Source organism: Prionailurus viverrinus, chromosome A1 (assembly GCF_022837055.1).
Source record: "Prionailurus viverrinus isolate Anna chromosome A1, UM_Priviv_1.0, whole genome shotgun sequence".
Classification (NCBI taxonomy): Eukaryota; Metazoa; Chordata; class Mammalia; order Carnivora; family Felidae; genus Prionailurus; species Prionailurus viverrinus.
Genome location: NC_062561.1, coordinates 9,184,380 through 9,328,558, shown reverse-complemented (window position 1 = coordinate 9,328,558; position 144,179 = coordinate 9,184,380). Strand labels below are relative to the sequence as shown.

At 47.2% G+C, this 144,179-nt stretch overlaps 2 long non-coding RNA genes across 3 annotated transcripts; one reads left to right on the top strand and one right to left on the bottom strand.

The window, feature by feature from the left end:
• Positions 1 to 87,858: 87,858 nt before the first annotated feature.
• Positions 87,859 to 122,432, bottom strand: LOC125146766 (uncharacterized). 2 transcript variants are annotated; one of them, XR_007144889.1, is made up of 4 exons: positions 121,903 to 122,432; positions 97,107 to 97,205; positions 95,822 to 96,031; positions 87,859 to 90,006 (listed from the first exon to the last, which is right to left on the bottom strand). It is a non-coding gene; the product is annotated as an uncharacterized LOC125146766 (long non-coding RNA). The 2 variants fall into 2 exon arrangements; XR_007144893.1 differs by having other exon boundaries at positions 95,910 to 96,031.
• Positions 122,433 to 127,229: 4,797 nt separating this feature from the next.
• On the top strand, positions 127,230 to 135,901 carry LOC125170333 (uncharacterized). The gene is made up of 5 exons (XR_007153980.1): positions 127,230 to 127,335; positions 127,936 to 128,110; positions 128,457 to 128,610; positions 130,917 to 131,022; positions 134,249 to 135,901. It is a non-coding gene; the product is annotated as an uncharacterized LOC125170333 (long non-coding RNA).
• Positions 135,902 to 144,179: the final 8,278 nt, after the last annotated feature.

The window sequence follows — 144,179 nt, the reverse complement described above, 5'->3', positions numbered from 1 at the left end:
GACAGACAGCACAGCCTACTTTCCCTCCATTGTTAGAATGGATTACTGTGGGGGCGCCTGGGTGGCACAGTCGGTTAAGCGTCCGACTTCAGCCAGGTCACGATCTCGCGGTCCGTGAGTTCGAGCCCCGCGTCGGGCTCTGGGCTGATGGCTCAGAGCCTGGAGCCTGTTTCCGATTCTGTGTCTCCCTCTCTCTCTGCCCCTCCCCTGTTCATGCTCTGTCTCTCTCTGTCCCAAAAATAAATAAACGTTGAAAAAAAAAAAAAAGAAAGAATGGATTACTGTGTCCTTCAACCCCACTTTAAACACTTTTTTTTTTTTAATTTTTTTTTTCAACGTTTATTTTATTTTTGGGACAGAGAGACAGAGCATGAACGGGGGAGGGGCAGAGAGAGAGGGAGACACAGAATCGGAAACAGGCTCCAGGCTCCGAGCCATCAGCCCAGAGCCCGACGCGGGGCTCGAACTCCCGGACCGCGAGATCGTGACCTGGCTGAAGTCGGACGCTTAACTGACTGCGCCACCCAGGCGCCCCTAAACACTTTTTTTTAATAAAGATATCGTACTAAACAAAAGTAGTATAGGGATACACTATTCAGTGGATTCTCTGTTTCCAGTAAAATCATACAGAATAAAAGATTTGTTTCCCAAAACAGGAGAATACAGTGGATCATTATTTATTGGCTGTGGAGCGGGGACCCCTGAGTATGAACGCCATCTGTGACACTTCCTGGCTGTGCGATTTGGGGCAAGTTACTTAATCTTTCTGAGCCTCAGAGAGTCTTAGTCTGAAAACATAGATGACAATAGTATACAAATCACGGCTGTTGAGGATGAAATGAGTTAAAACATGCAGAGCATTTAGAATAGTGCCCGGCGAATCGATCAATCGGTTGATAAATGGGTTAAGACACTGTAATAAAGAAGGCTCTTTAAGATGATGTGTATTATTTAGGGAGATAATGAAATCATCTTCCTTGAATATATCTGTAATAGGACTGGTTCCCAAATGTCCAACTCAATATAGATGAGATTCTTCTTGAGAAGGTAACATCATAAGATCCACAGAGGCCGCGAGAAGACGGTTCTCTAAAGGGTAAGTGAATGTGCGAAAGAAAGAAAGAAAGAAAGAAAGAAAGAAAGAAAGAGAAAGAAAGGAAGGAATGGCTAGACAGTCCCATTGCTGTGAATCCAAACGCTCCCACGACTCTGGTGGAACTGATGGCAGCCTCTGGTCAGGAAAGAGCTTTTAAAGCATCAGGACAAAACAGATCATTTGACAGAGTCTAATACGCTGTGACCAACATTGATTAGCTTCGTTACCCATGGGGTTGTTTTCACCCATAACAAACCACTGGTGATGGAAGCCCAGGGGTCTGGTGAAGCGGGCGGGGCAGCGCACAGAGGGCCCACAGCCAAGTGGGCGGGGCCACGGTGACACCACTGCCCTCCAAGGGCCCGTGGGGGCTGATGAAACGAGGCTCGGGGGAGATGAGACCCAACGTATCACAGAGGTTCAGTCCCCTTCCTACAGAGTAAGAGCCTGGTACTCTCTTTCCGGCGTGATGGCCAATAGTGCCCCAACCTCCACCTCCTCTGGAGTCCTCTAAGGGCAGGACGTTTTCGAGAATTGCCTTGACACGGGCAGTTCTTTTCCAGGCCGCAACACAAAAAGGATTACCCAAAGGAGATCCCTGCTTGAACGGTAGCTCTGCTCCTAGACAGGACCCATGGAGGACACACATGAAAAGGTGCGTGTCAGGAACGGGATTCATTCACTCTTAAAATCTGCCCTCTCTTTGAGTAGGCTATGCTCAGCAGCTATCAGAGAGGGAGATGGTACATTCCGGATTAGACAGCCATCTTCCTCTTCTCTGACCTCATAGCCGATGGCCTGCTCTCCCTCCTCCTCCTTCTTTCTTGTTCTACCTACACAAGGGGAGCCATGCCTCTCCAGTTGCCTTTCACGTCACGCTTGGCATTCCAGAGAAACATAGTGTGACTTCTATCTGCCAGGAAGCTCGAGGATGTTTCCAGCACGGTGCTACTCTTCCTGAGGCTTGAATGAGGAGCTCCAGATGCAAACTGACAGACGCCTTCGCTGCCATGTGGTTTGGCCATGGGACATGCCAGAGCCATCTTAATGAAGCGTTTCACTTGCCTTCCTATTGAAATTCTCATCACCTCCAGGAATGGGGGGGCTGCGTTTCCGTTACTGTGCTGTAAGACATCACTGACTCATTCCCCGTTGTGGTTACCAGACCATCCACTCATGCGATTTATTTATTCTTCTTTCATTCAGTGTTTGCTTAACAAGCATCTGTGGCTGATCTGATTATGGGCCAGACACCCTGTTAAGTTTGGGGGGTCAAAAATGAATCAGGCAGAGCCTTGCCCTCAAGGTGCTCCCAGTTCACGGCTTTATCATTCAGGTTGGGGAAGGCAGGGGGGCAGAAGAGACGTCCCATTCAAAGGATTCATCCGAGGGAAGTTAATTGGGTTGACTATTTACTGAGGGTGGCCAGGCTTAAGGGAGCCAGCGAAGGATGCTCAGGCCTCCAGGGCAGTAACAGCAGAAGCCATTACCACCCCAGCCAGAAGGGACAAGGGGAGGAAACTGTTCTCACACTGACAGCTGGCTGTTGGGGTCTGGACCCTTCATGACAGTCTGCAGACACGGCCTGGCTTACTCCAGGAGCCACAGTGAAGCAGCAATTATACGGCCACCTGGGAGTCGGGGGTCGTCTGAACAAAGATCAGGAAGAGCTGCCTTGGATCGGTCTCATAATCGCACCCCACATACGACACCATCTTGGTTTCTCAAGTAATTTATTGTCTCACTTGGGAGAGCAGACCTACACAGAAAAATAAGAAACGATTACCACCGGGGCAGCAGAAGTAAAAACGGTCAAGGCAAAAGGCCCAGCAGCAAGGAAGTTAATAGTGGTCGGGGCGCCTGGGTGGCTCAGTCGGTTGAGCGTCCGACTTCGGCTCAGGTCACGATCTCGCGGTCCGTGAGTTCGAGCCCCGCGTCGGGCTCTGGGCTGATGGCTCAGAGCCTGGAGCCTGCTTCCGATTCTGTGTCTCCCCCTCTCTCTGCCCCTCCCCCGTTCATGCTCTGTCTCTCTCTGTCTCAAAAATAAATAAATAAATAAAAAACGTTAAAAAAAATTAAAAAAAAAATAGTGGCAAATGCAGCCTGTTCCTCTGCCTGGCGGGCAGGCGGGGCGGCCACCGGCGGTCAGAGACATCACGGCATCCTGCGCTGCCTGCGAGGGCCTGTCATTCTTATTACACAGGTGCACGCGCGTGCACACACACACACACACCTGCACGCACAGAAAGGCATGTGCACACGCTGGCGGGTGTGCTAGCAGGCACCCAGGCACACACACGTACACACACATCAGCTCTATTTCCGCTGCTGTGTGGTCACTTGCGACAGCCTTCTTCATCAGCCTTTGCTGACGCGAACACGCGAAACCTCGAGGGTGAGGTGACAGACTGACAGATTCACGTTGTTAGGGGTCCCGGAGCTCTGTGTTCAACAGCCAGGTCCCTTTGGGTTCTGGGTTGTCTTTTTTTTTTTTTAAACGTTTATTTATTTTTGAGACAGAGAGAGACAAAGCATAAATGGGGGAGGAGCAGAGAGAGAGGGAGACACAGAATCGGAAGCAGCCTCCAGGCTCCCAGCCATCAGCCCAGAGCCCGACGCGGGGCTCGAACTCATGGACCGTGAGATCGTGACCTGAGCTGAAGTCGGACGCTTAACCGACCGAGCCACCCAGGCGCCCCATGGGTTGTCTTAAAAGAGAATAAAGGGGCTCTGCCTTGCTGGATTCGTAGTGATTTCATTTATGTTATCATAGCCTGCTGAACACGATGGCAGTCTGGGAACTAAGGTATGGATAATTCCAGCCTCGCTCCAAAGTGGGCGCCGTGAACAAGGAAGGTTCAGACGATGGAAAACACCTCTATTTAGCATTCCCTTCCAGGTTCTACCTCTTCGTACCCTAGAGGCCATCTTCCCATGATGGAGGGTACAGAGTCGCATCAACAGGGGAGAGGGGGTGACTGGCTTGCCCCCACTTTCCTTTCTCTGTGAGATGTTCGCCACCGGATGTCCCTTCTCATCTCCTTCTCCTGACATTCAGTCCAGCATCTTAGGACCTGCTGTGACTCCAGTATTTTTGCCATGAGGCAGATGTTAAAATTGCACGGACACTACGAGTCAAGGGTGATGGCTAAATATTCTAAGACAAGAGGATTTCGGGGATCATTGTGTGGGTCTTTCTGACTGTTAGGAAATGATGGAGTCTCGGAGAATAGCAGGAAAGGAGCACTGGCCAGCGAACCTCCAACGAATGCCAAGCCCAGAACCTACCCGTTCTCGTTTCAACCTTCTTCAAGAGACAGCCTGAGAGTTCAGCCATCTGCAGGAAAGCCTCTGACAGCGACTACCAGAACGATCCTGGTAATTTGAAAGATGGTTTTGTCTGTGAATCTGCCTCAGGCTCCATCACATTCCCCAAAATAGCACCTTTTGCTTGGCCTACGTAAAACCTAGAAGATCAGGATGCGGGCGAAGTGCAGCACCTCGCAAGACACGGGAAAATGGTGGTTGACGCTCGGTCGTATGGTTTCCTGTACTCATGCATTTTTTTTTTTTTCTCGGTTGCAAACACGGATCCTCGATACCTCGTCAGTGAATTTTGTGCGCAGGCCTGTTGGCAGCCGAAGCCTCGTTTGGAAACTTGAGAGAAGCCGGTTCCATACTAGACCTGATCCCGTGCTCTGCAATGTCTGCTTTCCACCATCCCTACCCACCGTGCTTACTTTCTGATCCTGTTTATGTACCTTCCTCACCCTAACTCCCTCTGAGTCTCATAAAGGGTGTCGACTGGCAGGTAACACCTGGGCACATGATACATTCGATAACGAAGAAGTGCCCGGGCATGTGGTGAAGGAGGGACCGATGATCGCCGTCCCCACCAGGCCCATGCATCCTTTGGCCTCTGTTCCAGGGCCATCCACCAGAATTACAGGTGGCTGAAAATAAACTTTCCTGACCTTCCTGAGAATGTTCCAGGGCTCCACTTTCTCCCCATCCGTGCAACTCAGGCCCTCAGGCCCCGGGACTCGGTGCTTGAGTCTTTAAACCAACATGTGATGTAACCAGAGGCTCCCTAGAAGGCCTCCCTCGTCTGTTTAACGCACCTTAGGTATTAACGTTAATAAAAAATAATTCACGTTCCAAAGGCCTTGGGGATTATCCCGGTCACACCTGGCTACGCTGTCACCAAGCCCCGCAGTGCATTGTATGTGACAGTGAGGGAAGCTGCCCCCACTAGCCGCCCACCAAGACACCATTTGCTCATCAACCAGACTGCTGTGTGAGGAAGGCCAGATCCCTTTGGGACTGGACAATTTGGGTGTCCTCTCTGGACAGTCTGGCATTCAGCAGGGGACCACAGACAGCCACTTCTCTTGCTGCAAGACCCAGTTTTGAAAAACTCCAACAGCTTGCCTAGACAAAGCAAGACTGATGGAAGAGGCCGGGGGCAGGGGGTGGGCACAATGCCAACATATCAAATAAAAAGAACTGTGGGCCGTGTATTTCTGTGTCGGATGAGACGTCAAGAAAGCCTTCTTATGGGGCACCTGGGTGGCTCTGTCCCTTAAGCGTGCAACTCTTAGTTTCGGCTCAGGTCATGATTTCACGGCTTCGTGGGTTCGAACCCTGCCTCGGGCTCTGTGCTGGCAGCATGGAGCCTGCTTGGGATTCCCTCTCTCTCTCTCTCTCTGACCCTCCCCCACTCTCACTGCCTCTGTCTCTCTCAAGATAAATAAACCTAAAAAAAAAAAAAGCCTTCAGTTATGGAAATTCCTTCAAAGTAGACAGAGCCAGTAAGCCACGTTCTTTTGCGAATTCTTGCTGTTCTCATTCTCCTTTTCGTTTTTACCGTAAGAATCCATAACCAGGCTAAAGAACAAGTCTTTCATGATATAAAAACAGTAGAGGGGCGCCTGGGTGGCTCAGTCGGTTGGGCGCCCGACTTCGGCTCAGGTCACGATCTCGCGGTCCGTGAGTTCGAGCCCCGCGTCCGGCTCTGGGCTGCCGGCTCAGAGCCTGGAGGCTGCTTCCGATTCTGTGTCTCCCTCTCTCTCTGCCCCTCCCCCGTTCATGCTCTGTCTCTCTCTGTCCCGAAAATAAATAAACGTTAAAAAAAAAAAAAACAGTAGAACTACTAGTGATATTAATAATACTTTACATTTATGGAGCACTTTTAACCTTTAAAGCCCTTTATAAATATTGACTAATTAATCCCCTTAGCAACAAAGTACTTAGTTTGTTTGCTTCTAGGCATAAAGCAGTAGTGGACTGAATTATACATCTCCCCACAGAGTGATTTGGCATCTTTATCAAATGTGCAGCCTTGGTTGAAAGGCTTTCTCTGTCAATTCTCAAGTCACATTTTAAAAATCACTATTGAGAACGGAGGGAAAAACCCAGAATTCTAGCCACAGCCAAGCTATCCCAGTTTTCAGTGAGCCTCTGCTAACGGCAGCACATGTTTTCAGCCCCAAATCTCAGCTATGCCTTTCTGGGTATCAACCATGCCCTAGTTGCTTTCATCTCTGACAGCTCAGATAGAAAATTCCAGAAACAAACATCCTGGATTCTATTTACGTGTACAGTTATTTAAAAATAAAACTGACATCAATACCAATATTGCTATGGGCCATTATTGCCTCAGGTATATTCTCCTCTTTCCTTTTTGAGGCTTCAATCAATAGACCAGCAAAGACATTAGGTAAACTATTTCCTCCCTCCTCTCCGCCCTCCCTCTCTACCTTCCCCTTCTGCTCCTGTACCTGTCGGCTCATGCTGTGCTAGCCCCACTGCTTAGCACATTTTCTGGCACACAATAGCTGTGCAATAAAAACGGAATGACTGTGGCACTTGGATCACTCAGTCAGTTAAGCATCCGGCTTTTGATTTCGGCTCAGGTCACGCGCTGTGGGGTTTGTGGGATCAAGCCCTGCTTTGGGCTCTGCGGAGCCTCCTTGGGATTCTCTCTCTCTCTGCCCCTTCCCCGCTTGCATTCTCCCTCTCTCTCTTAAAATAAATAAATAAACATTGTTGAAAAACCCGCATGACCACACCTGGGGCGCCTGGGTGGCTCCGTCAGTGAAGCATCCGACTTCGGCTCGGGTCACGATCTCACGGGTCGTGAGTTCGAGCCCCTCGTCGGGCTCTGGGCCGACAGCTCGGGGCCCGGAGCCTGCTTTGGATTCTGTGTCTCCCTCTCAATCTCTCTCTCTCTCTGCCCCTCCTCAACTCATGCTCTGTCTCTCTCTCTCTCTCAAAAGTAAATAAACATTAAAAAAATTTTCAAAAAAAAAAACCTGAATGACCATTGAACCACACGTAACTTGAGGAGTTCAGTGATGTGCAAAGACTGACATGCCAGACAAAACCACGCGTTCCCAAGGCATCCCCTAGTGGCCTCTACAGCTGGAAAGCTGATCCACCAGGCTTCGTCCTGTTCTAGGGGGTCGGTCTATTTTAACTCGCAAGGTGGAACTGGTGGCCTGTGAACGCAAGGGCGAATCAGCGGGCCAGCCCCTGCCCGCTTTCAGGTTTGTCCCTTCCGCCACAAGTGCTCTTCTCTGAGGCCCCCCTCCCTTTTTCCTCCCTCCGTGACTCTCTCTGATTTTTCTTTTCTGTAGACTTTGTTTCAGAGTAGTTGGCTGGGCAGTGAGTTACCCTGTGTGTTTTGCTGGGCCCCAGACTCTCCCGGGAAGTCCCTGGGTCTGGAATAGGCCCGGGAAATTGCCAAGGATTCGAGCCAGTCCAGGCTCCTGGGCTACGCAGCACTGACTTGAATGGCCACCTTGACCTTCCCCAAACGATCTATTAGGGATAACTCAAAGATGAACCACTCCCTTTCTACAGCTGAGGAAACCAAGGCTCAGCTCATACTGGTGGCTGGGGACTGAGCCATGGTTCAAGCTCGAGTCTGTTTGCTTCTAAAGCCCACATGCTCTTTGCTACCTCATGCTGTCCTGAAATCCCGAGCCCCGTTCCCCGTGACTGGTTAAGAACCGACACCTCGGGGCACCCCTGGGTGGCTCAGTCGGTTGAGGGTCCTACTTCAGCTCAGGCCATGATCTCTCAGTTCGTGGGTGTGAGCCCCGCATCGCGCTCTGTGCTGACAGCTCAGAGCCTGGAGCCTGCTTCGGATTCTGTGTCTCCCTCTCTCTCTGTCCCTCCCTCTCCCCCCCTCCCCTCAAAAATAAATTAAAAAAAAAAAAGAAAAAAAAAAAGAACTGATGTCTCCCTATAGAGTGAACTTAGAGATGTTTCCAAGCATGTAATGAAACACTTTGTGGACCCCAAACAACTCTGGCTACCGTGTGAGTTCTCCTTTAGCCCCCAGGGCCTTGCTGGCTGTTGGAGGCACCAGAGAACTCGGAGCAGTGATCCTGTTTCCGCCCCCGGTCCAGCCCTCTCCCTGCGTCAGCCGTCCCGGGTCTGCAGCTGACTCGTGATGCCAGCTTCCCTGTCCATCGGGACTGGCCCCACTCCGGTCCCCTCCCGGAGTACAAGTCTGCTCAGAGTAGCTCCGCCTGAAAACAGACATAATCGGATGTTGAGGGTAGAAGGAACACACGGTGTTTTTCCTGCGCTGGGTCCCGCCGTTCCTGGCCTAGTTGCTTTTGCCCCGGACTGGCATGTCCAGGCACCGTGGACCGCATTCTCCCATGCGACTCCTGTGGGTTCCCGCACTTCTCACAGACTCGCTGCGCGAAGCCACCTGCTCCAGCGGCCAGCAACGTTCTCTCAGCTTCTCATGGCTTCCATGGTTGTGCCTACTTCCTCACCTGTCAACCTGCCCTTGGCCACATCTGTTTAAAAGCCTTCGCTTCTAGATACTCTCCACCCCGCCTCCACGGAAGCTACAGTGTCTGCAAGCAACCTGCTGGACTCAAATATCCACCGGCCCTTGATAATAACTGAACTGGAAGCCAGGTTCCCCAGGAGAAGGGCACGCTGCTTAGAACGCTGGGGCCTGCGGGAGAGGTCGGGACGAGAGAAGCCAGGCTCAAGAAAACGTCCCCGCTCACGATGTAGTGGGATGTTATGGACGGGTCGGATGGGCCCGGTTCTGATCCCAAAGGTAGCACCCGTCGGCTGCCCCGGGTCACACAGCTGGCTAGTGCAGGGCCAGCACGCAAACCCTTGGGCCGGCTGCTGGACCCTCCCCGAACCCTGGGATTCTCATCTGGGACACGGGCTTCTCATAGCTACCGCACAGGGCTGTTGGGAGAGCCAGGTGATTGCACAGAGGACGCGTGCAAAGACCTTACCTTGGCACTTACTAAATACTCCCAATGGCCAGTTCCCTGTCTTCCCCTTTGATGGTGGGAAATGTTCTCAGAGCACCTGTTCTAGGCTCTTTCTCTGTGCACACAAGACATGTCTCCATGTAGATCCTCAGTTCCACGGAGAAGAGATCTAGCGAAGATCCCGCAAGGGGCCACCCCCCCCCCCCCGCCCCCCGAGCCACCCCACCCCAGGTACAGTGAGCTCACACCCACACAATTCAAACTCACTGTGTTTACCAAACAGCACCTTCCAATGCAGTCTGTTGCCATGGACAACAGTGGCTGTTCCGCGATTAATCAGAACGCGGCTATATTATCTCTCTTACAATGGAGAGAAAGGAGAACGTGTGCTAATGAGGAGCACGTATGAAAGGACTCGATGGCATCGGGGCATCCCGGATACCACATCTGAACGCTAACGCTGCGAACGAGAGCACATTCAGGCCAGCGTGGCAAGTGGCCCGGGCTAGCCAGGCGGCCACATCTTCAGCCCCTCGTTGGCCGATCTGGGAATGTTCCAGGAGATGGCTGTTGAAGAAATTTGGAGGGGGCTCATAGAGCCAGGAGTCTGACTTTTCAAGTGACCAGGGGACTGGGCCACCTTTACCTCCCTATCTCAGGCTGCACTGATGTGTCCTCCCGTGTGTTGTCCACACGGAAGGCCAGCTCCAGATCGTGGCTCCGGCCCAGTACCCCCCACATCGCTGGGCAGACAGGAAGGGAGCGAGACAAGCCACCCATCAAGCTGAGTCAGGGGAACCCACCCAGCTTCAGAGGCACGCCTGGGCAGGGAAGATCACCTTCCCTGGGTAGTTCGGCCAAATACTTAGCCTTAGGAATTCTAGAACAAAGAAAAGGAGTCCCCTCAAAGGGATGAACACAGCGACAGAGACCTCAAGCTGAGGTCAGGACCTGGATGTCAGGCAGACAAGCACATCCGGGGACAATCTGCAAAGGTGACGCTAGAGAGACAATGATCTGCTCTCAGGACGGGAACTAGCAATGCACCTGGAGGGCAGAGGACAGGGCAACCTCCTCTGGGAGGGAGTCAGGCGGAGGGGACTGTTGCCGGGGGACCAGAGTGCCAGATAGGGCCAATAGGCCAAACCCAAAGGCGGCACAAAAGTCAAAGCAGGGGTGGGATTGTGAAGGCACAGCCAACACGGAGTGGCCTGTCTGTAACCCCACAGGAAGCCTCTCCTTGATTCCAGAGGGGGCAGAAGTGGAAGAAACAGGGAACGCTTTGCCTGGCCATGACTCAGGAGAGGGTGATGCATGTATACCTCCTGAGAAGGCAGAGGAGAGCAAGGACTGAGGACCAGAGAAGAGAGGAGCTGAGAAACGGAGAGGCTACCTCCTCGGGCTCACCCCTGCTGGGCAAGCCTGCCGGAAAGAAGGTGCTGGTCGGACAAAGGGCACCAGCTGATCACCTGCCTGTTTGGCAAACGCGTTGGAGGCCGAGGCCAACAAAGACAACGCACACCTGCCTTCCGCAGCGTTCCAGTGGCACTCCCAGGGGCCTGAGAGCAGGAGTTGGCATGGAGACCGTTCTAGCAACACTGGTGACAAGGAGTGATTTCATGTCAAGAGTGGCTGCTGTGGCCCAGCTGTAGTGAGGAGGAGGTTGGGCCAATGGCAGGATGGGGGCAATGAGCCATGCTGTTCCGGGGATGCACTTGCTTCCTTTACGGAGGGCCCTCCCCTGCCTGCCTGGCTGCCCATCACATCTGAAAAAGGAACCCGCGTGTAGGAATCAGAGCATCGTGAAAATCAGTAGTTCCTGATGGAACGCGATGGAAAAGAAGCTCCTACTTAAACAATTAGCGTGAGGCATAGACTTACAAACCGAAACCGCAGTTAATAAATGCGCCGATGAGCTTGCAGTCGAACCCTGGCTCAACACTGTTTCTGGCTGTGAAGAAAGAACCAAGGAGAAAATGCCTCAGATGTATGGGCTCTGCAAGCTCCTGGGAGGTTGCCTTAAGTCATGCTATTTTACAGTAACATACGATCTTTCCAGGTGCCGTTGTGTGTTTAGAAAGTCAACAACAAACTGGACGTTGTTTCCTTTAAAACAAAAACACTGAAGCGGGATTAGCCCTTCACAAGCCAGACATTTCAAGAGGAAATTGGGGTTTTTCTGGTAAAGGGAATTCAGGGTCCGATACTTGTGGCTGGAGCCCTTTCTTATCGGGTACTTGACCCTTCAATTTCATTTTCTCCTTGCTTTTAAACACTAGCCTTTTAGCAGCCCGTCCCTGAATGGTGTTTATCTTCTGGGCTATCTATTAATTGTCAGTTTATTAGCAAACGTAGTTTGCCTGGGGTTGACGGATCTGTTTAATATCCTTCTATAAGGTACACTGGCTTATCTTTACCAAAAAATGTTATCAGGTGTCTGCTCAAAGGATCATTACCTTGATTTATTATTTCTTCACAGCAAATATCCAATAATGGGTTTTCCTTAAGCCATATCTGTACTTCTTCTTTTTCTTTTTTTTTTTTTCATTCATCTTCAGGGCCTTTCTTGTTTCTGTTTCTTTTTTTTTTTTTTTAACGTTTATTTATTTTTGGGACAGAGAGAGACAGAGCATGAACGGGGGAGGGGCAGAGAGAGAGGGAGACACAGAATCGGAAACAGGCTCCAGGCTCCGAGCCATCAGCCCAGAGCCCGACGCGGGGCTCGAACTCACGGACCGCGAGATCGTGACCTGGCTGAAGTCGGACGCTTAACCGACTGCGCCACCCAGGCGCCCCTCTTGTTTCTGTTTCTTAAGGGCTGTGTGGATTGGAGGGCCAGGAAGTCTCAGGAGCTCAGCCAGACCGTCTACTGGGCCCCACAGCCACTGATAGGCGATTTCCAGGGCATCAGGGAGAGTGCCAGAAGGAAAGCAGTAATGATGAGCATGACCCCCCCAGCAAGGGATCCTGGCTCCAGCTCTCCCCAGGGCACCAGGAAGCAGGTGCTCAGGGAGCCCCTTCGTAAAGAGCCAAGACATGCTGTCTGTCGCATGCGAGGTCTCAGCCAGCTACTATCCAAGAACTCTCCGAGGAGTAGGGACTGGGCTCAGGTGAGGGTGGCAGTGGTGAGACCAGGGTTTGGGAGAGGGCAGTGAGGCCTGAGCGGGCCTGGGGGATGGCCCAAGTGCGGTTCCCACAGGGGACACCAAGTCCTTCCTCCAGAGTTCAAAGGCCTGGGAGAAGAAGTCATTCTGGCTTTGATTTGTTCTTTGTCTCCGGGGTTGGAATGAATCATCCCCTCTCCTTTTGCCTTCCAGTTTTAAAATGAATGTATGAGTAATACTCTTAATATTTTCCATTTTAAGAGACACTCAGAAAGTTTAGACAGACTGTGGGCTGTTGTGTGGTTTACACCAGCTTTTTTCTCTGAAAAAAAAGACACACAAATATATACATATATTTAAATCTCTTCCTCTCTTACGTACACATCAGAGATAAATACTTCTTCTATCAAACTCCAGCCTAGTCATGTGGGGGGACAAGGAAAACACAAACACCATATTGATGTTTCTAAACATGATCCCTAAGCACCTGTTATATGAAGGAAAAGAAAAAATGGTGAGTGCAAGTTGTAGACCTTCCTAAACTGCCCAGTGACCCCGTAGTAGTTCATTCGTTGCCTCAGAAAATTTTAAGGGATGTTGGGAATATGAACTATGAAAAAGCAGAACAGAGTTTTTGTGGTGGAATAAACCAGACTACCAAACCGTGTGTGTGTGTGTGTGTGTGTGCGCGCGCGCGCGCGCGTGTGTGTGTGTGTGTGTGAGAGAGAGAGAGAAAGAGAGAGAGAAAGAGAGAGAGAAAGAAACATGTGCAAGAGAGAGATCACAAAGAAAGAGAGAATGCCCCTCTTCTATGAGTAGACATATAACACTAATTGTTAACGGCCAAAATTGCTGCTGATAATCACACTGGCTGTGAAGCCCCATCATTCATCATTCTGTACTAGTTTTGCTTGTGTATCTCACAATAACCAAGCCCGTGGCACTCTTTTCAGTTGCGTTTCCGTGGGAATGAGGAGGGGGTGGAACGTGGGGCTAGAGCTCCCTCAACATGTAAATCTGAGCCCTGCCTTTCCTCAGGACTGCCAGTTTGAGGAGCATGTGGGTTGTGATCCTTTTGTTCCTTCTGGAAGGGAAAAAAAAAAAAGTGTGCTCGGGGTAAAAATAGTATTTGAAAGTCTTCAAGAAATAATAATGCCACATCAGAGCCGATGACAAGGGAGGCATCAGGAGAGAGTGACGGAGCTGGGAAGGCTGACGTTCTCTCTGCACCCCACCCCGCACGCCAGGCATTGCCCCTGCCCTGGATCTGCCTCAGCAGCAGTGTCTGGGGAGGGAGCCCAAGATTCCCACCTCCTCCTGTCACTTGCTTTCTGGTTTCAAGAAAGCTCACCGGCTCAGGCCATCTCACTGGAGGCAGGAAGACTGCTCCCAGCTCATTACCCTCCCCCCCCCCCCCCCCGCACTTTCTTGCCCTGATTATTCTCCCCTGAATTTCACTTAAGAATCTCAAGCCAATGCATTAAATTTCCCTGTTCCTAGTCCCCAGGCTTTTGGGTATTTTATTTACAGCAGCAGCATCTCCCTCATTGGAGTATGACAGTTTAAAAAGAATTTCAGCTCCCTCCAGATTCCCAGGAGCTTGTCCAGGGAAGCAACCTCTTTTCTCCATTGTGCTGGAGTAGCAGGTGTTGGCAAGCGCCAAGGGAGGCTGAACCTCTTCCTTCTTTCACCCCACGGTGTGTGTTCCTTCTCTGATGACACTTTGCTTTGATCCAGGAAGTGGCTCTTACATGAGCTAAATAAGATACAACCGCTAAAAGCAAATTAACAGCTCCTGGTGGTGGGTAGGGACTCCCCTTCGGCCACCACCCCTGGGCCCTCGTTCCTCCGCAGCCCTCGGCCCGGTCCTTACACAGCCCCGGTGCCCACGCGGGGGGTTGCTCTCCACTGTTAACCTTGGAGGAAGGGCTATGGAGAAGAGGGAGGAGACGGTGATCTCAAAACACCAGTCACGCCATTTGGGAGGGTCCTACTTATGGGGAAAGCCAGTAGTAACTGACCTCAAAGCTCCTGTAATCCAAGCCTCTTAAATTTGGTAGACGAGGGGCGCCTGGGTGGTGCAGTCGGTTAAGCGTCCGACTTCAGCCAGGTCACGATCTCGCGGTCCGTGAGTTCGAGCCCCGCGTCGAGCCCCGGGCTGATGGCTCGGAGTCTGGAGCCTGTTTCTGATTCTGTGTCTCCCCCTCTCTCTGCCCCTCCCCCGTTCATGCTCTGTCTCTCTCTGTCCCAAAAATAAATAAAAAACGTTGAAAAAAAAATTTTTTTTTTAAATTTGGTAGACGAAGAAAATGGGACTCAGAGATGCGAAGTTACTGCCCCGTAGCTCGGAGTCAGCTGGTCTAAGAGAGGCGGCGAGGACGCAGATATCTGGGTTCTTTGCTCCTGGCTCTTTCCGGCAGGCCACAATGCCTCCACTATAGCATGCAAAGTCAAAAACCGTACGGGCACTTAAAACGAAGGTTTTGTACTTGTGGTCAGAGTGGCCTGAGGCACTACAATCGGCTACTTTACCAACGAGAAAGAAAAAAAAAAATCCATGTACCTACGTGTGTGTATCTTCTCGAACAACTTCAAAATCAGCGTTACAGCATGGCAGGGCTGGATTCACTTAGGGTTCACGTAGAGCTTTCCAGGAAGGAGACCGAGGGGCTGGTCAGGGCCAGAGTTCAGCCGGGGCTCCGCAGTGTTGTTCTCAACTTCCCTGGCTCCTAAAAATAGCCCCTAAAATTCAAACTAGGTTCCCTTTTGTGGTTGTTGTGTAAATCAGGGCATCTTAGATGAGATCGATTTTCTTCATTTCCTTTAACAAAAGGCCCACTTTTCATGCCTCTGGAGCGTTCGACTCCACAGCCGTTCATCACATGACCTCCATGTGCCAGGCGCTGGCGTGCCTCCGGAAGGTCGTGGCCGGGGGAGGCCGGTCAGCGGTCTTTTCTGCTCAGGGCCGGGTGTGGGGCCCCGCTCTCAGACTGTGCGATACTCAGGCCCACGGCCCTGCCCTTGGCCTGCTCTTCAGGTCTGACCTACAGGAGCCTGCTAACGTTTACTACTGCTGATCAGAATCTGCCGGGCGACAGTCACTTCAGTTGCTAGAGGAGATGTCATGTCACATCTGTGGCTTACAGGGGCGGGGGGACTGCAAGAGCTCCCCTCAGGTTAGTGCAGAAAGCAGGTAAAATGATACCTGGCCTTTAACGGGGGCAACCGATGCACGCTGGGAAGGAGGGGCTTTGGGGGAGCTGCCTGCGTGACTTTGGCAGCGGTGATTTCTAACTGGGAGGGCGGAGGGCAGTGGTGTGCTTGGAAGGGGTGGGGGAAGGGGTTCTGAGTGTGCACAGCAGGCATGCGGCTTCTGCTTCGATTGTTGCTTCTGGGGTTGGTTCTGGGGGCACATGATGGAAATCACAGGGGTGGGGGGAGGCGTGGTTTACTCCTTTAAGCCACCTTTGGGCCACGCGGTGTTGTTGCGTGGCGGGGGCTGGAGCTCAGAGCATCCCCCTCCTCTGTTTCTGAGTCACTAAGGAGAAAATAAGAGAAGATTGCTTAACCTGCTTGAACTCCTTGCACATAAAAGAAACGTCAAAGACCTGTGGAGTTTCTAAGCCTCATCCGAAAGAGCCAGAATCACTTAGGGAACAGGCTGGGAGCACCCCTGTGGCGGGCAGAGCACGCCAGGGGCGGGAACATTAGAGTGTGGATAACGGGGACAGAGGGGCAGGAACAGAAGCTGCCGTGGAGGAGAGGCCTTGAGGGACAGGGGGGCAGACAAGGCTGAAAAGCTACAAGCCTGTGCAACTTTCACTTGAGTGCTTTATTGTCCCAAAGAAGTGAGGCCTGGAGGAAAAAGAATTGCACATGCGTACAGGATTGTCTGAGATGCGGTGCTCAGGCACGCAATAAGCTTGGCCATTACTGCTCTCCTCTGTCAGTTGATCTGATTCAGCCATGGCCCCGATTCTCCGCCATCTTTGGACTCCCTGGGTGCTCTCCTGTCATGGCCGCTGTGGAGGGCGGGGTACTTTCCAAAGGCCACGTAGCACAATGGCTTGTCCTCCATCAGGAGAAGATTGTCAGTAAGGCGAATCGTCCCGCCGAGTGGTGAAGCTTAGTGGGTCCCATGTTTGTGTGGCGTTGCAGGGGACCCGCGCCACGTCAACACCCACCATCTCGGTTCCCTCCCCATCGTCACCTGGAGGTGCAGGTCCGGTGCAGGAGAAGAACATAGCACTTTGGTGTCAGGCCCCTCTGGCTTTAAATCTCTGTTGTGCCAGTTAATAGATTTTACTTTGGGTAAGAAACTACGGAGTCAAAGTTGTCTCCTCTGGAAAATGGGGATTCTAACACTTGCCTTACGAGGACAAGGAAGGCGTTGGGGCACGTGAGAAGTTAGTAGGCAAATTAGAACAGGAAGTCTTCTCCTCAAGATGTTTTTCTTCCATTTGTCAGGAAATTATTATAACCTGTGGTGACTATGTTTGAAAGCTGGCCCTGGGATGTGGCTCCTTTATTTCAGGGAGGCCTTTCGCTTAGGATAGCGGTGAGGTACTTTGTACAGTGCCTGGTGGACACGGGCTCTCAGCTTTCACCAGGCATGGCAGCCTTTGTCCCCAGCCCGTCTCAACAGGGAACCTGAAGTCACAAGCAAGACCAGGACTGAACCTCGAGTCTGCCGACTTCTCCTCCAGCGCCCCTTCCTTCATGATTTAAATCCACCTTCAGAAAAGATTCCTATCTTTCAACAGAACACCTCACTAGGGATTTTGCCAGAAACAAAAATGTAGATACACCCTGAGCGTCCGTAGGAATCGGTCCCCTCTCTCTAAGCCGAAATGCTGCGTTATAGAGAGCTAATAATACGATTCCCAAAACACAGAGTTCTCAGGAAGATGGTGAGCAGGCCCAAAAAGGGACTCCCCACACTCTGCCAGATTCTATCCACTCTATTTGTGGTCTTGAGGGAATGACCGGCCTCTGGTGATTCAGCTCCCTTATATGTAGCATGGAACAATGGGGACGGGACAAATGGATGGGGCCGAACTCACACCTAGGATCCAGGTATGGGCATGTGACCCAGGGTGGACTAGTTAAGTGGCTCATCTGTCTGGCCACAGGGACTGGTGCGTGGATAAGACTGCCAGGTAAAATACAGGATGCTTATTTAACTGCATTCCAATTTAAATTTGGAATTTTAGGTAAATAAGTAATTTCTTCCATATGTCCCAAATATTACAGGGGATATAATTATACTAAGAAATTATTCATTTTTTTAATCTGAAATTCAGATTTAATGAGGCATCCTGTATTTTCACTTGCTAAATCCAGCAACTCAAGATACTCCCTTGAGGGGAGCCGATGAGAGCCCTTCTTGGGACATTTCTGGAATTATCGGCAAAAAGCCACTCTTTTCCCACTAGGATTGTGATAGCTGAGGTTGCCAGTCTCTGGGGCGACCTTTCTGAAAAAGGAGAGGGCAAACTGAGCACAGATGAGAGACAGAGAGAAACATGCCTGGAGTTACAGCCTCTGGAGCCCGCTGTTCTGATTAACCCCGTCCTTTCCAATTAGGTGGACCCATCTGTCCCTTTGCCCCTTGTAATTGTCCAGACCATGCGTTCCCAGCTCTGTACTGCCATTCCAATTTTCCATTTTAAAGGCTTTTCTTTCTGTCAAAATCTTCCCATTCCTCAAAGAAGTCCACTCAATTTCAATCTTCTCCAAAAATTGTGCTCGGGCTATGGCCTTCGCCCACCATGTTAATAGGATCCCATAGAAAGGTCGCTTTTGTATTCTGGAATGCAATGTATCTGGTCTAGGGACTTAGTTTATTTAAAGCCCTGGACACTCCCTGGGCTTCAGTTCTTCTGATATCAAACGAAGCCCCAATAATACCCCAGGGTAGATTTATTTAAAAGATTGAGGGGCACCTGGGTAGTACAGTTGGTTAAGCGTCTGATTCTTGATCTCAGCTCAGGTCATGATCTCACGGTTTGTGAGTCCAAGCCCCGTGGTGGGCTCTGGGCTGATGACACAGAGCCTGCTTGGGATTCTATCTCTCCTTCTCTCTGTCCCTCCCCAACTCATGCATGCATGCACCCCTCTCTCTCTCTCAAAATAAATAAATAAACTTAAAAAAATTAATAAATAATTGATCAAAAGAGGTGCATGGGTGGCTCAGTCAATTAAGCATCCAACTCTTGATCTAGGCTCAGGTCATGATCTCACAGGTTCGTGGGTTCAAGGCCCCCATCGGGCTCTGAGCTATGCTAACAGCGTGGAGCCTGCTTGGGATTCTCTCTCTCTCTCTCTCTCTCTCTCTCTCTCTCTGACCCTCCTCCACTTGTGCGTGCACTCTCTCTCTCTCTCTAAATTAACTTAAAAAAATCAAATGATAGAGGAAAAGCAAGGAGCAGTCACCAGGCGTCAGCTTGATCTCTCTTGCAGTGACAGGACATTTTGTAAAGTCCCTCGTACATGGAGTCAGGAGCCCAAGCTTTGAGTCCAGGCACTATCGCTGACCATCTCCCCGACCTGGATGCTTCAGGTCCTTGTGTGAGTACTCATTTGTGAGTACTCGTGCAGGTACTTGTGTGAGTACTCGTAAATACTCACTGTGAGTGCTTGTGTCACCTTGTTTCCCTATTGGTGATGTGCTGTGTTATACAACAATGGAGCATGTGTTTCCAACTCCCTGGCTCAATGGCACAGGATCATGTTGATAGATCCGAGGATCGGTGTGGAGAGACCATACTTGGATTTCAGATGGGCATCTTACAAAGTTTTCACACTATCCTTCTCCTGAAGGGTGATGTGAGAAAGAGAGAAAGAGAAATTCAATCTAAGTGACAGAAGACTGGTGTAACATGTCTACAAGAAATAACAGAGGCCAGCATTCCCAGAGGTGACGCCTGTCCTGTCACAAGGCTATTCTGTCGTCCTAGGCTTTATCAACAACTTAAACCTTAGGTGACACAGAACTGGGGGGAGGGAATGGCCACTATACTGGAAAACAGAAAGAAATTTTAAACCAATTTAATATTCTGCATTGATGGTTTAAAGCGAAATCTATCTATCTATCATCTATCTGTCTATCTATCTATCATCTATCTATCTATCATCTAGCTTTTATCTAAAAGAATAACATCCAGCAGGTTAAGAAAAAAGCCAACTACACAAACGTGATTCATGGGGAAAAGACTTGGAAGGTTTGAGTTACATCAAGCTGAATATGAATCATCAGTAAGTGTCCAAAACGCCAATGCAATGCGAGTTTGCATTATCGCGACTCGGGAGAGCCTCTTTCAATGGACATAAGAGCTTCCTCCTCACTAGCCATCCCCTTTTGTAATGTTGGGACTTATTCTAAAGGAGGAGATCAGAATGTGACGGAAAAACCCTGGAAATCACCCATTCATCTGTTCATTCAGGTACTCGTGCCTGTATTCACTCAGCAAACGCATCCAGCCTTAACGGGCTGCAGTCTTGAATCCTTTTGGAAATGGAGTAGGGGTATAAATCAAAACCTAAGTAAGAGCAAATAAATAAAACATGCCAGAAACTATTCTAGAAGGATGATATTCAGACAGGAAAGACAGAGTCCCTGTCCTCAAGAATCTCAGCCTGGAGAAGGGAAGGGCCAACAATATGGGGATTCGGGGCCCATCGCAAAGCACAAAGTGGCAGAAAGGGAAGGTGGGAAAAGGGTGGTAAGTTAGTCACACTCCGTTCTGGGCACACTGATGTCTCTAATTTGTTGATTCATTTATTTCCTTGTTTTGTCCTCCCTTGCCCAGGAGGCAACCTTTTTAAGGGGGTGACGTGTATCCCTTGAGATGTGTGGGCTCTTGAAAACCGTGTGATGCTGCTTCGTACACATTTTTACATAAATAGTGCTGTACCGTGTATCTGATTCTCTCTCTGGCTTTTTTCACTCAATTCTAGATGGTAAGAACTAATAGGGTTGCTGAGTATACAACCAATCCTCATTATCCTCAGATTCTGTGTTTGCAAATTCACCTACTCACGAAAATTTATTTGTAACCCCCAAATCAATACTTGAGGAGCTTGAGAGCATGTCCATGGTCATTCACGGACATGAGCAGGGTAAAGAAAAAAAATGTGAGTCACCGACAGATACGTTCTCAGCAGCGATAGAACAAAGACACTCTGCTTTCCGGTTTCAGCTCTCATACTGTGTAATCCAGAGTCCCTTTGGTGGTCTATTTGGTGCTCAGTGTTTCATATTTCTGTGCATTTTTGATGGGTTTGCTGTATAAAATGGTCCCAAACATAGTGCCGAAGGGCTGTCTAGAGTTCCTCAGCGCAAGAAGCCTGCGATATGCCTTGCAGAAAATTCACGTAGATAAGCTTCCTTCAGGCATGGGTTACAGAGCTGTTAGCCATGAGTTCAATGTTAACATTGAATGCTGTTCAATGAATCAACAATATGGATTAAATAAGGTGTCTTTAAACAGAAAAAAAAAAAAAAAAACACATAAAGTGAGGTTATGTGTTGATGAGCTGACCAAAAATGTGACCGGGGGACCTGGGTGGCTGAGTCAGTTAAGCGCCCGGCTTCAGCTCAGGTTATGATCTCACAGTTTGTGGGTTCGAGCCCCGCATCAGGCTCTGTAGATTCTGTGTTTCCTTCTCTCTCTCTGCCCCTCCCCTGCTCACACTCTGGCTCGCTCTCTCTCTCTCTCTCTCTCTCTCTCTCAAAAATAAATAAACATCAAAAAAAAAACCGTTTTTAAAAAAATTGTTGTGACTAGAGGCTTGTAGGAACCTCCAACTCGGTATTTCCTCTAGGAGCAAAGGTTGAGTATTTGCTAATTCCATGTTTGTGGCGACTTTATACAGCGCAACTGCCACGAGTAATGAGAACTGACTGCACCCCTGCTTCATTTCTCCTTGCTTCTGTGTTCTGTTCCTTACCACATTTCCCTTCCTTATTCCCCTAGTGATGGACAGATGGAGTGCCTTCAAGTCTCAGTTCCCACCATCAAGGTCACGGCAAGGATCTCCATGCACCTTCCTTCAGAGACCAGTGTGAGACTTTCTCTGGCAGCATTCCCAGGAATATGGTTTCCGGGTCCTAGGTAAGTGCATGTGCCCGAGTACCGCTGGATTGTCCTAAAGAAGGGCTGCCCCCCATCTATACTCCCACCAGCATCACAAGACTGTCCTGTCTGTATTCCTTACAGCCCTGCCATGACCTGTCATCGGCCAACTTTCTCATTGTTTCCAGCCAGATAGGTATAAAGTCATGGCTTATTAAGGTTCTTATTTGCTTATCATTGTGGGTTTCCTCTTGTGTGAATTGACCAGTGTTTGGCCTATTGATCTATTCAGGTTTTGAAAAATTGACTTGCAAAAATTCCTTAGACACTGTAGATATTTGTACCGTGTCAGGTTTAGACATTTTAATTTTTTTTTTAATGTTTTATTTATTTTTGAGACAGAGAGAGACAGAGCATGAACAGGGGAGGGGCAGAGAGAAAGGGAGACACAGAATCCGAAACAGGCTCCAGGCTCTGAGCTGTCAGCACAGAGCCCGATGAGGGGCTCGAACTCATGAACCGTGAGATCATGACCTGAGCCGAAGTCGGACGCTTAACCGACTGAGCCACCCAGGCGCCCAGGTTTAGACATTTTAAATGTGTTTTCCTGATGTGTCATTTGCCTTTTCACTGTATCTATGATTTTTGTTTAATTTTTGTTTAATTTTTTTTTTTTTACATTTATTTACTTTTGAGACACAGAGTGAGACAAAGTGTGAGCGGGGGAGGGGCAGAGAGAGAAGGAGACGCAGAATCTGAAGCAGGTTCCAGGCTCTGAGCAAGCAGTCAGCACAGAGCCTGACTAGGGGCTCGAACCCACGAACCGTGAGATCATGACTTGAGCCGATGTCGGACGCTCAACCGACTGAGCAACCCAGGCGCCCCTAATTTTTTTTTAATGTTTATTTATTCTTGAGAGAGAGACAGAGTGCGAGCCGGGGAGGGCCAGAGAGAGAGGGAGACACAGAATCCGAAGCAGGCCCCAGGCTCCCAGCTGTCCGCACAGAGCCCGACACGGAGCTGGAACTCACGAACCATGAGATCATGACCTGAGCCGAAGCCGGGCGCTTAGCCGACTGAGCCACCAGGCGCCCCCATGACTTTTTTATTAAGTGGAAATCCTTAATTTTGATGGGGTCGAGGAAATGTACCTTTGGATACTGTCTAGCTGGGAAGAAGGGGTGGAGGTTTTAGGAGTGAGTTTTCATGTGAAGGGCCATGTTATTTAAGGAAAGGGTAAAGCTAACTGAGATTTTGGGGGAGGGGATGGGGGGCAGGAGACAGATAAATATAAATGGTAAGACAACGAATTTTTCTGGAGGGCTATATGTCAAGGAGCCTTTAGACTTAGTCCAGCCGCAGGTAGCAAGGACCGCCCTCTGAGATGAGCTTCTCATTCTCCCAGACGGACAAGGAAGGACAGGCTGGATGAGTGCCAGAATGCCCTTGACCCAGGGGGCAAGAGCCAATGAGCCCTGAAGTTGCTTTTAATTCTGGGAGTCTGTGAACGGGATGGAATGAAGAGGCAGGGAATTTGCATGGAGATTATCGCCTCCCTTAAACCAGCAATTCATCATTCCTGTGCCAGTGCTTACCTGGCCAAGCTGGTCTGCCCAGTATCTGTCAACAGTAGTAACATTTTCTTGCTGTACCCCATCCCCACCCCTTACTTAAAAACACACAACTCATTAACCTCATGGACGGGGTATGAGGCAAGTCCCTTCTGCGACTTTATTTTTCGTGTGAAACTCATGTTTAATTGGGACTTCCAAAGGGCTCCCTTAATTATAGGTGTGAGAAGGAAAAGGTGAAGGGAAGGTGTTGAAGATAGCCTAGTGTCGTTATGAGATGGGCCAAAAAGCAGTTCCTGTCTTTCATTCATTCATTCGTTCATTCCTTCACCCTTTTCCTCCGCGTCAGACCCTGGGCTCGGCCCTAGAGATACAAGAGTGAGCCAAACAGCCTCTGCCCTACCTTTACGGAGCTTTGGGCTTAGAGGGCAAACATTCACTTAACACCAAACGTCCAAATTTGTATTCAGACTTCTCCGTGTCTTCTCCCTTTAAAACTAGTGAAATGAGAAAAAGCAATGCAAATTAGAATGGAATAAAAATACCATTTTCATCTGTTACGCTGGCAAACATCCAGAAGTTTGTTGGTGAGGCTGTGGGACAATAGGCCTTCTCACACACCGCCGGTGGGAACACAGACTAACGCAGCTCCTCTGAAGGGGAATTTGGCAGTATTCAACCAAATTACGTATGCACTCTATCCTTTGACCTAGCAATCCCACTCAGGAAAATATCCCTGAGATAGGCTGGCAAAAATACGCTAAGGTCTACGCACGAAGCTATTTGTTACGATACTCCTTGTAACAGCTAAAGACGGGAAAAAACAACCCAGATGTGCCTCCCTAGGGGACTAGTTGAAGAAAGTGTGGCCCCGTCAAATCCATACCACGGAGAACCTTGCATCTCAGAAAGGAATGAGACATATTATTACACCCTACTCTAAAGTAATCTTTAGGGTAATGCCCGGATGACTCAGTCGGTCAAGTGTCTGACTTTGGCTCAGGTCCTGATCTCACGGTTGTGGGTTCGAGCCCCGTGTTGGGCTCTGTGCTGACAGCTCAGAGTCTGGAGTCTGCTTCGGGTACTGTGTCTGCCTCTGTCTCTCTCTTCCCCTTCCCTGCTCACACTCTGTCTCTCTCTCTCTCTCTCTCTCTCTCTCTCTCAAAAATAAATTAATGTCAAAAAAATTTTTTGAGAAAAAAGATCTTTAGGATCTGTTGTTAAGTGAAAAAAGCAAAATGGAGAAATGGCATATAAGGTATGTTACCTTACATCTTAGGACAGGGGGAAATTGCCTACAAACCTATAACTACATTTTTAATGAAAGGAGGAACCAAAAAACTAATCAAAATTGTTACCTGTGTGTTACCTAGGGAGGAAACCAGATGACAAAAGAGACAATATAAACTAGGCGATCTTTATTTCATAGGCTTGACTTAGGAGTCCTCTGAATGTCTTTGGAAACAAAATTCAATCAAAAACAAAACCATATTCCCCACCCCACCCCCAATGTTGAAAGCAAAAGAAAACGATGTAAATGTATATAAATTCAGTGGCTTAACCATATAGACAAAAATTATGTCAGATGACTTTAAAACCTAGTAGTTTGATCGTACATCTTTAGTGGGAGATACTTATATATACACACACATATATATACGTATATCCCAAGGACTAAAAGAGTCACAAAGAAATCTTAAGCTGTTTCAACAATATTATTGTTAATAATCATATTGGCATTGCCATTTTGAAGTATATATATATATATATATATATGTGTGCGTGTCTTTGTGTATATATCTATGTATATAGATATGTATATGTGTATATATATATACATACATATATCTCAACTATTCTGTATTTTAACTATATAATAAAATTGGAATACAGACACATATGTGAAATAAACCAAATAATTTTTTAAAATAAAGTGAATGACTAAGAACTAAGAATTCCAGTGTGTAAGAAATAAGTATCATAACCTCATGATGTATTTTCTCTTAAGTTTTTTTTCCAGCTCTATCCACCAGAAAGGTCTGGAAACAGGAATAAACCTGGTAGCAATGAGTATTGCTAGTAGCCAAATTGTAGTCTCTAAATATCATTTCCCATTAAAAAAGAAATAGAGGCCATGGGGCACCTGGGTGGCTCAGTCCGTAAAGCATTTGACTTCCGCTCAGGTCATGATCTCGTACTTAGTGAGTTCGAGCCCCCTGTCAGGCTCTGCGCTGTCAGCACAGAGCTTGCTTGGGATTCTCTCTCTCTCCCTCTCTCTCTGCCCTGCCCTTACTCTCTCTCTCTCACTCTCAAAATAAATAAAGTTGAAGAAGAAGAAGAAGAAGAAGAAGAAGAAGAAGAAGAGGAAGAAGAGGCTCTTGGAGAAATGGAAGCTTACCAACAGCAAGACAAACACGGAACAGCTTATTATACCAAAAATCAAGAAAGTCATCAAACAACTGGATATTCTTCCAAAGGACTCAAGAGGCATCTGGAAGGGACTACCTCTTGCCAAAGATAAGGCAATTTGATCATCAATAAGATGAATAACTTCAATAGTTTGAGATATATCAATTATTTTCAGATTTACAGTTTAGACATGTAAAACCTCACTGGTCACCTTTGGAGGATACTAGGAAACCATTCAATATTTTGAAAACTAGTGAGTACGGGGAACGAACCACGCACACATCCTGCCTTGCCTATACGAATTGCACCTCAGAAGAACCAAATACCCGACGAGGGAAGAGCGCTCCCTCTCTCTTTAAGACGTAAATCCCTATCAAAAACTGCAGAAGAAATGTGCATTAGTTGCCCAGGGCTGCTGTCAAAAGTACCGTAAACCAAATACCTTCAACAACAGAAATGTGTTGCCTCACAGTTCTGGAGGCTGGAAGTCCAAGATCAAGGTGTCAGCAGGGCGTTGCTCTCTCTGAAGACACTCGGGGGGGGAGTAGTTCCAGGTCTCTCTCCCAGCTTTGGGGAGTTCCTGGGCTTGTGGCTGCATAATTCCAACCTTCGGATGGCCTTCTTCCCGCATGTGTGTCTGTCTTTGTGTCCCGATGTCCCTTAAGGACACCAGTCGTAGTGGGCAGGGGACCCACCTCACTCCAGTCTGACTTTATCTCCACTTAATTCCATCTGCAGACACTCTATTTCCAAACACAGTCCGGCTCTGGGGTCATGGGGGTAGGAGTTTAGCATAAGAATCTAGGGGTCATAATTCAAGCCAGGACACAATGACAGGGTTAGAATCGCATCATTTTGTAATTCCTAATGAAATAACGGATCATCTGTAACTGCTAAAACCGTTAGCAAATACCTGCCGACGAGCTTTCTGGAGAGCGAAGCAGGCAGCAACATCCGACTGAAGGACTAATCTTGACATCACCAGATGCAGGGCAACCCAGCATGACAGTGCTTCCTGAGGCCCCAGGAAGGGCATGGCACCACCTGGGAGGTGCTCTTGCCTCCCCCACCCCAAGAAAACCCCCACCACACCTGAATCTGAACAAGCCTTTAGAGGTAAGACGTAAACCAACAGTTTAGAGAATTTACAAGTGAGGAAAAAAAGGTGTTAAATGACACCTTGAGTACCACATCAGCAAAATCCCACATGTGAGAAATTCCGTAAGACAAAGGTCTGATTTCTTAACAGATGTTGGGGGGGGGGGGGGAAGGGAGGGGGAAACCTATAGATAGAGACTTTAAAAGGGATGTCAACCCAATTCTGCGTATACACTTCGTTTTGGTTTTGATTTGAACGAGCCAGCAATAAAAGATAAAAACATACAAGAGACAGAGAAATTTGAACACTGACTGGATATTTGATGACATTAAGAAATTACTAACTATTAAAACAAGAAAGAAAGGCATTACTAATTACTCAACGCGATAGGTTTTGTTGTAATTTTTTCAAAGCCCTTATCTTGTAGGCATACAACTGAGGTCTTTATGGGTGGAAAACTATAGTGTCTTGGATATGTTTCCAAATAATCTGGGAAAAGGGGTGATAAACCGGGTGAGATTATAGACGAAATGCATTTGGCCATGTGTTGACGCAGGGGTGATGGGTACCTGGGGTTTCATTACACTTTTATATGTTTGAAAATTTCCATAATCAAGTGGCAAAAAATGGATGAGGTGGCTCTCCTCCTCTAAAAGCCTTATCTATTCATCTCTGTTCTGGATCCCACCCCATCCTATCTTCTCAAGGACTAAGCTCCCCATTTATTGCCTCTCGGAGCTGAGTCATCCCCACAGCTTATAAACATGCTCGACCATCTCCCATCCAAAAAAAAAAAAAAAAAAAAGAAAGAAAAGAAAGAAAAGAAAAAAAGAAAATCAGGGAAACTGACTTCATTTACTCCATTGGCCCACCCAATCTTTTGTATGCCTTTGCACGGCTCTAAACTTCCCTTCTTACGCGCATAGTTTCTAAGTTCTCATCATCCACTTCCTCCTCAACCTCCTGCCATCTGGCTGCTGCCGGAAAATGCTGTTAAGGTCCTTACCAACTGCCATGTTGTCAACCCCCGTGGACACTTTTCGGCCACTCAGCTGCTTTGCCCTGCTTTCCTGCCCTTCCCCATCAGCCCACTCCGATCCTGTCCACCTGTCTTCCCCCATCTCGTGTCCCTCTCCCCTAACACCCAAAAACTTCCCTCCATGCCTTCCAGTTCCTCAGATGCCCCAGATGCCCGGGTTCGGTGCCTTCCCTATGCCTCCTTCTTTCTTCCTGGCTCTCCCCACGATTCTCTCCTCTCACCATTCCCGTCTTCATGGTTGCTCTGTCTGACTGGGGCCCTCCACCAATCTTTGTCGTTGCAACCTGCTTCGTTCCCTTTTTTATAACACTTATTGAACATCGGAATCCGATTTTTATTTGTTTTCTTCCCACTGGACTATAACCTCCACAAGGAAAGGAACCAAATCTGGTTTTGCTCATCTCTGCAATCCCCACAAACAGTACAGTTCCTGGCACACAGAGGCCACTTAGAAAATATTTGTTGGATGAAAACATTAAATAATACACGAATCAAATGAGTACTCAACTTAGTGTAATAACAAACTTTGACTCACACTGTGACAAAAAGCACATTGGGGTGTTGATCTCGTTTGAGAGGGTCACTAAAGCTTCCGCGTGGAAATCACATTTGAGCGGAGATCTGAGGGGTTGGAAAGGAGTCACATAGGAGAAGTGGAGTTAACAGAATGAGAAAAAGGTCAGCAGACCCTGATGAAAAACCGCAAGAAGGGTTTCTGAAACCAAAAATCGCCTGGGGGATCAGAGATTGACCATTTCCCCTATGAGGGTTGGGGCTGGTGCATGACTTAGGAGTAAGTGACATAATGCAGAGAGGCCCAAAGGCCAGGGTGGCCCAGGCTACATTTAACCACTTGTTTCCAGCAGTCAAGGAAGCGTGAGCAAGCTTTCCCTTTCCTTGCTCTTACAAAGCAGGAAGCTTGCCGATGCTTCAGAGCACAGCCCTGGGGACTGAGCTCTGCCCTAACCTCACACCTTCCTCTGTGATAGCAGCCATGTTTACCCAAACAAAACCTCAGACCCTGTATAATTCACTTTGCCCAGCTGACCTCCTTTGCTCAGATCTCTACCTTTGGACTAAGGGGGTGAGCAGAGTTCAAACATGTGTTCCCTAAAGGTAGTTTCCAGGGAGCAGGAAACTGAGGACCACTCAGCCAGCAATGGTGGAAAGAAGTTGACAATCCAGGTCTCCAAAGGAACAAAGGGCAGGTGAAGGACTTCCGAAACTAGTTCAAACACGCACACGCACACGCACACACACGCAACACATATGCAGAATTAGTAAAAAGGCTTTTTGAATATTGACTTGTCCTTTGACCCCGTAGCTCTGTTTCTAGAAGGCTGGGCTGAGGAAATAATCAGAGGCAGGGCCAAGATGAGCACATTAGGAGGACTGCTGTAAAGCTATTTACAAAGCAGAAAATTGCAAAAACCTAAATGTCCAAAAACAGAAGGAGGGCTAAATAAATGAGAGCATGCCTGAGCTGGTGTGCGGCCATTACCATTATGTTTAGAGATAAATTTTAATTGCTTGGAAAATGCTCATCATATAATGTCAACTGAAAGAAAGTAAAATGAATAACTGCTTCTATAGTGTGAACTCAAACATTTGCATTGCTATATATACAGGAGAGAGCCAGATAGGTAGATGAACACAGAGAAAAAGATTGGATAGAAATCATTATTATAGTCAGGTCTTCCTGGTAAAAAATGTTTAACATTTAAAAAAATGTTTATTTAGGGGTGCCTGGGTGGCTCAGTCAGTTGAGCGTCCGACGTAGGCTTAGGTCATGACCTCGAAGTTTGTGGGTTCGAGCCCCACGTCGGGCTCACTGCTGTCAGCAAGGAGCCGGCTTGGGATTCTTTGTCCCCCTGTCTCTACCCCTCCTCCACCTGCACTCTCTCAAAAATAAATAAACATTTAAAAAAAGTTTCTTTATTTCTTTTTTTTTTTTTTTTTTTTCAACGTTTATTTATTTTTGGGACAGAGAGAGACAGAGCATGAACGGGGGAGGGGCAGAGAGAGAGGGAGACAAAGAATCGGAAACAGGCTCCAGGCTCCGAGCCATCAGCCCAGAGCCCGTCGCGGGGCTCGAACTCACGGACCGTGAGATCGTGACCTGGCTGAAGTCGGACGCTTAACCGACTGCGCCACCCAGGCGCCCCAAAAGTTTCTTTATTTCTGAGAGAGAGAGAGAGGGCAGAGAGAGAATCTCCAGCAAGCTCCGCACTGCCAGCATAGAGCTGGATGCAGGGCTTGAACCCACAAACCATGAGGTCATAACCTGAGCTGAAACCAAGAGTCCGACGCTTAACCAACTGAGCCACCCAGGCACCCCCAGAGTTGCATTATTTTAATTTGATTGTTCTTCTCTGCATTTAATTTTCAAACACATGCATATCTTATAAAGTCACAAATGAATAATAAGAATCTTTTCTATTTATTCATTTATTTCCTTTTCTTTTGCGGTAAAATAGACGTAACCTAAAACTTAACCATTTCGGCCATTCTTCGGTGCGCTGTTCAGCAGCATTGAGCACATTCACAGTGTTGTGTGACCATCACGGCCACCCGTCTCCAGAGCTGTCTCGTGTTACAAAACATAGACTCTGTAACCCATGCAAGGAGGACTCCCATCCCCCCCCCCCCCCCCCCCCCGTTCCCTGGCAACTACCATTCAACCCTCCGTCTCTGTGAATTTGGCTTTTCCACTTACCTCATGCGAGTGGAATCACACAGCGCTCCACCTTTCATGTCTGGCTCATTTGATTTAGCACAATGCCTCCCAGGTTCACCCACGTCTGACTTATTTTTCAAGCACCTTAGTGTGGTTCTGACATTCTGCTAAAATGCAGGGCCGATCTATAGTGTCCTCATCTGCAATATGGGCACAATTGCATCCACCTCCCTCATCCGCACTGGTTAATTTAAAGTGCTTCAGGGGGCACCTGGGTGCCTCGGTCGTGATCCCAGGGTTGGGGGATCGAGCCCCGCATCAGGCTCCATGCTGAGTGGGGAGCTTGCTTAGGATTCTCTCTCTCTGAAAATAAATAAATAAATAAACAAACAAACAAAAATAAAATAAATTTTAAAAAATAAAAAATAAAAGGTATAAAAGCTTAAAAAAAAAAAGGATTCTCTCCCTCTGCTCCTCTCTCCAGCTTGCACTCCCTCCCCCCCTCTAAAAACAAAAACAAAACAAACAAAAGTGCTTCAAATAATGCTCAATATATAGTAAGTGCTATTCATATTTTATTTTATTTTTTTAATTTTTTTTTTCAACGTTTATTTATTTTTTTGGGACAGAGAGAGACAGAGCATGAACGGGGGAGGGGCAGAGAGAGAGGGAGACACAGAATCGGAAACAGGCTCCAGGCTCCGAGTCATCAGCCCAGAGCCCGACGCGGGGCTCGAACTCCCGGACCGCGAGATCGTGACCTGGCTGAAGTCGGACGCTTAACCGACTGCGCCACCCAGGCGCCCCAGTGCTATTCATATTTTAAATTACCATCATTATTGTGGCTGTCGTTGAGCGCCAGACCTGAGCCTAAAGCTCACTTTCTTAACTCCTAGGCCAAAGCTGTTCTTACCAACTCTCTCCTTTCTTCTGTGTCCTTCCTTTGAACCTCGACCCTTGACCATCCCTGCCCCTCCATCCCTGCTTTTTACCTTTCTCTGTAGAGCACGGGGGCTTCCAGAAATGAAAGGGCACAAGGAGGGAAAATGAGAGCTTGAAAGGGGAAGGAGAGAGCACAGTGAACGCATGAGAGCCTGTCCGCAAGAGTTTGCATCCGCCCAGAAGGAATGAAGAAACAAGCACCCAAAACACCGTTTCACAACGTACAGGTGACGCTCAAAGCCCTTTCCTACCTACTGGTAGTTAGGTGGCCAAGAAACAGCTCTATTTTCTACTTCTGCCAGAGTATAGGCGAACCCTCATTTCAACAGGTAGGAACATCTTGGTTCACAATAAACCTCCATAAACCTTGGTTTATTTCAAACTGTATTTAATGTGGGGGGGGCGGGGCACCTACCTAGATTTCTAGAACATTCTATGTGTGATAATTTTTTAAGATTAGCCATAGTTCTCTTCAAAACGCTGGCGTGTAACCTTTTGCTCTTTGTTCTCTTCCTCCAAAGGTGGCTGAGAGCAGTTCTTTTTACACCCTAGTCGAAAGGCAGCTGCCAGTAGGAGTTTTACAGTCTTTCCCTGTCTTATTTCTCCCGTTTCAGAAAGATCGTTTTCCTACGACTTCTGGCCGTCTGCTTTGCCTGGCTGAGGAGACACCCCAGACTTCCTCCACCCACATGGCCTTGCAGCCAAAGACCCAAAATGCAGGGAGTGGTCCAATTAAAACTCTGGGCACGCAAGGAAAAGCAGGCATCAAAGGACAACCCCATTCTCCTTACAAAAAAAAAAAAGGAAAGAAAAGAAAGAAAGAGCAGTATGTAAATATTTTATTTCAACTTCTTTTGTGCTAATTAAGGAATATGGGCAGTTTTTAATAGGGTCAGCAACTACTCATTTGGAGTGGAATCTTCTTAATGGACTGGGATAAACAAGAAAGAATGCCTTAAAGTGAAGTCTCATTATGCAGGCACAGCCCCAAGCCATGTTCCCTTCGGGCATCTGCTGGCTTCCAGGATGTTCGTGGGCGAGGTGAGATGTGCCCAAAGGAGGTACCTCTTTCAGAGGGCATCTGTGTGAGAGCAGACGCAGCAGGCCTCAGTCATCGAGCGTGCACTTCAAGACTGTCATTTTCATTCTGAAGTGTTCACGTATCCTACTCATTTCTGAAAACACACGTGCCAGCTCGGCGTCTAGCTCAGGGGACGTCAAGTAAGTCGGGGTGGGGGGTGGGGGGTGAGGAAAATGTCAGAGCCCAAATTTTCTAATTATGTCTGTTTTTGCGCCTTCTATCTCCTACCCAGCGCCCCTCGCTCCCCCCTTCCCTTCCTCTCTCTACCAGTAACAGGGTGGATTTGGAAATGATTTCAACTCTGTACCACCTTGGCCATCTCTTCCGGTTCAATGTTTCTCTTCTGCTTAAGAATTCAGGATGCATGGGCCGCGCATCGGTGTCAACCCTTCGGCTTGGCTGGGACCACCTGGGTTGGCCAGCAACTTTGACGGATGCAATCCAGAAGAGGAAACAATATCTCTGTTGAGAGCCACTGCTCTTGGCCTGAATTCGTCAAACGGTATTTATTGGGAGAGCACGAGGGAAGGAAGGAGGAGGGAGATGAACGTAGAGAGTGTATCAAGCAAACACAAGTAGGGCTCAGCCTTGCGGGGGGGGATGGCATGCAGAGTAACATACATAGGAAACCCCAGCATGCCTTAAACACAGCCTGATGGAAACTTCTGTTTCAAGGCAGATTTCAGAGGTTCATATTCAAAAGTGTGCCACGCAGCATCCTGGGGGCTTTCACGGACGTGGTCTTTTTTAATCCTCCCCAGAAACCCTGGCAAGGTCATCCCGTTATCCTCCTGGTGCCCTGGGAAAACGGAGACTACGAGGGTCAACTCCGACCAACGCTCCCGAGACTCGAGCCTTCTGGCTGCGTGACCGGTGGTTACCCACACTGCACAGGAAAAGACAAATCCTCGCTTTTTAAATGTACCTGACATTGTAATGAGCCTGACCTTGTAATGAACCATAGTAAGGTAGATGTTAACAGTGGGGGAAACTGAGTGAGAACTCTACTATCTTTGCAACTTCTCTACAAATCTAAAATGATTCCGAATAAGTTTATTTTAGAGAAATAGACCCACAACCTGGAGGTATAAATACTTCCCAAAGGAGTATACAGCAAGTGACTCCTGTCATCCCGTCCCTCCGTCCATCCCTAAGTTGGCCACAGGCAGCATTGTGCCTGCCAGCATGTGTCACACTGCCAGGGATGCAGTCTGTGCAGGGAGGAGGAAATAAAGTGGCTACGTAATAATGGAAGGTGGGCCCTGATTTCCACTGGAGGCTCAAGGAAGGCTTTTCAGAAAAATAATACGCACAGATTTTAACTCACCGATGTATGAGTGTGCAGTGAATTATGAATGGCAAGATGGTATGAGTTGAGACTAGCTTCGATTGGTGGTATATCTTTCAGCTTGACCATGTCTTTGCCAAATAAGGATCTTTAATAATAAAAAAAAAAAAATACGGGGATGCCTGGCTGGCTCCATCGATGAAGCACCAGACTTCAGCTCGGGTCATGATCCTAAGGTTCGTGGGTTCAAACCCCACGTCAGGCTCTGTGCTGATGGCTCAGAGCCTGGAACCTGCTTCGGATTCTGTGCCTTCCTCTCTCTCTGCTCCCCCCCCCCCACTCATGCTCTGTCTCTCTCTCTCTCTCTCTGTCTCTCAAAAATAAACAAACATTTAAAAAAATTACAAGGAATTTTTACAATTAGCTACCTTCCTCAATCTCCAAAAGGAGAGAGGCTCTTGTTTTTAGGCAATCTGATGTGAGGGAAGGACAAGGTGTTCAGAAGCCTGAGAGATCGGGGTTCGAACCTCAGTTAAACGGCTTTCTGGAAGTGTGATCTTGAAAGAGTAGCTCATAATCTCTGAATTTCAGACTCTTTATATGAAAAATGAAGACAATCATACCCACCTAATAGGATCATGGCATTGAAACATACAGATACATCGTGTTTACTGATACATTGTGTGTGCTCAGAAAATAAATATATGGATGAATGATTAGATACGTACTAAGACTTAAAATGAGTATTTATGCCTAATAAATATTTTTTAACGAAAAAAAAAATCTGGAGCATTCCAAGCCTATTGGTTAAGAAAAGTCACATGAGGGGCCCCTGGGTGGTTCAGTGGGTTAGGTGTCTGACTCTTGATTCCGGCTCAGGTCGTGATCTCACGGTTTGTGAGATCGAGCCCGGCATCCAGCACCCCACTGAGCGAGGAGCCTGCTTGGGATTCTCTCTCTGCCCTTCCCCCCGCTTACATACTTGCGTGCTCTCTCTCTCTCTTTCTCTTTCTCTCTCTCAAAATAACTAAGTAAGCACTAAAAAAAATCACACGAGTGAGCAATTGTGGCACAATCCCAGTCCTGCTCAGGTGGTGTTCCTGGCTGGGGTGGGGGCATCCAGGCACCGGGTCTGGGTGTTAGGTACCAAACAGACGCAGCATCAGCATCTCCCTTGTATGTTCCATGTGAGCAGAGCCAGGCATGACATAGACATGTAGAACCAGAGGATCCTCACTACACAAAGCTGGATGGCTTGGGGGAAGTCCCAGTGGGTCCCACAGAAGCATTCCTACTCATAGGTTAGGACCGTGACTGTAATTTGTCATGAGGCTTTCAAAATCTTTGCCCTCTGTCTTTGAACGGGCCTAAGGATCCCAGGAGAATTGTATAAAGAGAGCAAACCCCCACCAGGGCCAGAACCCAGGTAAACTGGAGGGGTGGGTGCCCAGCCAGAGGGGATATGAGGCTCCTCTTCTCCAAGTGGATATGGCTGTCTAGACAAGCACAAATCTCCTTCCCCTCCGGTCGGGTCAAGCGGCCTTTTTTATTAGCTATCTATATACCTGCCTGTTGGCTTTACTGTCTCATAAAATTAACCTGTCTGTCCAGAAAAGCAAAGGCGGACCCCTAGCCTGGATTTATCAGCCAGAATCTGGGTCCTCAAATGGCTGTGACCCTTAAGAAGGTCTGTCTAGCACTCAGATTTTTCTTCTTGCGGCAGGAAGTACCCACGTTGTTTCAAAGAAGCCCTTGCCTGGGGCAGCCTCATCCACCTCCCATAAAATGTGAATGTGTGAGGAAGCAGGAAGTGGGGCCTGGGGTGGAAGGAAGGAAGGAAAGAAGGAAGGAAGGAAGGGTGGCCTGCTCTAGCAGGGGTCCCAAATCTGTCAGAACTTAAATTGGCTATTGAAAAATATGTTTAGGGGCGTCTGGGGGCTCAGTCGGTTAAGCCTTCGACTTTGGCTCAGGTCGCGATCTCATGGTTCGTGAGTTCGAGCCCTGTCTCAGGCTCTCTGCTGTCAGCATGGAGCCCGCTTCGGATCTTCTATTCCCTTTTCTCTCTCTGCACCTCCCCTGCTCGCACTCTCTGTCTCTCTCTCAAAAATAAAAAAATTAACATTAAAAAATAATAATAATAATATGTTTAGTGAGAGGCTATTCAGGCAGATCCCAGGAATCTAAATTTTTAGATGGCTTCCCTGGGTGATTCTGATAATTAACTAGGATTGGGGAAACACTGACCTCTGTGACCTACCAGGTCCCTCTGGTCTAGAACGTTCTGGATTACGGAAGGCCAGATTCTTCTATAAACCGTCTATGTAGGAAGTCGAAAAATCGTTTCTTTTTTTTTTTAATTTTTTAAAGTTTTGTTTGCTTATTTTGAGGGAGAGAGAGAGAGAGGAAGTGAGTTGGGGAGGGGCAGAGAGAGAGGGAGAGAGAGAATCCCAAGCAGGTTCCACACTGTCAGTGTGGAGCCTGATGTGGGGCTTGTCTCACAAACCGTGAGATCACGACCTGAGCTGAAGTCAGACGCTTAACCGACTGAGCCACCCAGGTGCCCCAGGCCCCAAAAAATCATTTCTTAACAACTTGGGGGAAGTTCCTCGAGGGAACTGTCTTCCCTTCCTATGCCATAAGGAAGCCTTCCTTTTGCCTGAGATGCTTCAATATTTTCTATTCCCTCATGAATCACTTGACATTGGGGGCCAACAAGTATACCTTGACCTCACCTGTTCAAGGTGTGGTCTGTAGACTGGCCTCACTGGCATCACCTGGGAGCCTGGTGGAATTGCAGATTCTGGAACCCCACCCCCAGACCTCCTGAATCAACGTGTCTATTTTACTGGGGTCCCGAGGTGATTCGTATGCACGCTGAAGTCTGAGAAAACACTGGCTCAGGTCACTGGCTCTCTACTCAGTTGTCTTTTGGAATCATCTAGAGAGTTAAGAAAAAATACTGATGTTTAAGTCCCAATGCCCGCGGTGCAAGGATTATTTTAAATTCCCCAGGCTCTGCTAATGTGCGAGACGGCAGCAACTTTGAGCAATACCTGATTTAAAATTAACAACAACAGCAACAAAAATCAACTAAGCTTTTCTTTAGGGAGGAGGGTTGTAGCAAATGGGTTCTGTGTATCATTACTGATTTGGCTTTTTCCCTTTATTAAGGATGGGAGTGAAACAAAGGACGAAAGATTCTCCCACAAACAGGGATGGCTCCAAAGCCCTCTGCTTAAAGCAGAAAGAGAGAGGAGCAGAAGACGTGGGAATGTGACCTGTCTCAACGTAATTCATGTATTTGGAGCCTGCACGGATGGACCAGCGCCGTCGGGAACAGCACGGGTCTCTCCTTGCTTTGCAGGGCGGCTCACCCAAACTAACAGATGCTTGAGAATAAGCCCCCGTGACATGGATGCCTCTCTCTCGTTAACAGAAAACTGTTTCTTACGCTCCTGTGCTCTGGGTTAAGCATCTTCTCTCTTCTGTCGGAAGCGTGGTTCGTGGGAGATAACAAACAATTCAGTTTGGAAAATCAACAAAAGGTTGTATGTAAAACTTCAATCCTGTGAGTTTTACCCAAACCTAATCCCCGATGCATCCAAACTCTGCCAGAGCCCCTGCCCACCCCTGAGTCTGTCCCGACAGTGCCCAGCAGGCCTGAGATGGCACCGATTCCTGCCATGCGGGACGGCAGGGGGCCGGGTGGTGGGTCAGGAGGCCTGGGTTTGACTTCGGTGTGGACCCCGTTTTCTTACCCGTCTTCCGTCTCGCCTCACTGTTCTGCACTCAGAACAATAGTACTGGGAGCAAAGAGGGGGGAAACCCGGGTGTGAGCAGCCCCTCACAACATCCTGAGGGGCATTACCCTGTCCGCATGTTGCTTGGCCTGCCCCATAGCGTGTCCCTCGGTTCTCAGCCACCCCAGGCCTCCCGGCCCCGTGGGGCAACCCCTCCGGCCTACCTGTGCTCTGAGGGGAGAGCGACCCCTCCGGCCTAGCTGTGCTCTGAAGGGGGAGTGACCCCTCCGGCCTAGCTGTGCTCTGGGGCAGCCCAGGGTTGCACAGCGAGAGGCGTTCTCCACGGCTTCTGACTAACCCTGAGTATAATGTTAGGCCCAGAAAAGCTTCAACAATAAAAATAGCTTCAGGAAGGTGGCAGCTTGGATTCTTTGTGCTTTGTGGGGGAGGCGGTGATAGCCGCTTCCACACCCCTCACTGGGAGGCTCTGAGACACAACATTTGAAACACCAAATAAAAAGCACTGATTTAGTAAAGCCTCCTGGAACAGTTTAATTGGAAAAACGTCGCATCTCGTTCTATTTCCTTGACCACCTCTTCTTTGGAGGAGTCATGCTTGATTCTGAGTTGGAGAAAGAGGACAGAGGACCCCGATATTTCAGATGGGACTGAGATGAGGCATGGGGGTTGGGGGGGCGGGGGGACAAAGGGCCACAGCCGTGAGGAGAGGGGCAGACCAACTTCCCTCGGGCTGGGCCTCTCGCCTGACCTGAGTCGGAGAAAGGAGGCTGGACTGATTGTCCAGGCCACTGCATTCAAGGGCTGCCCCTCCCTGAGGCCCTAGTGACACCCTGAGGAAGGTTCCCTGTCTCTGGCTCCGATGACTCCTCAGCAAATGAGGGGCGAGGCCCAGACAATGTCTAAAAATGCTCCCACGGTTTATGACGTTGTGCCTTTTTTTTTTTTTTGGACTTTACAGCCCAGGAAAAGGAAAGAGAAAAAAATCCTGGTGAGCATGTAAGATGCTATTTCAGGACAAGAAATAGTATTTTGGGTGAAGCTAAGGGAGTAATTTTGTAAAGTTTCAGACAGAAGCGACAAAATAAATGACTGTGCCCAAATTGAGTGCCCAGAAAGGGTGGGCAGGACCACAGAGAGAGGAGGTTTGCTCTGGAATCCTTCACTGGAGCTGAGCGACAGCTCAAGGGGTGAACCAGCTGGAGCCCAGACGGTGGTTATCAGAGCGTCCCCTGACGGCTGCCTCTCCCAGCCCAGAAGCACAAAGGAATCGTGTGTGGCTCCAAACGCCAAGGACACTGAAGAGGAGAGAGACAGGGAGACACAGAGAGGGAGAGAGGCAGAGACAGACAGACAGAGGGAGAGAGGGATTCTGAAGACAATTCTACGTTTTATTCATTTTCACTGAGTGCCTACCGTGTCCTAGGCACTCCGCTAGGTCCTGGGACAACAGACGTCCTAATTTTAACAGCTACAGATCAACTTGTGAGTTTAATAAGAGTAGCCTCCTCTAAAGAACATCTACTAGGAGCAACGAGACTTGACTGGTACCCGTTATTCTATTTACTCCTCATGACAAAGCCATGACCTAAAGCTACTCTCTAGGCAGGGGATCAGCAGACCTGGGAGCATGGACCCTGAAGCCAGACCACCAGGGCTCAAATCCTGCCTTGGCCACTTATTAGCTGTGTAACCTTGGATGCGACCTCTCTGTGGCTCAGTTCCTTCGTGGATACAACAGGACGAGACACTAGTGTTTGCCTTATAAGATCGGGAGGAAGATTAAATTGGTTGTTATCCATTAAGCACCTAGAAAAATGATTGGCACACAGCACGTGCCCCGTAAATGTTAGCCGTGATTATCACTGTTTCTGTTGTACTGACGAGGAAAAAGGCCATGGCTAGGGGGAGCTGGGCTCAGAGTCAGGGCTCCCTCGAACATCACGTTGCAATACCTCTAGACAGGCTTATTCTCCGAGAGTTTGTTCTTTGGGTTTATCGTCATTATCACCTCCCTTAGAAGCGTGTGCAAAGCTTGCTGATCACCTTAGGCCACCGGCTGGTAATTTGTCTGAGTGGGTTTTATAGCGTGGGCTGTGACACCTCTGCTCACCTAGACCCAGACAGAGATGCCAGGCCAGAGCTCGAGCTATGTCCAGGCTGGCTGTACATTGGAAACGACAGAATTACTGCATCTGTGGACCACTCAGGACAGCTGGGACCTCCAGGAGCCAACAGCTCTGTGCCAGCTTTCCAGAAATCTCCGTATGCTCTCCTGGGAAACGAAGTTTGTGACCTCCGGGTCCCCAAAACTGTTCTTTGTAGAAAGGACTTTGAAAGTCCTGACACCTGGGTTGAACCGGCAATGACTCTGACTTAGCTGGCCTGGGGTAGGGCCTGGGCACCTGAGACAGCAGCTGTGACTGTGTCCCCAGTCCCCACCCTCTCCTCCCCAACCTCCAGCTAGCTTGTGGGGCCCGGACAAATACTGCATCTCCTAGCCACCCACCCCGCTTAACAGCAAGGTACGGCTGTGTGGTTATTTCTGAGTGAGGGGAAGGTATGCCTCTTCCAGGTCATTGCTACCTTTTTCCCGACCCCCCTTCCCTAGGCCGGAGACTGACATAGAATAGGGGCTCCCTCTAGGTGGTGGAGCCACGCTGTAGACGACCCTGCCTCCGGGACAGCCCGAAGGGCGGTCACCTGCCCGCCCTGGAACTGCCTGCCTACCTCTGGATTATTAAAAGAGAGAAGGGCCGCCTGGGTGGCTCGGTCGGTTAAGCATCCGACTTTGGCTCAGGTCATGATCTCGCGGTCTGTGAGTTCGAGCCCCGCATCGGGCTCTGTGCTGACAGCTCAGAGCCTGGAACCTGTTTCAGATTCTGTGTCTCCCTCTCTCTCTGCCCCTCCCCTGTTCATGCTCTGTCTCAAAAAAAAAAAAAAAAAAAAAAATTTAAAAGAGAGAAAAATGCAACCCCATCTGTTCGAGCCTCTGCAGTTTTAGGTCTCTTTCCTATTTTCCAGGAGTGCCTACCTGATTGCTTTAATGGAGGCCTATATGCCAAGTCCCGTGAGGAGCTTTTTAACACGCAGATATCCATGACCACCTCAGCTCTGGCATATCAACGTGTCTGGGGATAGGACAAGGCGTCTGTCGTTTGGGGGAGAGGGTTTGTGTGCTTGCTTGCTTTGCTCTTAAGTTATTTGTTCATTGCTAACGACAGAATGAAATTACATACTTTTGATCAAATGGATTCGATAGAGACTCAAAGAACCAGTTAGCCACGTGCATAGCGAATGAAATGCCAGCAGGCTCATCACTAAGAGAGATCAAGAGGAAATGCCAGTTTCATCTGCCCTCCTGCTGTCCTTTTCAAAGTTATTTATTGAGCATATACTATGTGATCCTCTTTTTCTTTTTTTTTTAACAAACCTCTGGTTTTTCAGGACAGTTTTAGGTTTACAGAAAAATTGAAAAGGGATTTCCATATACCTTGCCTCCACACATGCAAAGACTCCCGCGTTATCCACACCCCCTACCACAGGGGTACATTTGTTATAATTCATGAACCTGCATTGACGCGTCATAACCAGCCATGGTCTAAAGTTTACATCAGGGTTCACTCTTGGTGTTGTATGTGGGTTTGAAGAAAGGTATAATGGCATGAAGTATTATACCGGGTATTTTCATCACCCTAAAAATCCTCTCTGCTTTACCTATTCATCCCTCCCTCCCCACTTCCTACAACCCTGTGCAACCACGGATCTTCTTACCAAAACTCCACTGGTGAGTCGACTGCCCACCCTGGTGAGGGCCCCGTAAGGGCAACAGCCAAAGCAGTTTGCTTTGCTCACCAGAGGCTCCAGGGCCCAGGCCCCCTGGAGGTCTGTGGTCCGGTGGCTGCTGGAGACACAGTGTGCTGAGTGTGCTGAGCCCTGGGCTGGGTATACGTTCCCTCCCTGCTGTGTCCACAACGTTGCCTTGCGAGGCACTGGGCCCACAAAGTGTGCTCGAGGGGGCATCTACCAATTGATTCCAGTGAGCTGCGAGCAATCAGGGTGAATGAGAAGTCTCCACGTTATCACTCTTCCAGTAGCAGAACAGAGCTGGCAAGGCAACTTGTTCTCAAAAGGTTGATATTTAAAATCGAAAAAGGGGGCTTGCAAAATGCATATTTACAAATGTCCTTCTTTCTGCGTGAAAGGTTGCTATGGAGACCTGTGGCTGTGACACCCACTTATGGCTTAAGAGCACCATCAGTCTCCTTGGGTTGAGCCAGGGAGCCCTCTGGATGGCACCTGTGGGTGTCTGGTGACAACTGGGGGAGGGTCTCGTCCACACGGAAAGTCTTTCAGGACTGAAGATGCTATGCCGTCTTCCAAAACGGATAATGAGGCGAGGCGAGCAGCATCTGTCTCCCTGAGACCAAATCCTTTTCAGTTCAAAGCTTTCACATATGGGAGCCACCCCCAAAACTAATCTGGCTTTGGCTGGCAGGACTTGGCCCCTCAGAGTGCACAAACTCCGTTGGTCCTCCAGACTCCAGACAAGCAGGAGGAGCTCTCAGGGCCTTTATCCAGAGCCCATTTCTGCTCCTAAAAAGCAATCCAATTAGCAAGACCGTTGGCATTGCTGCTGCTTTGCAGGAGGCCTCCACGGTGCTAATAATTGCTCATCTAGTTAAATGGAGCCCTGTTCCAAGCCGTGAAGACTCACACCGAGCTCTTCCTGAACTGTAACTTCTGAAACTCAGGTGGCAAAGACAGAGACCATAGTCAAACTTTGACAGCACGGATGTGGTTATCAAAGAAGAACATATTGCCTGGTATTCTAGGAGAATGTTCCCTACACTCTGAAGCCCGGAGTATCTGCTTTCCGGGTGGATGGTAGCGTTCTCGAACGAGTCCTGGCTGGTGATGCCGAAATGAACCTCGCCTCGCCGTGTGTCATTTCACCACCTGTAATACAAGTTTCTTGAGGATAAGAACTCGGACTTCTTCACTCATAAGGACCGTTCCCTACCGGGAACTGATGGGTCAATATAGTCAGTGACATGTGGTGTGGACTCTGGGTCAACCTCTTCCCTTCTGGGATTGTGATCTGGTATCGCGGTGCCCTTGAAGGCTTGCCTTCCCTCTGTCCGTGTTCCCCCTGCTCTCAGGGAGTGTGGACGGCTCTCCCGTGTTCCCCCTGCTCTCAGGGAGTGTGGACGGCTCTCCAGACACAGCGTGGAACAGTAGAGAGACCGCCCCGGGGGCCTATGCCCTTAGGGTCTATCAGGGCTTCTCTCTTGAAGTGTTGCACAACAGCTCTTCCCGCCCTCTTTTCAAAACAGAAATTCAAGTAGATTAAGAGGCGTGTGGGCTGACAACGAGCAGGAAACACTAAACTGATCCAAAGAGCATTGGCGAACAGGTGCCTGGAAAGACTCCTTCACTCCTCTCACGCTCCCCGCTCCCCTTCCCTGCTTGGCCCTTCCCTAATCTGGCCTGAGTGTTTTATTTGACAAAGCCCCTAACTGGTGCTGAGGAGGCCGCTAGAGCTCACTGAGGCTCCTTCAAAGGCACTTCCCCTGTGTGGATGAGAAACTCAGGTCAGCGGAGAACCTTCTAGGCTAATGAAGACCAGAGAGGAGAGGACGCCTGAGGTGAGTGAGGTGAGCTTCAATGCAGAGGACAGCTCGATAGCTGCCACTTAACTCTTCAACTTAATTCTGGATGGAATAAGGCTAGCTCTGACAGAAACAGACAAGGGCCACTCGGAAGCTTCTTTGAATGGCGGGCCATGGCGGTCCGCCCTTGGCCCCACGAATTGGGCACAGAGGCTTTGCCGTCACTAATTTTCTGCACCTAATTTTCTGCTTCCTAGAAGGTTTCTCTGTTCCAGCAGTGGTTTCTAATAACGTCCCTGAATTAGCCCATGATTCATTGCTCTTTTCGTTTCCCAAACTAATAGGCATTCTTTTTTGACTCGATGCAATATCCTGCCAGGAAATTCCTTAGCCCTCTGTGTCCACGGCTCCCCCAGATCCCACTGGTGGTATCCTGCTCAGGGGCCTGATGGACCCGGTCAGTCTGAGCTGCTGTCTTGTGGGGCGGGTCGGACGGGGTAGCGGGTGGTCAGTAGAGGACAGAGTAACTCGCAAGGGCTCTGGAGTCTGACAGGCGGGGGAGTCGGATTCGGGCTCCACTACCGTTAGTCCTGTGAACTCTCTAAAGCTCAGTTGCCTGTCTATGAAGTGGCAATAGCAATAGTTCCTAACTCGTAAGGGCCTGACAAAAATTAAATAAGATACCGACCACACCGACAGCGATGAACACATTTCAAGCTTTCGCGTAACGCTGTTGCCGTTAATTCATGGTTAACGAATAGCATGCGGGGACACCGAGTTTGATTTATTAACACTTGGCGGTCATGATATACCATTGCCATCGGTCCTTCAGCATCCCTGCCCCCTTGCTTCCCGACCCCAACGCTCCCATTTGTATCTACCATATTTTACCCATTCCCTTGTTTCGTTCACTTTCACTGCCATTTTATCACGTATATATTCACCTACATAATGGATAGCTTAGTCTGACTTTGTTTTTGAACTTTCTAAGAAGAGAAGTGCGCTCTGTATAGTTTCCGGGACTTGCTGTTTTCACTCAAGGTTCCCAGGCGGTGTTACAACCATGTTGCCAACATCTACCCACGCCGACGCATGTAACTGGGGCTCATTCATTTTCTCACTGTTGTACAATATTCTGTTACAGAAATATACACTATACAGATTCATCCTCCTGTTCTTGGACATTTGGGTGGGCTTTTTGGTTTTTTGGGGTTTTTTTGGTGAACAGTTTTATTGAGATGCAATTCACGCATCCACAAGTTATCTGTTTAGACTATGCACTTTAAGGGTTTTTAGTTTATTCACAGGGTTGTGAAACCATCACAACAGTCAATTTTAGAGCATTTATATTACACTAAGAAGGAACTTTCTATATCCATTAGCAGTTACTTACTAGTCCCTTCAATCTCCCTGCCCCTGGCAACCACTAATCCACTTTCTGTTTCTAGAGACCCGCCTACTCTGAACATATCGTATAAACAGTCATACAATACGTGGCCTTTGGTGCCTGGCTTCTTTCATTTAGCGAAATGTTTTCAAGGTTCATCTGCGTTGTAGCATGAATCACTACTTCATTTTATCGCCAAATAATATCCCATATTTTATTTATCTATTCACTAGTTTGTGGGCATTTGGATTGTGTACAGCTTTGCGCTCTAAGTGTTGTTATGAACATCGTAACATTATTTCCTGGGCGCATGTGCAAGAGTTTCTCGAGGGTACGTTCTTGGGGTGAAGCTGTTGAAATACAGAGAAGGCAAATGTCCAACACTGAGAGACAGAATCCCAAATGGCGTCCGTATATTTTAACAGCAAGACTCCCACCAGCAAAATAAAGATACCATTGACCCACATCCTTGCTAATATTTGGCATAGTCAGAATTTCCAGTTTTTGAAAAGACTACTTCACTCTAGTTTATTTTTATCTTATGTTTAGCAAACCACTACTCTGCATTTGACTCATTGCCTGATAATAAGATTCTAATGGAGATTCAGACAGAAACAGCCACCTGCCCATGTCTCCTTCCATAATTAGCAGTACTCTTTTGTAATAGTTCTAGCTTTCACTGCCTGACCCAGAATTCTGATGTTATTAAGACTAATGTTCTCTCTTCCCAGGTGGGCTCTATGCTCTGTCTACTGGCTGGTCTCAGAGTGTCACCCTATCTCTCCCCAGGCAGAGAGCAGACACAGGCTGTCCTGTGTCCTTGGTCCTGGTAAAAACACCGCCCAACCCGCACCCCCCCCAACCCCCGCCACAATGCAAACAAATACATCCATACCCTGGGCCTCTGGCTGCATCCAGACAGGAGGATGACAGTGTAGGAAGCCAATTCAATGACTTCTAACCCAGAGAGGGAAACCCTGCTCTTCATTCATGAGCAAAGGCTCATCCCAGGAATGCTAGGAAAGGAAGGAACTCTCAGGTTTGCTTTTCCTATGGTTATTCATCACCGTCCTTTGTCCGGTCCATCAGATTCAAGTTACAGTGAGTGTAACGATAATTTTTTTGCACGGAATTCTCTCCAGAATCTCCTTTACTTCCGGTCTTTCCCGTTAATTTCAAGAGCATTTTTGCTCCAGACGCTTCTACAAGTAACTTCTAAAATAAACAAATACTTCATAAAGAGACGGACTCTGCAGGTCAGTAGAGAAAAGAGAAGAGGAAGCAGACCATACGGAATTAAAGAAGCAGGACGGTGGTGCACAGGGACATCCTTGCTGGCCAGATGCCCTGGAGGAAGGACGCGCTGCCCTGCCATGTGCAGTCAGCAGACCCCCTCCAACTTTCAGCTCCTTCAGGGAGGCCTCTGCTGCACGGGGCCACCTGGCCTGCCACCTTGCTCACATCCAGTGGCTGAGTGAGGGCAGGTTCGAACACCCTGGCCTTTTCAGCCTGAGCCCCCTCCTCGGGTCGGCCAAAGCTTTACTGGGCCCACATCCCTGATCTTTTCACCAATCCTGCCATCTCTGTTTCCCTCCCACATACGACCCCCGAGGCGTTTCCATGTCTGTTTCTGGAGAACCTATTTTTTGCGCGACCATATTATTAACTATTTAGCCGATCTCCAGTTGTTTGACATATGGATTGTTTATAACTTTTTTTGCAAATATAAACAGGGCTGAAATCAGCACCCTTGAAACTATGTCTCTCTCATGTTCTAAGACAGGAGGTATCCACAGAGTGAATCCCTAAGACAGACTGGCACGTTTTAAAAGGTTAGGCACATTTTAAGGCTTTAGATACTTATTGTCAAACTGCCCTCAGAAATGTTGAGCCACTTGCTTACTCCCACCAAAAGTGGATGAGGGTTGTGATATTGTGACATAATAAGAAACACACATTTTGGTCTTTGTCCATAGTTCCTGACGCACAGCATCTAAAACCCTTATAATTTTCTGTTTGAGAGCTACGGTGATATCTTTGGTTATATTTAATTTTGTTCCCAGCTCCTGAAATAGCTTCAGAGGGATAAAGGTGAAGTGGGTGTCTTTTGTTATTCATAACAAATTTCAATGACACCTGAGTTCACGTTAAAATGAGGTGGCTTTTGGAAAGACCAATGGATGGGACTGGTTGCCAGGGGAACCAACCTTGTGATTAGAGGGTTGGAACTTTCAGTCCCATCCCTTGACCTTGGGAGAGAAGAGGAAGAGTTGGAGGATGATGTCGTCAATCAAGTTGGAGGATGATGTCGTCAATCACCAATGGATGATCATACCATTAATCATGCCCACATAATGTAGCCTTTGTAAAAGTCCCTGAACCACGGGTTTAGAGAGCTTCCAGGTTGGAGGTGTTGAGAGGGTGGTGCACTCACATAAGGCACGGAAGCTCCCCGCCTAGTCCCCCATACCTTGCCCTGTGCATCCCGTCTATTGGACTATTCCTGAGATATATCTGTCAAATGAGAAAAATAACTTAGTACTGAGTTTGACATCCTTTGTTTTAGGGAAAACAATCCATAGATTGGAGGGGTAAGTGCCTCACAAGCAGTGAAGCACTATTCCTGAAAGATTTGGGTCAAGAGTGAGTTTTATATAGAATTAGAGGGGAGGCTGTGCAGAAACAGAGCGTGGTTGGCTAGGAGGCCGGACATTTCCTTCTAAGGCCGGCAGGTTTTACTTTCTAGGTTAAGGTAAACTAGCTAAAGCTGAGTTGGAGGCTTGCGATTAGTGTATGTCAGGATTCCTTAATAGGTGCATCCTATACATGAAGACCGACACGGGTTTAGATTTGTGATGTGGGCAGGGCCACTGGGGCAGCCTCCATTTTATGGGTCTCAATACACAAATTAACTTTATCACATCCTTTTATGATAAAGTGGTAATCTAGTAAGAAAAGTAAGGGAGACACAGAATCTGAAGCAGGCTCCAGGCTCTGAGCTGTCAGCACAGAGCCCGATGGGGGGTTTGAACTCACGAACCATGAGATCATGACCTGAGCCGAAGTCGGACACATAACTGACTGAGCCACCCAGGCGCCGCGCATTCTCAAGAGGAACTTTATGCCAGAGAGAGTTTGCTCCCAGCATTGTTCCAAAATATGTGTTTTTCCCCATCCAGGGGCCTCAGGTCCTAATCTTTCCCTCTCTGCCTGTTTTATCCTATTTCTCCCTATCATATTTATCTCATTTTTGTTTTAATTTTTATTTCTTTGATTACTTAGGAAACTGAGCCTTTATTTGTTTGTTTTTCATTTTTTTAATGTTTGTTTTTGAGAGAGAGACAGACAGAGCATGAGCATGAGCAGGGGAGGGGCAGAGAGAGAGGGAGACACAGAATCCGAAGCAGGCTCCAGGCTCTGAGCTGTCAACACGGAGCCCGACACGGGACTCAAACTCATGAACTGCGAGATCATGACCTGAGCCAAAGTCGGACGCTTAACCGACTGAGCCACCCAGGCGCCCCAATTTATTTGTTTGTTTTTAAAGTAAACTCTACTCCCAGTGTGGGGCTCGAACTCTCAATCAAGAGTTGCATGCTCTACCGACTGAGCCAGACAGGCGCCCCTGAACGTTTTTTTTTTTTTAAGGGGGAAAACAACAAAAGATAATGTGGAATAAGAACAATTTTTTAAGCAGCTCTGTTGACTTATGATAAACTGTATAGATTTTAAGTGCGAAAAGAGGTGAGTTTTGACACATGGGTGCCCCTGTGAAACCACCACCTTAATCAAGATAATGAACATAACCCTGACCCACCAAAGGTTCCCCCAACCCTTTTGTAATCCCACCCTCTCATTTCCCCATCCCCCCCCACCCACCCACGCTCCCCAGACAACCACTGATCTGTTTTCTGTCGGTAGACACTGGTTTCCATTTTCATATATTTTCTTTAAAAGAAATATAATATGAACTCTAGTCTTGCCTAGCTTCCTTCACTTCACATAAATGTTTTGAAATGGATCCATGTTGTTGCAGAGATCAATATTTCTATTCCTTTTTACTGCTGAGTCGTATTCCATTGTAAAGACGCGTCCCAATTTGTTTATCCATTTACCTCCTGGTGGACATTCGGGTTGTTTCCATTTGGAGGCCATTACTAACAAAGCTGATACAAGCATTCGTGTTCCAGAATGTGTATGGACAGATGATTTCATTCCTCTTAGGCACATAGAGTGAGTTGGTTGTGTCACATGACTTTAGTGATGTCAGGTGATAAGAGAAATCTGGTCCCCATTATTCTATCTTGGCCAGAAGCCCATTTGAGCATTTTTCAGAATACATGTTTTTAAGGCAGGTAAATTGAAGGTAGGGTTCCTTGACTCTTATGCTGAATATTTTTTAAATGTTTACATTTGTATTTCATCTTTCTCGTTGCATCCGCAAGAATTGAAGTCCCCTCCTTCTCACGCAATGCTATTCAGCTATTGCCCTTGCAAAAGAATAGTAGGGTTGCTCCCCTTGGGGTAGCAGCCATCAGCTTCAAGGATTTTACAGTGCAGAGCGGAGGCGGGGAGCTGAGGTATGCCAGTCTGGAAGCTTCAGACAGGCCTCCCAAGATCTCCACGGTAGATTGCAGTAGAACATTGTAGGACGTGGAGCTGCCGGCCTCACCGAAGCCAACCCTGAGCCTATGGGTGGAGTGGCCTGACTTCTGCCCTCATAAAATTTTTGTTTTGCGAGACTATGTCTAGATATACAAGTACATAAGAGAAGATAAAGGAAATGTTTGGGGTTTACTAGTGGGCCTCGCAAATGACAGGGGCAATTCCAAGATGCCCGGATTCCAGAAGGTACTATCAATTCTGGTACCTCTTTGGGTCTTTGTCATTCCTTTCCCCTTCAATGAATTTTCAATTCAGTCTAGGAAGGACATGAGTGGTTTCCACATACCAGCCAGGGACTTTGTCTTGTGGGCTTGATTTCCAAGGTTCATCACCTGGATCTCACTGACATTTATAGAACACTTCATCTAACAACCTCAGAATATACACTCTTCTCAAGCTTGTGTAGAACATTTCTCAAGATAAACCACCTTCAGGGCCATAAAACACATCTTAACAAATTTAAAAGAATATAAATCATACAAAGTGTGCTCTTAGACCACAGTGGAACTAAACTACAAATCAATAACATAAAAATACTGGAAGATCCCCAAATAGTTGGTGATTAAACAACACACATCCAATTATCACATGAATCGAAGAAAAACTCTAGAGAGAAATTTCAGAATATTTTGAACTAAATGAAAATGCAGGAAGCCTATAGTATTGAGTGTCTATATTGGGAAAGAAGAAAGACCTAAATTAATTATCCAAATTTTCATCTTAGAAAAGTAGAGAAAGAAGAACAATGTAAACTTGAGACCAAGGAAAAATTAAATAAATAAAAAGTAAAGCAGAAACAATGAAATTGAAAACAGGAATCCATGAAAATAAAAGCTGTTTCTTTGAAAAATCAGTGAAATTACTCGTAACAGAAATGAAACAAAGGTCAACACTAACGATCCATGGACAACTCTTAGAATGGCAAAAATCTGAAAACTTGACCATACCAATTGCTGGTGAAGCTATGGACCAACAGGAACTCTCATTCACTTCTGGTGGGAATGCAAAATGGTACAGCCACTTTGGAAGACTGGCACTTTCTTACAAAGCTAAACATAGTCTTCCTGTACAATCCAGCAATCACTCCCCTCGGTATTTACCCAATATGGTTGAAGACATAATTATACAAAAACCTACACACAAATGTTTATAGCAGCTTTATTCATAATTGCCAAAAACTAGAAGCAACCAAGATGTCCTTCAATAAATAAACGGATAAGCAAACTGCCACATATTTACAATGGAATAATATTCGGCGATAAAAAGAAATGAGCTATCAAGTCACGAAAAGATATGGAAGAAACTTATATGTATATCGCTAACTGAAAGATGCCCATGTAGAAAGGCTATGTTTTGTTTGTTTGTTTTTTAATATGAAATTTATTGTCAAATTGGTTTCCATACAACACCCAGTGCTCATCCCAGAAGGTGCCCTCCTCAACACCCATCACCCACCCTCCCCTCCCTCCCACCCCCCATCCACCCTCAGTGAAAGGCTATGTTTTGTATGATTCCAACTATATGGCATTTTGGAAAAGGCCAAACTAGAGAGATAGTAAAAAGATCAGTGGTTACCAGGGAGTGCAGGGGAGGGAGGAGGGGTAAGTAGGTGAACCATAGCAGATTTTTAGGGCTGTGAAAATATTTCTGCACGATACTACCATGATGAATATCTGAGATTATGCATTTGTCAAAACCCACAGAATGTGTAACACCAAGAGTGAGCCTTGATGGAAACTATGGAATTTAGTTAATAATAATGTTTTAATATCGGTTCGTTAACTACAACTGTTAGTTACAATCAGTGTACCACAGCGACACATATTGTTAATAATAGGGGCAACTGTGGTGGGGAGGAAGGGGACATGGGAACTTCATACTGTCTGTTCGATTGTTCTGTAAATCTAAAGCTCTTCTAGGGGCTTCCTGGGTGGCTCAGTCGGCTAAGCTTCTGACTTTAGCTCAGGTCATGATCTCACGGTTAGTGGGTTCGAGCCTCGCACGGGGGCTGACAGCTCAGAGCCTGGAGCCTGCTTCGGATTCTGTGTCTCCCTCTCTCTCTCTGCCCCTCCCCCATTCGTGTTCTGTCTCTCTCTCTCTCTCTCAAAAATAAAATTTAAAAAAATATATTTTAATCTAAAACTCTTCTAAAAAATGTCTATTAATTTTTTTAAGGAAAAAGAATCAAGGTGAAAATAAATAAAAGCATTCAAGAAAATCAAAATACACATACACATACCAAAAACAAAAAAAAAGTCCTCCTGCTTTCAAATTCTTTATCAGGCTCTCCACAAACAACCTCAAATCCCCCCCAGCTCATGGCTAGAGTCTGGTTATCCAACCTGACTCATGCCAGAATCCCATCTTGAAGAAAGTGGATTCTGCTTTCATTCTGGAGAATTTCTCCAAATGCAGCTTTAACATAAAGCTTGTTAAAAATATAGAGCCCTAGGGCACCTGGGTGGCTCCATTGGTTAAGCGTCCAACTCTTGATCTCAGCTCAGGTCTTGATCTCCGGGTCATGAGTTGGTTACGCATCCAACTCTTGCTCTCGGCTCAGGTCTTGATCTCAGGATCATGAGTTCAGGCCCACACTGGGCATGAAGCCTACTTAAATATATATATATAGAGAGAGAGAGAGAGAGAGAGAGAGACAGAGACAGAGACAGAGAGAGAGACAGAGACAGAGACAGAGAGAGAGAGCTCCCTGGACCCCAGGGTCAGACATTCTGATTCAACAGGCCTTAGGAGAAGTCTCTAATCTGCATTTGAATTAAGATCCTTGAGACACCCTTTGTAGATCGCTACAGCTTCGGAAGATGCTCTGTCATGGTGGGATGTCCCCTCACTCCAGTGGTGTCACCGTCTTCTTGGTTTCAAGAAGAGAGATTTTAAAGGCCCCTTGCCATATTCTTCCTGAAAGACTGGCTCACCACGCCTGCCAAAAAAGTCAGCAGATCCTTGCCTTTTGGGGAACTAAACCCCAGGCTTCCCCAACCGCTGACCTTGCTGTGGTCCCATCGTGCTTTGTGTCCAAGTATATGCGAATGGTGATATTTGGTGATGAGACTGATCATGCGAAAGAGGGTCAGGCTGGATCTGGACGCTAGACATTCATTCATTCATTCATTCATTCCACAAATATTTACCAAGTACCTACTATGGACTTGGGGCCATATGCTAAATAGGTACTGGGCCTGTAGCAATGAGTAGGACGTAGCTGTTTCTCTCGTGGAATTTAATCTACTGCATAAAGCAGACAATTAAACACTAAAATGTGAGGCGCGTCTGGCAGTGAATGTGCAGAGTGCTGTGGGAATGTGTGCAGGGCATTAACTAATTTTGTGAGGCAGATGTTCTGGAGGGGATCTCAGTGGCAGGTGGTGGGCAGTGTCTGTGACAGGTGGCATGGAGGAGCTTAGACAGTGGCATGCAGAGGCCCAGAAGGGGAAAGCAGGGGTGCCCCAGAACAGGCTGGAGAATAGCAAAAGGCTTCCGACTGAGTGAGGGAGTGGGCAGGCCGGAAGACACTTGTCATCCAAGGGCCTTGACAGCTGGTGGGACAGTCCCTCGCCCTCTCGGGGAGAATAGGAATGGGATTCTAGTCCCTGGGAGAACTAGGAAATGGGGCCCGAGGGAGCCAACGTAAAGCGCTGGTCACGGGATACGAGGCAAGAGGACATCATAAGACCAAGGCCCAGCCCACTGTCAAACATCAAGGGCAGAACAAGGCTGATGGTAACAGGACTGCTAAACTTAGTCACTGGTCTAGAGCTCCTCAAACCATCCCAGATGGAGACTGAATTGGTTGCAGAGCCTGGGCCCGTCGTAGTTTCCAGATGGAAGACAACTATTACGTCAGTGTAGATGGCGGCTGAGGTGGCGAGGGAGTGGTTCCCACTCCGGCACATGCTGGAGACCTCAGGGGAGTTTGAAAAAGAATGCCCAGGTGGTCTGGCAGTTCCTGATTGGACTGGCCTGGGTCAGGGCCTGGCCACCGATATTTTATTAATGTATTTTTCATAATTTATTTTGAAACCATTTCAAGTTTCCAGAAAAGATGCAAGAACGGCATAAAGAGCTCCCTCGTTCTCTTCACCCAGATACCCCTGATTATTAACACTCCCCTTATTTGCTCTTATGTGAGCATGTGTGTGTGTGTGTGTGTGTGTGTCTGTACCCTTTATTAACGACCATCCCCTTCCTGAACTATTTGAAAGCCTTCCCCTGTGTACTTTCCAAAGCACAGACACCTCTCTAGTATACAATCTACCAAAGGGGAAGTCAACATTGGTTCAACACTGTTATCCATTCCACAGCCCCATTCAAATCTTCCCAATTGGTCTCACCGTGTTTCTTTTCTTCCGGTCAAGGATCCGATTCAGAATCATATGTTACGTTTAATGATCATGTCTCTTTAATCTCCTTCAATCTGAAACCTTCCCTCAGTCTTTCCTTACCTTTTGTGAGCTTCATGCTTTTTTTCTGTAGCATGTCCCCAAACGGGGTCCATGAATGTTCCCTCATGACCAGACTCAAACCATCCATGCTGGATGGGAATACCACAGAAGTGATTCTTCACGCCTCTCACACATCAGAGAACACACATCAACCAGTCCCACCACTGGTGACATTAACCTTCATCACCTGGTCAGGTTGAAGTCTGTCGGCCTCCTCCATTATAAAGGCACCATTTTCCCTTTATGCTTGATAAGTAACGACTTAGGAAGACAATCCAAGACTTATGTCAGTGTCATGTTCATCAAAGCTTAAACCTCCACCCATTGGTGCCTCTCACCCAAATTAATACTCCAGTGAGGATTTCTGGGTTAGTTAGGGCTCTCTGAGAAGCAGACACCAAGACAGGGTTAGATGTGCAAAAGAGTTCAAGAGATGCACTGGGGAGACTCCTGTGAGGGTGAGCGGGCGAAGGCCAGAGCCAGAGGAGGCTTGGGGAGATGCCAGATTGGAATGGTTTAATCATAGTAGAGAAAAGAGGGAAGAAAGGAAAGCTGGGGAGGAAAAAAGCCTGTGGTACAGTTCTAAGGAAATTTTAGTAAAGCCATGGGACTCCTTGAGTCAAAGTTACCCATCAGAAGACTTCCATGTGTCCTGGGAAAAAGGCTGCCTTCGTATCCCCTCTTCTCGCAGCCATTGACTAAAAACACAGGACTTCGGCAAACTAGGCCATTGCTATCAGAACACATCATCTAGAGCTATAGGTCAGTTACGTTCTCTGCAGTTGGAACTCTGCAGAGAAGAGCTTTTTTTTTTTTATTAAATTTTTTTTTTCAACGTTTATTTATTTTTGGGACAGCGAGAGACAGAGCATGAACGGGGGAGGGGCAGAGAGAGAGGGAGACACAGAATCCGAAACAGGCTCCAGGCTCCGAGCCATCAGCCCAGAGCCTGACGCGGGGCTCGAACTCCCGGACCGCGAGATCGTGACCTGGCTGAAGTCGGACGCTTAACCGACTGTGCCACCCAGGCGCCCCGAGAAGAGCTTTTTCATGGCCACTGGAGTTGCCAAATGGTGATTTTCTAACTCCATCATTTCTTCTCCTTTCTTCTCATTCTACTACAAGAAAGAATTTTCCCTTTACCCCATTTTTTTGCTTATTTATTTATGGACTCATGTATTCTATTTAATTGAAAGTAATATAACCCATTTCTATCATTATATATTTTGACGATCCAATTTTTCTAGATTTGACCAGTGAGAGTCCCTTCATGCAGGCTCCTAGATTCTCTTGACATGTCCCCATGATATCTCCTTACTTTCTGGGCAAAATGTTTCAGACTTTCCAATTCTTTGTAGGCCCTAACCCTGGAATCAGCCTTATCTCCAACGATCTCGGGTACCTTTTTAGTATTTAGAAATCAAAAGCTCTTGTACTCATTGCTGTGAAGGTGTCATTGCTCCAAAGGTGTCATTGGTTCTAGGCTGTCTTACTGTTCAGAGTTAGAAAACACACACACACACACACACACACATATACACATACATATCCATGGATATATACTTTAAGACTGTCCCGTCTCCCCAGTACGTCTAATTTCCTTTCAACACCTCCAGGTTCCTTCTAGGCTTCCTTCTCACCATATCTGTGAGTCCTCTGTGGAATGAATATAAATCTCGCTTCTGTAATCCTCAATCTATTCAATATTTGCCCAGTCTCTCCCTCACTCTCTCTCTCTCTCTAACCAACCTCCTGACCACACTGGTCACCTTCTTAGTCTTGACAGCTTCTCAGCTTCAAGCCCTGATACTTGTTCTTCAGCCGCTGCCTCTTTGGCCCTGGCCATGCCATTGTCTTCAAAGGAAGAAAAAGAAGGGAAGGAGGAGAGAGGAAGGGAAGAAGTTACTGGCAGTCACTAAACTCTCCCAGGTGATTCTAATGAGTCGGGGCAGAGAAGCAATGTAGGAGAGAACGAGATATTAAACTTCAACAGAAACACTTCACATTTGTGAAGGGATTTAGAGTTTACAAAGTTTTTTGCATATATTATCTGACTAAATTTTTGTAATCAGCCTCTGAGATAAGAACTACACCCAGAGGAGGAAACAAAGAATTGCCCTAAGTAGGATAATTCTGAAAGTCACCTAAAGGGGAGTCAGACAACCTTGGGATCAGAACACCTAGATTTAAGCCCCTAATGTTTCCTATTAATGCTTTCACTGCATTTTCTTTAAATTGGGTGTGTGAAGCCTTTCTGAGTTGAGAAAGAGATACCTTTTTTTCAAGTAGAATCCTTATCAGATTTCTAAGAATCACATCACGTATTCCATATAGTGGTCACGTATTCCATATAGAAGTCACGTATTCCATATAGTGCCAAGACCACGTTCATTCCAGCCACTGGTGAATGACATAACAGGAGTGAATGTCTAGGCCACATGCCGACTGGCAGACTGACCAACTTCAAATACAAGGATTCGTAGGTTACGTGCAAGGGAAAATGTCCCACCCTTGATACAGTTGAGTAGTAGGGCTTCAAACACACTGTAATATCAAATAGTAAATAGGACACGCCATAAGAAAACAAGGTCTGTCTACGTTTCTCACAGAAACGACGAGGTTTGATTAATGTCCGCTAAGGCTGTTGATCTCTTCTGCCAAACAAATAAGGTTCTTTTGGTTTTCTGGGTCACTCACCTCTTGACCATCCCAGGACATACCCCTCAGAGTTAGAAGCTAGAGAAGCTGGGAACAAAATCCTTTTAGAAAACTGATGTTAGAAATAAAAATGTGTGACACACTTACGTGTGTCACAGGCAGGTATTCCTCCCTGTGGTTCTTCTAATTTAGAGACCTCAGGAAGCTCTTTGGAAAACCCCAGCAGAAGTGTCCATTCTAAGTGCTGATTTTCTACGGTGTCTTGCGGCTGATATTTTAAGGGAAAAGAGAGAGAGTATGAGTGGGGAAGAGGGGCAGAGGAAGAGAGAGAATCTCAGGCAGGCTCCATGCTCAGGATGGAGACTGATGTGGGGCTTGATCCCATGACTCTGGGATCATGACCTGAGCCGAAATCAAGAGTCAAATGCCCAACTGACTGAGTCCCCCAGGCGCCCCTATGTATATTTTAAAATGACATCCCCAACATTTATCTTCTGTCTCATTGGATTGAAGGCTAATTAATTAGGTTCCCTTAAAGATACTACGAGTGAAACTAAGATATGGATATTTTAGGAAGGTAACCAACTCTGTGAAAATGAAATTGCAATTTAATTAAAACAATACCTAAAGGTCAGCAAATGCTATTCTCTCAAACAGTATTACGAAGCAAAACTCTAGCAAAACGAACAGTTTTTGGACAGTCTACTCATTTTGGTTGTTTAGGCTCCTCAACTTTTTAAATTGATTTTTATTTTGAGATAATAGTAGATTCACACACAGTTATAAAAAATAACACGGAGAATCTCCTCATGTTCTTCACTCAGTTTCCCCCAATGGAAACGTCTTGCAAAACTGCATGACAGTTAGTACGATACTACAACCAGCATATTGACATCGATACAGTCAAGATATAGAACGGTTCCATTACCACGAGGTCCCTGGTGTCGCTGTTTACAGCTATGCCCACATCCCTTTTGCCCCTCTCCCCACCCCTAGGAGCCACTAATCCATCCTCCATTTCCACAATTTTGCCATTTCAAGAATGCTGTAGAAATGAAATCATATAACCCACAAACTTTCAGAACTGACTTTTTCACTCACCATGATTCTCTGGGTATTTACCTAGATATACAGTATTGTGTATACATAGTTTGTTCTTTTTACATAACCGAATAGTATTCCAGAAAGTTTGTCTGACCATCCACCCGTTGAAGGACATCTAGATTGATTCCAATGTGATGTTGTCACTTTTTTTATTTTAGCTGTTCTGATAGGTATGTGGTAATATTTCACTGCAGTTTTAATTTGCATTTCTCTAATTGTTGATGACACCGAACATCTTTTCATGTGTTTATTTGCCATATATGGCAAATGTCTTTTTTTTTTAATTTTTTTTAATGTTTATTTATTATTGAGAGACAGAGAGACACAGAGAGTGAGCAGGGGAGGGGTAGAGAGAGGCAGAGACACAGAATCTGAAATAGGCTCCAGGCTCTGAGCTGTCAGCACAGAGCCCGACGTGGGGCTCGAACTCACAAACTGTGAGATCATGACCTGAGCCGAAGTTGGTCACCCAACCAACTGAGCCACCCAGGCACCCCATGGCAAATGTCTTTAGTAAGACATTTCTTCAGGTCTTTTGCCCATGTTCTAATTGGATCGTTTGCTTCTTTATTGTTGAGTTTTGAGTGTTCTTTATATGTTCTAGATATTCGTCCTTTGTCAGATTTGCAAATATTTTCTCATAGTGTGTATTTTATCTTTTCATCCTCTTACAGGCTTTCAAAGAACAAACACTTTTAATCCTGACTGAGTACAATTTATCAATTTTTCCTTGTAAGGATTGTGTTTTGGGTGTCAAATCTAAAAAAATCTTTGCCTAGCCCTAGACCCCAAAGATTTTCCCTATGTTTTTTTCAAAAAGTTTTACAGTTTTACATTTTAGCTTTAAATCCACGATTCATTTTTGAGGTAACTTTTTTCGAACAGATTTTAATTGGCTTTGTAGTGTAACTTTTTATTTTAATTAAATTTAATTTTTTAGATAAGTAACAACATGTATACAGTTCAAAAATTAGAACAAAATAAAAATTTATAAATTTTTATAAATCTAACTATAACTAACTATAACTTTGTTCATCTGTTCACTGTCTGCTTCCATAGAACACTGTTTCTTCCAGGTTTGTTTTTTAACATATATTTTTTTTAATTTTTTTTTTTTTACATTTATTTATTTTTTGAGAGACATAGAGAGACAGAGCACAAGTTGGAGAGGGGCAGAGAGAGAAGGAGACACAGAATCTTAAACAGGTTCCAGGCTCTGAGCTGTCAGCAGAGTTTGATGTGGGGCTCGAAGCCACAAACCGTGAGATCGTGACCCAAGCCGAAGTCGGATGCCTAACCGACTGAGCCACCAAGGCACCCCCCCCCAAGGTTTTTTTTAATGCAAAGATCAACAAATGCAAATGTGTCATCTTATTTGCCTATTTTGAACAAATTTTTGTATAAGGTGTAAGATGTTTACTGTCTATTCATTCATTCATTCAGTTAGTTAGTTGGTTAGTTACCACTGTATATCCAATTTCTTCAGCACCATTTGTTGAAGATGCTATCTTTTTATGTTGAATTGCTTGTGTACCTTTGTGAAAAATCAGCTGGACATATTACTGTGAGTTTATTTATGGGTTGTCTATTCTGTTTCGTTGACCACTATGATTATCTCTCTGCTAAACATATGCAGTCTTGAATACTGTAAGTTTATAATAAGTCTTGAATTTGGGTAGACTGATTCTTTCTACTGTATTCTTCCTTTTCAAAATGGTCTCAGCTATTCTAATTCCTTTGCATGTCTATATAAATCAGAAAATTCTTATCTATATCTATAAAAACTTTTGCTGGGATTTTGAAAGGAATTGCATTAAACCTGTATACCAATTTGAAGATAATTGACGTCTTTACTATGCTGCGTCTTTTAATCGATGAACATAACATGTCTCTGGACTTATTTAGGTCTTTGATTTCTTTCATCAGTGCTGTGTAGGTTTCAGCATACAAGTTCTATAGATAGTTTGTTAGATTATGTAAGTATTTCACATTTTGAGCAGTTGTACATGGTATTATATTTCTAAATTCAGTGTGCATATATCTTCATTGCAAGTACATAGAAATACAATTGATTCTCGTAAGTTTATCTTCGATCGTCGAACCTTACTAAACTCGGTTATTAGCTCTAGGAGATTTTTAAATATATTTCTTGGGATTTTCTGTGTGGACATTTATGTCATCTGCAAGTAGGGACAGTTTTGCTTCTTGCTTTCTGATCTACATCGTTTATTTTTTCTTTCTTTCTTTCTTTCTTTCTTTCTTTCTTTTTTTTTTTTGTCTTATTTCACTGACTAGAACTTCCAATATTACATTGAATAGATCTTGAATAAGACAGATGAAAGCCTTATTGCCTTATTACCAGTCTTAGGGGGAAACATTCAGTGTTTCTTTCTTACATGTCTCATCATCAAATATAATGTTAGCTGTAGGTTTTCTTCAGATACTGTTTAGCAAGTTGAATAAGTTCCTCTTTATTACTATTTTTCTAAGTATTTTTTAAAAATAATGAATGGGTATTGGATTTTATCCAATGCTTTAGCTATAGCAATTGATATTATCATGAGATTTTGATTTCTTAATCTGTTATTATGGTAGATTACCCTGATTGATTTTTTAATATTGAACTAGCCAGGTACAAACTCTCCCTTGGTCATGGGGTATAATTCTTTTCATGTATTTCTGAATTCTATTTGCCGGTATTTTGTTACGGGTTCTCACATATATATATTCACAATATATATTTCACATATATTCACCAAGGATATTGGTGAACTATTGTTTTCTTTTTTGTACTGTTTTTGTCTGGTTTTGGCATCAGAGTAATACCAGCTGCATAAAATTAATTGAGAAGTCCTCCCTCTTGTTCTATTTCTAGGAGAATTGGGCCTAATTCTTTAAATACTCAGTAGAGTTCTCCAATGAAAGCATCTGGGCCCGTATATTCTTTTGGGAGGAATTTTTCTTAATAGTTATAGGATTATTCAAATTTTTTTTATATTGAATGAGTTGTGGTAGTTCATCTTTTTCAAGGAATTGGTTCATTTCATCAAAGCTGTCAGGTTTTGGTGTATTTAGAACTGTTAGTAGTATTCCCTTATCGTTTTAATATCTGGGGTTTGTGCTGTTATCTCTTGCTTATTCCTGCTGTTGGTAATTTGCATATTCTCTTGTGTTTCTTTGTCAGTCTTGCTACATGTTCACCAATTTTATTAATCTTTTCAAAGAACCAGCTTTTTGTTCTATTTCTTTTTACAATTTCATAGATTTCTACTTTTTAGTGTTTCTTCTGCATGTTTTAGATTTTACTCTTTATCTAGATTCATGAGATGGAAATTTACATTATTAATTGGAGGCATTTTTCTTTCCTAAAGTATGTATTTAGTGCTAAATTTTCCTCTCAGCCCTGCTCTTCTGTGCTCCACAGATTTTTATAAGTTTTATTTTTGTTTCCTTTAGTTCAGTATATTTTTTAATTTCCTTTGAGACTTCCTCTTTGACTCAGGGATTACTTAGAAGTGTGTGGTTTAGTTTCTGAGTGTTTAGTGGTTCTTCTATCATCTTTCCGTTATTGACTTCTCGTTGAGTCCATCGATGTCAAAGAACACATTTCATATGATGTCGGTTCTTATAAATTTGTTGAGATTTACATTATACCTAGAATATTGTCAATCTTGGTATATATTTTGTAAGCACTGCCAGCAAATGTGTATAATGCTGATATTGGATAAAGTGTCTTATAAATGTCATCACTTATTGGTTGATGATGTTGTTAGTTCTTATACATCCTGCTGATTTTTTTGCCAAGTCACTTTATCAATTGTTGCAAGACAGGTGTTGAAGTCTCCAACTGTAATTGTGGATTTGTCTATTACACCATCCCATTCCATCATTCATTGCTTCATATGTTTTGCAGATCTGTTGTTTAGTGCATACACATTAAAGATCCCTATATTTTCTTGATGGATTGACCTTTTTTGTCATTATATAATATTCTTCTCTGTTTTTTATTTTTGTTTTTGCTCTGAAATCTACTTTACGTTAGTATAGCCACTCCTACTTTCTTTTTTTTTTTTTTAATTTTTTTTTCAATGTTTATTTATTTTTGGGACAGAGAGAGACAGAGCATGAACAAGGGAGGGGCAGAGAGAGAGGGAGACACAGAATCGGAAACAGGCTCCAGGCTCTGAGCCATCAGCCCAGAGCCCGACGCGGGGCTCGAACCCACGGACCGCGAGATCGTGACCTGGCTGAAGTCGGACGCTTAGCCGACTGCGCCACCCAGGCGCCCCACTCCTACTTTCTTTTGAGTGTTTGCAAAATATATCTTTTTTTTTTCCTCTTTTTACTTTAACCTGCCTATATTGTTACATGTGAAGTAAATTTAGTGTAGATAGCATATGGTTGGGTCATGTGTCTTAACCACTCAGCCAAATCTGTCTTTTAATTGGTATAATTAAGCCATTTACATTTAATGTAATCATTTATATGTTAGACCTTAAATCTACCAGTTGTACAATCTCTTTGGGGGAATATTTTTATTTTTTTTTTATTTTTTTTTTCAACGTTTATTTATTTTTGGGACAGAGAGAGACAGAGCATGAACGGGGGAGGGGCAGAGAAAGAGGGAGACACAGAATCGGAAACAGGCTCCAGGCTCTGAGCCATCAGCCCAGAGCCCGACGCGGGGCTCGAACTCCCGGACCGCGAGATCGTGACCTGGCTGAAGTCGGATGCTTAACCGACTGCGCCACCCAGGCACCCTTGGGGGAATATTTTTATAAGCTCTTTCATAAATGCAGATATTTTTGTAGTTCTAAAAAGGAATAAATTCTACCTGGTATCAGTCAGAGTTCTAGGAAAATTTCTCATGGCTAGGAAATCTATTTAAAGGAATCTGTTCACATGATTATGGAGACTGGCAAGTCTGGAACCTGTAATGCAGGTCAACAGATTGGAAACTCAGGCAGAAACTAATGATCTTGTCTTCAGACAGAATCTCTTTTTCTTCAGGAAATGTCAGTTTTTTCTCTTAAAACCTTCAAGCGATTGGATGAGTTACCACCCACATTATCAAGGGTAATCAACTTTACTTAAAGAGAACGGACTATAGACATTAACCATATCTACAAAATACCTTCACAGCCAACACCTGGTTTAGTGTTTGGTTAGATAACTGGATACTATAGCCCAGCCAAGTTGACATAAAGTTAATCATCACATACTTTGTCCCCTCCCACCTACCCCCCACTTTTTTTTTTCTATTTAGCTAAGTGCAAAAGCTTTTTAAGAGGTGGAATTACATCCTAGCTGGTTGTTTTTCGGTTCGACTAAAACAGAGCAGGCTATTGAATCGTGACGGTCTTTGACAGTCTTTGATGTGTCAACCTAACATTCCATAAACTGATGGGATGGGGGCAGTTGTTTTTAAACCTATAATGTGAAGCATAACTGAATGGTAATTGGAGGTCTCAATCTTGCATTTGACATGTCTCAAGCATTTTAAATTACTTATTTTCTCTATCCAAGCTATTTTTTTTTACAAATGCTTTTTGAACAAAACCGCTCCCTGATTTTGGCTCTCCCAGCCAGAGTCAAGTGCTATCTGTAATATCTTTTGTAGAGGCACAATAATATTTTTCCAACCACTTTATTAGTTTGCTGTAACAAACTGGAGACTTGTAAATATGTGAGGTGCCTCATATGAAATTGTACCTTAGTGGGACCTTAGAGTAAACAACTAGTCCACATTTGAAAATACTGGTTGTTAATAGCTTCTTTTTAAGGGAGATTTTTCTCCAAACTTAAGCTAGAAAGCATCTGAGGTAGTTGTTTAGAAAAGTGTTACAACCCTGTGACTTTTTGGATTCTAGTACTTGGAGTATGTGTGTATTGTTCACAAAGTCTTTATGCTGATAGGCAAACAAAAAACCCATCTCAATTATGAAAGCAAAAAAAAAATACTCCTATAAGTTAATCATTTCATTAGGGCAGGTAAGACCTTCCCATTGGAAGCAATTAAAGAATTCAAGAAAAATAAGTTACTAAGTACAAAATACAGGCTATAAGATGGTATGGAGGTGAAAGGAGATTGGGGAAGCCATGGAGGTGAGAGAGAAACCAGGCCCCAGAGACCTTGCAAACTCAGAGGCGGACCCTGAGTGAGGGTTTGAAGAGAGGGTAGCGGGCTTTGTGTGGGCCGACAGTGGAAAGAAGGCAACTGAGCAGGGGTTGACAGCATGCCGAAGATGGGGAGGAAGAGCGGTGGGTGGGCATTGAAGCACTGTGGAGCAGCTGGCGTGAACTGACAGAGACACAGGGGCCCCAGGAGGAGAAGGACACCATCCAGGTGACCCAATGTGGGGTTCTGGGGAGGCCTGATTCCACCAGAGTTTCCCCCACCCACGCTTCACCAGGCTGCAGTCTCACCAGTGGAGATTTGCTCCTGGTCTGGTGAGGATTCTCCACCCTTCCCAATATCCCAGGAAGACTGCAGGAGGAACACTGCTAACGCCTCACTAGGGATATTTTCTGACAGAAGCCTCAAGGTGTCCTCAGGGGGAGGTGAAGTCAGGATGAAAGTCAGAAATTTCAACCTCCTGGAGCCAACGCTTGCTCTGGGCTTGGCCTTGAGAAGCTCTGAGACTCTAGGGTGGAGAGACAGCAATGAGGCCAGTTGTGAAGAAGCAGCACAGACTACACAGGGTTGGAGCAAAGACTAGGGGTAGGAGCCACTGTGTGCGCAGTATTCTACTTGGAGCTAAGCGCCCGAGGTGTGGGAGGTGCCACGGATACTTGTTGAGTGAATGAAGGAATTACCGATTCCAGTCATTCTCCCACAAGGGCATGTCGTTTTTTTAGGTCCAACCCCTTTTGAGGATCTGATCAAGTTTATGGGATCCCCTCCTCAGAAAAGTGCCCTTTTGCAAATACAATCCATTTCAGAGGATTCTGAGCTCACTTTCTCTCCCAGGGAACAACCGTTCGTGAAATACTCCCCATCATCTTCAAGTATCTAAAGGAATGTTATGAGGAAGAGGAATTGTTCCATACCATTCCCCCAGAGAAACACTGGGACACGGAGATGAATTTGGGCCCTATATGCATGTTCGGATGTCAATTACTTCTTGACACTTAGGGAAAACTGGAAATCCAGTATGGGTCATTCTCTGGTCTCCTTGCCTTCCCAAGGGTATATAAGATACCTGAGGTTTTAACGTGTTTCATCCCGCCACATCTCTTGGATGTCACCTAGACTGCCGGTAGAGCTGGTCCTGCATTTCCCTCTGGCTCTACCTGGAGATATTCACCTGCCTGGCTTCCAGCCAACCAGAGTGGCTCCTTAAAGGCCTGTGTGGTAGCTCCATCCACCCTGGGCCAGGCTCAGCCCTAGAGGATCTTCACCTGGGTCCCAGGACCCTGGCACTCTCTGCCCAGCCCTTTCCAGCCATCCCTACTTGAGAATGTGCCACCTCAAGGAACTTACCTTTGAGGAGGTCAGTTCCCTGAAGAGCCTACAACCCACCATCCCATCTCTGAATATCCAACTACCACCTTCCAGGTTGGAAAATCCTTCTTCAACTTTCTCTACCCCATTTCTTTCTCTTCTGGAAAACTCCAGCTCACTTCTTGTATCAGTCTGGATTCTCCAGAGAAACAGAACCAAATACATCATACATATATATTTTAAGAAACTGGTTCCTGTGGTTATAGAAGCTGAAAACTCCCCAAATCTACAGTCTGCAAGCTGGAGGCCCGGAACAGCTGATGTTAGTTCCAGTCTAAGTTCAAGTCTGAAGGCAGAAGAAGGCTGAGTCCCAGCTTGAGACAGTCAGGCAGAGAGTGAATTCTCCCTTACCCAGCTTTTTGCTCTATTCAGGCCGTCCTTGGGTTGAATGATTGGGGAGGGCAATCTGCTTTACTCAGACTACGGATTCAAATGTTAATCTCCAGAAACACCCTCACAGACACCCTGAATAATGTTTAACCAAATACTGAGCACCCTGTGACCCAGTCAAGTTGACACATACAGTTATAACCATCACACTCCTCTTCAAAGGCTGTGAGGATGATTTGTAAGGAAGGGGACATACTTATTTTGGTTATAAAAGTCCAATGTAATATGAACCAAGCTCATGGTCATTTCTCAGTAGGCTGTTGCACTACATTAGATTGTTAACAAATCACTTGCTGCTTATCAAATAAGCCTCAGTCGCGAGAGGTCCCCCAGGGGGAAATGGAGCCCTGGGATGGAAGAAGAAAGGGGGAGGGTCTCAGAAATGTGGCTTTTGAGAGTGACACCTCAGACCCAGACTTCTTCTGCATCTCCTTTGTGCATGGGCCAGTTTGTTCTGCTGGAATCCCAGTGAGCTGGAAAACCTAGTCTGGCCATCAACCTCCTTTCTGCTTCCTTCATGTGAGATATAAGCCCACTGACCCAATCAAAGGAGGGACACGGAGACTTGAGGCACAGTGAAGTGACGCTTTAATCAATGTTCTTGCAAGAGCGGTGTCCCATGGACAGGGACACTCTGGGCAGTTACAGCAGGCAATTTATCTCCTAGCGTGAAGTCCCTCCCCTGATTTCTCATTGGCTGAGGACTATAGGGGTTACGGTCTTGCCCGGAAGTCGCCTGTGCCCATGCAAGGCAAAAAAAAGTAGTCTGATTGGAACAAAGGTACATTCCTTGAGGTGACACAGAGACTTCAGTTCTTTGGCACATGCTCATTGCAAAGCCCGCGAAAAAATAAGCTTGTGAAATGAAGAGAGGAAGAAGAACCAGGAAGTGAAGTGTCTAAGGGTTTGGGACTCCATCGTGTGTGTGTGCGTGTGTGTGTGCGTGTGTGTGTGTGTGTGTGTGTGTATGTGTAGAAAGAGAGAAATGATAAAGCAAATAGATTAAAATGTTCCTAATAGAACAAGTCCCAAGTTTACTCTTGCAACTTGTCAGCAAGTTTAAAATTATTTACAAATAAAGGTCTAAAAAGATTCTTTTTATAATCCTAACTCCTGGGTTCCACCCCACCCTCTCACCCCTGGCGTTCTGGTGCAATTGCTCTGGGGTTTCCCCAGGGTGATTCCACATTGTCCCAAGGCTGGGTGGCTGAGAGGTGCCCCCCCACTCCACCCGCCCGCCCCCCCCCCCCACAGGCGCCTGGGCACAGTGCACCATGAACCTGTCTTTAGCCCAGCCAATCAGTGTTTGAACTCAAAGTAGCTTGGCACCCACTGGGGAGAGGGACCCATTTGGAGGTAAGCATCCTCTTCAGAGATCTCGCTGCATTGAGGGTGGGCAGGTGTGGCTGCTGAATATTTATTGCCCTGTCATTTCCTGCAGGGCTGACACAGCGTGTGACCGCTGCCACTTTCTAACTGCTCAGCTGTTTGGGCTGCTTTCGTCAGAGGTGGCCTGTTTGCTAGAAAGCCCTACCAGAGGCCACCTGGGCCCAGTGATTATTTAATGCTGTGACACCACTGGGCGGGGCCTGCAGGCTGGGGGAGGGGAAGTGGAAAGGGTAGGAAGGCACCTGCCTTTCTCCTCCTGGACAGCAGTTGAGAACGAGCTGGGGGTGGGGAGAGGGGACTGAGCTCAGCTGGTGACTTGAGAAGAGGCCCCCGGGGGACCCGTGCTCCAGGCATGCTTTAGTGGAGAGCTGGCTTGTCCTTCTCCCCACTTTCAATTATCGGAAATGCGGCCTTGTCTAGTCTATCCATCACTTCCTTTCGCCTGTCCCTTGAGGCCAGTGACACGCATTTGTGAGGTGAGAAGGGCAGTCTGGGGCTGCAGAAGAGAGCCTTCCTCTGGGCACCATCAGAAGCCCTTAACAGGCGGCTCACCTGGAGCTCATTCACGCCTCTTAAAACCACGGCAGCAAGCTGACTCACGTTCCATGTGTGGTCCACTAAGAGCTTTCAGATCTTTGTTGGCCATGTGTCTTCTTCTTCTTCTTCATGCCCTATTTGCAGGATTTGATTTGTGTGCCTAAGCGGATTGGAAGGCGCTGCCTTTATAGGACCGACTCCCCCTGTTCTATAGCCTGGGGCAGATGCCAACCCGGCAGGAGACAGGTCAGACCCTTATGGGGAGAAGGGGGCGAGGGAGGCCCTGGTTCTGTTTCATCTTTGTATACGCCTCCCCTCCACGGAATAGGCACCCAGTAATAAATGAGATTGGGACCAGGGCAAAGTGGGAGCAGTGACGATGCATCAGCCAGATGTCTGGAGAGCAGAGAGGTTGGGGGAGACTCAGGGGCAAGACTCAGCAGGTGGGGGGGTGGGGCTGGGGTGGCAGAATGGCAGTAGGAACTGATGTGGGGAACAAAGGCAAAAGAAAAAACTAATTTCCTTACAACTCACAGCCCATTGACAACTACTTGAGACAGGCAGCCTGACCTTCCTCCAGGAACTCATCTGCCTCGTGTTAATACTTTGCTAAGGGTAAAAGGCAACCTTAGCGTGACATTAGCCCCAACCTCCGGGATCTGGTAAGTCTTTAACACATAAAAATCCCGTTGGAAATTTCCTTTACGTCCACCGCCACCCCCCAAGGTATAGGTTAGCAATCATTCTCCAAGCATATGGCCCACCGATATACACCCGAGGGGTCTCATGACCAAGGTTTTACTAGACAGTAGCAAATGCCCTTTTCCTAACAGCAGCAAGCCCTTCAAGGTCTTGGAAACCCTGCTTCCAAATTCCTTAGAGACTTACACTATCCCTAGCCCCCTCCCAACTTGAAAGCATATAAGCAGCCCAGTGCAACTCTCTCTGCCTCCGGTTCCGTCCTATGCTTTAACAGCACCACTTTTTGCCCTGAAGGTATCTCAAGAATTCTTTCTTGATCATTTGCTCCTGGATCCCAACCTTCCACATCAGGCACAAACCGGTCCAAATAGCAAGAGGCAGTGTTTTTTTGTTGGTTTGTTTGTTTGTTTGTTTTTAATTTTTTAAGCATTTTGTGTATTTTGAGAAAAAGAGAGGAGAAAGAGGGAACGTGAGCAGGGGAGGGGCAGAAAGAAAGGAAGGGAGAGGATCCCAAGCAGGCTCCATGCCGTCAGCACAGAGCCCTACACAGGACTCGAACTCAAGAACCATGAGATCGTGACCTGAACCAAAATTAACAGGCAGATGCTTAATCAACTGAGTGACCCAGGAGCCCGGGGAGGCCGAGCGTTGTATCCTCACCAATCAAAGGCTGCCGCTGTCGGTGCCCAGCATCACCTCCAGCCAAGCAGCGTGTGGTGACACTGCGAGGAATGGAACACGGGACACACGCAGGGCTGGGAGATAAGGACCAAAAGTGCGGAGCCATTAGCTAGGATGACCAGGGACAGGAATGGGCCAGGGTTAAATGAGGTATGGGGTGGGAGGGTGTCTCTCGGTCTTCGAGGGCATCTCAGAGGAGGTGGCATGCGGGTTGGGCTGCAATAATGGAGCAGGATCTTGGACCGTTGCGGAAGACAAGCTCTAGGCTTTACGAAGGAGACCTGGACCAAATCTCCTCGACTGGCTGGTAGAACTGGAGGCACAAGAGGCTTCCGGCTCTTTACCTAGAAAGCGATTTTCAAGACTGATAGTTTTAATTTTTTTTTTTTTTTTTTTTTTTTTTTTTTGGGACAGAGAGAGACAGAGCATGAACGGGGGAGGGGCAGAGAGAGAGGGAGACACAGAATCAGAAACAGGCTCCAGGCTCCGAGCCATCAGCCCAGAGCCCCACGCGGGGCTCGAACTCCCGGACCGCGAGATCGTGACCTGGCTGAAGTCGGACGCTTAACCGACTGCGCCACCCAGGCGCCCCAAGGCTGATAGTTTTAACAGATCTGGGGCTCTTGCTGCTACCGAAACAGCTCCTTGTGACTCCCCCCATCAGGCTCCACTCAAATGCTGGCACTCAGGTGCTTGGTCGGGGGAAGGGAGGTGTTGGCCCAGGTCCCTGACACATTGCCAGGACACCGTGCAGGCCAGGGGACGGGGTGGACTTCTAGGAGGCCGCTTAGCAGCCTGGCTCCTCGGAGAGTGGCTCACATCTCACACCCGGCTCTCGGGGGCAAAGCAGCTGCTGGGTTGTGTTGGCTCTGGACAGGCTGAGGATGAAGAAACCCACCCCCAAAGCACAGGGGGCCATGGTTATCCCAAAGCAAGCCTTTGAAGGCCTCATTTGCCTTGGCCAAATTTTCCCTTGACCTTCTCTTTCCATTAGCGATGTATCAGAAGGCCCTCCTCACTCAAGAAGCGTTAGCCCCTTCGTTCCTATTGCGGGTTCAGAGCTCACACATCTTGTTGCTTGCATTTCCTAGAGGGTTGAACCTGACCTGCTGTCAGCCAACGATCTGTTTCGTGGGAACAAAATCAATTTCTTATCCCTGGGGGCAGCAGATGGGACAGGTCAGCCCTCTGAAGCTTTGTCTCTGGGGGAGAGAAGAGATCGGCACACACCCCTAACAGGAGATGGGGGATGGCACAGGATTGGGGGCCGCCCTGGGGGAGGAGGGGACAAAGGTTGGCCGCTGGGTACAAACTCCCTATCTCAAGCGTGGTTGCTAAGAACGGAGGTGAAACCATCCTTGCAATTGGGTGGGCCCTGGGCCCGGTGGGATTCCCAGGACCATAATGAAGGACGGAGGGAGGCAGCAAGGGAGTCTTATCAGTGTCGGGATTGTTTTTCTTTTCTTTTCTTTTTAAATTTTCTTTTTAAAGTTTGTTTGAGAGAGAGAGAGACGTGAGCCGGGGAGGAGCAGAGAGAGAGAGGGAGAGAATCAGAAGCAGGCTCCGGGCGCGGTCAGCGGGAGCCCGACGTGGGGCTCAGTCTCACGAACCCTGAGATCACGACCTGAGCTGAAATCAAGAGTCTGCCGCTCGACCAGCTGAGCCACCCGGGCGCCCCAGGACTGTTCCTCAAGACTGGAGAAGCAGCAGTTATCCTATGTCCCATGCTTTAGGGGGCTGGGTTACTAATCCCCTGTGCTATAGTCTCTAACAACTTCCTGCATGTTGGCAAATCCGTAGGCTCCTTCGGGACAAGGACAAAGAATAGTGTTCTTTTCTGAACTCCACGGTGCTCAGGAAAGCATTGAACCTGTTGCAGGCCCCCAGTCAAATAATCAAGAAATTGCTGGATTGCGCCAGCTTGAATACGATACACGCCGGACAATTTTTAGAGCTTTGCAGTAAAGCGTCAGGACAACGGGGGAGGGGTGGGGGGTGGAGGAGCGGCTCACAGCTGTCCTGAGCTTATTAAGAGTGAAACAAAAGGAAGAAAGACCAGAAAATAAAATGGTTTTGTTTGTTGTTGTTTTTTCCTTGCTCTGGGGTTAGTACTGAGAAGTTACAGGGTCATTTGTTTGTGATTCATTTAAGGACAATAGCCAGGGAAAAAAGCCCCATCTCGCATCATTTCTCCAAGTCATGTACGTATGCCTGTTCTTCCTTTCTTCTGATGTGTCCCTGTTGCACTGTGAACAATATTCTAGTTTCTTCTCAGGCAGTGAAGCAGCACAGCGAGTCTTGGACCTGTCCGCAGTGGGAGTTGGAGGGGCTCCCCCCTCACGCCTCCACGGGAAAAAAACATCTCTGGTTGCACATCTTATATCTAACTAAACGTCCGTTTAGTGCAAGATCAATCTGCCTCCACTCTCCAAAATGGACTGGAATATTCAAAGCAGAAACGCCTCCGAGGAATGGGTAGAGTTGACGGGATCGTCTTAATAAAGTTTCCTTCTCCCCGTTATTTCCCCAAGGCATTGAAACCCGGGCATGGTTTGATCTTGTTTCTCCTGCTATTGATTTTTTTTTTTTTTTTAGCTTAGCAGTGTCTTGCTTACAGAGAATCCCGACTCAGTGGAGACAAGGCTCATTGTTGGTCTGATTTCCCCCTTACTGGCTGCACTGTCCCATCTGGGGCAAATATCGCCAGGGCAATAGAGCTGCTCTTATCGAACTTTCTCTGCTCCGTCGTTCTTCTCCGATGCATTGGAGTGATGAAGGCCCTCATTTTTCAAATAGAGAAACCTAAGCTGCCAGTCCCCAACTCAGAAGGAGCGGGGAGGAGCGGAGTGAAATTACAACCCTCAGGCAGTTTGCATCTGAGTTCTCCAACGGGAAGCACACACCGTGTTATGAATAATAAAATCATATCCTTGTAGCTCTCTTTCTCTCAGGAGCATGGAGCGGTTTGCCAACACGATCATATCAATCTTTACAATATTTAGGTAAGGCAGGCACGAGGCTCCGTCGTCCCTCCTGGACTCCTCCAGCCCCATGCAGCGAGAGGGGGTGGGTTACACTGCTTCTCAGCCCCCTTGTCTCAACAGCACTTAGCTGACCTTGCCCTTGCCCAGTTCACTGTTAACGCTGCCTTTACGAAACCTACCCTACGTAGGTAGGGACAATTAGAGAATATTATAATGTCTTGCTTTACCAATCGAGAAAGAGGAAACAGGATTTCCCAGGGAGACATCTCAGAGGGATTGAATATAGACGCTTATGGTGGGTCTCTGCCATCTGTTCCTGGGTTTGGGTCTCCTTTGCACTCAGGCTACGCTGGCGTCAACGTCCGCCTTGTTCTGGGCAGAATCCAGCTGGTGACATTCAATCCATCACTGGCCTCCAACATCAGGGGACACTCCCTGGTGACGCAGGCAGCCGACTGCAGTGGCCCCCCGCAGATCAACAGCAAGGAAATGTCTATTCTCCAGCAAGTTCAAACTAGAGCTGAATGATTCTGAAAAAAATTCAGTTCCTCTTTTTCTTCCTTTCTCACTTCCTTCTTTCCTTTCTTGTCCACAGTGTCCTTTTTTTTTCTGCCAGCCCGTTCTGTTTTAATTGGTCTTCAAGATCTGCTGGATCTGCCCTCTTTCTCTCTCTCTCTCTCTCTCTCTCTATTTCTCTTTCCATTCCTCTATCATCTTTTGGCCATGCTTGTCTGAGGATATGAGAGGAGTACCAACCATAGAGCAACAAGATGACCCAATTTACATTCAGATTGTCAACAGTGTGGTTGTCACGGCCCTTTCAAATCTCCTTATTTGCTGACCTGTTCGACATCGCTGATGAGCAAGCAGGTGGCAGGTATAGAGAAAGTGATTCTCCAGACATCTGATAGTCAGAACAATTTCTACTCATAACAATGGCCTTGGTCAAATCAAGTGGGAGTGGTGTTTTTTAATCATTTTACCTTTTTGATGAATCACAGAGGTTCTACAATTGAGTTCTTTTAAAAGTCGCTTTCATTCACTGTATCAATATATCTCAATTAGTTATTAAAGAAAGAAACTGTTTTCTTCTGTTTTATTGTTCCTAGGGACTCTCCCAACCACAGACACAGGAGGAGAGTTGCAGGAAGCAGGTATCTTACTGGCCTTGTTCATCTGTAACCCAGCGCTAGCTTAGCACAAAGTAAGGGCTCGATAAACATTTGTTGAGCGAATGAGTGAGCAAATCAACTGAGGTTGCCACGGAAGGCGCTAGAGGACTATATGCCGGAATCAAGTGCTTCGGAGTATAATGCTCTACCTAGAGCAGAGGGAGGTTTCGCTGAGCCAACAGAAGACCAGGGAAAGTTGGAGTCATTGGCCTTGCCCAGGTACTTCAACCTCTCTACCACCCAAAAAACGCATTTCTGTTTAGTATACTAAATATTTATTGCAACATTTACTGTGTGCCAGATGCTCTGCAAAACTCCAGGGAAACCAAAAAAACCAAACAACAAAAACAAAACAAAAAACCTCAAAGAGTTCTTGGTATAGTAAGGAAAGAGTAAGTTTTTGAACCAAATGTTACGCCCCCATGTATTAAATTTTGGACTGAACTGAATAAATGTTTTACATATTATATATATTATATATTGCATATTATATGTTATATATAGTATACAATTATGTATAACATAGATATAAGGATAAATGTGGATAATATATAAAAATATATTTATATATTTTATATTTATACATAATACACATATTTTATATTTAATTATACATATTATATATTACATATATAATATATAGTATATAATTATATATAAAACATATATAAAGATAAATGTATATAATATGTAAAAATATATATATTTTTTTATTTTTGTATATTTTATATTTCTATTAATATATTTAATGTTTTATTTATTTTTGCGAGAGTGCAAGCAGGGAAGGGGCGGGGGGCGGGGGGGGGGGGGGGCAGAGGATCCGAAGTACTCTTCACACTGACAGAAGCAAGCCCAGTGTGGGGCTCGAACTCACAAACTCTGAGATCACGACATGAGCCGAAGTTGGATGCTTAACCCACCGAGCCACCCAGGCACCCCAAAGTTTTACTTTTTGTCATCTGATGAAGCAGTCAGTTCGAACCACCATCCTGTGTGTGCGTCTGTGTTCCCTAAGTCTTTGCACTGAAATAGTGCAAGAATGACAGACCGTTCTCACAGACAGCCCCTGGAGGAAGCACTCTGTTCGGATTGAGTCCACACTTCCTTCTCTGTCTTTGTTCTTTGTCCTTTGCATAGCTCGGCATCCTTTCCCCAGAGCCTCACCTGGAATTTTTTTTTTTTAATTTTTTTTTTTCAACGTTTATTTATTTTTGGGACAGAGAGAGACAGAGCATGAACGGGGGAGGGGCAGAGAGAGAGGGAGACACAGAATCGGAAACAGGCTCCAGGCTCTGAGCCATCAGCCCAGAGCCCGACGTGGGGCTCGAACTCCCGGACCGTGAGATCGTGACCTGGCTGAAGTCGGACGCTTAACCGACTGCGCCACCCAGGCGCCCCCACCTGGAATTTTTGAGGGGAGCTGTTACCAGTGACCAAGTGACTCTTTTCATTTATATTTGTCACAGAAGGAGCACATCTCATGAGGACCTTGCCAGTCCTACTCTCTGACTCCACTCTTTAGGGAAAGGTCCCTTCTCTAGAATTGTCCCTGAGAGGCATTCTGGGGCTTTAACTAATGCCTCTAGAGTAGCCTGTCTGTTCTGTGAAAGAGAAGTCTATGCAAAACGACCTCCAAAGGCCTGAGGAGCCATAAGGCCAGAGAAAAAGACTGACAAGTTCAGCTTGATGAGAAATGGTTTATTAAGGGGACTTGGGCGCAGAAGCACATCTGGGGTGCCCACAAAACCCACAAAACCAGTAGATTCCGCCCGCCCCCCTCTCAACCCCACATCCCTTAAGACTTGCTTTTATAGCCCTAGAGGCTGGGAGGGAGCCCAGCTGAGGGACCACCCAGGAGGAGAATGTTTAAGAATAGGTGTGTGTCCCAGTCTTATCTCCAGGGCAAATCAAGGACACTATGCCCCAAGGGTGTACTTAAGGGTGTGGTTAAACGGAGGGAAAGAATGTGAGAGCAGGGGTCATGGACCAGTCATCATGGCGGATTTGCCCAACAGATTTGTCCAAGGGATTTGGTCTGCTTCACACAGCATCTGTTTAAAACCACTTTGATCAATGAGCTCAGGTACTTGTGCTCTATCTCCCGCCCTGACTACCAACGTTCTTAGCGGGACCATTTCAGGTCTGGCCCATCCCAGAAACCCAGAATCTCGGAGATGAATAAGACCTTCGACAACTAACATCCCGCCTGATGCCAGAACTCTCTCCTCAAAGTCCTGACGAATGGTCACAGAGTTTACGTTCTGGTGGACAACAAAGAACTGTCTACGCCTGGAGAGTGCTATTTCCACTACTGAGCATTTTGGTTTGTGAGGTAGCTGGTTTTAGAAAGTGGATTCCTTGACTTGAGCTAGAAATCACCTCCTTGGCGCTTCCTTCCTCAGCTACTTCCTCCGCTTTCCCCTCCCCGTTTACTCCCTCTTTGCTCCGATTCTGTCTTTCCTAAAATGAAACCTGTTCATTCCTCCTTCCTCCAAACAGCTCCTCCCACATGCGAAAGACAGTTGTTGTTGCTTGGTTTTCTTCCTTCCAAGCTAAACGCTCAGAACCTCTCACCATTTCACGTCTGGCATTGTTTCCAGAGTCCTCTGCCCCTACTCTTCCCTTCTGTAGACACATTATTATAGGTTAGGATACATCTTAAATTGCAGTGCCTTGAATTGACTAGATCTTTCCGTTGCCATCCTATGGACATACATTGTTACTGTTTTGTTACTGTTACTACCTAGACCTCCTATTTCTATTCCGTGGAGCCTGCTATTATATTAGCTGTTTAAAGCAACCATATCACTCTAGCGTATCGCCAGCATTTGGGCAAAAGAAAACCCCCAGGTATTTTGAAAAGAGGGACTGCGATGAAGCCAGGTTCCCCCATTACGCCATTTGTGCAATCAGTCTCTGGACCTATCACGTTGGTACAGCACCACTGTGTTAATGCAAGGGTATTGTTTTCTTCAAATGTGTCCCAAGCTTGTTTCTGGCTTGTTCCTCCACCCCGGTCCTTCCTTTCCACCCTTATTACCTGCAGAGTGGAATGCCAGCTTTCTCAGCCGCAGTGGTCCCACCTAGACTGAAACGACATCTGCTCTTTTAAAATTCTACCAACTACCAAGCACAGCCTGTGGGAGAAATTCATTCCCAATTAAGGTTTGGCTGGAAGGCTGAACGAATGCATTTTATGAGGCTTTCCTATCAACGGTTTCTTCCCCAAATGATTCAAGGTTATCATTTAATGCATAAACTCCTTGCACGTTTCACATTCTATTTCTTTAGATGAATTCAGTCCAGTCGTGGAAAATCCCCATCGCTTCCAGAAGACTTTGAGCAATTTTTTCTTTATAAAGAAAGGGGCTGGGCGACAATGCTTATCATTAGAATTTAGTTGTTAGACGTACTCTCTAGCATGAAGGTGAATATTACTGTTCTAATATGTTGGCACAACAAAGGATGCAGAGAAAAGCATAATGATAACCATGCCATCAGCGATTTGTGCCAGGATGGCGAGAACCGTTTCTGTGAGTGCCTTTGTCCTGCTTGAGACCAGACAGACCTTGGGAAAATACTTGCACGTTATCGGAACCAGCAAATATTTGCTCCAAGAGAGGGGAGGGGGGCAGATGTTCCCGTCCATTCTGTACTCACAACTGGCAAGCCATTTCTGTTTCGAAAACCACGTAACTTCTAAAATCACTACCCCATACCAGCGCCATGAGCCAGCTGCCATTGGTGAGGTTTTAGTGAGTTGTGGAGTCTGCTCCAGCCACCGGTGACTCTGAACCCAAAAAGTTTTCAAGGAAACCATGGTAATTGCTGGGTGGAGTAATGTTTGGGCCAACATGACCCTTGCCAGGTTAGAACTGGGCTGCCTGTTATTCCCCTTAGATGTCTGAAACGCACACGATGGTTGGCACAATGAGGCCACTCGTCTTTACAAGTTTGGAAGGGTTGCCTTATCTGGTACCTCTGCCACCTGAAAATGCGTCTCTTTGGCATGTGGCTTACTTTAGGCCGATTGTTTTTCAGAAATGGAAGACTTGAGGAATTTTTAAATTTTTTTTTTCCAGCGTTTTTATTTTATTTTGGGGACAGAGAGAGACAGAGCATGAACGGGGGAGGGGCAGAGAGAGAGGGAGACACAGCATCGGAAACAGGCTCCAGGCTCCGAGCCATCGGCCCAGAGCCCGACGCGGGGCTCGAACTCCCGGACCGCGAGATCGTGACCTGGCTGGAGTCGGACGCTTAACCGACTGCGCCACCCAGGCGCCCCCCAAACATGTATTCTTTCTGTCTTTCCCGGAAATTATTTGCCTTCCTTTTGTGGCCGCAGACACCCACCCCCTTCTTCTTAGTCCAGAATGACATACATACTTTATTTTGCCTGACTGTCTTTGGAATACCCATATTTATGTGGATTCCCTGTAGGCACAGAACTAAATCTGGTTTTCTCCTGTTAATCTGCCTCATGTCACTTTCATTCTTAGACCAGCCAGAAGAATCTTGAAGGATAGAGAAGAAGTTTTCCTCTCCCAACAAAATGAAAAGGCAACAAGGTATTCTCTTAAATAAACAGGACCGAGGAAACCTTCAGAGGGCAAGAAAATGGATACGTTTAGCTCTCAGAAGAAATCAGAATGGTAAACAGGAAATGAGTTTTTATTTTACTCTTCTTTAGCTATCCAGGCTATGCTAAACCATGGAATGGGAATTGTCAACGTCCGGCCACTTGGAACGGACCAAGTGAGCTTCACTGCCTCATCCATGAAGTTTTCCTAAACCTTAGAGCCACGAAGACGTTTATAACATCAAGAGATATTCAATCACTAATGCAGGGTCAGGCTTACACTGGGTGTGGCTCACCATCCCTTATTAAGGAGAAAGCAATGAGTTTCTAAAAGATGCAACTCAACCTTCTGTCCTTCAGTGCTCTGTAGATACCATGGAAATGATTGGGGTATGCTGAGTTAAGTTTCTAGAAAGGGAAGCTGAGGGAGGTAGTTTGGAGAGAGAGAGAGTGAGTGTGAGTGGGGGAGGGGCAGAGCCAAGAGAATCCCAAGCAGGCTCTGCGCTGTCAGCCCAGAGCCCGACGTGGGGCTTGATCTCACAAACTGTGAGATCATGAGCCTAAATCAAGGGTCGGACACCTAACTGGCCGAGCCACCCAGCCACCTGTAGATCCCTGTACTTTGAAACAACTAACCAGACCTCCATGCGTTGAGTTCCCACTCCATCGACTCTAGGTATCTTATGCTCCTACAAGACGGTGCTCTCTGAGGTTAAAACACACATTTGGGGGGCGCCTGGGTGGCGCAGTCGGTTAAGCGTCCGACTTCAGCCAGGTCACGATCTCGCGGTCCGGGAGTTCGAGCCCCGCGTCGGGCTCTGGGCTGATGGCTCAGAGCCTGGAGCCTGTTTCTGATTCTGTGTCTCCCTCTCTCTCTGCCCCTCCCCCGTTCATGCTCTGTCTCTCTCTGTCCCAAAAATAAATAAATGTTGAAAAAAAAAATTAAAAAAAAAAAACAAAACACACATTTGGAGGGTGTGGTTCTGTGGCTCAGTCGGTTAAGCATCCGACTTTGGCCCAGGTCACGATCTCACAGCTCATGAGTTTGAGCCTTGCGTCAGGCTCTGTGGGAGCCTGCTTCAGATTCTGTGTCTCCCTCCCTCCCTCTCTCTCTCTGTCTTTGTCCCTCCCCCATTCATGCTCTGTCTCTCTCTCCTTCAAAAATAAATAAACATTAAAGAAACATTAAAAGTGCACACTTGGAGTCAGTTAGATGCAGGGTCAAAGTCTCAGCTTGTGCCACTTACTAGCTATGAAATCTTGAGCAAGACGCTTACGCCTTCCGGGCCTTGGTTTTCCTTACTGTAAAATGGTGACAAGAATGCTATCTCCCAAGTCTTCTGTGCTTATCACAGAGCCCGGCACACAATAAAATGCTTTTTGTAAAAAAAAAAAAAAAAAAAAAGTTAGCTGTCATTTTCAAAGCAGGGCCTGAGATAAAATATACTTTTTTTTAAATTTTTTTTTAACGTTTATTTATTTTTGAGACAGAGAGAGACAGAGCATGAACAAGGGAGGAGCAGAGAGAGAGGGAGACACAGAATCTGAAACAGGCTCCAGGCTCTGAGCTGTCAGCACAGAGCCCGACGCGGGGCTCGAACTCACGGACCGTGAGATCATGACCTGAGCCGAAGTTGGATGCTTAACCGACCGAGCCACTCAGGCGCCCCAAAATATACTTTTGACAATGTGAAGCTACTCTCAAAAGCCCGGAACGAATTTAGTGAGATGCTGCTATGCGCTTCACCCTGCACTGTGCATCAGACAATATATTATAAAGGAAAGAAGCTTTGCAGCCTCAACAGCTCTCCTCTGGATTTTCTGTGTTCGCAGTGTTGCGATCATCAGGAAATTGAACGTGTAAACAGACGCTCCTTTTCTGGACCATGATGAACCATTCTTAGCATGGGAAATCGAAATTTATAAATAAACCCACGACGTCATATTTGTGTTGTTAATTTCAAAATCCTCCAGTACCAATTATATATATATATATGCAAATGCCGTGGCAAGAAGGATCTGCCTTTGAGTGTTCTCTTCTTTCCCTGATCTGGTCCACTTTCTGAAGGGATATAAGCTGCCTGGTGAAATGACATGCTGTGGGGCAGCAGCGAAAAAGGAGAAGAAAGGCCCTAAATATTCCGCACGCCGAATGTTCCCCTCTGGGAGGACGGAGAGCTGGGGGTCGTAAGAACCAACGGGACGGCCGCGCACAGATTCCCGAAGGCTCTTGTATCTGTTTGAGAGCTTAAGAAAGTCTGGAAGCTTGGAGCCCACTGCGGGTGTTATTTTTAGTGGCTGAGTAAATTATTAAGAGGAACTGAGAAGAGAATTATGCATGAGAGTGGAGAGCAGTGGAGGGGCATCCGTGCAGGGTTTAAGAGAGAGAGAGAGACAGACAGAGACAGAGAGAGAGATGGGGAGACCCCTGCCAGGAACGTGGCTCAGGTCCCTTCAGGACATCAGGCCAGAGTGGTTAAAGGAGGAACAAGAGAACAAGGGCAGGCGATCCAGGATCTCGCTTTCTTTAATACTTAAAGCCCTTTTCTCTAGACATAGGATAGGCTGACGTAGGTTCATCCTGAGTTGCAGCCGCCCCTGTTTTCTGTGGTCGTAAACCGCTAACCGCGAGGACGGCACAGCCAGGCGGGGCCGACACATGCCCGTGCCAGGCGTGGGTCTGTCAGCCTGGTGGGCAGCTCAGCTGCCTATGGCTGCAAGGGAAGGTTCGGGGTCCTCAGACAGCATGGGATGCTCCTCGCCCGTGCCTGGTCGGTTGGGCAGGGACACAGATCGTCGTGAGGCCAAGGCTGTAACTTCGGTGCTCAGGATGACAGCTAAGAAGAGGACACTAATAATTTAAACCGGCAACTGAAAATAACACCCATCATTTACTCCCCGCTCCCAGACTTCCCTTCGCTCTCAAAACAGTGTCTAGGGCCTCGGGAAATTTCTGTCCGCGTTGACCCTTTCCTGCCCTGGGAGTCTTCCCTCGGAGCTGTCCCCCTGATGGGGGCAGGAGAGGTAAGGACAAGCAAGCCCTGCTTTCCCCCAACAGCTGCCTCCAGCTGCTTGCTGCATGGGACTTGGGAGAGAAGCATAAAAGAGGGTGCCTCATAGATGCGAATGCTTGTTTCCTTCCAAGCTTCGTTGGGACTAAACCACAAATCTAGATGTAGACGTGTCGGGCCTCTCCCCTCGTGACCGTGGAGGTGGGAAAATGTAGTGGACCCCAAGGAGGGAGACCGTGGCTTGCCAGGCTCCCCGACTCGGGGGGAGTCGGCCACAACTTGGGCTGGGAGGGTGGAGGGGAGACGGGTGCCCCGAGTCTATCCATTTGTGCCCCCCGCACCGACTGATCGTGGTCGAGTAGTTAGCTTACGAGCTGGACTAGGAAGTCGGCGGAGAGCGGACGCAGGGCTCCTGAATACAGAGAGGTGGAGGAAAGCCTTCCCCGCCTCGTTCCCCAGATTGAAGCTGAGTGCGTGGAGAAGATGGAAAAAGAATGATCGCGGTGGTGGCCAGGGCACGTCAAGGGGGGCCTGGGCTCAGGAGGAAAAAAAAAAAAAAGTAAGAGCGAAACCAACCTGCGAGGGACAGAGACACCCCTGAACGATTGTGATGAAACACCTTGTCTCTCAGTCCCATGACGGTCTCACAGTGGCTGCTTCCTGCTGTGGGGCACCCAGTTGCTCCTACTCATGTCCTTGGTCCCCACCCCCTTGGTACCCCACCATTAGTACAACAGGTCATTTAATATAGAAACCACCCCGTGACTGGTGTCTGAAACAGCTGACCTGTCCTGGCTCCCTGGGGGTGGAAGAGATAAGTCGCAGCCCCAAGGACACGCGCCGCGAAATCCGTTGGGTGCCACCATCCCTTGTTCTCTGGATCCTGGGTCTCCTTTCTCATTCAGTGGAGATGGCTTATTACAAAAGTCTCTTTAAAATAAAGGTCACTGACTTCCTGTGCAGGAATTTTTTTTTTTTTTTTTTTAGTTTATTGATTTATTTTGAGAGAGAGATCACAAGCAGGGGAGGGGCAGAGAGACAGAGAATTCCAAGCAGGCTCTGCACAGCCAGCACAGAGCCAGATGTGGGGCTCGAACTCACGAACCGCGAGATCATGGCCTCAGCCGAAGTCTGACACTTAACCGACCGAGCCAACCCAGGCGCCCCAGGAACATGGTTTTAATGTAAGGTAAATGGTCTGTCGGTCAGCCAGTCACTCGCTGTGTGCTTCCAGAGAAAGCCTGAGCCCTGCTGAGCACCGAAGATGAAGAGACATGACCCTAGACTTGACATCACTCAAGAACGGCCCAGGAGATGGCTGGGCAATCCTAAGCCGACACAATCGGAGAGGTGCCCAAGTTTCCACTCCTGAGCACTGGGCTTTCCAGGGAAAGAGAGAAAGGCATGACTGTCTCAGGAGCCCAAGCGGCAGGGCTCTGACCAGACCCACTCTCCTGACTCTCCTGGCCCAGATGCCTCCTGAGCTGACATACTGACAGTGATAAAGACATTGGTAGTTTTCCCACAATGAGCTATCCCTTCAAGCCCGTCAGAATGGCTAATACCAAGATGATATGAGATAACAATTGTTGGCGAGGGTGCGGAGAAAAGAGAACCCATATGCACCGTTCACGTAGCCACTATGGGGAGCAGTGTGGAGCTTCCTCAAAAAATGAAAAGTACAACTCCCGTACGATCCAGCAGCTCCCCCCCTGGGTATTTAGCCAAAAGAAAGGAAATCCATACCCCAGACAGATAGCTGTGCCCCCACCTGTACTGCAGCTTTATTCGCTATAACCGAGACATGGGAACAACTTAAATGCCCGTCACCAGACGAATGGATAAAGGAAAGGTGGTATGCGTCCATACACAATGGAATGTTACTCAGCCATGAAAAGGCAAGAAATCCTGCCACCTGCAATGGCACAGAGGGACCTTGAGGGCATTATGCTAAGTGAAATAAGTCAGAGACAGACAAATGCTGTATGATCTTACTTATATATGGAAGCAGAAGAAAATAAGCTCACAGAAACAGAGAATAATTGGCGGTTGCCAGAGGCGGGTGCTTGGGGGGGGGGGCAAGGGGTGAAGGGGGTCAAAAGGTACAAATTTCCAGCTATTAAAATAAACAAGCTCAGGGGATCCAATGTATAGCACGGTGACTACAGTTAATAGTACTGCAGTGTGCCTATTAGAAAGTCGTTGCGAAGAGGGGCACCTCAGCGGCTCGGTCGGTTAAGTGTCAGACTCTTGGTTTTCGGCTCAGACCATGGTCTCATGGTTCGTGGGTTCGAGCCCCACATCAGGCTCCTCACTGACCGTGCAGAGGCTGTTTGGGATTCTCTCTCTCTCTCTCTCTCTCTCTCTCTCTCTGCCACTTCCCAGCTCACACCCTCTCTCTCAAAATAAATAAACTTAAAAAAAAAAAGTTGCTAAGGAAGATCTTAACAGTTCTCATTACAAGAAAAAATTATAACTATTTTTGTGGGTATGGATGTTCACTAAGCTTACTGTGGTGATCATTTTACAAAATACATCATATATCAAATCATTATGTTGTACATCTTCGACTTATACAGTGTTATATGTCCATTATATCTCAATAAAACGGCGGGGGTGGGGGGAAAGACGGGAGTAGTTTTCCTAAACACAGTCCCTCACACATGGGATAGCTTGAGGGCTTTTCAAAGGTAATTCTGTCTGTGACCACTTTGCCCCCCTCACTGATCCTGAAACTTAGCCATCATCGTAGAAATGCCTCTTTTGTAATCGGGATATGTATAAAGTGCCCGGGGCACGCCTGTAGAACTGAGGTGATCCTGCATCGTACGTACGTATGGCCGCTGACACACGCGGAAGGAGGAGGGACGGACAGGTCAAGAGAAGGTATTGGAGCTGGACCTTGAAGCAAAAGTCGGGCTGTCCCAACTTTTCCTTCCGGTCAGACAAGAGAGAACATAAAAGCATGTTCTGAAGCTGAGAGCACCTGGCTGCATTGTCAGGAGGGCGGGGGGCGGGGGGGGGGGGGGTGGCCTTGCTGTTCCTGCCTCGTGTCCCGCGGGGGGACACAGCTTCAGCGTGCCAGCTTAGTTAAACCAGGAGGTACTTGGAAACACACTTAGTTCAGCCATCTTTTGACAGGCAAGCCAGCTGAAGCCTGGAGAAGGTCAATGAATTTTTTTTTCAAGGACAGATGGATTGTTATTGATAGAGAGAGGAATGAAATTATACAAAGGTCTAGTATGAACGAGATGTGCGCAAACTAACACGAGTCTTGCTTGACGCCTGTAGTGTTTCTGCCTGCCTAAAGCATTGTACCTGCTACTGTGTTGATATGAAATAAGAGAGCCTGTTAGGGTGAAATGATTCAAGGAGAACTTTCAGGGCTTTGGAGGTGGTCGTTTTCAGGGTAACTTACATTGAGCCAACAATACAGAAGTTAAGAGAGGAGACGCTTCTGGTGGCTTAAAGAAATCTGTCTCCTTTATTTTTATGCTGAGAACCTTTGATTAGAGAATTAAGTTGTGTCAGAAAAAAAACTATGGGAAAACATCTGTGTCTATTACTAATTAAAAATACGTGTGATCAATAAACACCCTCTTTTCCTACGACCAAAGAACAGCTCATTACTTTTGTTAAAAGAGTATCCTGGAAACACCTTTCGTCTAGAATGGGCACTGAGCACTGATCATCTGTACCCATATGGCACGTTATTTGCGTCGTTGGGAGATTTCACTTTCCTGGTTTTAGACCCAATTTCCAGAGTGGAAAGCAGGGTCCTAGCCTCAACCCAACTAATGAGACTGCAGAGGTCTTCCAACATTTCCACCACCTTTTCCGTACACTGGTACAAATAAATGACATCAGTATTAACGTACTTTGCCTGAGACCATTTGAGACCAGAGCCTGGAAACCAGAAGCCACGACATCAGAAAGGTACGCCTTGAAAATGGCTTCCTCTGGTCCAGATTATTTACATTATTCTCTGACAGGTTGCTGCTTTCATTGATGGCACTCGTGTCTCACTGGCTGGAGTCTTTCAACTCTATGGTGTATATATGATCCACCTGCTTCCTGGCAAAGGAAGCGGGGAGAATTCGCTAAAGAACTCTTTAATATCTCCGAGAAGACATTAAAGGGTTTTAAGAGTGTCACAGAAAAAGACACACGTGACCAGGAAAGGACAGCCGGTCACTTATCATGGAAGTTCAGAGCTTCCCTCTGGTGGGATCATGTGTGGGAAGGGTTTGATGAAGGTATGGGATAGAACATGGCCATCGCTTCTCGGCCTTCTGGCTAAGATCAAGTGTAGAATGCGGCCAGAGGCAGCCCCCAAACAAAGGGCCACTGTTTGAGGCACTTTGCATGATCACCACCTTCTTTCTTAAGACCTTCCATGCGAGGAGGTCACAGCCCTTCTTCAGCACCTCTCCGAAGCAACCAGTCAGTCATCCCACCATCCCCAATGGCCTCCTCTCCGTCCCTCCTGGCTAAGCCCTCAGTCAGCCCAGGGGGACCAGAGCTCTTTGCTGCCAGAAGCCACGAGAAGGCCCCCGGCCACAGACTGCCCTTGCAAGTTCATTACCAGAGCTCCCTTCAGAAAGCCTTCTTCTCCTTAGACAGGAAAAGGATGTTTTATTCATCTCTACTTATCTTCCCTTCCCCCACAGAGAGGAGAGGGTACTGCGCTGGGACTGTAGTTAATCTCTATTTGTAGAACACATTGTGTTGAAGGAATGAACGGAGAGACACGGTCTGGGTACGGTATTTACAGTTTCCGAGTGGTGTTCGCATTTGCCTCTACTACTGGGTGTGAAGTCGTTTCTGATTTCTCTCAGACTCAGAGGCCCTGAGACCCATGGTGCCGCGGCTGGGGCCTTCACCACCTAAAAGCTGACTCTGCGGCTCCCCTGGACCCTAGGGGGCCGCGGAACGTCCCTGCACCCAACTCTTCCCGGGAGGTGCTCTGGCAAGGCCCATCTCATCTGCTTCTGCATCCCTCATCATCTTTCCTTCCCACGGTTCACGTTCAGTTTCCCGCTCCTAATAGTAACACGTAGTCACCATTGCAAGTCTGGGAAATGTAAGGAAGCCAACGAAAACCCTCACTGTTTCCAGAAGGCCCATTCCCTCATGCGACTTCTCAGCCCCATCTGGCTCCCCGCCTCTCTCCTCCTCCCCCAAACTCCCAGCTATCTTAGTCTGTTATGGTGGGGCTCTCACATTAGCATTTTCAGGTCTCTGTATCTTCAGGGACAAATATTAGCATACGGATTAGCACATTACAGCCCAATTACTCTTCAATCACCAGCAACCCCAACCAGATTGGGGTTATTCTTAATTTGCATAATTTTGGCAAAGGGGTACAAAGGCACAGTGGGAAACTGGAGTTCTAATGTATCTTAAAGCAAACACAGCAAAGGCTTGTTTGGGAGAGGAACGTGGTTTGGAAACAAATAAAGAGATGAAATGTCATCGGGGCATGTAGGGATTTAGAGGAAGAGCCAGCTTTCTGCAACTAGCTCTTCGGAACTAACTCTGAACTAGAGTTCCGTTCTGCTCAGACAGACAGGGGTGACCTAGCTGAAGTCTCGCCATCCCTTCTGGTCTCGTAAAATGCAGTATGGCTTCAGGAAAATAGCAGAGTTTGCCGAACGAGGTCTCCGGTGGTAGAGGGCCAATTGCTACCACTGCGTTCTCCCTGTACTTCGTCAAGTTCGCCGGGCAGCGGGCCCAGGTCAAGTGGAGGTGCCGAGTAACTCTAAAAGATTCTCCATCCGCCTCCTCCCAGTAAGCTGTGTGGCTCCCAGGACAATACTCTGTAAGCAACAATTCTGCACAGACGGGCCGAGGTGGGCTAAGCCGTGGATGGTCAGCATAATGGAGAAATTCAATGGCTCCTACCCCAGAATGGGCATGGGTGTTGAACTACCATGAGATCTGAAGAATTTATTGGGAACCTACCATGGGAAAAGCTAGTTACGCAGCTAGCTACACGAACTCTTTTTGGGGGTCAGTGAGGAAATGAGACCGAGAAAAGTCCTCTCGAGGGATTCGATCCTAGACGTAAACAGGAGGATGAGCAAACCTTCTTCAAAGGCAAAGCAGATTTTCCATGTTACACAGGTGTTGGGCAGCCACAGGTGTTCCGCCCCTCGTCACCCTGAGGCAGAACTACCCACTGAACTACATTCCCAGAGGCAAAACCCACTACGTCAAGTTTATTTATTTATTTTGAAAGAAACAGAGAGAGAGAGTACAAATGGGGAAAGGGCAGAGAGAGGGAGAGAGAGAATCCCAAGCAGGCTCCGTGCTGGCAGCACGGAGCCGGATGCAGGGCTTAATCCCACAAACCTCGAGCTCACGACCTGAGCCGGGAGCAAGAGTCAAATGCTTAACCGACTGAGCCACCCAGGCGTCCCAAGAAAACCCACCGCCTAAAGTACTAGTGAGCAGTGTAGGTTTGACTGAAGACTGGGTCGGGGGGGGGGTGAAGAGGAGTTCACAGAGCACAGCACACAGCATTTCGCCCCCAAATTCCTTAATAGGCATCTCTCTCCTGGCCTTTGCTTTAGCACGAAGTATCTCCTCTTTAAATTGTTCATTGATTTAACAACCTTCCACTGGGTTCCCACTTGGGTCCAGCGCTGTTGCTGGGAGCTCCTGGTGTTGGGAGAAGCCAGAAACGTGAGTGGGTACAACCCAGGGGACCTGCAAAGTTGCCAGCCAGGCTGGTGGAGACAAGAAGATGTGTGGAAGGCACAAAGGAACAGAGGCAGAGGGACAGCAGCTGGCATGGGTTTGCAGCCAAATGGTGGCAGTGATGAGAAGTGGGCTTGCACTGCAAAGGAGCTTTGCCGTGGTCTGTAGGAAACAGAAAGCCACCAGAGGGCTTATTTATCGTCCTCATTTCCATCTATACTGTTTGTCGTGGCCTCCACAGGCTCAGGAAACAAAAGACCAGCCTCCTCCTGCTCAAAACCTGTCATGTGTTTGAAACAACGACACTTCATCCCTTTTGAGGTGAAATAGTCCTGAGGCTTTAACCTCCCCTCACGGGACGAACGCACGCGTCCTCTCGTGACATTTGTGTCGTTCTTTCTGGATTGTCTCAAGTCTTTCCATGTCTTTGGAAAAGTGCAATAATCAAGATGGCTTGTGGTTTTCTAAGAGTCCACTGGGAAGCATAACAAAATGACTATTTCTCCTTCCCTCGGATGCGATTTACTTTTTAATGCATTCTAGAATCGTGGTGGGCCGTTTCCCCCCACAAGAATAACGCAGTAAAGTTGGCGTATTTCCCAGCTTGGGATCGGTGATGAATTCCAGGCCTCCTTCCCCGCTCTTTTACCTACTAGTCCGCAGCCAACCTTTACACGATCGGCACGTTTTGGTCACAGCGTACCCGTTTGCGTTGACCCCCAAATATTACTACACGTTGTAATCATCTTAGTGTACACTTTACATTATTTTAAAAAATGTTTATTTATTTTTGAGGGAGTGCGAGCAGGGGGAGGGGCAGAGAGGTGCAGAGGGGGACAGAGGATCTGAAGTGCCCTCTGTGCTGAGAGCAGCGAGCCTGATGTGGCGCTCAACCTCACAAACCGCGAGATCATAACCCAAGCCAAAGTTGGATGCTCCACCTACTGAACCCAGGTACCCCTATATTTTACTTCAAATGTCTTGTAAATTATGAATCTCTTCCCTTCCACTCCCCAAAAATCTGGGTCTAGAAAACGAGGTGCTGGGTGTCTTCTGCTCATGACCTGAACAACACATTGACCAAAAGTCTTTGACGTAGCTAAAACACAAGTTCTGGGGACTCTTGATTTAATGTGAATCCCCAGTGTCAAACCTGAGTTCGGAATAGGACGGGGTCCTCTCTTTTCAGACTCCCATCCATCACTTTTCGTGTCTTAAGGGATGTTTTGCCTCTTGGGTCTTTTCCGATCTGTGGCTGTTGGGATCTCTGGAGGTATTCTGAAACCTGTCAAGGATACATGACCTCCCCACCTCTTGATTCAGGATTCTCCATGATCCCTACTGCTATTAGCTGTCAAATTACTGCTTTTGCAAGGCTTTCTCCTTTGTTCAACTGAGAAAAATTAATTTCCTTCTTTCCTGGCGTATATGTAGTTTATCTCATTTACCCATGTTGGGAAGCCGTAATGGTGTTATTAAATTAAGGGTTTCACACTGATCTGGAGGACCTTACTGTGGGCGGGGGGGAGTTGCTGGGAGAATTTTCTCAGAGACTGATGAACAAGCTCAGGAGAAATGGAGAGTTCACGGTGATGTGAAGACAGAAATCTGAAGCTTTTCTGAATGTAAAAGCAGGCATCAGGTTAAGAAAATTGGTTTACATGTGAATTTTGACTCAGAATTGAGAATTTCCTATCTCGTAAAGTTCAGTTGCTGAGGAACTCGGAAAATAATGCCTTTTTTTTTTTTTTTTTTTAATCCTAATGAGAGAAAGGCGGAGGAGGAAATGGCACATGGGATTTTTTTTCTCTCTCTCATTTAGGAAAAAAAGAAAAGAAAAAGGCTTAGGGAGCGACAGGGTTATAGGAAAAGCTAAAAGATGTGCCCCTAGGAAAACTTCATTCTCCAGAGAGAACATTTAAATAGAACATCAAGTTTTTCAAAGAGCTTCTCCATCTATTTTTCTCATGAGAACCCCGGAAGGTGGCACAAGGGGGTACAGCCACCCTTGTCCTATTGCACAGGGACTGGAGCAGAGAGGACCAGGAAAGGCTTGTCTAAGAGCCCAGAGGAAGGTGTTGTCTGTACTGCCTTCACTCAGTGTCATTACCCACTTGTCCCACTTTCCCTGAGGCCCCCGCAAAGGTTACCTCCGTAGGATCCAAGCGGGAGACCAAAAGTTCGTGCAGCGAAGACACTGTGTCATGCCTGCAAGTGGGGAAGCCACTTTTTTGAGGCTCCTTCTCCTTTAGAACCGAGGCAGCTCGTGACACACCGAATAATGCAGTGGGCGAAGCCTGCCACCTGCCACCGTGAGTGACGCCGCCGCCACTGAAGCCGTGCTGAGAGGTCTGAGCGATGCGATTACAGGACGACGAAGAAATTGGCAAGACGAATAGGGGAAGTAGATGACAGATGCCTAAGTGGCAGTTCAGGTTGCACACACCTGACTGACTTCACGGCAACACTTCGTCACCGTGTTCATTCATTCATCCGTTCGTTCATTCATTGCTTTTTCCCCCAGCACCAGCTGTGTGCCAGGTACTGTAGCTAGATGCCAGGGCACCAAGGGGAATGGACACGGTCCTGTCCTCCGATTACGCCCACAGTATCCTGGAAGGAGAGTGGAGGCAGAAACCATGGGGGTTTGGGCAAGGTCTATCCTGGTGACACCCCAGCTCTCCCATTCTGAGTCCTCTCTCGGGGAGTTTGTGGATATTTTCATTTCTCGTCCCAACCAATGTCATAATCACAGATCTATCTCGCTCGTAATTCCTTTCTCCTACAATTTTAGTTGACCCTCAGATCCTTAAAGATGGATCCCTTCTTTCTGGAAACTTTGCCCATAGTATTTCCGTAATGACTAGAAATCACTGATGATTCCTGGGAATTTGGGTCTTCCTCTACAGGACTTAAACAAGGTCACAAGCCGGACGTAAGGGGGACTGCCTGCCCGAGGTTAGTAGGACATACAAGGCAACCTAACCAAAAGCGTCTCCTCCGCTGGCTTTCTATGTCATCTGAAGCTCCACCATCAGGTTCATTTTCGACAGTCACTATGTGAGCAATCCTATAATTTAAAAAAAAAAAAAAATTAATGGAAATGAGAAAATAAAAATGGAAAAAGGAGAACATCCGAATCAGAATTCCACCACCTGAGCCAAGATCCTTATCCAATTATTTCCATGCCGTATGTAATTTTACATAGTTTCGGGTTCTCTTTTAAGGACTTTTGTGTTCTCCAATCAGGTGCTGAGTGGGAATCTCAGATTCGAATTTCCTCTCTGCTAATTATCAGCTGTGTGCCTTTAGGCAAGTGACTGAACCTCTCTGTGCTTCATCTGCCAAACGACGGTAACAATAATACCTGCCTCATAGGGTCGGTGTGCGGATTAAATAAGGTAATACGGACAATGAGTGAATATGTACCTGGCACACAGTGAGCCCTCAAAAAATGTCAGCTCTTACGACAAGGGAAGGCGGGCTATCTGGGCAGGGTTGACGAATGAATGAAGCAACTCAACACACAGATTTCTGTCAATTACCTATGCAGTAGCCACTTCTCGCAAGGAGCCCCGTGGCTGAGCATTGCTCTGAGGACCCGAGGCACTAGGTGAAGGCCAGGGGAAGGGAGGGTGTGGGAGGGGGGGCTGAGGTCTGGGACCGGGAGGTATGTCTCTGCAAGAAGCCTCCAAGCAGCAGGTGGGAGGGGGAGACCACGGGGGAAGAGGAACTAAAAGGAAGGGAGGATGGTGAAAGGGACCAGGGCGAGGGGACCGGTTCAGCCCACGAGACACCCCTCTGTCCACTGGCCCTCACAACTGGCTCCCGTTTAGGGGGATTTGGGAGGGTGGGGAAGGTCTGGGCACAGGCAGGAGGAGACTGGGAAATATTCCCTGGCTGAGCTGGGCTGGGTAATCAAGGAGAAAAGGAACTCTGGGACCCCCCCTGGCAGATGTGCTTGCTGTGCTGAGAGAAATTCATAGAACGTGGAGAGCTGACTGTCTGCACGAAGGGCACACGTGGAACCCCCAAATATCGTCACGTGTGCCTTCAGGATGCCGGTGAGGAAGCAATCGAACTTGAGCTTTTTGTTCTCTGCCTAAGAATAAAACGGTCAAAACAAAGCATGCCAGGACTGAGACATAAAAGAGAAATATGTATGTCACAAATTTTAAATTTCTGACACAAGGAATCGTTGTCAATTTCATACACGTAAGGAAGGCCTGGTAGGCAGACCTACCAGATGCCCCCCAGGAAAGCTCTCCACCCCCCAATGTGTGCCTCCATCTGTCCCTGTCCCTCCAGACAGCAAGGAGACGGAGAATCTCCCTGACACAGCCTAGTAGGCCTGTCTTGGGGCTTGAGGCTCCTCGAGAAGTAGCCTGGATCCAGGCTATTTCCTTATTGCTGTCAATTTTCAGATCGTCTCCTGAGCTGGTGACATGTGGTTAGATAACAAAGGGTCATTGGTGAAATGCTTCAGGGTATGGTTAGAAAAGAGAAAGGGAGAAAAAGAAACACACTATGGGATGGGGGTGAGGGGGCAGGTGGAGGGGGTTGGGCGGCTCTGACTTTTAGCCTCAGAAGAAAAAAGGGAAAAGAGAAACAATGTAGAGACTCTATAGCTCATCTAAAGCGAGCCAAATTGGATTCTAAATAACGGCACTTAAAGCAGTGAGAACTGTGTAATTCCAACAGCTCACAGCACAGAAGTAAAACTCTGTGACATTCGAAGCAGAAGATAATTGAGCCGGGAGGTGCCACCCTGTCCATGCGGGCCTAACGAGCTAATGTGGTAATGAAGGTAAGGGAGGCTTTTAGCTGCACTCAGAAAGCTAGAGGATGAAAATACTCTCTCCTCCCCAGCCCCTCCGCGAAGGAAAAAGGTCAGAAGGAAAGAGGACACAAGATGGGCAAAATGCTGATAATTGTGGGAAGCTGGGCGATGAGCATACGGTGGGGAGGAGGGCCATTATCCTACTCTTTCCAGTTCCTTGTCTGTTTGGAAATATCCCTGATAGAAGCTACGCGTACATGTTTTATTTGAGAAATTTCGACCTTGTTAACTTGAGCACATCAGGGAAGGGCTAACTATTGGTTGGAGACCAATAATTAATCAGAAATGGACAGAAGGGGAGCAAAAATGTTAAGAAGGGGAGGGAATCACGGGGAGCAGGGGAGATTCTGGAGTAGATAGTTGGGGGGCCTTCAGGGCACGTGAGCAGGGGTGAAAGACACCACTAGAAGAGCGCCAGCCAGATTCGTTCATTCTTTGAGCAAACATTTGCTAAGCACTTCTGTGGGAGGGATTCAGCAAGAGCCAAACAGACATTCTGGGGAGGGGCCTGGGGAGGAGGGAGGAACAGGACTTCCTGAACCTTCCATTGCGCCTCTGGGCTGGGGCTGGGGGATCCCGGCTCCTTAAGTCAGCCCCTACTGCTGCTTCTGGTCACTCCTCGATCCTTCTCTCCAGATGCCATCAGTGGACCAGGCAGTTACGACAACAGGAGTGGGGACCTAGTGCCAGCCACCAACATCATCTAGCTTCTACTGAGCTCTTCCTCTTTAAAGGTTCATTACACGGGCGCCTGGGTGGCTTGGTCCGTTGAGTGGCCCACTCAGGTCGTGATCTCGCAGTTCATGAGTTCAAGCCCCAAGTGGGTCTGGCTGCTGTCAACACAGAGCCTGCTTTGGATCCTCTGCACACCCCCCCCCCCACCCCACCCCACTCAGCCCGGACCGTGCTTGTGCTCTCTCAAAAATAACTAACCGTTTAAAAAAAAAAAAAAAAGTCTATTACAGCTGACCCACTCAACCTGCCCTAAAAGAACTGGCCAAACCCAGTTCCTGGCCCAGGACTTCTGCCGTCACAAGCACAGTATTGCAGGAAGCGGGCTCAGCACGCGAGGTATACTGAGCTCAGCACCAGTCGGAGAGCCGTGCACTTTCTGGCGGGAACATTTCACAGGGGCCAAGAAGCTGTGGAGGGAGTATCCAAGCCCTCCTCTCCACACCTTGACCTTCACCTGGCGAGTGCCCTCTTGCCGGGCTGGGGAGGCTGTGCGTACCTGGCCAGACGTCCGCAACCTCTCTCTGGGCCCGCCGCCCCCGCCCGGCACAATAGCCGTCTACCAGAAGGCTCTCCAGACTTGGCCGTCCTTTTGTCCACCCTACCTGGGGCTTCTCTATTCAGGGAGGCTGTGCTAGAATGGGAACGTGACCAGCTCCCCAAACAGGCAGTTGTGAGAAGGCATCTGCTCCGAGTCGGCTCCTGCTGTGCAAAGGTCCAGCCGAAACGCTCAAATTAGAGCTTGTTAGCCAATTGTTGAAACGCGGCAGCGGGCCTCATTTGTAAGCACGATAATGAGAAATCCCAGTATGGAAAGCTTGGTTTTATTTTTAACACTTCAGAGCCGACACCTCCAAACACCTATACAATCAGCGGCGGGTCAGAAGACGGAGTAAGCAGGGGTGCGGGGTGCGGGGGACGCACTCTCCGATTAAGTGGGAGAACAGGACGCATAGGGAACGTGGTCTGGGGACAAACGGCCCCGGGTGGGGAGAAGGCTCCGTTCCCACCGCTCTGGGTCTGACATGAATGAAGCAAGGCCACAACCTGTTGTGAGGTGTTGTGAAAAACACCAAGGGAGGCTCCCGCCCTCTTACCTTGAGCGGCACCTCTGAGTGACGGGACGTCCCCTGTGTCCTGTTCTGCCACCCAGCTCTTTTCCGAGCCACTGAGCTCAGCTCACTGTGTTCTGCCATATTTGATCTTGCTTCGCTCCTGGCCAGGCCGGCTGTGACTGTGGGTGTGTGGGCTTCACGGCTGGACCCCGGGCCTGGCTGGCTCAGGCCTCACGTGTCACCCAGTCACCTAGAGCTGCCCCACCAAAGGCCTTTCTCTCCCCCCACCCCCCTCCCTCCCTCAGCCAGCCTGCCCTGCGCACTGGCAACTTCCTGCTGTGTCCTCTCCTGCCTCTGGGCCTCCTGCCTCTCCCAGGCAAACGCTGAAGAGACGGAGGCCAGGGAGGGGGAATGTGGCCAAAGTCTCCTAATGAGTCGGGAGCCCAAAAAGGACCATGGGCTGGGAAACGTGGCTTTAAAACCCACACCTCCGGGGGCACCCGGGAGGCTCAGTCAGTTAAGCGTCCAGCTCTTGATTTCGGCTCAGGTCGTGATCTCACGGCCATGATGGAGCCCCACATTGGGCTCTGCCCTGAGCGTGGAGTCTGCTTAAGATTCTCTCCCTCGCTCTCTCTATCTCCTTCTGCCCCTCCCTTGGTCATTCTCTCCACCCCTTTCTCTCTCAAAATAAAAAACAAACTTAAAAAAAATAAAGAAAACCCACACATCCATCTCAATAGAAACCCAGAAACGTAGTCTGTGCTGTGGCCAGTGGTCGTGTCACAGGGGTTTGTCAGGCACAAGCGGGATCTACCGTCCCAGAAAGAGCAAACCATATCAGTACGTTAGAACCTCAACACCAGTTGCTTTCTTTCATTCTATCAGTTTCTTCATGGCTTCGCGAAGGCAGCAATGGCAGAAAGCAACGCTCACCAGAACTGACTCCGGGTGTGGGATGTTCCACGGGGGGGATAGGATAGCTCTATGGCTAAAGGCAAAGGCTTTGTGTCTCCCCAAGATGACCGCATCAGTATGTCCCCCTTCCACCAGTGACAATTGGCACTGTTTCACGGAGAGGCGGGATCTGTAGTCTCTCGCCTCAGACCTGGGCAGACACTGGCAAGCTCCTCAACCACAACAATATGGTGGACGTCATGGGTGTGACCTCCAAGGCTAGGCCTAAGAGGCAGCGCAGCTTCCATTCCAGATGCCTTGGGCGGCTCCATCCGGGGCATGCCAGCCTCCATCTCCTGAGGCCGCACAACAGCCCCGCAGAGAAGGCCTCCGTCCCACAGCGACCATCAGCTTCCCGGGCACGTGAGAGGGTCATCTTAGGAGCAGACTGGACACCCCTATCAAGTCTTCACATGACTGCGGCCCCGGCCAATTCATGACTGCAACCAGGCAAGGGGCCCCAAGAGAAAACTGCCAGGCTGAGTCCTCCTCACATTCCTGATCAACAGAAGCAGAAGTTTTTGTTTTGTTTCGCTTTGTTTTTTGAGGGAGAGAGCGGGAGAGGGAAAGCACGAGCAGCAGAGGGAGAGAGAACAATCTTAAGCAGGCCCCACGCCCAGCACAGAGCCTGATGCGGGGCTCGATCCCATGACCCTGATATCACAACCCCGAGCTGGAATCAAGAGTCAGACGCTCGACCGACAGAGCCGCGCGGGCACTCTGAAACTATCTTTTTAAGCACCGTGTTTTCGGTGATTTGTTACATAGCATTAGATAACTCAAACACCATGGAAATATCCTCAACAGAAGGGTACTACAACAAGATTTCTGTGGGAAGAACCAAGCAGGCTACTATTTATACGGTAGGCCGAATGCAGCAAGATTCGGGGCGGGACAACCAGTTATGGAAAATGGCCATAATGGCAATAATTATACCTCCTTCACAGAGACGTTGTAAATATTCTATGAGATACCAGATGTAAAGTGCCTCCCAGTGCCTGACTCAGAGTAGAGGCTCAGTAAGTAGCAATTATTACTGTTCTCACAAGGCAGGCTAGTCAAAAATATTACGAGAAGGCAGGGATGAGGGGACACAGGCCAGTGAGAGCCATTTTTTCAAGTGGATATATATATGCCTCTCTTCCATTTATATCCCCCATCCTTTGGATGCCATATCATTTAGAATTAAGTCTGGCCCAGAGAACAGAAAGGACTTTGCTTTCAGGAAGCAAAAAAGGACTGTCATCTCCGGGTCCAAAATGGCTACCGGGATCCAAAATGGCTACTGGAGTCCCATCGATTACCTCCGAATTCCAGTCCCTAGGATGAAGGGAAGGACAAAGGAGATCATACTCTCTCCACTTGAGAACACTTAGTAGAAGTTGCACACACCGCTTCTGCTTGCCTCCCATTGAGCAGAACTAGGTCACACGGACACTATCTGCAAGGGAGGCCAGGAAATGTACGCAGTCCTTATCCTGTGCTGCCGTGTGCACGGTCACAAACTGTGGGTTCTGTTAAAAGAAGAGGAAGATAGACGTTGGGGAAACAGTACGCAGTCGGCCAAGGACACCAAATAGCCTCTATATGTCTATATATCGTACGTAATGACTTAAAAAGCCATGTTTCGGGAGGCAATCGAGGTAGAGATTTCTACCACTCAGATTCTCTCTTTCTCATGTTTCTGAGATCTTTGGTCACTTTTTTCCATCCCAGCCACTGCTGTTCTGACCAATCTGCACGAGCCGTGACCAGCTTCTCGAGAGCTGGAGCATGCCTCCCATCTTAGACATGCACGAGCGATTTCATAGTGCCTCACGTCCAGCTTGGGGCTTCTCTACTGGGCTCTGTCCCGAGATACCTCGGGACAACATAGTGTCTACGCGATGTGTGCCACCAGAAATCAGGGGGTGGTTACTGTCTGTGGTGCAAACCTCTGACCGGTGGGAGATGGGAGGAGATGAGTAAACTCTGCATCTCTCCCTCCTAGGGAAGTGCTGTCCCGAGATGCAGTCATTTGAATGGCACATCAAAAGATGGTCCTTCCCGATCGCATAACCCGTTGAGCTTGACCGAAAGCAGGGGGCAGCTCAGTTAAGCACCGTCTTATTGGCTTTCCCTCTTTCCTGCCTCTTTCCCCCTGTTCTCTCACTCTTCTTTCCTGGGCACGGCACTCCCTGCTGGGATGATGGCACCCATGCTCTCTGCTTTCTAGGAAAACCACATTAAGGATAAACTAGCTTGCCAATGGCTCTCACCTCTCCATCCAGACTCCTTCCCCTTCTCTTCCCTGTTTCCTCATGGCCAGCTGGGCCTCAGTGCATCTCTTAGGGATATATAAGAAACTATTACAGAACAGGAAGCCGTCTTCTGGAAGGTTCAAGCGAAGCCCTGCTTTGTCTAATGCTTCTCAAACTTTTCGTCGCAGACACAGCATCCCAGAAACATAGGAATAGAATCCAGACTGTTTTCCCAAAAACTTCATTCCAATCTCCCTGCCATGCCCCCCTCCCGTGAACTTGGGGTCTGTCCTTTGCTGAGGTCTTCGTGCCCCCACCCCCGCCCCCGGTTGTGTCTGGGTTTCCTCACCAGTGAAACAGGGCTTATGGTAACAGCTTAGCTCTTTTCATCGGGAGATAATCTTAATGCGACGTCAATTCTCGGGAAGGTAGACACTATCCTTGTTTCCTGAAGGGGAAAATCCACACGCATTAAAAAATACCAGGTGCCGGTTCCTTCCCTACATTTTCATTCATCAACCTACTTGTGATTTTAAAGCATTTGGGAGCCATCTGGCCAAAAGAAAATGAGTTTAATAACCAAATGGTGTTATTTTTACAGGAATCACACTAAATGAGACCTTTTATTTTCTGAAGAGTAGTTGACTTAATGGGACTTGAGGGGCCAAATATTATTCTCCATGGCCCCCACAGAGGACCACCCCCCCCCCCGCCACTGTTTGAGCAGCTGAAGTGGTAGTTAATCCAGATCTGTTTGGAAGTTCAGAATCCGATCCCGCGGTGACCGACCACACCTCTGGGACTTACAACAACTCACCATCGGTTCCATGTCGTAATCACTCCTTTCTTTTCTACAAAGGCACCACGGCATGTTGCCAAAAAAGTTTCAAGGGCTTAATGTCGTTTCAAGAGTTTTCAAAGTAAGTTCTTGAAACTCACGGGCAAAATTGAAACAACCCTGGGGGCTTGCAAATGTGGATCAGGGATCAGAGAACTCTGTTTCCGAAGAGTACGACCTTCCCCCTAAATCTTTCCTTATGTGTCTGATTTACACAACTCTGATGTCACAATAAAACTAAGTAAATAGGGGCGCCTGGGTAACTCAGTCAGTTAAGCATCTGACTTCAGCCCGGGTCATGATCTCGGGTCATGATCTTGCGGTTTGTGAGGTTGAGCCCCGCATCGGGCTCTCTGCTGTCAGCACAGAGCCCGCTTCAGATCAGATCTGTCCCCTTCCCACCGCTCCTCCCCGCGCGCTCTCTCTCTCTCTCTCTCTAAAAAAAAAAAAAAAAAAAAAAAAAGGAAAAAAACCTAAGTAAATAAAACTTTTTCTCTCAAAATTTGTTTTCTTAAGTCAGAATAATCGAGTCTGATGCCATCTGCAACCCTGTGACTTGGGGGTTCATCCTGTCCTTCCACTTAAACGGGCCAACACAGCATTCATTTAACAAGCCATTTTCTTTGGCAATGCCCTTGCTGACACTTTTCGGATTTAAGCTGCAGGAAAATCTAAGGCAATTTTGACACCGTTGAAGAAAGCATTAACTTTACTTCTTCCTTCTCCCAGATCTAGGGAGCCCTGGAGAGTTCCTGAATTATTCCCATCGGCCGCAGCTTGCCATCTACTGACTATGTATCATTTGAAGCAAGCACAGTTATTCCAAGAAGTTATGAGCCAGCCCTAAGATAACTTTATCATGGCTTTCCGACACATTCTCGATATGATGGTGACTTCCAGGTTAGAAATTTTTGCAGCCGACCCAATCACGCGCGGGCCGTCATGGCATATTCAGAACATGTGTTGTAAACAGCGAGTTACATCACAGCTGACAGCTGAGGGTGTGCCTCGCGGGACTCATCGGGCCTCGAGAAGACAGCAGAGGGTAAAGCGGCATCGTCAAGGTTAATAAATGAGATTCAGCTCTGACTTCAAAAATTATTAGAAAAAAAATTTTTTCTCTCCTCCTCCCTTGGGTCCCTTTTGCTGGTGTCTTCCTGAACCTGAAAAAACAAATGTGTTTGCTCTTCGTAACTCCCACCCTCAACACACAGACTTGCAACTCGGCCAAATTTTCCGCTGAGCCAGCCAGCGGGGGGACAGACACCAGCGCCCATGGCAACCACGGGTGCACGTGTGTGCATGTGTGTGTGTGTGTGTGTGTGCGTGCATTTTTCTCTCCAGCCTCCTCCAGAACCATCAGCCAACGCCGTGCACACTTCCTAAAACAGAACCCACACCTCCACCCCAGTACAAGGAACTGGGGTATAAACAAACCCTCACGCCAAGTTCTCTCTCCACAGTCAGAACCCAAGAAGAGGCATTATTAGATCTGGATTTAAATCTGCCCTCCCAGGTCTTCATTCCCCGAGAAAGAGAGAAGGTCACCTTTATTAAATATCATGTTACAGCCTTCTGCGTGTGGGTTCTCGTGTTATTGCAGTTGTCCTGCTCTATGGGGACAAAATGCTTCCCTGTGTTTACTAAATGCCTGAGATTTGGGGATTCCAGAGACGCAGGTCCTGATTAGTCAACTAGGGTCTCCATTACACAGAGATCTCGAAAGGAAGCATTTTGGCTGTTCTCCTATCGGAAGCCGGAAGCCTGAGATGGAGTGAAATGTGCAGGTGTGGCTGTGTGGCCGGTCATTGAAAGACCGGGGAAAGATGTGAAACGTGGGCCAAATCCCTGAGCAGAAACCACTGTGGTCTCAGCTCTGCCAGCCTCTCGCTCAGACCAGCAGCGCGACTTTCCTCGCCGTAAAACCAGGGTGCGGGGCTTGAGTTCTAGACCTTCGCAGCCTCACAGATGGGGTGACGCTCTGAAGTTCACCGGTATTTGGTCACTTCCAGGGAGTCCTACTGGAAGTCTGGGTTAATAGACAACTTGGAGGCTTAGTATTGGGAAAGCCTTGGGCCAAAGCTAAGGAAGATAACAGACAGCCCAGAGAGGACAGGGAAAAATCTACCCATGTTAGGAGAGTCGAAAGGTGGTTGTTTTTTTTTTTTTTTTTAATGCAAGAAGGCCAAGTCTTAGGCAAAATCAGGAAGTAGCCAGTTTATGTCCAGCTTCTGTATCATCCTTTTTTCCCTATCGGTCTGCGTAAAGGTTTAGAAATCAGTGATTTCCAAGTTAGATCAGTTTGGGAGTCACTGATTTTTTTTTTTTTTTTTTTTTTTTTTTAATCAGAGGGGTATGGGTATTTAAGTCTTATTTTCAGTTGTGGAGTGAAAGCCGCCTCCCCCCACCCAGCCCCCAGCGGGAAGTGCAGGCCAGAGCCAGTGGCCCTCTCCTCCCCCTCCCCCATCCCCCCCACCCCGCAGTGTGTGAGTGTGTGTGAGCAGGGACAGGAGCCTCAGGGTTCTCAAACCTGATTTCCTCATTTCTGGTGCTGCCTTTTTGTGGGTCTTAGAGGCCTATTCCTCTCTCTCTCTCCCTCCCTCTTCGTTTAACTGCTGATGTGTTCTCTATGTTCTACTCCCCGAGAGCCTACACTTTCCCCGCAAGAAGCACATTCACACTTCCCAAAGCCGCATCTTGCTGAGTAGACGGGTAACCCGGATGCCCCAGCCCCCCCCCCCCCCCCCCGCCCCGTCGGAAGACCCCTTCTGGGGAACGTTCCTCCTCCCTGAAGACAGGGAGCTCTGCTGGGCAGAGAAGGCCGCCTTCCTTCCCTCGGCTCTCCTGGGGAGCCCTGGGCCCCGAGGCGCTGGCACAGCAGAGAACATTAGGAGCAAGCCAGGCTCTCCCGCCTCTGTTTGTTTGCATTCCATCCGATGAGACAGCTGGCAACCCTCTCCAGCATCTCGGCTGCGTGGTGAGCACTCTGGCTACGGAAGCGCCCAGAGATGATGGCGTGGAGCTCACGGGACCGGCACCTGCCTCCAGCCAGAGATTCATCTGTCCCCGGGGCACCCAGGATGTGATATCATAATCCACCCCCAACCACCCCCAAAGGAATGGCCTTCTCCGTTGAGAGGAGGGTAGAGGGGAGCAAGAAAGACATGACAGCGCCAGGCACTGGGCATTTTACGCTTGTGCGAGAGGGAAGTCTTTGAACCGTCATTGGACGTGACAGCCCCGGGGTCATACACTAGCCGAGGAGTGAGCAGTGGTCACCAGCAGGGGGCGCTGGACCACTCCCGGCCCCAGAGACAGGGAGCAAATGGGAGGGTTGGGTTCCTAGCCCTGGAAGAACCTCAGCCTAGTTCCCACTCAGGTGAATCCGTGTTGAAAGGTGTGGATCGGAGGAGTGGCTAAGACAGGAGAAATCCTGAATCATACCGGGTCACTTAGCTGGGGCACTTAGCTGGCCACGTGGTGCCGTAATCGTGCACTTAGCGAGATTGTGCCTGTGCTCTGAGCCATTTCCTGATATAAAACAAATATTTGCGTTTGGAGGGCTGAGTAAAGCTGCAGAATGTTCTGTAGGTTCTTCACATTTTCTCCGCAGCAACTACAAGCCCTGGAAAGCCTTGTTCGTGGCAGTCGACGCAAGAACTTTGTTTCCGTAGATAGTTTGCACTGCCAGTGACTTCATACATTAAGAATGTCCTCCCTGGCTCTCTCGCTCGTCTCCACTTGCCCTTCAGTTTTGTTTGTACAATTAGTGCCTGGACAGAATTTTCAAAAGTATCCCTCCCCAAATCAAAGGGCCAAGGGGTTTGTGGCCCAGGAACAATCTCCTTCTCCAGCTCCAGGCCATTCCCATGCTAGCCTGGTGTTCCCCAGTTCAGAGACAGGAGCAAGCAAATGCCAGGCTGTTGGAAGTCTCAGCTGCCCGTCCTGTCTCTGCCACGGACCGGCATGCTGTGTGACCTGGGTAACTTACCTGACCTCTCTGGGCACCGGTTTCCCGACCGGTGAAACTGACGTCCAAGATCCCACCCAATGAAACGTGTAGGCTTGGATGTTCTGGATTAGGCCCAGAGCATTGTGGGCTGTGGGATCAGCTTTGAGTCCGATCTGGGGTGGTGTGGGCCCCCGGGGAGCGTGTCTGCCCTGTCCTCTACCTAAGCCAGAACTCGGCCTCTGCCGGAAATGGAGCCGGTCCCCAGGATCCCTTCATGTGGGTTTTAAGTCACATTCTGGGGTCTGTTAGAAAAGCAAAGGCCACCGCCAGAGACCATCCAGTCCCGGCACCCAAGGGGACAGGGAAAGAGCCGAAATTCCTCAGAGCAATTGCTTCACAGCCATTATCTTACTATGCGGCTTCCATTTTTCCAATACCCCTATCTCCAAACACTCTCTCTCTCTCTCTCTCTCTCTCTCTCTCTCTCTCTCGTCACCGATCACATTTCCTCTGCCTTTTGGCATTATCGGCCCTGCCTCGAATTTAATCAGCCTTTTTTTTTTTTTTTCTCTCCGTCCTGGCAATACCACCACTGGGCTTGACGCTTATACTAAAGTTACATAAGCCCTGCAGTTCAAAGAGAGCTTTGAGTCAGCAGGACAGGACTGACGAAGCATTCCCAGGTTGGCCTCAGTGGGGCCGATCCTCCAGTCCCTGTTTTGGCCTAATTCCCGTGGAGATTCAATGCGCAGTAAGAACTACAGGCTTATACGTACAACTATGAGCCAAGTATTTTAAAAGGCTAGAGGGCCAGAAATAGGAATCTGCATCTCTGTATCAGCAATTACTCTCTGCTTATTACTATAATAGCCCCATTGTCCTTGTGTCCTCTGCTCACTCCGACACAGGCAGGCAGGCCCCTCCCTCCCGTGCCCTCTTCCAGGCTCTGCCCACCGGCTGCTGCCGGGACCAAGCCCACCGCTCCTCATGGGCTAGAGCGGAAAAACGAGAGATGGGGGGGGGGGGGGTCGGAAGGGCTTCGTGTGTTCATCATCGCCTGCCGCGCATCACCGCCTGTGTTCTTATCACTTAGCATTTTACGCAGGATGTTCTCTTGAACAAGCACTTTACTATTAGGGGAATACAAAGAAACAGCAAGAGGTATGAGAGTGCTGAGTCATCACGGGAGGTCAGAGGGAGTGAAGTGGCAGGGGGGATCTGGAGAACGAGGGGAAATTTCGTCTCTGGGTGTTACCGGTGGGCTATTCTGGAGACTGGCTCCCCCCGAGATCACAAGAGCTCTTTGCTCTGGAAAGAAGGGCCAGAAGGACGTGTGACAGAAATGGTCAACTCTCGAACGATTTTCAGGGGCTCCCCACTTTGGCTCTCCCGGAGAAACATTTAGGGAGTAGAAAAGTGATAGAATTTCCGGAAGGTAGAGCCCCGGCATCGGTATTTTTTTATTTTTTATCTATTTTTTTTTTAACGTTTATTTATTTTTGAGAGACAGAGAGAGATACAGCATGAGTGGGGGAGGAGCAGAGAGGGAGGACACACAGAATCCGAAGCAGGCTCCAGGCTCTGAGCTGTCGGCACAGAGCCGGACGTGGGGCTCGAACTCATGGACCGCGAGATCATGACCTGAGCTGAAGTCAGACGCTTAACCGACTGAGCCACCCAGACGTCCCGGCATTGGTATTTTTTAAAGGATCTTCAGGTGATTTATTTTTTATTTATTTATTAATGTTTATTTATTTTTGAAAGAGAGAGAGCGTGCAAGCGGGGCAGAGGCAGAGACAGAGGGAGACACAGAATCCGAAGCAGGTTCCAGCTCCGAGCTGTCAGCCCAGAGCCTGATGCGGGGCCTGAACTCACAAACAGTGAGATCATGACCTGAGCTGAAGTCGGACACTTAACCAACTGAGCCACTCAGGCACCCCGGCTCTTCAGGTGATTAAAAAAAAAAAAAAAAAATTTTTTTTTTTAACGTTTATTTACTTTTGAGACAGAGACACACACACAGAATCCGAAGCAGGCTCCGGGCTCTGAGCGGTCAGCACAGAGCCCAACGCGGGGCTCGAACCCACGTACTGCAAGATCGTGACCTGAGCCAAACTCAGACACTTCACTGACTAAGCCACCCAGGCGCCCCTCTCCAGGTGACTTTGATGCACAGAGAGGGCGAAGGACACCAACATACAGTACACACCGTTTTCTTCGCTAAACCGGGGAGTTGGGAGAGGCCCCAAACACTGAAAAGTGACTTTTTCGTATTAAATGAACAAGGTACCACTGATACAATATTGATAGGAACAGTTCACACTGTGTGCCAAGCTCCGCACTACGCTCTTTACTCGCATCGGCTCGCTTCGTTCTGATGCTAATCGCAAGACGCCCTAGTCACGGTCCCATCTGATGGATAAAACACCAAGGCTTAGGGAGATGCCGTCACTTGCCCCAGGCCAACCCAACGAGATCTAGTGTGTGCAAGGCGTGCGGTAAGCGGTAGCGTGGAAAACTGGAAGACGGGTAAGACGTAGGTCGGATCCTCAAGCTGCTGCCTTTGAGCAGAGGAGTGGAGCCACCCACACAAGTGACTAAAAGTCGGGAGCAGGAGGTGACGGCTGTGCGAAAGCCGCGACATGTGATACAACCACGGGCGAGAGAGAGAGAGAGAGAGAGAGAGAGAGCGAGAGGAGATTTGAAAAGGCTTCCTCGAGGGGCACCTGGGTGGCTCAGTCGGTTAAGTGGCTGACCTCGGACCAGGTCATGATCTCGCAGTCCGTGAGTTCGAGCCCCGCGTCAGGCTCTGGGCTGATGGCTCGGAGCCTGGAGCCTGTTTCTGATTCTGTGTCTCCCTCTCTCTGACCCTCCCCTGTTCATGCTCTGTCTCTCTCTGTCTCAAAAATAAATAAACGCTAAAAAAAAAAAAAAAAAAATTTTGAAAAGGCTTCCTCGAGGAGTTCCACTGTGCTCTGAAGAATGAGCCCCGGATGCTGATTCACGGTGTGGGCCTGGGAGCGACAGCAGGAAGAGGAGAGCCCGGAGAGGAAGCAGAGTGCACAGAAATCCAAGAAAGCGGATCAGAACTACCGGGTAGCCTGGGAGCCCTCAGGAGCCTTGGACAGGCCCCATATAGGAATGTGAACCAGGCCTGTGCCAGTGGGCTCTCGGTGGACCCAAGAAAGAATGTCAGAGGCACCCGGGGAGGTAGTTAGCATACAATCCTGTGGGGGTTTTGTTTGTTTGTTTGTTTGTTTGTTTGTTTAAGTCCAGGACAAGAGGACACGAAGTTAAGTCAACTATCTCCTCGGGAAGTCCCTGGATGCTTTGGCATTGAGCCCTGTTTTATCCTGCCAGCCTTGAACTACTGTGTTCTCTTCCACAGACCCTACCTTATTGTCAGGATCCACATCCCTGGCTGAGCACATCAGGGTCCCGAGGTGTCACTTACTCTTTGCTAGCGATGGCTGCTGTTATAGGTGTTTGACGTGAAAGAGAGGGACCCTGGTATCTTCTCTACCGATTTTTGGGTTGTTGCTCATGTGTTTATTTAGACATCGTATGCTTTCTCAATGCCTGTGATGGTATGTGATACTTGATTTTCCTATCAAGGAAGAAGCAAGGAACTTGAGAACCCGGGATGCCGGGCTAGATGGGACTTCCTTATATTTCCAGAAGCAAAGCTTTTCCTTTTTTAATTTTTTTTCTGTGTATTTATGTGTTTGAGGGAGCGGGCGAGCAGGGGGAGAGGCAGAGAGAGAAGAGAAAACGACCCTAGCAGGCTCTGCCCTGTCGGCACAGAGCCCGACACGGGGTTCGATCTCGTGAACCGTGAGATCATGACCTGAGCCGAAACCAAGAGTCAGACACTCTATGGTCTGAGGCACCCGGGCGCCCCAAAGGCAGACCTTTTCAAAGCTTCCACTGGAGAACTGCCGTTGGGACTTAGGATTTGGGGGTGTGGCCAGCGGTGGCCAAATAAAAGCATACCTTTCTTTGCAGTTTTGCGTTATATCTTAAAATGTCATGTAAATTTTGCATTCCCGTAACATATCCATCTCTTCATGTTATGCTGTACAAATGTTGTGGCTTTGCAAACCTCTGGTTTGCAACACCATTGTTCTGTCCAGGACTGGATTATTGATTTAGACATGAGTCACTTGAAAGACAGCTTTAAGCTATCTCTTTCACTATGACCAAAGAAAGTTGCTTACAAATCTTCCTTGTTTCAAAAAAAAAATTTTTTTTTACGGCATAGGTTAGCAGTTGGCGGATTTTAACCTATGTCATGGTAACCACTTTGTGGCAAAATGCTTTCATTAAAGATCCTTCCGTTTACAGCAAGTTCCATAGCGGTAAATCGATACTAAAGTTGAATCACCGACTTCTCCCCAGTGCAAAACCTACACGGTGGGGACTCTGAGGAGGGAAGAAAAGTCCAACAGGGGACCCGGTTATTTCACTGATACAGGTTGGCAGCGGGAAACCATCCTTGGCTGAACGGCTTTGTGGAAAAGGGGCTCAGTCTTTAGAGCTACTCCCTGATCCACAGCAACACCTCGTGCTCCAATGGCTATGACCTTGAGGTAGGCTCTGAGTTGTTCCTCTCCTTTCCCAAGGTCCTGGCTTCCTCTCGGATCTTCAGCTTCTGATATCTAACACATTCTTTTCAGCTCATCTGGATGAAGGAGCTAAGAGAGTCCACCCTCCCATCCCATCTGTCACTTCCTGGTTTTCTCCAGAGACGTTGTCTCTTTAATGGAGTATTGATGTCCGATTTTCCCTGCAGTCCTGACCCTTTGTTCACTGGGACTCACTAGTTCCTGGCAGCTGGCTCGCCTCTCCATAGGAAGGTTGTGTTTGGCAGGGCCAACCTGAGGTTAGAGCCCGCCTGCCAGAGAGAACCCGCACCTTCCCGGCTCTTCCTGCCACAGAATCTGCTCAGGAGTCCTGCTCAGATCCCAGTACAGCTCTTCCCATGGCCAAATAGCATGGAAACACCATGGTTGGTATTGGTTTAGGATTTAGAATGTTTGGGTAACGTTGACGGTTCATTCCCCATGTTCCAGTTGCCAGCTCCCCCATTTTCTTTCCTGGTCAGGCTACGTTGTGGCAGATAAAATACATTGGTCACTCATTAAATATTTCTTGACTTTGATATGCTTCTATCAGAGCACCGTAGTCCAAGAAACACTCAAGCGTGAGCCAAGAAGGAAAAAATTGTGTGGCAAGCACCCAACTTTAATATCCTGTCATCTACTTCCTGTTTACTGCTGACGACTTGATGAACCTGTATGCGCTATGGCCCAGGGCACACTGCAGTCACCAAAACTCCTGCTAAATGGCTCTTTTGATAAGGAGGAGCAGGATTGCTCCTCTCCGACCTAAGGGACAAATTTAGGACCGTCACCCTCCAGGCTCACATCCTGGCTGAGGGAGTTGGGAACTGGCTAGGAGGCAGGGAAACACGGTCTCTCAACACAAAGGTTTACAGCAAGGAAGTATCGCTAAAGAGAGGTGCCACCCGCTGGAATTTCCTGAGCGTAATGAATCGTCCTGAAGGCAGGACCCCTTCAGGGACCACCTTGAGGACAGCTGAAGCCATAGCTGGATCTGTTGCCTAACGTCAGGGTTGGAGAGAGGAGAATGGCTGAGGAGACGAGCCAGAAGCAAGAGGGAAGACACTATTCTCCAATGAGAGGAGCTCGGGCGATGGGGAGAAAGGGAAGGAGACGGAAACTCTCCAGGTCACCTCACAGCCCCGAGTCTTAGGCAGGTTGGGGTCTGGCGCTGTACTCTGGCTAAGCCCTTCGATTCTCTGCGGAAGGAATGGAAGCCATACCAGCAGCACGACCTCACCACGGGCCCAACCATCAGGCTCAAACAACAGCAGAGAGGTTTTGCAGCGCACCCATGATGGCAACGGCAGGGACAGCGGGGCGACCTCATTGAGGAGAGAAGAGCAACAGAGCAGGTCCTGGCCTAGTAGGGCTTTCCCTAAGACTCTGTTCCCCACCCGCTCCAAGTTTTCTGCCAACGACAGTCGAAAACGGTTACCAAAGCTATGATGGGGAGGAGGCTGTGTTATTTATACTGTGGCTGCCCACTGCCAGCTTTGGTAGAGAGCAACTTCAAAGCTTCGTACCCAACAATGAAAAATTGTGAATGGTCGTCTCTTTCCAAAAATAAACGTAATTTCAGGAGGAGTGTGTCCAAACTAACGAGGCTTTGTATCTGAGTTCCATGCCTTCCCTGGATGGACCCGTTAAATGAATCACACAGGGAGAGCCCTTTAGAACAGGCCCCGTTGATAAACGCTCTTCATGAAAAGGGGCCTGGAGTGACATTGTACAACGATTGTCTCGGGAAGCCGGGCCTTCGCCGACGCTGGTCTGAATGACTCACCATTCTCTACACGTGAATGGGGTTTGTTGTCTTGGTGACAGCTAATGGCAGTTCGTTTCAGTGGAACGACATACATGCACATCAGTGGTGACATCAGACTTGACCCCTTTATGTCTGAAAAGCACCGATGCCTCCCGCTGGAGGTCCCGTTGGGGCATCAGGAAACGCTAGCCTTCTTTGGGCTTTCACACGACCATTGAAGTCAGAGTTGTTTTTTTTGTTTGTTTTTTTATTTTTTATTTTTTATTTTTCAACGTTTATTTATTTTTGGGACAGAGAGAGACAGAGCATGAACGGGGGAGGGGCAGAGAGAGAGGGAGACACAGAATCGGAAACAGGCTCCAGGCTCCGAGCCATCAGCCCAGAGCCTGACGCGGGAATCGAACTCACGGACCGCGAGATCGTGACCTGGCTGGAGTCGGATGCTCAACCTAAGTCAGAGTTTTTTAAAGCTGCTACGTGGCAGATACTATGCTGACACTGAAGTAGAAAAGTCAGTGTCTGCCCTGAGGGAGCCTAAAATCTAGTGGGGAAGTGAGCCCATGCAGTCTACCCTACCGGGAAGGACATCCTCAATTGCGAGGCCCTACAAAGGCCAACGTTGGAAGGTTACGCTGTCTACATAGGCAGGTCTGGCTTGAGTTACAGCAAATGGAGGGCATTTGTGTCCTATGGTTGCTATCACAACATAAGTGGCTGAAAACAGTACAGACTAATTATCTTACGGCTTTGTATGTTAGAATTCCAACATGGGTCTCAATGGGCAAAACGCGAAATGTTGGCAGAGCTATGTTCCATTTTTGGAGGCTCAGGAGAGAATCCATTCCCTTACCTTTCTAGCTTCTAGAAGCTGCCCACATTCCTTGGCTCGTGGCCCTTTTCTTCCATCTTCAAAGCCACCAACATTGCATCTCTCTGGGTGTTCTTCCATAGTCACGTCTCTCTCCGACCATAGCTGGGAAAGTTTCTCTCTCTCTCTCTTTTTTTTTTTTTAATGTTTATTTATTTATTTATTTTTGAGCGAGAACAAGGGAGGGGCAGAGAGAGAGAGAGGGAGATAGAGAATCCCAAGCAGCCTCCGTGCTGGCAGCATAGAGCCTGACACGAGGCTCCAACTCACGAACCACGATATCATGACCTGAACTGAAATCAAGAGTCAGACGCTTAACTGACTGAGCCACCCAGGTGCTGCAAGTTTCTCTCTTTTTAAGAACCCATGGGATTAGATTAAACCCACATGGATAATCCAGGCTAATATCATCTCAAGGCCATGAACGGTAATATATTCACAGGTTCTAAGGATTCAGACTTGCACATTTTTGGAGGACCACTGTTCTACCTACTACCCTGGGGAAAGACTCGTCACTATAGATATCCTATGTATTTATTTTGCTTTGAATTGCTTTTTGTTTCTGTTTTTTCAAGCATTATCCCTTGGAGAGGCTGTCTGAGATCAAAAGACGATTGATTATCTGCAGGGGTAGATTCAGAGATATGCTGGATGGAACCAAGAGGGGGGTTGTTTCAAAATCTCCTGGTAGAATGTGGAGTTTGGAAAGGATAATCCAGCTTTACATTTATATTTGAAAGAAATGTTTAAAAGTCATGTTCCCATAATGCAAAGTACAGAAGGTAAAGCTCAACTAGATTTTCTTGGCCCGTAGAGCCGTGCAGAGGGAATGCGCCGCCTCTGTTATCTGTGATCGGGAGGGCCAGGAGGGGTGGGGTGGACACTTCCCTGGGGGTTGTATTAGACTCTTTCAAAGAAGATTGAAAAGCACTGAATTAGGCCAGGATAAAAGGCTTCTCACTAGTCTCTCCACCCCCATGCTTTCCTCAGTCTAGCCCATTTTCCATTTTTTTTCCCACCCAGATGTGCACTCCTATGAAGAGCCCTGTGCCGAGGCAGCTTATTCATTTTAAAGCTCCCAGGTGGTTATTGGCTGTGCCTGGCATGCGGCAGATCCTCAATAAGTGTTTGCTGAATGAATCAAATAAATTGAATGACTGCCGTTCGGGTCACTCCTGCTCACAAACCTGCCATGTCTCCCTATGATCCACTGAATAAAATCTGGTTGTTCTAAATGGTCCCTCCCCCACCCCCAGTTCCTTTCCTTCCGTCCTTATCTCCACATGTCCAAATCCTCTCTTTTTTAAGAGTTTAGGTTGCATTCGTTTGGTAGGGTGGAGGTAACAAGGTACCACGGACGGGGTAGCTTCAGCGATAGAAATCTCTTTTCTCCACCGTTCTGGAGGCTGGAAGTTGGATATCGAGGCGTCAACAGGCATGGTTTCTCCTGAGGGAGAAACCCCCCACCCCCCACCCTTGGTTTACAGACAGCTGTCTCCTGTGTGAGTCTTCACCTGGTCACCTTTCTGTGTTGGTGTCCGGATTTGGTCTTACAAGTTCACCCGCCATATTGGATCACGGCCCACACGAGCGGCCTCATGGTAACTTGATTACCTCCTTAAAGGCCCTAGCTCCAAACAGAGACACATCGCAGTCCATATCGCAGGCCAGTCTCATCACTTTCTTCGTAAAATCCCCCATTTCTGTCCTTTCCTCCCCTTCCCCCTTCCACTTTCTCTCCACCTTGTACGACACGCGTCAGACGTTCTAAAGTCGTTTCTCTTCTGAACAACCGTAGCAATAAAGATCTTTCTTTCTAGCGATGGCTCTTGTCATTTTTCACCTTGAATTACATCACCCTGTATTATATTTTATCTTGTATTATACTACCTTGTCTTATTACAGGTGTTCTATGGGTTATTTCCTCACCTGGAAGGTAAGCTCCTCCTGGACAGACTCTCTTTCTCACCAATCTGTGTCTCCCGCACACGCCTCGATACAGTGCCTTGAACATGAGTAGATGCTCGATAAGTATCTGATGACTGAATGAAGACGATAGAAAATAACTATGAGGTAGCCACCTGAGAATGAGATGGGCTGAATGTATCATAGATGAATTTATTTCTCGCTTGAAAAACAGTTGTTAGAGGGCAAGGAACCAGAAGTACGTGCAGGTTTGTGATTAATAAATGCTTTTTGACAAGACTAATGAAGCATATACCAGCAAAGCCGACTGGTCCCGTGGCAGCAAAACTCAGGGTGGCTTAGAGACAAGAGATGTGAATACAACTGTTGAGAGCACCAGTTCTGGAGCTAGCCTGCCCGGCTTTTGGCCTTGACTCTGTGACCCTGAAAAACTTGTGAAACCATTCTGTGCCTCATTTTGCTCCCCTGTTAATGGAGGATGCTCCCTATATATATTTATTTAAATATTTATGTAATATTTAAATATTCGTATATATTGTATAAAATGTTCACGATTATTATATACATCTCCATCTCATAGGCTCCGGTGTGGCACTTGGAATAGCATCTGGCACATCGTATACACTTGCAAATGTTTGCTATTATCATCAGCGATTTCAGGGGCGCCTGGGTGGCTCAGTCGGTTAAGCAGCCGACTTCAGCTCAGGTCACGATCTCACGGTCCGTGAGTTCGAGCCCCGCGTCAGGCTCTGTGCCCACCGCTCAGAGCCTGGAGCCTGTTTCGGATTCTGTGCCTCCCTCTCTCTGACCCTCCCCCCGTTCACGCTTTGTCTCTCTCTGTCTCAAAAATAAATAAACGTTATCATCAGTGATTTCAGATGTTTTTAAAGAGGCCCCCCTTCTGCAACTCTAATCCACCCCTTAAATGAGGAGCGTTATGTTGTGGTGCATAAATATAAAAAGTTCTTCAAAACATGACATTTCCACCCGAGGGCGTACAATTACACTGAGTATAATTCTCTCTGTGCTTCTGGACATCGTGTGGGGAGAGCAGGTAGAACTTGTTGGCGTCGTGGTTGGGCCTTTGCGAAATGTGACAGCGGAGTTCTTAATTGTTCTTAGAAATGTCAGAAGTCACTGGAAGCCATTGGGCTTGACAGCTCAAGGGCTAATTAGCTCCAGACCCTGCTTCTTGGGCTGCCTCATTTGCAATTCTTGGTCACTTTTTTTCTTACGTCTTTTTAAAAATTCCTCTTACAGTTTTGTAGGAGGCGAGGAGGGTGTGTGCAACAGATTCGTGGCGGGACTGTCTCCCACACCAGGGCCCTACGGAGGTGCAGGTGAGTTGCAGGTACGCAGGGGTGTCCGTGTTCAAGTCTGACCTCGGAATGAAGAGGGGAGCCACAGTATGTGCGGGACTCCCGCAGAAAGTCACCCCCGCCCAGTACTGAGTTCTCCTGTTTCAGAGGAGATGTCCTTATCCCCTCTCCCCTGACTCTCCAATGAGAGCATTTGCTCGGGGCCCACTTGTTAATCCAAAGGCCTCATTAAAAAACAAAACAAAAATAGGCTCAGCAAATTAAGCCAGACCCAAAAGGGCAAATTTTGTATGATTTCAAAGTCTTCCATGAAATATTTAGAATAAACAAACTCATGGAGACGGAAAATAGGTTAGAGGTTACCAGGAGTGGGGAGTTAACGCTTCGTGGGTGCAGGGTTTCATTGTTCCCCACTCCTGAGCCCCATGTATCGAACTGCCATGCTAGGACTCTGCCAGTGGGCCAGTAACCCCACATGACAAGTAGCTCATGGGACGCAAGGTGCTTCCTGTCCGGCCTCCCCACACCTTTGCCCATGCGGTTCCCTCTCCCTGAAATACACCTTTCTGTCTCTCTGGCAGACTGGATCACCTTTCAAAACTACAAGTCAGCTGCTCCCTCCTCTGTCCAGCCTCCTCTGACCCCCGCCCCGCCCCCCCCACCCCACCCCCCCACCAGGAAGCCGGTTACTTCCTCCTTGCTGTCTTTTTGTGCACCAGGCCACTGCAGCACTTAACTGCATTCCGTCGTGATTTATTTCCTTTTTCTAAATATCAACTAATAACATGGACAGTAAAATTCAGGGTACATTTCTGCGAGTTTTAACCAATGCACAGGTAGTAGCATAACCAACACCGGCAAGGTTATGTTACCCACCGCGCCCCTCCCCCAGCCCCTGACAAATACTAATAGGTTCTTGGTCTCGCTAGTTTGGCCTTTTCCAGAATGTCATAGACATGAAAGCATACCGTAGGTATCGTGGTTGTTGGGATTATTTTTTATTTATGTATTTGTCCTTTGTTCTGGACAGGGACCTTGCCTGATTCCTCTTTCCCAAGCACAGTGTGGGGTCCATGATAGGGCCCTGTGCCGGGTCATGAAACGAATGAGCGAAAGCATGACGTTAACAACTGTTTCTAGTAGAAACGATCCCCCACCCCCCCACCACCAAAAAAAAAAAAGAAAGAAAAGAAAAAGAAAGAAAAGAAAAAGAAATGACCCCAGTCTGCTGTCCTCGACTTGGGGAATAAGTGGGAGGTTCCAGGCAGGAATGGAGGCAGCTGGTAAGGAGACAGTCCCAAGCAGATACCTGGGGGAGAGGTCAAGTTTGCCCAGCCCTTCCTTCTAGGTGACTGACAGGGAGCAGAATGTGGTGAGGCAATCGGCAACCGGCTGACTGGTCGGCACCGGTCACCCCCGAGCCAGCCCCAAAGGGCCGCACCCATCAGCAGTGGCTCTGGCGGGCAGTCTGGTCACCACCCGGGACACTTGGTGTTGCCGCGCACCTCTGGGACGCCCCATCGGCCAGCCTAGGGGCAGTCCAGAGGCTTCAAACCAGACTCACCCAGGCAGTAATGAACAGTACCCTGGTGGGGGCACAGAAGACCAGGAGGTCGGGAGGGAGTGGGGTCCTCAGACGCAGCTAACCTTTGCCCCTCCTCCGTCCTCCCTAACCCCTCTCCCTCCTCTTCACACACACACAGTCGCACAAGTTGGGAGGATCCTTTGCTTACTCTAGGACTAGCTTGAATTTGAGGGACTAAGGCATGACAAGAAGCCATGTGAGTTGCTATTTTTCACGATGATTCTCTTTTACCCTTCGGGGAAATCCTCAACCCCACACTCGGATCTCATAACTGTGACCCAGAAGCAAAAGGCCCGTGTTTTTCCATTCCTCTTTCCTTCCATGCCTTATTAAATCTTTTACTAGTCCCCCAATGGGAGCTCCTTGAAGGCCAGGGGCGTAACCAGTTCCCTGGGTCATTTTGCAAGCACATCCATTTTTAAAGAGAAATCGTAACAGAGAAAGGGCCACGTGGTAAACTCTACATAAATAGCTGTTAAATAAAAGGATTCACTAATTCATCATTAACAAGCATAGATTATGGAAGCTACCTATTTACAACGTTCCCGGACCTCAGTTTGGAATGGCCATTGCCTCTAGATCGTATCCCAGGGCAGAGACTGAAAAAAATGATTTATTCCTCCTGGTGTTACTATTATGGTATTGGAGAATAAGGCATGGGTCCTAGCTCTATGACTTCTTATTGCAACAACTGATAATTGGCTTTAAGAATAACTTCATGGGGCACCTGAGTGGCTCCTTCGGTTAAAGGTCCGACTTCGGCTCAGGTCATGATCTCACAGCTCCTGATGTGGAGCCCCACGTCGGGCTCTGTGCTGACAGCTCAGAGCCTGGAGCCCGCTTCCAATTCTGTGTCTAATGCTCTCTCTGCTCCTCCCTTCCTCACACTATGTGTGTGTGTGTGTGTCTCTCAAAAATAAACGAAACATTAAAAGAAAAAAAGAAGAACTTCATTGTTTGTCTGTGGGACTGAGATTTTCTTTTTTTTAATTCCTATCATGGACCAGAAGATTAAGAATGTTATCCATGAAATAGAATAGAATAGAATAAAAAAGAATATTTTCCAGACTTTTCACATTTTAAATGATGTTTCTTTTTAAATTTGTAGCCCTTGCATCGTCAACCTAACAGATGTGTTTTCACTTCCTCTTTTAACTCTCCAGGCTGTTTAGTCTCCAGAAATAAGGACGCGATCGCCCCTCAAGTCACGCCATGTTTCTGATCTGACCGTGCTGTTCGGAGAGGTCCCGTTCACACGTTGGTTACAGTGACAGAATAGAGCCCAATCTTCTTCTGGTGACGAGGCCACCGATCTAGGTCCTCTTCCCAGAACCAGCCCACGGGCTGGCACATTTCATAGCAATGCATCATCCCCATCAGATTTACTTGATTCCTCAAGCATGTGCCAGGCACGAGGGACATAAACCCCACACTCGTGATACTTCAAGGCTCCCGGGAGGGAGCAAAGGCAGTTACCAGCAGCTACTTGAGGGAAGCAGGTGAAGATTCGGGGTCGGGGACTTCGCCGCCTCTCCAGTGGCCTGGAGATGTTGCACCGTATCAGCAGGCAGCCCACGGTGTGAAACAGGGGCCTGCAAAGGGCCCTCTGGGCCAGCCGTGAGCCCACCGGCCCGTGGCTCGTCCAGGTAGGAAAAGAGCACAGATTATTCTGAACCAACTGAGCTAGAATCCCAGGTCCACTCTGGACTGGCTGCGAGATTTTCAGCAAGTTTCTTGACCTCTGTGAACCTTTTCTGGAGTATGAGGCTCATAGTCTCTGCCTCCCAGGAAGCTCAAAACTACTCACTGATCTATTATATATAAAGATCTCACAAAGCACACAGAAGGTAGAATGCCCTTCTCTCCCCCATGCCCACCTCCCAAGAACGAAGAGCCCCTACGAAGCATGCCTATGCCATAACATGGAGACAACGCAAAACCCTACTATCGGACAGCAGAGGAAGCACATTTTAATAGGGCCAGGGAATCAGGAAAAGGCTGGAATGTGGAAGGCTGCAAGGATTTATGCTACAGTTTGGAGATAACCAAATTGGGTGTAGCCGAGGGCAATGGTAGTAGTCAAGGGTCACTAAGACAGAAGAGGGGGCCAGGAAGAAATGAGGACGTTACAGATGAATCTGGCCTCGCACCTTGGCCCATAGCTAGACATGGATCCCTAAAGCTCTAAGAGATGCGGTGCTCCCCTTGATGACAAAGCTCATGTCCCTTGCCAGTCCTGCACCAGCAGGACAGGGGGCTTGACTTCTCCCCTCGCTCCGCTTTGCGACCACTAGCCCCGACATACTCCCAGCCGGATGCCCCACGGGTTCACCCAGAGCAAATCCGTGGCAAGCACAAAGAAGGTAATGAGGAAACGTGAACGGAAGTCGGGGCAAGTGGTCATTCATCAGGCCACAGAATCTAATGTGAAAAGCCATCTGCCTCTGTCCTCCCTCAGGATGCTGTGCTGGAGAAGCACAAAAGCATCGCCTCCCCTTGGAAAGTCAGCCGGTTTGTGACCTGGTGGGAGGGCCTGCGGTGGGGGAGGGGAGCCCCTGCCTGGCGCCCCCGCGGGGAAGGGCCTGGCCCCGGGTCCCCACCCACCACAGCCTCCCTCCCTTCCTGGGACCTCACTTCCCAACGCTGGGCCAACTGAAGGTGTTCACGCTGCTCCTCTCTGCGCATTCTTTGCTTTGCGCTTTTGGCTGCCCCACGTTTGAACACCGGGCCAACCATTTAAACGTATGTTTGTTCCCGGCCTTGTTCCAAGGGGGGAATGTGTCGCGCTGAATGCGAAACAGGGCCTTCAATCTCATGGAGGCGACTCAGAAAACCCCCCCAAGGATGGGGGTGACTTAATCATCTCAATCATGGAACTCTGGGGGTCATGATGTCACTCTGATTTACCCCAAACGCTAGATTTGATCCTGATAAGCCAAATAAATATATGATTGATAGTCTCTCTACATAACTCGATCACGCGCATCCCCTAGCAGGAAGCATTTGGACAAGGTTGCCAGTTTATTTTCTCATTTAACAATTCTGACTGGCTCAGAGGTAGTACCAATAAAGATATTGATTTCCCCGGGGAAATTTTCTTCTGATCGTACATTCTGAGCTTGAAGCCTTTAGGCATATGCAGATTCTGAGAATTTATTTATTTTTTCACCTGAAGCCATTTTTGTTTGTTTTACTCTGACAGTTCAGGGTGTCGGGTATATTAGCTTGAAGAAATATCCCCCCACTTTTTACACTTAGGTCCTCAGTCATGGTGTCATAAGACTGGGTGTGCTTTTTTCCGCTACCTTTTGACCACAGCTCTGGACGCGAGAGAGGACAGCTGCCGGGGCTGTTCTTGCCCACGGTTCAGATTCGAGAATGCAGGCAGGTGTATCTCTACGAGTTAGCAGAAAGGCATCTCTACGAGTTAGCAGAAAGGCAGGTGATTTAGGCTCATGCCGCGCAGCTTGTAGAAAGGCCTCTCTCTTTGGGGGACGTTTTTGCTTTGTTTTGTTTTTTACGTTTATTTATTTTGAGAGAGCGAGCTCACAAGTGGGGTAGGGCAGAGAGAGGGAAGAAAGAATCCCAAGCAGTCTCCGTGCCATCAGCGCAGAACCCGATGTGGGGCTCAAACCCACAGACCGTGAGATCATGACCTGAGCTGAGATCAAGAGTCAGATGCTTAACTGACTGAGCCACCCAGGCGCCCCCTCTTTGGGGGACCTTTTTAAAGGATCACGACTATTATTCTCCAGATCAATCCCCATCAGAAGCTAATTACTAAGCGTCCACCCACCACCTCCCAGACATACCTATTTATGTTAGATAACATGGAGCTAGTGAGATGAGAGTCAGACCAAAACATACTCTCCATTGTATACATCAAGAATATGCCAGGGGCGCCTGGGTGGCTCAGTCAGTTGAGCGTCCGACTTCGGCTCAGGTCATGATCTCACAGCTCGTGAGTTCGAGCCCCGCATCGGGCTCTGTGCTGACACCTCGGAGCCCGGAGCCTGCTTCGGATTCTGTGTCTCCCTCTCTCTCTGCCCCTAACCCACTCTCATTCTGTGTCTGTCTCTCTCAAAAATAAATAAACATGTAAAAAAAAAAAAATTTTTTTTAAAAAAAAGAATATGCCAGAGAAGTGTCATAAAACATAAAAAAATATTTTTTAATCTATAAAAAAATTAAGAAATCCAAATGTAAAGTAGATTCAGTCAATATGAGCTTCTAGGGTCTTTTAGATAGCGGTCTGGGACAAAGTCAGAGTGTAGGATTAATGTAAACCTGTTCCACTGGGACTGCTATGGGAATTTTGCCTCGTATTTGTCACACGGTTTGATCTGGGTTTGCCACTCCCGGGGAGGGTGGAATATGTGTGAAATGTGTTTGGAAACAGTCACCAGTCCAGCGGGGGTTAAGGTCTAAGTTTGAAGGAGCAACCCATTGTAGTTAAGGAGAGATCAGAATAAGGACCGATGGGTGAGTCTGGGAAAACGTCTTTTGCTTACAGTTTTGAAAAGGTATGTGTTTGGTTTTCTTCCTCATTCTCATAGTGTTTATTAGCATTGCTTCTGCATCGGCTCAAAGATTGGGGAAGGTGGCAGGGCGTGCTGGGAACGCTCCGGATGAACAGCGAGCGCTGTGTGTGTCTCCTCCCCAAGCAGGGCTGGCCCCTCTGCAAGGGTCTGTTAGCCTCTGATTTTTAAAGTGACCGTCACCTGCTTAGAAATCAGCTTTGCCCCATTCCATTTGCTATATAGCCTTTGATGGCTGGGTATAGTAAGGAGTCATTTGGGGTTGAATTGTATCCCCCAAAAGATATGCTCAAGTTCTAACCCCAGGGACCTGTAAACGTGATGTTTTTTGGAGCTAGAATCTTTGCAGGTATAATCAAGTTAAGGTGAGGTCATGTTGCATTAAAGTGGACCTTCATCTGATCACCGGTGTCTTTATAAGAAGAGGGCAATCTGGACACAGACACAGGCAGAGAGAAGGCCATGTGACAGTGGAGGCAGATGAGGCAGCGATCAGGGCATCAGGGCGACGCGTCTACAAGCTGAGGAAGAGCAAAGGTCGTTGGCAACCGCCAGAAGCTAGAAAATGGGGCGTAGAATGAATTCCTCCTCAGAGCCTCCAGAAGGAACCAAACCTGCCATTCCTGTTGAAGGGAACCCCGTGTCATCCCGGGAGCAACACCTTGATTTCAGACCTCTGGCTGCCAGAACTGTGAGAGAACAGATTTCTGTTGTGTGAGCCACCCAGCCCATGGCGACACGGGCTAGCAGCCCTAGCAGACTAATACAGTGGTCATCGGGCACAAAGGCCACGTAAGTGGAACAAACTTTAGTAGATCCTTTACGTGTCAAGGGAACACTTTTTGGTTTCCACGGCAACTTTTTTTTTTCAAGTATTTTTTTAAATGTTTATTTACTGGGGGGGGGGGGGGGGTGGTGGAGGAGCAGAGACAGGGAGGGACAGAGGATCCAAAGCAGGCTCTGTGCTGACAGATGCTGGGCTCGAACTCGCAAACCGCGAGATCATGACCCGAGCTGAAGTCAGACTCTCAGACTGGGTGGCTGAGCCACCCCGTCGCCCCATGGCAACTTTATTTTGATAGGATGATTGCCCTTGACATTCTTTACTTTTGTAAAGTTTGGGGGATGCATATTCATTCTATGTTTTTAAAAGGGTTAAGCCTGGATGTGCACACACACATGCATTTGTCTACTAGGTTGTATTTCATCTCCAAAATACATATATCTAGGGGTTTTCTTGTATTAGGAAATTAAATAATACATATTTTCACAAAAGGGTGACCTGTGTCACATTTGTAAGATCATATTTAACGGCTCTGGTGCACTAGCCAATGCCCAACTGGTGAGGCATCACTCTATTTAAGGGTAATTTGAGGAAGAGTGGTCATTCCCTGTGTAGGGGACTTAAGATTTGGATCCAGATCCAGTGGAAATCGGACCTCTCTACTGAAACCAGGGGACACACTCACTCATCTTGGTTTATGCCACCCCAAAAGATGTAGACACCTAATGACGATGTGGTGATCTGCACCAACGACAAAGACTCACCCAACTTGATCACTTGGATCTCAAAGTCAATTTCATTTTAAACTTAATTATCAGGCTTCAGGATTAAGTATGTAAGTGACGGGTCTGATCTTCACGGTCATGATGTTATTTTTCACTGGTCATTGGAGGAGCCATGGAGTTGTGCACTACCCAGAATTCAATCCTGCTTTCCACGCTCTCTTGGAGTTTCATTGTTTCTGGCTTTCTGGTGTTGTTTGTGTTCGTTCGTTCGTTCGTTTGTTTGTTTTTCTGGCTACAACTGATCTAAATGAGAAGAGTAATAGGGAGATCTAACTGATCTAAATGAGAAGAGTAATCAGTTTGTGATTCTGAATAAACGTATTCTAAATCAGCTTTTTAAAACGGGAGACTTTCAAATATACTTCTAAAGATCACTTTTGAACCAGGAAGAGAGAGCTTCTGGCATTTTCACAGTTGAGGACTTTATGTGTCCCGGAATTAACAAGAGAAACTAACCTACTCATTGCGGGTCAGTTGGCCTGGCAGAATGAAAAAGATAGTCTTTAAAAGCAAAATAGCTTTCTTTTTCTGTAGAAAGGGTGCTTTGCTGAAGATACAATGCATATTTATCACATCTCTATATAAAAAATAATCCTGAGCCTAGAAACTGAATTAAATATATATGTGTCAATGTCAACAGGGTTATTTTAGGGTGGTGGGAATAGGAGTGATTTCCCCTTTTATCCCCTTTTATCCACTCTCCTGTATTTTCTATAGATACGTGTCATCCTATTACAATGGCAAAATATAATTAATTGTTCAAATGATCTAAGAGCGAATCTGATGCTATGAAACATGTCTACAGACAGCCGGGAAACAACCACAGTTGACGGAACCTGCTGTTCCACTGTTTTCAAGGATGAGGAGTGGCCCAATTTGGGTGAAAAATGCTGCCACCAAGGCCAACAGACAGGCCAGCAGCAGCAGGCCGTCCAGGTGAAGTCCCAGCTGGCCAATGGCCCAAGACCAGCCTTCTCCAGGCTGGAGTGTTATGGTGTCCAACTGGCACCATGTTTGTGGCGTCAAGCTCATTTCATCTTTAAGCCCAGCCTGCTTTGATGTGTTCAGACGAAATGCTGAGAATTTTTAGAGCAGAGAAAGCAATGAAGAGTCTGGCTCCCCAATCTGTCCATCTGGATAGACACACTTTGAATCCAGAGAACTTCTGGCACCTTCACAGTTGAGAACTTCATGTGCCCTGGTATTAGCAAGAGAGACTAAACTATTTATCATAGGGTATTTGGCCTGGCAGGATGAAAAAAGATTGTCTTCAAGGAGAAAAAAAAAAAAATGGCTTTCCCTTACTGTAGGAAGTATGTTTTGTAGAAGATATACCTATAGGCAGAAACATTAATCCTGAGGATATTAAAGATGCTGCTAAGGAAGACTTTTATCCATCCATCCATTCATTCATTCCTCACTCACTCACTCACTCATTCATTCATGCAACAATTATTAACACAAGCCGTGTGTGTGCCCAAGTCCTTAAAGCAGAGATTCTCAAAGGGCCGACGCAGAACCAGCATCATCAGCATCATCTGAGATCTTGTTAGAAATGCAAATTCTCATTAAAACAAAACAAAACAAAACAAGGGGCGCCTGGGTGGCTCAGTCGGTTGAGCGTCCGACTTCAGCTCAGGTCACGATCTCGCAGTCGGTGAGTTCGAGCCCCGTGTCGGGCTCTGGGCTGATGGCTCAGAGCCTGGAGCCTGCTTCTGATTCTGTGTCTCCCTCTGTCTCTGCCCCTCCCCCATTCATGCTCTGTCTCTCTCTGTCTCAAAAAGAAATAAAACGTTAAAAAAAAAAAAATTAAAAAAAAAATAAAACAAAACAAAACTGCTTCGGATTCTGTGTCTCCCTCTCTCTCTGCCCCTCCCCTGCTCATGCTCTGTCTCTCTCTGTCTCTCTCTCTCAAAATAGATAGATAGATAATTTTTAAAAATGCAAATTTTCAGACTCAACCCCAGGACTATTGAAGTACAGTCGTGGGGGGTGGGCCCAGCAATCTGTGCTGTCCCAAGCCCTCCACATGATCCCCATGGGCACTGAAGTTTGAGGACCAGTGGCCTTGCGTCTGGGTGGGTTACAGTAGGGTGGGGAGGAATCACTAACAAGTATTTCACGTAAATGGGACACGGATGGCACATGGAGGGAGCTCACCGTTCTCGAGAGGCACAGTATGTGAGGCAGTCCTTTCTCCCGTGGACAGGGCTTTCCAAAAGTTGTTTTGTTGCACTGAATGCCCGATTAGGGGGCAGCTGCAGTGTTTATTTCTGTGAGATTCAGTAATATTGCTCTCTTAAAATGTCAGACAATATGCGCCATGTCAGACAATATTCTCAATCCAATATGGTATTGATCTGAAGCGGGTTTTTTTTTCAACTTCCTTCTAGAATGAAGTCCAAGGACCCGAATTAAAAATATCTCTACCTTTTCTTGCTGATGTCCTCCGATCAGATTGTGCTTTTATGGAATGGCTATAGGCCAGCCCTCATGGCCCAGCGGAAGTCTGCCAAAAGGTATTCTGGGAATCCTAAATGGCTCTCAGAGATGTCACTTGATAGGTGGCTAGAGCCACGTGACTCACTTAGAACAAACGCTTTCCACCTACAATGACATCCGCTCATTTTCTCTTTTCATCCTGTCTTCTTTCCTCCTTGCTGAACCATCCTAGGTCGAGAAAGTGGTCATTCTACAAACCAGCCCTCCTATCAAATTGAACAGGCCCGGCGCAGTTGTGTGGGAAGCAAGGCTGCCTGTGATGTGAGCCACGCCGATCGATCCCCCCCCCCCCCCCCCCCCCCCCCCCCCCCCCCGCTCAAAAGGACTTGTTCTGCTGCAGAATCGGCTGTGTCTCACGTGTTTTCTCCTCCTCCGTCCGAAGGGGTGTGGCTGCGAGGTTAAGAAAGCTGTGCAGTGGCAGCTGGCTACTTCCTTGAGGGCCTCCTAAGGGCTTGATTTTGGACCCTGTCCAAATAGCCATGTTTGGGGCAGAGAGTGCAAAACAATCCAACCGAAGTCGCTTTAGTTGCCTTATACGATGGACATCCTCCTCGTAGGTTTCAGCTAGAGGCTCGAGGTCGTGCTTCCAGCTACCAGCGCACGTCTTGATTCGAATCTCACCACAGGAGAACTTCGTACCTGCAACTAGTCCCGGCGGTTGAAAATAATATAATTATGACCACTTCCTGGGTGCTTGCAATGGACTAGGTATTATGCTAACAATTTCTCACGTGACCTCCCGACAACGCTCTGAGGTAGACGTTATTATCACATTTTACAGTTACGGAAACTGAAGTCCAGAGAGGTTAAATAATCCGTTCAAGGCTATACGACAAGGAAGGCCCAAGACCGGGGTTTGAATTCACATTCCCTTGTGCCCCTCTGATATGCCTACAGGGAAAGGGTGGAACGTGATGAGTCATTTGGCTGACGAACACATGATTCTCTGTTCTGTAAATACGCTCTGGCCGGGGCTCAGACAAAGCAGTCTAAACTAATGACCACATCTCCGGGATTTCTTATCAGCCTAAGATTAATTAAAGCGGAATTCGCCGATGAACGATGGATTCCAGAGCTGGCAAGTAATTTTCATCTCACGAATTTTGATTATCTGTTAGTTGGTTCCTGGCCTGCTGTGTTGAGAAAGAGTCAGAGGCCAGACGTGAGCCCAGGGCCAAGGAATGCTACAATGCATGAGGGATATCTGTGCTGGCCTTAAGAAAGGCAACCGCAATGAATCTGCTGCAACGTACTTCCTATCTTTGATGTATCCTGTCGGATGCCGGGAGTCTTAAAATGTAGGCTCGGCCCTTGCATTTAGATTATATCCTGAGTCAATAATACTTAATTCCTAATTAAGCACTATGAACAGGAGCTCAATAAAATGTGGTGTTCACCAGTTCTGTGTGACCTGGGGACAATGGAACACCACAGGAGAACAGATTGAGATTAATGATACAGGCATGCCTCATTTCAGAGAAACCTACTTGTGAAAACCCGAACTCACGAAATAATAAACGGTAAGCGTCTCCATTTTACAAGAGGATCGCTGGGATGCTTTTAAATTGTAGCATCCTGCTGCCCTCCCAACACTTGCACGGGGTTCTTTACGATCCCTTCTGTGACAGGAGAGGGAGGCAGGCTGAGAAGTTTAACTGTCGGAAGACGCTCCTCACCGGAGAGCGGGCGAGAATGAGCATTTATAAAATGGAGACTGGAGTGTTAGAGAAGAGGAACCACGATTCAGTGCATCCAGATTTAATGGACATGACTCTTCAAGAACACGTCTGTCAAAGAAAGGCTTAGCTATCAATATTCTTGAAGAGGAGGAAAATGTCGGGGATGAGGAAAGGTCCTGAAACCAAATCCTCGTAGTCCGTTCGGTTAGGCTGACCTTCACAACATGCGCTCATAAAGGATGATGCTGCCTCCGGTGTAACCCGGCATCTCCAGGGCATGTTGACCCATGTGCGGCAACCCTGCTTTTGGAATCAAATCAGGGCCCCCATGGGCTTTGGGGCGGAGGGTGACCCAGAGTGGAAGGCTTGCCCCACACCACTGGGACCTCCCGAACCCATATGAGGCATTCACCCGAGATGGGCTGTCAGGGACCAAACTGGAATTCGACGCTCTCCCTGTAAGCATGCTGGAATTTACAAGAGTTTTGTGTAACTTTGCTCAGAATACTTGCGGAAAACAGCTTCATTTTCTATCTGTTTCTGTCTCTGTTGAATACTTTCCACGGTTACAACTATGCAAGAGTTACTGTTCACTGATTAAGGACATAATTTCCTGTTGAGAACATCTTGTACGTTCAAAATTATTTGGGGTACTGTTTATATTTAATGAGCTTTCAAAGTACATCTGCAATGCACTTTACTACCCGGAGAAGAGGTGACCACATGGCACACAATGGGAGTTTGAAAGCCTGCAAAGCTAATTTGACATTTCACTGATCATTGATATTGATTTTCCAGAGGCAGTTCTCTTCTGGGTAACTGGTATTTCATAACATCCTGGATGTGCCCAGTGGATCACTGTAGTAATCCTCTGAGCCGGCCCCACGCAGGCCAGGAAACTCTCACGGAGAGGGTAGATGCGATGGGCTGGGCTGGGTACGGAAAGCTGGGAACATCCATAGCTATACAGCACTGGTCTCTCCTACTTATTTAGAAGAATAAAGCTCCAGGACAGCTATATGAACCTATAGCAATTAATTTGTGCTCTATGTGATCTCGCACAAAATACCAAGAAGCATCAGGTTTACAAAAATCCCATTTGGGGGGCGCCCGGGTGGCTCAGTCGGTTAAGCATTTGCCTTCAGGTCCAGTCATGATCTCACGGTTCGTGGGTTCAAGCCCTGCATCGGGCTCTGTGCCGATAGCTCAAAGCCTGGAGCCTGCTTCGGATCTGTGTCTCTCTGTCTCTCAAAACCAAATAAATGTTAAAAAAAATTTTGTTTTAATCCCATTGGGTCCACAAAAGGCCATATTTATCCTTCCCCTAACAATATTCCTTTCCTTTTCTGCACTCCACATCTCTACCCAAAGAAAAGAACCTGTCTTTTTCAGAGGCTTTACTATGACATATGATGAGAAATACATTTTATGCTATGACCAACTACATGCATCCACATGCATGTGTATGGAAACAAAAGACCCACGAAACAGTAGTTATCCTTACTCTATAGAATGTACTCTGACACTTTCTGATTTCATTTTTTTTGAAAAAATGCTGGCAGTCTGAAACATCAAAGAGGGAACATAATGGCAATGTTCTATATCTACACTGTCCATATGGTGGCCACTGGCCACACGTGGCTATTGAGCACTTGGAATGGCTGGTGTGGCTGAAGAGCTGAAATTTACATGTTATTTCAAGTAAAATTTAAATAGCCACATTTAAATTGAAATAGCCACGAGGGATAGCCTATGCCCAGTGGCTGCCGTACTCCATGTTTGACAGCACTTGTTAAGGCTAAATATTTACTAAAGCAATTCCAGTCCTAGGAATATACCCAAGGAAAATGGGTGATTATGTCCACCAAAGGACATATAATCAACCTGTAAAATCACAGCACAAAACCAGAAATAAGGCCAATGTGCGTCACCAATCAAATTGTTTAGGTGTAGTGTACTCATACAATAAAATACTATATAGCTACGAAAAAAAAAAAATGAACTGCTCACCGTATGGACCTAATGTGTGGATGAAAGAAGCCAGCAGAAAAGTAAAGTTGTGTGTGCGATTCTGCTTACATGATAACTGAGAGTAGTCAAGACTAACCTCTGGTTATCCAAGTCGAACAGTGGTTGTCTCTGGAAGGGCATGCGTATCGATTGGCAAGTCACATGGAAGAAATTCCTGGGGTGCTGGAAATGTTCTATCTCTTGATTAAGGTATTGGTTTTATGGGTGGAAAAGACTTACTGAGCTATACATGAAAGATTTGTGTAATTTATCATATATATATATGTATTGCAATAAAAAAGTTTTTAAAAATATTGGTTCTCAGACCCTAAATTGATTGCAGGATCGTCTAATGGGTTGGGAATTGCAGTTTGAAGAATGGTGCTAAGACAGACATAACTCAGCATCCCTCCCAAGCACACAATTGCCTCATGGAAGGAAAGGCACAAAGTATTAAATGGTGTTTTCTTATTCCACCCTGGATTTCTTTAAAGTTGCTGCCTGGCTCTCATTGCGACGACATTCTGATACTCACACAGTGGAGTTTTTTTTCCTCTTGATTTTATATGGTTTTTTCCCTCTTGATTTTATATGGTTCACTCGGTTCTGCTTCTCCCGCCTTTACCTGCTTTGCACGGTCATAGTATGAAGGTACTCTGTAGGCACCAGCCGGCCTACACCTTCTCCTCCTCCTGCTGTCAGAAGACCACTTGCACACAGACAGCTAGTGGAACCTACACACCCACAAGGTATAGACAGCCAGTGACAGGAAGCGCCGCCCTCCCTGCCTGGCCAGAAGGGCAGTGGGTCCACACCACACTTAACGTGATAGTTGACATTCTGCCTAGAACTGCCCACTTGCTTACCGAGGACCAACAAGGCCAGATATCCCAGCTCTACAAGAGGCTCACTGGGTATCCGAAGGAAAGAGCAGAAACGTCATAGAATGACGGCCCATGAAAACACTGGGGTGGGAAGTGCCCAGGAGGAAAGAGACACTAGTAGAGGAGCACCTCAAGAAGCAGAGATATAAAAACTAGGTGGGAAACCATACGCGGAAGTTGAGGCGTATTCATGTTCAAGACCTTGATCGGGGCAAACAGCAATACAAGTACTTGCCCCTGAGTGATTGTGAAGTCCATGCTTCTTCCGCTCCGTGAGGTCAGTGACCCTCTGCCAAAGCAGTGACAATCTCCACCGGACCTTCCGCTCCCAGCCCCTCCTTCCCAGATCACAATGGGGCTTTTGGACTAGGGAGGTAGTGACCTACTAAGGAGTAAGAAGCATGTTCCCTGATGTTCAGTGAACAGGAGATGCTCTTGTGTGATTGGATGTGTGCTACTCCAGGAATTTTAGGCCAAAGAACATTTCTTGGCCCTTGGAAGTTCATGCCAGTCTGAAGGTACGCCAAGGGATTCGAGTCCTCCAATCCAGAAGGACCTCTGGAAGGGCAGTCTGAGGTGTCCCCGGTCCACTCTGAAGGGTATTCTAGAAAGCAGAGCAACTTCCTCTTCTAAGCTTTCCCAGAGACTTGCAAACCAAATTGTGTTGCCCTAAAACTTGATGCCTCAGGTCTTTCCACTGGAATGTCCAAAGTAAACCAGGAATCAAGAGAGTCCCTGCATTTTCCAGGATATGGGCATACTCCTTTGGTTCGGCGTTGCCAACAGTGACATTGGTCCAGTGTTTGGTGATTTTGAGTCTAGACCTTAATCCAATTAATAGCTATTAAGGCCTACCAGGTGCCAGATGTACTCATATATATTATTTCGTTCTTTCAATAAGCCTGGAAAGAACATGTGATTATTTGCATTTCGTAGATGGAAATAAGAGAGATCGAGAGATCTGTCCAATATCAAAGTACTCATAAGCAGAGGCCGGCATCCAAGTCCAGGCCCTCCAGCCAGGTGATCCGAGCCCATTCCATCCTATTGCTCATTTTCACACGGGAGATGTCCAGTCGAACGACCTTCACTGTGTCAGCATGGTCTTTACTTACCAGGTACTAAAAAGCTCGTGATAGCCTGATAAAGGAAGAAGATGCACGCACCTCACCAAGAGTTCCGGCTTACAGATGGCTCGTAATCTCCCCCAGAGTGCGATCAAGAGCTCCTGTCCTGCCCTAGGACCTCAACCCTGACAGTCGATCTCTGATGTAACTCAGCTTCATGATAAGGGTACAAATGGTTGTATACATAGAGTTCACCCCAGGTTACTCCTCAATCTTTTGATACTTATGATACCTTTGAGATCAGCCCAATAGAATCTCTAATATTAAAGGGCTATGCTAAGAGTTACTTCATTCCTGCACATTGTCAGAGGGCTGCAAGAGACGGCATCTTGAGTAGTAGTCTAGTCCCTTAAAGTGATAGAACTTGTATTCTAATAAAGTTTTAAAGAGGGAGTCAGAAAATATATATACTGCATGCTTGATCCCTATCTGAGAAAGCTTTGTTAAATAATAAAACTAAAAATAGTAAAGTATTAACTGAACCTCCGTGTTTTCATTTCAATTTTCTCTAGAGCATCTGACAGCCAGATGACAAGATTGTCCAGTTTTGTCCAAGTATGTATGAGATTGATCATTAACCAGGCAACAAATTCAATCTGCCCCAGCGACATGGTTGTCCAAGTCGTGTGGTCAAGCCCGATCATCCCTGAAGTGTGTTTGAAGATGGTGAGCACCTCCTTTGTACAATCTCATTGACTCTGATAGACCCTAAATTATCATGCTTAGCTCATTGGTAATCATGAGACACAGGATTAGTGAAGTTTGGAGTGGATGCAAATATTACTCTCTCCCACCCAATACATAATTTTTTCCATAAGGCTTGGTGATGAACATTTCATTTACCACCCTGGGAAGGGAGTGTTAAGTGGTTTTTCTACGTAAATACATATAAAATGTGTATTTGATGTATTTAATGTATAATTAATATAATTTAGTTTATAATATATACTTGTAAGTATAGTAATAAATATATAAGTGCGCCTATGTATGTAATATTTATTATATGCAATTATTATATAATTATATAAAATACCAGCCCCTTAATATGCTCAGCGAAGTTTCATGAAGACAAAACCCAACGATCTGTTTATGGCAGTGGCATTTAATCTAGGCAAAACAAAGAAAAGTTGAATTCATTTAGGGAAAACAAACAAAAAATGGTTTTCATTTTCCCTTTAAAATTCAATCACTAAAGACAACATCCAACATGTTGGCAGTAGAATTTTGTGCCGTTTGCCATTTATATAACAAGGTTGCTACAGTTTAGAAATGTTTAACGTAATCCAAAAAGCCGTCACCTGAGTGTGTAAAAGCTCCTGGTTTTCCTCATACACCGTCTGGTACACTTAGGTTATCAATTGTGTTGTGGATGGTGCCCGTTCCCAGTGATATTTGTGGCATACACGGGGAGTGAGAATGGGAGAAAAATAAGGATAATGAGCTTAAATGAACTTGGCATCAATGATGGCTATAGATCTTAGAAAAATGTTTCCTTTGCCAAGAAAAGGGAAGCTATTAAACTGTGAATGGATCTCATACAGAGTGTGCAAAATCAGCTTGAAGTGGGCAGTGCAATGACAGCAGTTGGGTGACCATGCTTACGAGCGAGAACAGTGTGGTTCAGAGTCAACGTGAGCAGTACACCATCAGCCAGGTCCAAGACCATGGTGGCGGGCAGCATTAGGCCCTTTAAGCAGATAATGGACAGTGACGCCCATGGAGGCTTCACATAAACCGCATTCAGCAGAGGGTCCAGGACTTATTTTGAACAATTGCTTCCATATTCATGGGGCTTAGCAAGTCAAGAGCATCCTGTCCTGATCCAAACATCCTTTTCTTCAATGTATGATTTCCAACATTATTAAAGCAACGCTGGCAAGAGGCAGGCTAGCAGTCAACATTGTATCTCTTCCTATTGGCCTCCTCAAAGGTTTGGGGGAACCTTTGTCTTTCAAGGGTGGTAGAGAGCTTCTCAAAAATTAAAGATTTTTAGAAATTCATGTGAAGGTGAAGAATGGACTGAGACAAGGAAGTACTTATCTTGGTAAATGACACACACACACTATGTCTATACGAGACCAGCCATATAGCGGAAAAGAAGATATTATGTCTTCCAGATGTTTTATCTGCATAACATGAAAAACTTCTTTGATTGAATTTTTCACTTTTATTCATGTGTTTGATGTTCTATAGACAAAGTCACAGAGAGGAGACTATGAGAAGAAAATGAAAGGTGTGCAGAAATACATCATCAAAAATGCTTTTTGATGATAATAAAATTCCCCTTTAATGTTTTAAAGTTTTCTTCCAAGCAAGATTTGATGGGTTTTATTTTTATATAGGACATATATTAGCATGTTTCTTGGCCTTTAGGAACAGTTGATCTCAATGTCTAAAAATCAAAAAGGGGAGAGTCACAGACAGAATTTTGGAATGTCCTCATCATAAAAAGCTTGCTCCTGGTTATTTTAGAAAGTAAGCCATTCAACTAAAGTAGTAGCTAATGCAGGAAAACAAAGATTAAGGGGGGAAAAATCACAAGGTCGAAGGAAATGTGTATAGCAGAGGCAGCAGAAGCAGAAAAATAGAGACACACAACCATGATGTCCTGGAAAGGTCCATGGGTTTGAGGCCCTTGTCATATAGACATTTGAATGCCACGCCAGGGAGCTCTGGGGAGCCAGTCAATATTTATTTTTCATTTTTTGTTTATAAGTTGCCAATAGTAAAATCCACTCTGCCTCATCCAAGTTGAAAGAGAATCTCTCAAACAATATTAGGTAGCTCACAGAATCTTCAAGTCAGCTAAGCAATCTGACTCCAAAACTAGATAATAGGAGTTACTGTCCTGAAAACACCACCAACACTCTTGAAGATCCAGAAACCTCCCACCCTGCCTTTGACAGAAGAATGGATCCCAAGAGGCAGCCACCTCCTCGTGTCCCTTATGGTTGGTTTCACTTCTCTTGCAGGAACCTGAGGCACTTGGGATTCACAGAACTGAAATCGTAAACCGGAACCCTAGCTGCAAGGGCATCTGGGATGTGAGGTTACTTTAGGAAGTTGTTGACGCAAAAGGTGGGTGGATGTTCAAAAACACTGGGTAGCCACTAATGACAAATATCCACTACAGCAATGAGATGACCATAGCTGTGCTTGAGAAGAATTGATTTGGCATGATTTGTGTAAAAAGATTGGAGTGTGAAAAGGTGGGACATGAAGACAAGTGGGGATACCGTTGGCAGTTGTCAAAGGAAGCGTGGATACTATCTTGCGTGACAACGTTAGTGACGGGAGCACAAGAGAGGGGGAAGATTCTGGAATCTCTGGAGAGATAGAATCGACAACCTTTAGCAATGAGACTTGAGGCCATCCACAAGAATAGGGAAGTCAAGAGGAGGTGATGTTCTGGAGGGGAGGGTGGGGTCCTGCCTGGGGCACACTCCACTGGGGACACAGCAAAGCACACATTAGGCAGGCCAAGCCAACAGGCCATTGTAAAGGTAGATCTGGAGCTCCGGAGAGAAGTATCCAGACACAGGTATTAGAGTCACCTACAGAGAGATGATAGTTGAAAGAACAGGACTGGGAAGGTAGAGTTCAAAGTTAGTGCTTTCATTCCTTTCAAAAATGGGTTTCTTTTTTGTACCAGTGTTCCTGGTTGCTGGCTTTAGTGATTTAAAGAGATGTTAACCCGGAGCCTTTTTTCCCCCAGCAGAAGAGGACTAGTGCACTTTTATGCAAATAACACATTCTTTTCCCTTTCGAGGAACCAGTCTTCAAATGATTCTTGTATTCTTTATATAATTATGTCTGGGGGACTGGAAGGCTTAATTGCTTGTGTCCAGATGACAGATGTATCGTAAATAAGGAAGACCAAGTCTGTTTTTATTGTAGTCATTTTTCACCTGGTCTAAGGGAAAACAAAACAAAATTAATGACACAATGGGTAGATCAAAAGAGTCTACATCACAAAAGAGAAAGTTTCTGAATCTCCAACCTGGACCGGGCTCTATCTGAAAGAAGAGGGAGGGCTTTGTTCCCAAGTAGTCGAGTGCCACGAGAGCTCACAGCATGGCGCCTCACCGGCCTACATTTCCAATTTCCAGCCTCCTAACAATGAGGCCCTCTCTGAGGAGAAAGACCCTCTGGAAAGTGAATGGGAAGCTTGTGACCCACAAAGAGTAAACTAAAAAGTTGGGACCAGCATTTTCTTTTAAATCAAGGGACACTTGTTTTGAAGGACAAAATTAAACCATCCCAGAGCGGCCCGAGTGCCACAGTGGGAAGGAGTCCCAGTGTCCTTTTCCATTTTGATCAGATCTGGAGCCCCCACCCCCCCCCCCCCCCCACTGGCCAGGATCAGTGTTCCCAATACCCTGGAAGGATCCTGAAGCTGCACCCCCCTGGGAAATGGGGGTCAGTCGGTTGCTCTGGGTCGGTGACTTGGACCCAAGGCCACGAGTACCTCCTTTCTTCTGAGAGCTCACCCCCTGAGGTGGACTCCTCCTAGTTACTGCCATAGACCTACCCACACAAACGAAAGCCCTGCCACAGAGCGAACTCTCCTAACGTGCCATTTGTTTTTAAGTTTTTACTTATTATTTTGAGAGAGACAGAGACAGCGCGAGTGGGGAGAGAAAGGAGAGAGAATCCCAAGCAGGCTCCACACTGCCATCGCAGAGCCGGATATGGGGCTCAAACTCACGAACCATGAGATCGTGATCCAGACCGAAATCGAGAGTCGGACGCCCAACCGGCTGAGCGACCCTGGTGCCCGAGCCACCCAGGCGCCCCTGTGCCATTTGTTTCTGAAAAGTAAGAGGATCCGCGGGTGCTCAGCAGGGAGGCACCAATGAGACTCCGTGGTGGAGACCAGGGGGGGGTGCCGCTACTCTACGGCAAACCATGAGTGCTCTGCACATTAACTAGTAAACAGTTGGGGCAGTCTTGGGAGCTCTGTCTTCAGGAGCATCAGGAGAAGCAGGGCCTTATTATTTAATATCTTAGAGCATCACAAATGTGCATTATTCTGAACAATCACTAACATTGTTCCCGAGACAGAAAGTCCTTTGCCCAACTCAAAAGACACATTAGGACAGCTCGACCGGGCGGGGTGGGGGTTTCCTTCGGGAGGCTGGATGACGGAAGACGGTCAGGACGGGCATCTCCGCTTGGCTTAACCTCCAGTTTCACACTGTCTCGGGGAGGGGGAGGGGGGGGGCTTCTGCTATCAAAGGTTTTACAGATGGTTCTAGATGTGGCAACAGATTAGTAAAGGGAAAAGCAACGACTTGCTTGGCAGAGCTTACACTTCTCAAGTGTTGACCTGGGTTTTAAATTTTGCAACTGTAATTTTAGACAATGCGGGACACGCACAGAAGCTGCCTCGGAGATAAAGGGAGACGAGAGGAGTATCGTTCTGGACTGGGTCCTCGCTGAAGGCGGGTGGTAACACAAGGGGCAAAGCACCAAACTGGATCAGTTAGGGGGGTATGAATAGGCATGGATTCTTTTCCTTCCCGACCGGGGCATCTTTCCAGACAGACTTTTGGGGAGGCTTCTAAGGGCCCCTGTAATGATTGCATTACCATGTTGGCCCTGACGATGTCCCAAGGCACTTGGGCTGAGACTCACTGTGTGTCTGCCCAGCAGAGACATGGTGGGGGGGGGGGGGGGAAGTGATGTTTCCTGCAGAAACCTTCAACGGTCTCCCAGCAGTGGTAGTAAATCTGGGGTCAGCTTTTCTGACCCTTAGACATTAAGCAAGCTACAGGAAGTGAGTGCAGAAGTCTCCTGGCCAGGCAAATAATGAAGTGTATCCCAGTACGCTTAGCTGCAACCCCCGGGAGGAAAATCAGGATTACAAAAGGGACGGAGGTGTCAGAAGAGAGGAGTGAGAAGTCTGAGCGGTCAGCCTCCTCGAGGATTGTCTGGGACAAGAAAGGGAATTCGGGGGGTGGGGGGCGGGCTAGGACCGAGCTCCAGGGTGGAGCTGTGGCCGTTTGCTTCTCCCCAGCCGGCATCGTACAAAGATGTGGTTTACCCGCCAGCACTGAGCAAATGTCCGTCCCTTCATGGGTGGTCGGATCCGGTCCACAGGGGGAGGTGGAGAGCAGAAGATAAAGACAATCCGACTCGAGCCCACTGACCTTTCCCCTTGTCGTGTGTCCTAGGGAGGTCTGGTTCTCATTGGGCTTCAGAGAAACCACAGTGGACCCCTTCCTCCCGGGAGGAGGCCCTGCCTTCTTGCCTGGGGTGGCTGGAAGCCTCGTCTTAGTACCTGTCCTTCTTCCTCCGACAGCTTGCTGGCGGACAGCACCCTCGCATCTGGGGCAGCGTTTACAGAGCGCGGAACACTCGTGTACCTGTTAGCCCTCACCCCACGCCAGTGGCTGGCTACTGTCCTCCTCTCGCAGCGTGGAACCTGAGCTCCAGAGGGGTTAAGAGACGTGTTCAACATCACACCACCTGACGAGAAAACGGCTCAGCCGAGGGTGTGACACGGGTGTTCTCGTCCCAGTTTGCAGACGCGGAAGCCGAGGCACAGAGAGCACCCACGCGTCCTGCCCGCGGACTCGGCATTCGTGGGACGTCAGTATCCATCCGGGGAACCAGGCGGTCTGGCTTCAGAGCCCCGGCTCTTTGTGTGTGTCCTAGACCGCCTTTCCCACTGCTCGGGGCAGGGGTGGTGTCTTCTTGAAGGCAAATTCCGATCTCGTCGGTCGAGGGGATGGCCCACGGTTCTGCATTTTTTTAAACAAGCTCTCAGATGACGCGATGCTGACGGCCCACAGGCAGCTGCTGGGAGTGATGACGCTCTGTGCTCCAGCTACGTGTTATTGTTATCTGACTGCCAGAATTCATTGATTCATCTCTGGTTGCCAAAATCCCTTGTCCCCTCCCCCACACACTACTGGCACGCCCACTCCTAAGGGCACCCTTCTCTCCAAATCTGTAGCTATTCTATGGTTGCATTCATTAGGACGATGGCCCCTCACCAAAAATGAATATAATAATCATTTGGGGAGCTCTTTCAACATGAACACCCACTCCTGTCAATTGCAGACAGTCTGATCCAGGATATTAGGGGTGGGGCGAGGGGTAAGAACAGAGAGATTCCCTGCTGTTTCTGGTATAAACCAACCTATCCTTTCTCTTACCCTTTCAAGTCACCAGGTACCCAAGTCACCTACATAACAACACCCAGGAAGTGGCTAGGAAAATCAGAATTCTCCTGGGTGGTGAATACGCTTCCTGAAAGCTTCCTCTTCCCGATAGCATTAAGATAGGTCCACTTCTCTGCCAATCCCCCAGTGCTAGGCATGGATTGATGCTCCCACTTCCTCCTCCCCTGTGCCTCAACTCTCTAACCGCAGACTTCATTCTCCTGCCCCACATCAGCTTAGCCAATAGGCATAACACTGAGCCCTTCTGGAAAGGATCAAAATCACTTCTGACCTGACAAGCCTAAGACTGAAGGAGCATGGATGGTTTTTCTCTCTCCCTTTAAGCCCTGAGCCCAGTAATCTAGCTGTTCTGAGTCTGGGCCTCAGAAACAAGAACTCTTCAAGACGAGTCCTTTCTCTTTAAGGATTTTCAAAGACCAGCTCCTTACATGATTATGTTTTCCCCTGACTTTTTTTTCTACAGTTCCAAAGAAAGCCTCACATTGAGGAAAACTAGAAAGGCATGATTCAGTGATGTCAAATGCTCTCAGGATTCCTCCTTCCAAAGTCTTTGTTAATTGTGCCCTGTATCTATAGTGATAAATTTAAAGACACACGAAGCAGCAGGATCCCAAAGACACTAGATGATTGTGCTGTTCCATTAAGTTGAAACAATGGAGCAGAGTCTCGAGTCTATCTCCAGGGCAACAGAAAATGCCAGTCACCGTCAGGTGGGCTTTCTGATGAATCTTTTAAAATGGACTTTCACGTACTTTTGTTATTTTTAATATGGGAAAATTAATTTCATAAGTATTTAAATAAAGTTAAAAACACTTGAACCAAAAATATATCTTTGCTTTAATCCCAAATTTTGCTTTTTGGTATTTTGTTGATTTGTGGCAAAATAAAATTTCTCAGATCAGAAGGAAAGAAAGACCCCATGAAAACCCCAAAAGCAACATATTAGCAAAAAAAAAAAAAATGGCAACATAGTGAGATGTGGTCTTAAAATCTCTATTGCCAAACCATTTCACTTCGCTCTGGACATCAGGCTTGGATCTTCTAGGAAGGCTGAAACAATCAGGTACAAGTGAGGAGCTCTTAAAATACGGCTGTAGGCCAAGGGCCCTGAGCCCTGTGGAGGGCAAAGCAAGACTGCATCCTGTTGGACACTCCGTCCCCAGTCTCTCAGTCTGGCCTCAGCTGGTCCTCTGCGCTCAGCTTTGAATCCTCGCCATGACCTCTTGTGCATGACCACCCTTTTTGACGGCATTTTTCTTGGCTGACCTCAAAAGTCTCTTTTGGATATAATATATATATTTTTTAATGTTTATTTAATTTTGAGAGAGGAGGGGGGAGAGGCACAGAGAGAAGGGGACAGAGGATCTGAAGCAGGCTGTGTGCTGATAGCAGAGAGCCTGATGCAGGGTTCAAACTCAGGAACTGTGAGATCATGACCTGAGCTGAATTCCTACGCTTAATGGACTGAACCATCCAGACACCCCTGGATATAACTTTAAATCCTTGCTCTGCAGACACATTTATGATGACTAGGAATAAAAACTTCTAGAGCTATGCTATCCAAGATGGTAGCCACTAATCATGTGTGTCTATTTAAATAACTTAAAATTAAATAAAATGTAAAAATCCAGGTCCTCAGTCACACGAGGCACATTTCAAGGGCCCAATAGCCACATTCCCTTCCCTGCAGAAAGTTCTATTGAACAGTGTGGATTTAGAAATATTCCTACTTTCGGGGCGCCTGGGGGGCGCCTGGGTGGCTCCGTCGGTTGAGTGTCCGACTTTGGCTCGGGTCATGATCTCGCGGATTGTGAGGTCGAGCTCCACGTCGGGCTCTGTGCTGACAGCTGGGAGCCTGGAGCCTGCTTCGGATTCTGTGTCTCCCCTCTCTCTACCCCTCCCCTGCTCACGCTCTGTGTCTCTCTCTCAAAAATAAGTAAACATTAAAAAAAAATTTTTTTTAATAAAAAAAAGAAATATTCCTACTTTCATCCCAAATGAAAGGAGCTGACCAATTTGACATTAGTTAGGGTCTTCCCCAATTCCCCCTGATCCAAGTAATATGGAAGTGATACCACTAGAGTCTAGAATAATGCTGTTAGTATCCTCCTGAGATAGTTCCAGCAGCGGTTTAGAGTTCCTTCAGATGACTCTGGAATGCCTGCAGCACCATTTTGACCATCTACATACTGAAAAATATCAAATACAGGGTAGCTAGATCATCAGCGAAGAAGACTTTGGTTGAGGAACTCGGAGCAGCATGTGATGAGGGGGCATAAAGGCTGCAAACACCCCCCACCCCCAGGGGGGGATATGTGTGATATTCTTCAGGCACTCCATGCTGCCCAAAAACAAAGGAAAGGGGAAAAACAAAAGGCCAGCTGATAGAGATCACAGTCATGCAGGACCTGAGTTGACGATATCTTAGTAAATTACAAGAAATAAATTACAAGTAAATATCTTAGTAAGTTACAAGAAAAAGGCACTCTTATCAATAGCCTAATCTCCAGAAACCCACAGACTCGGTTTCCTGGAGCCCCAACATCACCGCTCCACAGGGATGTGGGAAACAAAGACAGAAGGAAATGGCAGATAAAATTAAATTTCCTTATAAACTGCAGCCTATTGACAAATAACCTGAGGCTGTCAGGAACTCCCTTACTGTTTTAATGCTAATGCTTTGCTAGAGGGAAAAACCACCTAAGCTTGACAATAAGCAGCTTCCAGTATCCCCTGGGTCTTCTTTAGAATATGAAAATCTCATTGGAAATTCTGCTGGACTTGACCTCCCCCAACACCCAAAAGTATAACCAGCCTCTCCACAGGGTCCTGGGGCAGCTGCCCACGGGTCCTGTCCCCACGCTTTACTAAAATCACTTTTTTGCACCAAAGTCGTCTTAAGAATTCTTTCTTGGCCATCGGCTCCGGGTCCCCCACCATCACCCTGAAAACCTCATCAGCGTGGAAAAGGTGACTCGAGGAACAGCAGAATACCGCATTTATTACAATACATATGGGCAGAGCCAGACTATATTAGTTTGCTGCTTATTTGTTTATTCATTTGGCAAGGTACCTGACATTCCACTGTTCGAGTTTTACTCCTCTGGGTTTTATGGGTATCTTCTTTAGTCTCTCGACTACGACAGGGTGCATGGACTACACTGGTGGGCAGGAGAGAAAGAGGCAGAACGATAGGGCAATAAGGGTAGCTATTCATGTTCTCTTGACTTCCCTAGAAACAGCCCTACAGGTGAGAGAGAGAGTGAAGATAAAGATGAAGGGGGCCTCATCATATATCATATATCAGGCGTCAGAAATTATGTTTTGATGTTACTTGTTACACACTCCGCATAGTGTTGGGCCCATAGGTATTCAACACATACCTGATAGATATTCAATTTTAGGAACAGTGTCAAGATTACTTTAGCATTGGGGTGACTGGGTGGCTCAGACGGTTAAGTATCTGAGATTGGCTCAGGTCGTGATCTCAGGGTTCGTGAGTTCAAGCCCCGCATCAGATTCTCTGCTTGCCGTCCGCGCAGAGCCCATTTCAGATCCTCTGTCTCTCCCTCTCTCTTCCCCTCCCAGTTCCTACTTTCTCTTTCTCTCAAAAATAAATAAGCATTAAAAAAAAAAAAAAGATTACTGTAGCATTAGAATCATTCTGAAGCATTTAAGCTAATTTCTTAAGTACCCAAAGTAAGTTTTCTCATGCATTTTTGGTCTCATGAGCAAAAATGATCTCTTCCACATCCCCACCCCAAACAAAACTTCATTTGATTCACTCATTGGTTTATTTATTCATTCAACTGCTATTTTCTGTACCTACTCAAGCACCGTCCTGTCTCTGCAAGGATACAAAGTTGGAGAGTACCAGCTGTGTACAAACTTGACAGATCTATACAATCTCAGTTTGGATCTGCAACTTCTAGAGTAGAAGATTCCTGGCTTGACTATCTGGGTTTTGTATCCTCCAGCCCCAGTTTCCTGAATCCCAGTCTATCAGCTCCAATTCAGCTTGGGTGCCCAACTTTAAACAAACAAACAAAAACCAACCCAAACAAACAAACAGAGTTAGACTTCAAGACTAACACAGTGGCTCTTCCGGAATCCAGGCTCTTGTCCCCTTGTTGCAACCAGCTTATTCCACCCTTTCGTGATCTAAGATCTACATTCCATGTGACAGAAGAGAGAGAAGAGAAACAGAAGATCATCCCTCCACCCTTTTCAGGGAGAGGCTTCCTCTTCATCTCATTGGGCAGAATTTAGTCCCATGGCTGCACCTTGCTATGAAAGAGAATGAGAAGTTTCATCTTTTTACCACGGGGCTTCGGATCCAAAAGAGACTATCTACAGTGGATGACGGGGGGGGGGGGGGGGGGGGGGGGGGGGGGCGGGGGGGGCGGGGGGGCGGGGGGGGGCGGGGCTCCTGTCTAGCTCAGTCATTCAATGGAGCATGCGACTCTTATCTCAGGGTCATAAATTCAAGCCCCGCATTGGGTGTAGAGTTTACTTAAAAAAAAAAATAATAAATAGAATGGGTGATAGGGTAGGCACCTAACAATCTCTGCCATCTGTCACACACTGTGCTCACTCTAAGCACACTGCCTTCAGATGCAAAGGCAATAACCCATGCCCTCTGGTGATGGAAACAAAAGTCGTTAACCTTGAATGATATTCACATCACCAGCTTCGTTGAATTGTGTATATTGCAAAATTCTAATCTTATCTCTTGCACGCTTACTTGTTGCTGCAAAATAGGAGTAAAAGAGATGTTTAGATGTCAGCGGACACAACTATTAAAAACTTTCATATATATTAAGACAAAACCCTTGCAGAGGCAATAACAAAGCCATCAAACACTAAGAGCTATAAAATTAGAACATCTAAGTTTTTTATAAAAAAACAAAACATTAAATTGGTCATATTGACCATGGTATTTTACATTTCCAATTATCCTGCTAATTGCAATATCTTAGAATAGGACATGGAAAATGGGGAAGTCAATTAGTGTTACCATGAGAACCCTAATTTTTGAGACCATAACTTTGAAATAACTCCATGTCTTTAGTTTTCATGCATAAAAGAAACAGAGCACAGTGGAAAACAGGAGCCTGTAGAATACAGTGACAGAGCCCATGGTGGCTTTGATGTTAATATCTGACAGAGTTTAAAAAAAAAAAAGGAGGGGGCCAGATCAGACCTTACCTGAGGCTGCTATTCAATTGGGGATAATTAAACTACCGCCAAGTTTCTCAAGCAGAGAAGAAACACATTTTCTCAGGTGAAGAAGGGTGCTTCTCTAAGTTCTGTTCAAACCATCCCCTAAATACACTGAAAGAACTGTGATTTATTGGAGGTTTTAACTGTGTGTAGCCCATGCTTCATTTGCTTTTGCTCCAGTGGTTAATGTCAGATCCCTGTCCAGAACAAAGTCCCCCTCTCCACCGCCAAGTGTTCCTGAGACTTTCTCCATTGGCTTGTGGAAAAGCCTGGATGAATTTCAAGAGGCAGCTGTGGTGTTTTGTTTTGTTTTGTTTTGTTTTGTTTTGTTTTGTTTTGTTTTGTTTTCAGGCTCCCTGGTATCCTGACCCTGATTGCCACACCTATAGGCCAGTGGTTGGTGGTCATGTCCATGAGGGCTGTGGCTGCCCCAGCACCTTGCCAGGTCTGCTGGTCCCACCTCACTGACACAAATCATAGACTCCTGGCCAGTACTAGCTACGACATCAGTAGAAAGCTACGGCATGACTGAAACCCAGCCATGGGACGAGCATACACGGGAGCTGTAATCCTGTGGCAAACTCTTGTCTCCCTGTATCCTGTCCCTCCCCACCTCCCATTTCCGCAGTAATAGAATCCATAATTTTCACAATGCAAAATAAAGACCATACTCTTTAGCTTCTTCTGCAATTAAATGTAAGAGCACCCCAAAACATAAAAGTGAACACGGAAGAAAGGAGTCATGCTCCCCTTTTTCCCGTCTTCCTATCTGTTGGTGAGAATGTAAATGCAATGGCTGGAGCTCCAGCAACAATCTTGAGCCGTGAGATGACCTGGAGAATGGAAACTGTGCATGCAAAGACAACCAAACAAACAAAAAAAGGACTTTGGGTTCTCTCGACACTATGAAGTAAAATCTATCTCAGAAGTAACTGTCTCGGAGTAGCAGAACATATGAGAAAAGCATTCTATTTTGCTTACGTCACTGTTTCATGTTACTTGCAGCCAAATTTAATCCTACTGATATCCTACAAATAAAAGCTAGCCATACTCAAAACAGGGACAAGGTGAGCTGGTTTTTCACTTTCTGGGCCCTCCTTTATGATTTTTCTCCCAGAGCCCACTGTTCCCTGAGGCCCTCTGTGTGCCTCTGCACTAATGCCCTCCAACGAAGAGCTCATACTCTGTAAATTCTTCCAATCATTCTTTTTCTATCCAGACTTACCAATCCTACATCCCATTCTTTTGGGAACTGGCGGGTGACTGACTAAGTAATGTGACAATTAAACTTATACTAAGTTATTCACGTGCAGTAGTGAGTGTTTTTATTCTAGGATAGTGTTCCGACAGGGGTTTGGGTGACTAGACCCGAGGAATGACTAACGTGGATACCCTAGCAGGTAATTATGTTAGGTATTTTCAGGCAGGCAGACTTTTTGACATGTGATATAAGAAATACCCCTGTGCAAACTGTCAGGCAGCTACACGTTTACATAGCATGTCAGATTCAATTAGGATTCCCAGATATTTATCTCAACTTTCTTCTTGTACTACTTGGCTGTATAAAACCACACCAGTGGCGTTCAAAATAAGATACATGCAGCCTAGGTGAGATGAATTGTGGAAGTTAACAGTTGGAAAACTTTCCAAGTTTTCAGGAATGATATTCTTTTGATTTTTCCTACCTCGGAAATCAGAAACTGTTTGAAAAAGACCCCCGCGTCCAACAGAATAACGTGCGGTGCAAAGTCCCGGGCTCCCCCCCCCCCCCCCCGCCCCCACCCCTAATCTCCATCCCCTAGCCCTCAACCACCCAAATAGGCATACGATCTAAGTGCAAACATGTGCCAGATGAAAACATCACTCGGAGACAAATCCAGTCCTTCCAGGAAAAGTGCGACTCCCCAACACCCTCCCGTTTGGGAAAGAGAGGGCTACCGCCGGACAATACGATGTCGTTTTTTACTTCGTCAAGCCATCCAAGGCAAATCTAATTATGTGCGACACGGTGATGATTTGTAGTTGTTTCCGTATTTGTACTAACGGGCTTTTCCTCAGCTTCTTAGAACTCAGAGCTAGCTGACAGGGAAACATATAATGAGGAAATGCAGAGGCCCACCTGAGTCATCAAATGCTGCCTGAGTAAATATCCACTCTTAGCCTCCGTTGGCATCACTTCCAGTAGAAATACAGTAATCGGAGCCTGTGCCTTAGACCCCACAGCAACAGCTAATGACCAACGTGTAATTGTAAACCAGCTTCCTTGAAGATAGCACTGAAATGCGAGGCCAGCCTCGGAAAGCATGGAAGCAAGTAACCTCCTGGTAACCTCTTATCTTTCCTTTCAGCGCCCCCTTATCTTGCAGTCCTCTCCCCCCCACCCCTGTCCTGCCTTTCATCCCACTACTGTTTACAACCGTGGACCCCTGGCAGGAAATGAGTCTAAAAAAAAAAAAAAACACATTGGGGCGCCTGGGTGGCGCAGTCGGTTAAGCGTCCGACTTCAGCCAGGTCACGATCTCGCGGTCCGGGAGTTCGAGCCCCGCGTCGGGCTCTGGGCTGATGGCTCAGAGCCTGGAGCCTGTTTCCGATTCTGTGTCTCCCTCTCTCTCTGCCCCTCCCCGATCGTGCTCTGTCTCTCTCTGTCCCAAAAATAAATAAACGTTGAAAAAAAATTTTTTTTTTAAATAAAAAATAAAAAATAAATTAAAAAAAACACAAAAAAACAACTATCAAAATATCTCGTTACCCACAATAGAGAAAAATTCTTAAGTGACTGTCTCCTCCTCTTATCTGACTTTAAGAAATGTCTCTGACTCTCTAATTGTCATTTGTTTTTTAGGCCCTTACTCCTAAGACCCCGACACAAAGGGGCCCACTGGGAGCACCCCTTCCGACCCACCCACACTCTGCTAGGCATTGTGGGGGCATACAGGTCATCTGGGACACCACCGCCCCCATTAGCTGGTTGTCTTGTGGGAGACAAGACAGAATGGATGAAACAGTCAGAAAACAATGTCAGCTGAAGACAATGAACAATGATGTCATATTATAAATCAGTCCTTGAAACAAGGTGCAGGCCTAAAAATAGAGCTCAGGTGAGTCCAGAAAGAGGTGGGTGGAGAGGTGTAAGAACTGGAAAGGTCCAGTGAGGGCAATGCGAGCCACGCTAAGTTCAGAGAGAGTTTTCGGCACTGCTAAAGGCAATTGTTTCGGTCAGAACTTGATCCTGTGAAGGTCTTTGTGAATTTTCAGGTTTTTTCTTTCTTTCTTTCTTTCTTTTTTTCTTTTCTTTTTTTTTTTTTTTTTTTAGTAAGTCTAAAGAGAATTTTCAGTTTTGAGGCACTCAGCCCTGGTTAAAAGGAAAAGGATTCTTATGCATGCCCCTTTTTCTTGTCTACTAGTGGGAAAGCCACTCGGGTTACTGCATGGGAGTGACCCTTAGCTCTCTACTGTACCCATCGGCAGGAGAGCTTGGTTTTCCTCTTCAGCAAAATCCTTTGGGATGCGAGGAAAGGAAGGAAAACGAAACACTTCCACTAAAAGGCTGTTACAGAAAAATAAGCAAAAACGAAGTGAGGGCTTAATCTTGCTTCTAAGCCAGATTATGCATACGCAATGTTTCATTCTAATCTTTTTGTAATATAAGCAATAATTTGGAGGCACTAAAGTCAATATTTAATTACCCATGAGTTCCACATAATGTGTCCTTTTGCAACTGTAAAATTCTTGCCATTAGGAAGAAAAATCCAGTCTGAAGTGAGTGAGATGTTGCTTCTAATTCTACATTTAAATGAAGGTTTCATTTAGACATGGTTTAAA